The sequence below is a fragment of the Rattus norvegicus genome, chromosome 14, assembly GCF_021556685.1.
Source record: "Rattus norvegicus strain SHRSP/BbbUtx chromosome 14, alternate assembly SHRSP_T2T, whole genome shotgun sequence".
In the NCBI taxonomy this organism is placed as follows: Eukaryota; Metazoa; Chordata; class Mammalia; order Rodentia; family Muridae; genus Rattus; species Rattus norvegicus.
This window is the reverse complement of record NC_141547.1, coordinates 96,058,822-96,203,000: the sequence shown is the minus strand read 5'-3', so window position 1 is coordinate 96,203,000 and position 144,179 is coordinate 96,058,822. Positions and strand designations below refer to the sequence as shown.

Genomic DNA, 144,179 nt, shown 5'->3' with positions numbered 1-144,179 from the left:
CAAACCATTTTAATAAACCCTATCCCTGTCTTTCACTTAAACCTCCTGCATTTGGAGCTGCGAAAGTCAGCACTCATCGTCTTACAAACAGTAGCCTATTGAGAAGACACCACTACCCTAATAAAACCTAGCAACAAAATAAACAGCAAAATATAAAATAAGTATTCACAGGGCAGAGCTCTTCCTACCTGAAAGCATTCCTTCTGCTTGTGGCTCTTAGCTTTCAAAGGCTACGCCATCAGTCCAGCCCTGAAATCATACTTTGCTCATGGCTTTTGTCCCAACTTTCTTATGGGCCCATTAGATTTTAATCAATTGATCAATAAAAAAGCTATGTGAATTTTTAGTAACATAGGTTTAAAATGCTTTTAGCATAAGTCTGGATTTCAAAGTTTGCAAAAGGACACCCATTATGGCTCCGAGGGAAGTTCAGTCACCTTAGAAAGGCAGGCCTCTACTCTGTTCCCTAAGTCCTTGATGAACAACAAGGAATGTTCCATACAGCAACCTCCTCAATGAAAACCCTAAACAAACTGTGGAGATAGAAGCATTGTGTACTCAATAAACACACTTACTAAAGCCTGACCACATGTTAGGCACTCTGCAATCATCAAGAATGAAACAGTACATGGGATAACCAGATGGCTTGATCTCATGTCATGAGACATCATTAACCAAGTAGATGTGTTCCAACTAGACACCATGCCCAAAACATACCCCAAGCTCCCCAAACTGTGTCAGCAACTGCAGACAGTGTACCCAAACACATGAGACATCGGGGGAAATCTCACATACAAATGCTAGCATAGTGCCGGTGACCCCCATTGGCTCATAGTTGCCTCACGATGCAAAATGCATTTACTCCACTCTACGTTGAAACTTTAAGTGTCAGGTCTTCACTATCCACATTCCCATTGGCATTCTGAGCTCCAAACTACAATGCCCCATTAAATTCTTCTGATAGAACTCCAGTGCCTCTGAAGATTCCTCCCACGTTCCTCCTGCAAGCCATTTCCAAAGGCCTATAGGAACCACATAGCTCCACTCTTGTTACCAGTGTTCTCTTTTGGTGGCTTTAATTTTTTATCACTGTGGTCAAACACCTGACAGAGGCAATTTAAAAGATGAGATAATAATTTTTACTCAAGGTTTACAGAGATAGGCCTATAATGGCCAAGACGACATGGTGGCTGGGTTCAGTCTGTGGCAGGGATCATTACAACATGCCTTGTTACATCTTGGCAGATCATCAAACTGAGAAATGGACTAGAAGCAGAACTGGCCTATATCCCTCAAAACCAGGTCATGTGGAACAAGAAGGCACTGCACAGAGCCTCTGAGAGGGCATTCTGTGAATCTGTGATGGTGAAGCCCACATTTAAAGGCAATCCCAGGATCTCAGAAGTCATCAGGACTTTGTGATATCAACTGAGGAATGTGCCAGGTACTATGTGGAACTGGTCCAAGAAAAAGCCATTGTATGAGAACCATAGTGGTGACGAGGCTCATTGTGTCTTTAAGTATGAGAATGTAAGGTGAGGCTATGTAAGGCTATTGGGACCCAAATGGCACCACCAGAAGCCATGAGTGGTAGGCATGAAGCTAGACAATTCAGTGTTGGGCCTTCTGGATTCCAGCTCTACTTTGCTCCAATTTTCCATGGTTAGTTTCTCATTCTTTCTGGAATGACCTGGAGAGATGTGAAGAAATGTCTGGTTATCCCAGACAGGGAACCAAAGACAAAACAAAGAAACAATCCCATCACACACCTAGCTTGGTGAGCTAACGAGTACTGTGTTACAACAGTATGGGAGGAGGCTTACATGTAGAAGTGTAGATGACCAAAAGGTGACTGGAACTCCCAAAAGGTCTACCCCAGTCTGGCTATGGCTTTAAATGCTTCCTGGAGAACTTGTAGGCTGTCAGGTCAAAAGTCTTTTCTCCTTGGTAACTGTACTGCTTTTCTAACTTTGGGCAAAGACCTAGTGCCTTCAAAGATTCCTTCTAAGAGGGGATGATTTAATTCAGAGCAAACAGCTATTTTCCAAAAGGAAGGAGGTATTATTCTGTGCCATTGTAGAGTCATGAAACTCTTTACAGGGGTGTGCTTGCACCTAAGTGTTTGTCTTGAGTCTCAGAAGTGACTTTGGAGTTTTGATTGGTGTTATGGAGACTTTGATTATTGCAGCAAAGGAAATAAGCAAGTTTGATGTGACACTTACTCCAGGAACAGGCTTACCAGGGGCATGCCACTCACTGACTCTCTTGGATGAAATGTCCAACCCCTGCTGTCCTTATAGCTCTATGTGTTCTGTGGTACAGTATCTGTGTCCACACCTGAGAGTTTTCTAAAGATTTCTTAGGAAAATGCTCAGGACTAGAGATCATAATTCTGTCTTAGCTCCTTTTGCTGTGACTTGCTATTCTGACAAAAGCCACTTAAGGGAGAGAGTGTTTATTTTAGCTCACAGTTCAAGATATTGTCCATAAAACCAGGGCAATAGAGGCAGCAGCTTGAAGTAGCTTGTCGTATCAGATCCACAATCAGAAGAGAGACTGGGTGGGTGCATTGTGCTGCTCAGCTCCCATGGGGAGGCTGGGAAGACCATCTGCTGGAACTGTAGAATCTGTTAAACTGATAATTAACACTGACCACCACAAATATTAAGCCAAATCATCCAGAGTTGAAAAGACAAATAACTTTTCTATGGCATGTGGAATCTACATCTTATGCATATATATTTATTAGAGGCAGTACAGTGGAGTTGCTTGGGAAAAGGCAGTCAGAGGGAGACGGGACAAGACAGGATAATGAAGGATGGATTTGGTGTAAGTGTATGTTCTAGTTGAATGAAAATGCTTAATGAAATCCTTCCTTTTCTGTGATGGATATATGCTAATTTTCATTTGGTCAAATCAGTTTTTAAAATTAGGGAGAGAGGAGATAGGGAATAAAGAAAGGGGAAAGGGGAAAGAGAGAGAGAGAGAGAGAGAGAGAGAGAGAGAGAGAGAGAGAGAGAAGGGGACTCTCTTGGGGTAGCGTTGGGGATTGCCTTTGAACTACTTTACAAGCTCGAAACTCCTCAGTGAGGTCCCCTGTTGAAACAACAAATAGCATTGTCTATTCCTCCTCTTGGGGCCTTTGCTTCTTTTTATAACATATCACTAATGTCTACATGAAGAGGAAAGAGTAATGTGGAGATTCAGGGCAGGTGATTTCTTGACTTGTTTTACAAATACAGTTCTTTATCATCCATAGAAGTCTCAACGAAAGTTACTCACCCTGCACACTAGACTGTCCTCTGGAATCAGTCTAGTAGGACCCTGATTTTGCCAACTCCATTAAGAGGGGACTTTCCAAGATCTTCTGTGAAACCTCTTTATTGTACAGACTGCCATTTTCCATCAGAAGGAAAAACACATTGAGATGACACTATGGAGCTGGTAAAAGCTCTCTGTGGAAACCACCATGCTCATTCAGACTGCAGCAAACCACTAGCCTGGCAATCCAAACTCCGTCACTGCAACACACATAGGAGGAGAGAACAGTCCCCCACAAATTATCTTCTGACCTCCATATGCACACCATGGCATGTACTTCCCACCATACATTAAATAAACAAATGCAATAAAAGCATTTTTTTAAAAAAAAGTTCCATGTGATGTCAGCTCCAGAGAGGTGTCCCTTCACTACAGAAAGCTGTCATGGGACAGGGGCTTCTACTTACGGGCACATGGCACGGGGCGTGAGACCATGTGAACGGAAGTCTAAGACAGCATGTAAGTAAAGACAAATATTTGCCAAATTTGGATAAAAGCCTGGAATCCAAGGGGCTGACACAAACATAGTAATATGGATATCACAGGACCTTCTAGATTCTTCCTAAAAGGGATCCAAGGAAATAGTGAGTATAAAATATGAAAACAGCTGCTCCCACGTCTCTATATTCTTACTGCAGCTGTGGGAAATTGTTGAATTCCATTCGCCATGTTGCTTTAAAAGCATTTCAAAGAGAGGCCAAGAGAGCCAGTGCACTTTAGTAAATTGAAAACTATTTGTAACTAATCAGAGATTGTCAACCTCCAATACTCAACAACAGAAAAGAGTAGAGAACAGGGGGCAGGAGAAGCTGGAGTCTGGGCAGAGGTACCCCTGTCTCTCTCGGTAACCCTAGTATAATGTATCTCTTTGTATCCTTATAAGAAATTTCAGAATGAAGAAAGATGAATTTGCAGGCACCATCCTTTTCCATATACTGGTTGTACAGACTGTAAGCCTCTGTGATGTTGAAATAAATATTAATTCTGGAGCCCCTTTACCCGGCCACTGAATTGCCTCGAGCTAGAGATGGAATAGGCTTGAGCCTAAGTTCTGCAAATGGTTGCGAGAGTGTGTCCAGGCAAAGACAATGCAACTCCTGAAGGTCTCCAAGGGTCTGCTAGTGGTAGAAGTATCCGGTACCACATGAGGATGACCAAGAACATTCCAAAGTTTTCAAATGACAGGTAATGCTTGATCCCAGTGCCAGGGGACCTGAGCAAACAAAACAGCTGTGGCTTTTCAGTAGGACATGTCACATGGGCAATAGCTGGCCATGAACAACAATGCTCATCTTCCTTTTCTTCCCCGTTAATGAGTGAAATTGGACTTGGAAGGATTCACAGAGTTATCTGCACTTTTCTCCCAGAAGACAACAAGGACTGTTTCCTGCCATCCTGCCTTAATCTGTTAGAGCAGTAGTAACAAAATTGTTCTAAAGAATGGGAATTTATTTCTCTTAACTCCAGATGCCACCAGAATCAGATTCTGATGGGGACTCATTTCCCGTGTCCTCCAGTGACAAAAGGAATGTCTTCTCTGGGGTATATTCAATAAAAGCAGAAATCCCATCCATGCAAACTCCTACCTTACAACTTAATTACTTCCTAATACTTCTCCTTGGAGTTATGATTTCAATGTGTGACTCAGGGTAGGGCACTACATACTGACCTTTATTTCCATGACACAACACTGGGCAAAAGGAACTTGAGAAAAAGATTCTCTTGTCTCATTGCTTAAGAAGGTCCATTGTGAGAGTTCATTGTGACAGGAAGGGCAAGCAGTGTGCCTCTGAGGAGCTGGTTATGCTGGGCCCTCAATCAGAAAGCAGACAGCAAAGGCTAGCTCTGCTCATATCATGTTCTTCATTCTTTTTTATTCAATCCAGGCCAAGGGATTGTCCCCGCCAGCGGGGACCCAGTTGTTCAGGGTCCCGAAGAGGCTTTCTACCTGTGGGCCAAAATGGGGGTGAAGAGAAGAAGGAGACCAAGCAAAAGTTCTGTTGTCAAGGTCTCGTTTATTGGGATGAACATTGCAGCTTTTAAGGCTTTCAGGTAGGGGGAGTGACCTTTGTGAAATATGAAGGAGGGGGAGATGAGGGTATAGGCAGTGATAGCTGGAGGCAAAGAAGTCAGGCGATGAGGTCAGGTGGTGGAGACACTGGGTGTTGACTGAGGAGATAACTGGTATCTGCTCGAGCTGAGGCATCCCTTGAATGTTATACTCCTGTGCCGTAAATTCATGGGAGAGGCTTTATCCAACAATCTTAAGATTTATGGCAGTCATCTTCGGGGTGAGTCTCTGTGGCCAAACAGCCCAGAGTCACTTTGAACCATGCAGTCAAAAAGCGGCTAGGCCCAAATCCAATATGGCTCCGTGCAAGGGATGATGCCACTTATGTTCCTGGTGGAACTTTCCTGTTCAGTTAAACCTTACACATGCTCACAAAGATTTATCTCCTAGGTGATTCCAATCAAGTTGACAATGGAGACCAAGCGTCATAGGTGCAAACATTTAGCTCTCAGCAAGCTTTCACCCACAAACCATTTGAAACTAGATCTCTCCAGACTGAACATCATCACTGGGCTCATTGTAGACTTGTTTTGTTTTGCTTTATTCTTCTTTTAAATTGTATTTTAGGATTTCCTACTGATATACTTTTACATTATTTATTTGCCCCTCTCCCTCTAACTCCCCTGTGTCTTCCACTGCCATTCAAATTCACGTAGTCTTCTTCATTATCGTTGCACATATACACAATACATATATCTATCTATATCTATTTACTATATATTACCTATAATGTATTATATATAATACAATATAAGTAATATATATTATTATCTTAAGCCCAGATACTAGATTCAGGTTCTAATGGGAGCTCATTTCAGAAACTAAACAATATGATATACAAAGATAATTAATAAATATATACTAAATATATATGTCAGATAGATAGTATGTTAGACAGAGACAGACATACAGACAGATAGATAGATAGATACAGACAGACAGACAGATACAATTTGCTGTATTGACAGCAATTGTGGCAATCCCCAATTAACATACCTGAGAGCAGATAATTTACTAAATAAGCAGGTAAATCACTTGGAAGGTCCACGGTGTCATACCAGACTATGTTTGATGTAACATCAGCTGAGAGGCATTACCAGGATAAGTCACCTGTCCAGCGTCTAACCATGCATTGGACCCTTTGGCCATCCAGAGAGCACAAGCCTGTGAAGTGAGTACAGAGAATGGAGTTTTCTGAGTCATCCCCAAAGGAGTGCTAGAGAGCTCTGGAAACCCGCCCCCAACCCTTAGTCTCCTGAGGACCCAGTTTCCTGTTTCTGAAAAGTCATTGGGATTCTTCTTTAAGACACTTTTAATCCTTAATGTCACAGCCCACTTTCCCTTTCCAAATAACTTGCTAACCTAGCCAAAATGAAAAGAAACGTTTTAAAGACTTATTTAGTAATTTGCTTTAAATGATGTGTACAATTTGTTACACATTAGCATGAAAAGTATTTTTTACAAAAACAATTCATCTCACCATAACAAAATAGGTGAAAAGTGGTGGTGTTTTATAATAAAAAGAAAACCCTCTGTACCTAGCTTGATAGAAGATAACTAGGGTCTCATATCTACTTCCTCCTTGTCATTGAGACAGATTGTTTTGATTGAAATGTGCAGAAAATCTGGACACACAGAGAAATTTCTAAGGACATGGAAAAGGGTAACTAATATAATGGTCTTTTCAAATTATTATGAATATTCCTTTCATTATAACACCAAAACTCAACTGTGCCAACTTGGCATTGCACCAAAACTCTTTCATCGGTGCTAATGAAAAGTCCCAAACCTTAGCAATAACATTTCTAGATTCAGTTACATTCAAGGTCAATAGTCTATCTTGTACTTTAAGTGGGAGTTAATCCGTACTAAATTTTCTGACATCATACTTGGGCTATCAGGAACTCATTGGTTGATTGAGTTATGAGATTTTCGAAATGCACAGTAGAAAATTTTACTTGGAGAACAGTATGATACACTATTATAAAATGAATAGTTTGTTTTGAACTATACTTTAGGGAGAGTTGGCTTAAACCATCACAGAGTAATAGAGCATAGGATCTAGAGACTTGCCCCTCATCTATATGAATGGCAATCTATTCATGTGATTTGCATAGTGATTCAGGAATGACATGTATGGCCAAATCCTGTGTAAACTACCCATCCAGACCCATACCAATACCCTGAAAAGCTTTCAAGGTAAGGAATTGTGTGTTAGCGGATATTTATTGATCAGTTGTCTAGGAAGAGAGGTTCTGCTGATTTCTGTGACTACAGCATGGTTAATCTCAAGCCACCAATATGACATCATAAAACAAGAGCATTAGATTCTCATGAGCTAATGGAAGCCAGCTCTAGGATATCTACACCATTTCTCAATGGAAATTGTGTCACATGATTATAAAAAATAGACACTTCGTTTTCATTTCTTGGTCTGTGCTCTAACATAGATCATTTACATCCTTGTAAACCAAAATACTATCACCTCTTCTCACCGGCCAATCTTACTTCATCACAGTTTTAAACTATAACCATCAAGATCAACTGCCCTGGTTTTCCAGATTGGGCCATGGTATAAATGGAATGACTTGAGTATGGTTGTCAGCCTTTGATACACAGTTCCCAATACCAATGAAGACTTGTTCATGAAAGATAAAAGTTCTGTCCTCGTACAGGCACAATGTACTATATATCTAGTCTAGTTTGATTTTCTGTTGCCATGATAAACACTGTGACCTCAGAGGTCATAAATTCTGGGAAGGATTTTACTTATGCTGCCAGTTACAAGTCATAGTCTGCCACTTAGGAACTTAGTCAAAGCAGGAACCAAAGCAGAAACCATAGGAAATGCTTCTTACTGGTGTTGTTCACTAGCTCACTTGCTTGGATAGCTTTTATCACAGCCCAGACCCACTTACCTAGGGAATGGTGCTACCTACATTGTGCTGGGCTGTCCTACACCAATCAATCATCAATAAAATAATAATAATAAAAAAACTCCTACAGGAATTGCCTCAGGCCATTATAATCTGGGCAATTCCTCAGTTTAGGTTCTCTCTTCCAAAATGATGCGAGACTGCGTCAAGGTGACAACAAAAATCTACACTACTCTGCCTACACTAGTGAGATCCAACTAAAAGAACCAAAGAGAAAGCACAGGCATGCAAAGCACATACCATCCCAGCCCTGCCACAATTCTAGCCTATGATGTCACCAGCCTCCTGATTAAGGCCTAGGATGTTTCCTGCCTGGTGGATGATTCTCCCTTGGCCCCATGCCTTGAGATCTTGATTCAGACTCTGAGTCACCTTTTTCCACAGGAAATGAGCTATTTTTTTAGATTCCCTACCTCAAAGTAATCATATTAGGAGTCTTTCAATGGATTCTGAATCAAATAGTGTTTGAGTGAATGGAGAGATCCATACATACATAAAGAAGGATAATATACATGCATACATGTGATACATTTTACTTAGCTACTGAAATGGGCACTGTCTTACATACTGTGCTGCCCTGCTGCCTTTTATCCCTAATTGTTTGTCTTGGATATTATTTTCTAAAAACATATGTAAATCTATGTCTGACTCACCCATCACTACCATTTTGTGAGTCATTTCCTGACAACACCTGTGCTGCCAGTGTGTGACTATCGGGTGTAGGTCACACACTGAAAGAAAACACGTACACGGGTCACCCATTTTCAGAGAGTGCCACCAAGGCTTTACTGAGATCTCCTTATATACCCAAGGCAAAAGCCATGGAAAAACAACAAGGCAGGTGAAAAGCCCCAACCAGGAAAACAGGAAAAGTCTGTGTGATGGAAAGTCCTGGGCCCAATCAGGGGCATAAACAACTTCTTAACAACAAGCTGGAAGGCTTGGTGGGGAGGAAGGGTGCCATGGAAAATCCCAGCCCCAAATCAAGGGCCCCAAATCAAGGGCCCCAAATCAGGGGCTAAGAGCAGCTGCCAAGGGTGTAAACAACTTCTTGCTATAGCAGGCTAAAAGGCTCAGTGAGTGGGAAGGGAAACACCCCAAGGTAAGGCCCAACAATTTCCCATTTTTGAGAAATTTTACTTAGCTGGGCTTCACATAACAGCTCTCTATTGAAACGTACTTCCACAGCCCTGCTCTTTTTCCTTCTAACTCTCACACCAAAGTAACAAGCGGTTAATCAATCCTGATGCTTGCCACATGCCAGACTTTATTCTGAGATGTAACAAGTAAAACTCACATAACCTTTGCAATGCCAGATGATATAGGTACAGTGGGGTATATGTCAATCTCTAGGGTCACCCAGCTAGAAATAACAGAGGTAGGTTCAACTGGATCTTCTGATGTGTCTACGTTCTTTGTGGACTCATTGTACACCCTAATAACTATACTCACTAGTGAAGCCTTTCCTGTCTATTCATGTCTATACTTCTCATTAGAATTATGTTGCCATTGTCAAGTCCTCTAGTAAGTATGGAAAAAAGTATTTGTCAACTGGATAATACCATGTTCTGAATACATCCTACCAGGGGTCATTTTGTCATATATATTATATAACATATTAGGGTTGTGTTTTTATCACTGTTTTGACAAAGTATTTGTCCAAAAAAAAAAAGCAATTGTGGCAGAAAGCATTTATTCTGACTTAACAATTCAAGGAGATCCATTCCTTGATGGCAAGGAAGGCACATTGGAGAGAGTAGGAGGCCAGCTGGTCACATTGCGTTGGCAGGCAGGAAGTAGGGCCAGGCTCTGCAACTCAAGGCCTACCCCTAGTGACCCACTTCCTCCAGTAAGGCTCCATCTCCTTAAAGTTATTTCACAAACAACTCTACCAACTGGTAACCAAGTGTTTGAACACGTAAACCTACGGGGGCCATTTCACTTTCAAACCACCTCTTATTTAAGCCAGCCATTTTGAACTGATTGTTCTGAGTTTATCAGGGAGAAGACTGGAGTAGAGAAAAGTTAATTAGGAGGTCACATCTGAATTCAGACCTATCTGATTCTAACATATGACCATATCATTTGTTGTAGTGTCAATTTGCCCCAAAGTACAATCATCTGAGTAGGGCTCCTCACCTGCCCTGATTGCCTTCATTAATCCAAGCAATCCTGCCCTCCACTGGATTGTTGGTAGCCACTGTCTGGTAGCAGCCCAGGTAAAAAGAGTATAGCAGAAGGAAGATCACAGTCACTTGCTAGCTCGGTTTTGCCTCTTGCTGACCACTGATTTACACTGTTTCTGATGATGATGGTTCCTTCACTGATGTCAGAAGAATACAGAGCTGTGAAATGCCACCGTCTGGGCATGGCATTGCCATAGTAATCATAATCACACACAGATGTGGCTGCTTGCATTGGCCCTACACAAGACTAGGCCTGCCAACAGTCAATCACAGATTGTGGAACGACTCCTAAGACATACCCATCTCTGATGAACTACTGTCCATTAATGGATTGTGTGGGAGACACAGTCAGGCACTCTCTTCAGTTATATAGTGATGAACCCAGCTGACTGCAATGGAATGTTCCAAACCCATGGTCACACACACAGCCCTGAATAAGTTCACAGGGTCACAAAACAAAACAAAAGCCACAACTCGGGAAAAGGGACATGTAAAGAGGTGGAAAAATTAAAAGGGTTGGGGGAGGTAAGGAGAAAAGAGAGAGTGGGGAGGAGAGCAACCGGAATACATTGTATACATGCATGTAATTGTTAGAGAACAAATTTAATAAAATTTTGAAAAAGGAGATTCAGTGTATCACTTATGGTGGTGGTGGTGGTGGTGGTGGTGGTGGTGGTGGTGGTGGTGGTGGTGGTAGTGGTGAGGAGGAGGAGGATTACCTCTATTGTTACTGCTACTACTATTAAGGAGGTTTCTGACCACGCCCAGATGCAAATTAGCACTCAACACAAGTTTGTTTCAATGCATCAGGAAGTACTGTCTCAACTTCCACTGCAGGGAGCTGTACAACACAGTCACAGCTCTGAAACGTGAACTGGGTATGAGTTTGCTACTCAGTCAGTCAATATTTTTAATGTCTCAAAATCAGGGAAGAGAGGGGAAACCTAGAAACTTGTTCTTTGGAGTGAAGCTAGCTAGCACACATTTACTGCAAATCCAATAGACTAGTTCCCCCATCCAGCATAATTGATCGTAGAACATCACAGGTGGTCTGTATTAGACACAGCCCCTGGCAGTGCAACCCAGCTTATGGTGCCACAGTCTCATACTGCCCTCTGCAGTCTGACAGTGGCCTTCACACTGCTCTCACAGACAGTTCTGGGTAACAGGACTTGGGACACCTTGCAACTACCTGAAGTACTTCAGGTCCAATCATATATGCCTTTGCTTTGAGATAAATAACAGCCGTTGAATTTGTTGTCTGCACGTGTATATTTATATCCATTATTTGACCTTTTGGAAAACATTTAAAAGATGGTTCTAAACATTCTTTTTCAGTAGGAGTATTAGTAAGGCAAACACACTTTTCTCAGGTCAGATTTGCTCATCCCACCTCTCCCTCTAATCTGTGATCATTAAAACAATAGTAACAATGGGTTCCAGCATGCAACTCATAAAGAGAAGTAGGTGTCATTTAGGTCAAAACTCTATTGTATGAAAATATAGGTAACCCAAAGGAAGGGAGAATAGAGTTCTCAGGCTCAGTTCACTTAAGAAAGAGCTTGACCAAATACCTGTCCTCAAAATAAACTCATTCATAAAGATTTATTTGTCACAGAGTGCATATTTTTCTGTAATCCATTTATTTAAATTCATATGTATACATACATGTATACTTACACATGGGCTTGAAGAAAGACAGCATAAAACTTGAAAATATTAACCAGTATCATGCCAGATATGTAAGAAATGGGACCTGCCCCACAACCTTTCTGATCACCCGTGCACTCTGCAGAGCCCTCTGCATCAATGTGCTTTTCTGGAAAACTGACTTAAGCCCATAAGCAACCATTCTACATGAAATCAACTACATAAGAAATCATTCTACATGGAGTTCTTGGGCCCCTTTTAACAATGCATTTAACCCAAAGCTCAGGCTCAGCTTTCCGGGCTGCAAAGCTGGAGAGGGAGAGATTAGAATCTTACAAAGGTGGAGGAAGAACTTCATCTGAACAAGGAGGAAAAAAGAAGAATGCCCATGCTTGGCACCTTTAAGGATGGGGTAAAAAGAAGACTATAGAAAAGTACAAAATAGTCAAAAGTTGTCATCTTATTAATTTTATCCCAAGTCCAGAATTCTCAAGACAGCCAGGACTACCACACCTCTCTTCAAAACCCATTTCTCATGTCTTCAAGCTCCCTCTGCCTCATCCCAAAGCTGTCAGCCACGGTTGCTATGGTTATCCTAGTCCTATCTCTCTCCAGCATCCATATGGCCATTTCTGTAGCCCTGCCCATTTTTCAAGACATAATCCAAGCTTCTCTTTGGTGATAATACAGGACCATGGGATAATCATGCCTGTAGGGGTAATTCTGATGCTACAGTCCTGTTCCCCAATTGGTTCTTGATCTGTCAGTAAAGAAGCCATGGACTAATTGTTGGGCAGAAGGGATAGGTGGGGCTTCTGGGTCCCTGGAAGCAAGTGGAGGGACACAAGGAAAAGAGAGAAGAGTTTGCCATGCTTCTGATGGAGAAAAGTTGACCAGCCACGTGAGATCTTGAAACAGAGTTGTTCCTACAAGCTGGTGGTCAGGGGAACTTAGCAGGCACCAGATGTAACTGAGCAACAAAAAAAGTCTAGGACAGGTGGGAAGTGTGGAGATAAGAGTATTGATAAGGGCACGCTAACCGCACAAGTTTAATAACACCCAGAAACTGTGCCAAGAATGCAAGTTGAAAATGAACAACATGTGTGTCTATGTCTTTTATCTGTGGATTCAAGGGAAGCTGGGTGGGGGTTAGTAACTCGGCCCTTTTCCAGAGCTTAGGCAAGGGTAGCTAAAGTTTCATGCAACACATACCAACCAATCATGTTCTTCTTGAGGACAGCACTTGGACATACTTGGTCCTTTCCGTAGAGGCCACATTGCATAGGAAATGCCTCACAGGGCCGGCCTTCATCCCACTGATGATACCACACATTGCCTAAAGTCAAGCTTTGTATATTTAGCCTGCTGGCCACTTGGTTTGCTGGCCCACATCGACTGGGCATGCTGCCTATGACATCAGATCAAGGATCCATTGAGCAGCAGTGTGTCTGCTCTGAACTGTGATCAGCATGTCCAGCTTGGGTACAGACATTTTCTGGGCAGTTGACACAGTTTAATTAAATGAATGGACAAACACTGGCAAGGAAGAAAAAAAAAAAGAAGAGTGACTGCCTGAGGTCACATATGCTAGAAAATATGTCAATCCACAGATAAACTCCAGCTAGACAGCAAATAGGCCCATTTAAAATGATTTGATAGCTGTGTCCAATGCTCCTTATTGTGTAATCGCGGTCATGAAGAGATACTCATTCCCACCCCCACCCCTCTTCTCTCTCTCTTACACACACATACATGCACACATACACACACACATACACACACACAAGCACACACACACACACACACACAGAGAGACAAAGAGACAGAGACAGAGACAGAGACAGGGAGAGAAAGAAACCAACACAGAAAGAGAGGGAGTGGGGGAAGGATGTCAATCCATTGGACACAGAGTTTCTGAAGCATCGGTATCCCAGCATATACCAGAATATGTAAAGCTATAAAGAGGGAGACACTGAAGAACAAGTAACTAGACAGATAAGAAATGGCTGAACCACTGGAAGCGAAGAAAATCCTTATGAGTGTGGGAGACAATTTTTCTCCCATCTCCATTTTGCTTTTCTGTGTTGGAGGCATTGCCTTCTCTTTCTTCTTGCGTCTTCTCACTCCTCCAACATACAACTCAATCTTGGTCCCTCTAGATGGGGTGGGGGTGAGTCACGTGACTAAGCACAGGGGTTAATTCATAAGCTGGGGCCATCTGTTGGACTAGCCAGATTTCTGAAATGGTGTCTACTGCCTTGACACAAATGATTGGAAGGTGTGGAAATGAATATAAACTGAATATTAGTCCAAAAGTGAGTACATCTTATATGAGATGTAACCGTAGCAATTAGCAGCAGGCTACAGATTGAAACAGTCTCATCTGTAATAATAAAAATCGTTTGGTATGCTCCTCTAAGGTCTCTGAGAGACAACATCCCAGAACCACTTTTATGCATAGAAGAAATGTTTATATGAAGGTGTTTTAGGAGGGTCCTATGAATAGTGGGATTGTTCTAGACAAACAGAAGAGACAAAGAGGAAGTGAAAGTTAAGACTACACTGTAGGGAGAGGTTACACTCAGAAAAGCAGTTTATTTTCAAGTCCTTCTTGGAAACCATATGATACTGTGTGTTAAAAAAAAATCCTAAGTATTCATAACGTTGTGGTTATCCCAATTAATATTTTTTCCAAGAAAGAAATTGTGCTGTGAAAAAAAAACATAAGCATCCCATGTTGCCAGAAAGAAAAAGACTGAGGGGGGTTGGGGATTTAGCTCAGTGGTAGAGCGCTTGCCTAAGAAGCACAAGGCCCTGGGTTCGGTCCCCAGCTCCGAAAAAAAGAACCAAAAAAAAAAAAAAAAAAAAAAAAAGAAAAAGACTGAGGTACAAATTACGGTACATCTACTTGGAAAATTTGTATAGCCATGGAAATGATGTTAGAATGTTAGTTATATTATTATAGCATTACAGCAATAATAGTAATATATTATATAGTTATATATAGCTATAATAGAAAATGATGGTTATAAATACTATGTGGTAATTTGAAGAAAATACACATGGAAAAATACAAGCCTCCCAAAAGTAAGTTATAAAGTTATGCATATGCTATAACCAAAGTCATTTATACATATATTACAGTCGAGCCTGTGTTTCTGTGGAAAGTCACGAATAATGACTCTGTACAACTGAAGATGCTTGTATGAGGGCATCTCTGTTTTGCAGGCTTTCTGTGATGTGCAGCAGTGTTTACACGTTTGTTTTCATTTACGTGCAATCGGTGTTTCAGCTCTTCAGCCTGTAGTCTTTCCCTAGAATGTGTCCTTTACTCAGAAATGCAGCTTCCAGTAACAGGTCGAAATTCCCACCTTCCAGGAAAACCCACGGAAACCCAAGCTCCCGGATCAGTGAAGCATCCTAGTTTCCACCCTCCGCCTTCAAGGCCATTGTGCTTGAAAACTTGTTGGAGTGAAATGGATTCCCGGAAGCCCGAAGCCAACCGAGAAAAAAGCCAGATCCCTGTAGCAGATGGTTCACCTTACAGTTTTCATTAATTTTCTTTTACATGCCAGAGGGGGTTACATTATCAACTGGGAGGGTGACCACACTTCTCTACTTTGGAAAACGCCTGCTTGGCACTGTGGCATTCACCCAAGGGAAGTGTCACTTTTTTTTTTTTTTTTTTTTTTTTTTTTTTTGTCCCAGAAGTCTAAAGAAAGCTCTATCAGGGGCAGTTTTTTGTTTTCCTTGTTGGTTTGTGTGTGTGTGTGTGTGTGTTTTTTTTTTTTTTAACCAGTGTAATTACCATAAAGGACCCCTTCTGTCTCAAAAACACAAGCTTCCCATACATGGTAAGATGAAATAGACATTATTTCCCTGTGCAGCACAAAAACCCCTTTTCGCCCACCCCCACAAGCCTTTTATGGGTTTCATTAAGGCCCACGGGTGTCTCTAACTTATTTATCTAGGAAACACTGTTATTGTCTTAATGTAAACCCAGTTCAAGATCAGTTGACAGTTGGAAAGCTGTGGCAGACTGTTTTCAAAGGCGCCTCCTTGGAAAGGGCTCTCCATTCAGCTCCGGTTCCTGTAGCACACTGCCAGCTCTGCTCAGAAAATAAACAAATGTTTGTTTTACAACATGGCAAAGGGGGCTCCCATTCATCGTGGGCCAGATATGAAAACAAACTTCCACGTATAAGGGCTTTTGATACACATGACTTACTTGGATGACAAGAGGCTCACTGGGGAGTGCTTAAAGCTTATTAATATTGCACAAAAGACTTTGTTTATCATTTCCCTGGACTGCCTGGGAATCACAAGACTCAAGCCGCCACCCGGCTGGTGTCCTAGCATTTTAGCCGCCGTTAAAGTGTGGAGATGGTGAAAATACTGCTGGTTTGGAGCCAAACACAAACTCTCCACAGACCCAGGTGAAAGAACTCAGAACCGCAGGGCTCTGAGAACCAAGGTTGGAACTGAAATTAAAGCGCAGAGGGGAGAGAGCTCCCCCTACAGGTTCAAAACTAGATGCCGTGCATCTACCTGCCTGGAAACCGGTAGACGCTTCCCTTCCTGTTTAAAAAGTCTACCAGCGCTACAAGCTCAAGTCTCAGACAATGATCATCGTTGTGAAAAATCAGTTCTTGAGGCATCCGTTCGTTAGGAAGGTGTGCAGTGAGGTATAACAGGTCATCTCCACCTCCCCGGTAATGTAGTAGCCACAAGCTACTTGTGGCTGTGCTGTAAATGATGCTAGATCAATGGATACAAAAGCAGAGAGTTTAAAGAGAGGGAGTATGTTATGAAAAAGTGCAAATTAACTCTTTTTATATCTATCACATGCTTAGATGATATTTGCAATCATTGGATTAAATTTGAAAATATTAAAAATTTCATCTGTAGTTTTTCCCCCAAGTTTCCAATATGACTATCAAAAGCTAAAATCACTTATTCATCATGTATTCCCTTTAGTGTTGGTCTAGACAGCTAGAGTATAGTATCAGACAGGGCCTGAGCCTGCAGGATCTTTGATACGTGCTACTTTAGTTGATTCCTTTTTTTTTTCTGGTGCTGGGGTTCATAACCCCTAGTCTTAGTCATGCCAGGTAAAGTGTTTGACCACTGAGCCTCAGCCACAGACTACTCACGCCCTCTCACCTTTGGCTTCCCCATTCTACCCACACACCTCAATTTCCGAAAGTCAAAAGGACTTTTAAAGACGTTTTAATGCAAGCATCTCTATTTGATGTCTTAAACATGAGCAAACTTCAAGACCATGTGTGCTGGGAAGGGTCTAAGAAAGGACGTTTTTCTCTCTCCAGTCTCCATTCTCTTGGCCACGCCCTTCGCTTTTCAACTACAAGTCGCTCCAAGAGAAAGAAATTCCTTCTACTAGAATAGACTTGAAGAATTGCTTTCAGGTCACTAGGCAGTAGATATTTGCCCATTCGCTTTTGTGACTGGCAGCCTTGCCCGCCTACCTAGTGAGTCTGCTTTGTGAGGGATCATTAAGATTTGTGAGATAAGCAAGGTTATATGGGGAAATATGTGCCTTTAGGGTAGCCCACCTAGCTTTTCAGTACTCACACCAATGGGCAACATCGTCACCTTAATTACTCCTTCTGAGAACTGTCACAATTGTTAGTCTCCTGCTACTTCTCTTCCCTCTGCTCCTGCTTTCCTTCCCCCCTTCCTCCTCCACCCCCTCCCCCCTTGGCATTAGTTAGGCGCCTTTTCATTCACCAGGTAAAGAAAGAAACATCTATAGAATGTCTTCTATATAGATGGTACTTCGGCTATTCTTTAAAATACACAAAACTTTTATAACAAAAAAAAATATACAAAACAAAACTAAAACACCTGTGGCTTCATTTGCTAATTTCCCAAATTTCAAATTTATGCATCGCACCTTAAGTGTCCGTGGGAGCTGTCCTTACTTCTGGCACGAGGGGAGAAGTTAGTCAGGCAGACAACGAACGCTATATAAGCAATTGACTAATCTGCCTTGTGCTTCTAGAATCTTACCAACTAGTGCATTCTTTCCTGAAAGTCAGGCAATGCCGACCATTGGCAAAGGGCATGAAATAATGGGATTAGGGCTAGAATCACCACCCTACTTTAGGAAGTCTACTTAAACGGTGCCGGGAACTACCTTGGTAAACATGTTCAGATGAACCTTTCCAAGGCTGCACCCACAGACCTACCCATAAGCAGATTAACAGCCACTACCCAGCTTCCCTTGGCCCACTGCCTCAGGTTTAGGTTACTTATTTCACTCCCCAACATGTACAAAATTATCTCGGAAAGATACTGAAGACACAGCAGGTTAATGAGATTATTTCTGAAACCATCTCCTGTAGTTTTAGTCTCACATTTTTATCAAACATTCAGACAATTCCATGCACCACACAGATGGGTTAACGCTCCTAGAATACAGGCAGAGTGAGCCAAGAATGTGGTGCGCGTCTCGTGAACCTTTCATCAAAGGTACTTGAGATTAGCAAAGCAGATTGTGGCCACCATCTTGGATATTACGGATGAAACTGCTGGGGTAAACTCCAATGAATGAGCGCTTTCGTTACAAACCGGAATGAACATGGACTCCTACTGAATAGCTACACAGAGCAAAAACTGAACCAATAATGAAGCCCCTCATCATTTTGCCAAAAAAAAAAAAGTAAGGGGGGGGGGAGTCCTGCAGTTCCTGAACTGTGGATCTGGGCTGCAGTGCTCGGAGGCCACTATCGCGGGCGGGATATTCACTGAAGGACTCACTGGATGGCTTTCCATCTGACCTTATTATTCTGGTATGGCTGCCAGCACCTTATAATCCCAGCATTGTATTCACCAGCAATTCCGCTGCTCTTTAGCAGAGGCTAAGTCCAATTTCACTCTTGTAGGGGCTTGTGAAGCAGCGCGGACCAACAGACAGGGTTTCCAGACTCTAGCTGCAAAGACACAAGGGCGGTACTCACTGGGTGGAAGGCGTCTGTAGCAGTTAAGAGTCTGCCTTTGTGTGCTGTGAGTAGAAACTGGAGAAAACAGTGGCTCCATGCATCTGTGATGAAGTCCAGAGTGAAGGAGCCCAGGATTCTGCGGCAATACCATAGAGCCATGCTTCCTCCGTCTTTATGGTACATTATCGTCAGCACATGCTCTCTATCTTCAGGGTTACACTGTGGTCTGAGGTGTGATCAAGCAAAGGCAGAGGGTTCTACATTCACCATGTCTAGGGGAGGGGAAGTCAGGAAGAATAGAATAGAAGCAGAAAGATTCTTTATAAGGATAGAACAAGGTTCCTTCTCTGGGACCACTTCTAGAAGTCTCACGTAACAATTCTTAATATAATTGGCTAACTTATAGTTACAAAAGGAACAGGAGACATTGTTTCTGGAATAAAACCAGCTTACCTTGCAAAAGAGTAGAGGAGCATAAGATAAATATTAGATTTATAAATACCTGATATTTAAGTTGCATCTGAAGCAAAGATAAGTTATATTCCCTTCGAAAGCAATCTTCTCTTCATGAATCACGGTCACAGAAAATAGAGACAGTCGCACCCCAGCGAGTGACTGTACAAAGACATAGGCTGAAGGTTTCACACCCAGCCTCCTAATTAATGGAAACAGACATTTTAAGAGGTAGAGTGTTCTACATGGCCCTTTGAAATCCTTTCTCCAGGTCTATGTAAACCCATTCTCTAACTTAAATTCAAAAAGGTCCAAGACCCATGTTGGAAATAGACCTTTAGAAGATCCTGACATCAGATTCCTAATTCCAGTTCCTAAACCATTCCCATAGAATCGTCCACCATTTAAAATCTGAGAAAAACTTTAGCATCCATCTCCCATGCCTCAATAATCAAGGTCCAAGAAGAACCTCGCACTGTCCGCCACCCTCCAGCTCATGTTTTGGTGGGTAGCCCACGGAAATCCCGTTTAGGAAAACACTTCAAGAAAAAGAAAACACAAGGTGTGGGAGTGATCAACTTGATGAGTCTGAACACCTTTCACATCGCAGCTGAAGTAAATCATCTCCACCCATCACGGCTCCCATTGACTATGTGCTCTGTCCCGTCACGTCTCCCGTTGGCAGTATGCTACAGTCGAGCATGGTACTGATGACAATGACAGGAGTGGTAACAAAGAACGTTTTGAATGTTATGCCAGCCTCATTCCTCTAATAAAGAAACAACTAAGATTGAGAGAAGCAAAATAACCCTCTCATTTTGGAACTGAAAAAATGGTTCAAGCCCCGATGTATGTATGAGCTTCTAGAGCCACTGCATAATAAATTAACCTGGTCCTCAGAAATGGGAAACACTTATAGGGAGATCTTCCCTTCAGCCAGGAGAAGTTACAAGAAATTGCCGTGCATGGAGGCTGCAGAAGCCGAATCATATCAAAGACTAACTTGAAATAATGGGGAGGGGGTGTCAGTTAGACATGCATGTCTGTCTATATCTATGTGTGTTTTGTTTTGAGAAAGTTTCATATTTAGTTGCACAAGTTGGTCTCAAACTCCTGGACTCAAATGATAGTCACGCCTCTGCCTCCCAAACAGTTGGGACTATAGTCCTAACCACAATGCCCAGTTTAGGTGATTATTGTTAAATCAGACTACCCTGACATACCTATTATATTAGAGACAATCTCTCTCTCCTATTATCAGAGCCAAATTTAAGGAAGCCTTAAGTGGGGAGCTTTTCAGAAATTGGGAACACAGGAACAACTGAAAGTATGAAATTCTTTTCTTTCTTTTATCACCTGTAGACCTCATGGGGTAAGGGGCAGATGGTAAGTTTTGGGGAAGCTAGTCTATTTTGAGTAGCTTATTTACAAAGCTACATCCAAGCCATCCACCAAACACCATCTGCTAGGCTATTTCTTCCATGAAATGACAACATTGTGCTCCATAGCAAATAAAAGTGCAACCAGAATCCTATCAGCCTGCTGTGTTTGGGAGAGCAGCAGCGCTTTTCAAAACCAACTTTAATCGTTCTCCAAGTCCAAGGCAAAGAAGGCTCCCCTAAGAACAGTAACCCAGTCAACACGCTCATTCATTCATTCACTCACAAACTCACTTTGAAAGAAAGTTGGCACGTGTGGGCTGGCCAAATGTGGAAAGTTAATTTTACAACGTGAACTGTTTTCACCCTGGGCCAGGAGACAAGTATAGACACCATGTGACCTGGGTCTGATTTAGTAGGATCTTCGGACTTGGGAACATGAGAGTATTTCTTCAAGGAGATCCCACCTTCTCTGACCTACCTCCTCCTCACCCACTAAAACTTCTGAAGAATGTCTTTCATGTGTGCACCGTTCGCTTCCCAAAGCCCAGAGCCTGTCCTTGACTTCTCGGCTCATTACCCCTGAATCCAGGGAAGTCAAGCTCTGTCTTTAAAGCTGGGAGGAGGCCGTCAGTAAGGACATCAGCATCAGGACAGGAAAAGCCAACCTCCGCCTACTTCAACAAAAGAAAACACTGAGTACCATTTATTACTCTTAAGAAGTGGAGGAGGCTACAGTTTAGAGGGAGGAGCTTTAGCCAGTGCATCTGAAGACCCCACAGTGTTCTCGGCTCTGACACTGACAAGATTTGGGGAAATTGTTTAGTCTCTCTTGTCCCTAGGTTGTTTGCCTGTAAAAGAAGGAGATGGAATTGCAATAACTATCTCATAACAGGACCAGAGGCCACAGCTTATTTCTAAGAATTAAATCAAACTTCCAGAGTGAGAGGTGAGTGAAGAAGAGGTATTCTAGAAACTGAACTAAAGTTCCCAGAGAAGCAGTAACTTACATTGAACATTCTATAGATAGATGCCAATTAATTGATGAGTCTTAATGATTATGGAATAGATAGATAGATAGATAGATAGATAGATAGATAGATAGATAGATAGATAGATAGATAGATAGATAGATATAGATGTATAATTGTGACTATTTTGTTCTGTTAGTATACAACCTTCATGAAACTGCTACCACATTGGAGCATGGAATTTAGGGAACCCAAATCCTGTGCTGGGGCCATGGTCACTCATATTTGTCTTCAGATCATCATGTTGAGAAAGCTGTTTGTTGCCTCTTCAAAGCCAGCTCTTGGCATCTAGGAACCATTCACAGTGGGCAGGGAGAGTATCATTTTTTTTTCAATGGGGTAGCCACTGATTAGTTGACCTTTCTCCAGTAAATAACCTCCCACCCATGCTTGGGCAAGAAACTACAAACTCAGTAGACCAAATATAAAGACAAGAAAGTAGGACTGGGATCTGTTGGGAAGAGGTGTGTCAATGAGAGAAGGGGGCATGGAAAAAAAAAAGGGAGGACAACACTAGAATCATTATATAAGGGTAGGAAACTTCCAAGCAATGTAAAAAGAAACTAAATAGAGATTACTGGGAAAAGGAAAAACAAAGCAAAAGGTGTACCTGTCACCTCAGAGGGAAGTCAGACAGGGTTGCCAGTGTGTGAGGAGAGCCACCTTTCCTCTTTCCTTGCTCTGTCGTCACTTCCGTAGTGTACACCTGGTTTAGGGAAGTGGTGTGGTGCAGAACCCAGTGCTTAATCACTCTGACCCTGGAGTCTGTTTTCAGCTCCTTCTACGAACCTAAGTAACTGTTATATCTTTATGACAGTTTTTCTGGTGCAACTGTAAGTTGGGAATTTATGCCTCCTATCCGCGTAGGAAACGCTCTCTCTTCAAAGGGCATAGGAGATAGTTTGTCCTGCAGTCACATGTGAACAAGCATGGCCATTGGCTTAGAGCGTACTGAGGAAACCTCTGCTGTAGCCCCAGATGCTGTTTTATGACATTCTTAGCTTTTGGTTGGTGGCGGCTAGGGGACTTTTCATACATTCCGAAAGGATTCACCTGATAGCCGCAATGGTCACACACCAAAGTGGGCAATGAATGGCTATTTAAGGACCTAAGATAATCTAAGATATTGTGACTGTGCAGCATCCCAACATCTCCACAGTCATCAAAGCTGTCATTTGTCAGGTTTGTAGACAATTCTGTAGGCTCGCAGCTTCTCTCAGGAACTTCAGTTAATGACACCCGTGCCGATATATCCACAGAGCTACACAAATGTCAGTTAACTTTTCTATTGTTTCGCTCTTTGGTTTATATCATATTGCTAGTATGAAATAGCCTGGGCTTGGTGTTCTTACCACAGAAGTCAACAAATGCCTCACGCCTAGGCACTTCCTCAACTGCTTACCCAAACAGTACTGATCATCACCGGTAAACCGTCACCTGCCTCCTAGCTTTGGTGACTAAGTGAAAACAGTACCCAAAGTGTTTTAAGCACAGCACTAGGGGCAGAAGAGGAATAAATGTGATTGCTATTAGTAGCGACCCAGATGCCCCTTCTCTTCCTAGTCTCATACACTGTCCAGTCCTCTCTAACCCAGATCTTTTTGAGACCCAGAAAGTAAGTCCCTTTGGGTAAAACCTTGCCAACTCCTCCCATTTCCCTGTGACTTCTAATTTTGCAGACCTGAACCGAATACCTACTGTGGCCTCAGCCTCGCACGAGGCACTGAGGATACAAACATGATGAAATAAACTGGTGAAACGGGAGACAATAAACCCTGTTGACCAAGAAACCCATTGGTGAGCAGGATACAACTGAGCCTACCAGGGTCACTTTTACCAACAGTGTAGAAATTACATTAGAAGGCAAAGCGTTGCCGACATTGCCAGTCCAGCCATCTGCAAGAAGCCTTCAAGGGAAACTCACTGCAGTGTGGAACCACCTTCTCTACGATGACATTAGGCATACAAGGCATTTATTACCATTCCTATTCTCCCTGCCCTGATGGCCCTACCTTAAGGCTGGTAGCATACTTCCCCACTGGCAAGAAAGGTTGTACGTCTGCTGCCTCGAAACCAGAAATGTGTAGCATTGAGTCTGGACCCTCGCCAAATTTCTACAGGGCATTAGCAACAAACTGGTGAAGCTCATTAAAAAAGAGAGAGAGAAACCTATAACCATTAAAAGCCCATTAAGCAGCCTGTCATTTTGTAGAGCTAAATAGCCCACAGTAATCAAAAGCATATGAACCCCAGCTGGGATACCCGGTGAATTGTTTCGATTTAGGGGAGAATTCATCAAGAAAGATCGTTCTTGGGATTGAGTTGATTTTTCTCCTTCAGTTCCTGGCCCCATGTTCCATTATAATTAAAGTGATTGATGCACCTCCCAGACAGAGGTGAGCAGTGACCATCAGAGCCAAAACATCTGCCCTTCCAAGCAAACAGCTAATACAAAACTTTAGTGAAAAGGCACGTAACTTGAGGTCCCCCTCCAGTGTCAATTAAGTATGGCATAGTCAACTCTGCTGCCTGGCTGGTTTATGCCTGGGTTATCTGTGAAATTTCCCCTTCCAGCCTAGAGAAACTTTTATCCACGTACAAATCATGTTATGGAAACAAAAGAATCGAGTACAGGAGATGCTTCCCTGAAATAAGAGCTACACGATCCAGCCATCGGCTACTGAACCCCTTATTGCACAGGGATTGACCCTGGCTAATTTTAGCACCACAGATTCAGGATTTCAGAGTTGCCACAATCCTTCCACTTCCTGGGCCACTTTCACTCCATACATGGAGGAGGCCCAGCCGTCCAGTTCATTGCCCACTGGTGCCTCCATTAATGAATGTCCATGCATTGAAGAAGGAGGTAAGACCTAAACAGGCTAGGTGTGATATCAGTTAGTATTGGCAATTCTGTCCTCAAGAGTAGAAAGAAGGGAGAGAAAGTTAATGATTCAATGCAGATGTAAACGATGTCTATAGGACTTGTTTCTACATGCTTATACAGTCCACCATGGCACTAGGTAAGTTGACAAAATGTTGCTATAAAATGAAGGTTAACATGTTCAATTCAATATAAAGTGTATTAAAAACAGTCACATAGACCCTTTAAGTAATACTTTAAAAAAAAGTCTCTCCTCCAAAATTCAAGAGTCTGATTTAAAAACAAAACAGAAAAGTTATGCCTAGTATAATCAACACTCCCCCCACCCACCAGTTTTCCCCAGGATTCTCCCAAATCCTCCCCATTCTCCTCCCCCACATTCCCCAGCACCTTCCCATTCTCCGAATTCTCCAGCATTTCCCCTGAATTCTCCCACACTCCTCTAGTGGTTTTGGTGTGTTGTTTATTAATATTATTCCTCAAGAGCCTTGTACTGTTAGAATTCTCCTGGTATCCACCTCCATTGCTTACCGGAAGTCACCATGGAGGTGTCTTTCTCTTTGTGTTACCTTAGAGTCCTGGCAACTCAGAGCTTCCCTTACATGCCCTCCACACACACACACACACACACACACACACACACACACACACACACACACACACACACAGAGAGAGAGAGAGAGAGAGAGAGAGAGAGAGAGAACTGATGGTTTGCTCCCAGTGTTCCAGACGCAGCATTCCATCCTCTCAGAAACTGCCTGAGCTAAATTCACCAAGCAATTAATGAGCTCACATGCTGTCCACACAAACTCATTTGCCTTGGCAATGAAAACAAATTGGCGTCTACTTGAACTGAATTTGCTTAAGCACTCACTGTGGATGACACATACGGATGGTCTGCACAAATACAACTGCTCCCGCATCTGGCAGAGGCCTTCCAGCTCCTTCTCAGGTCCTACGTCCAATTCTGCCCATCCCGCCAGACATGGCTATCCCTTTTACTATCCCAAAAGGCCCTCAGCACCAGCCCAGGGACCTTCTCTTTGGAATATTTAAATTCTTATGCTTAAATTATCTTGAATTTTAGATCAGTTAAATCAATAATTTAACTCCTTGGGTACATAAAAGGCTCCCGCCTACCAGGTAAACTCTTAGAAGGGACTGTAGTGCTTGTTTCTCATGGCACAAGAACAGAAAGAAGAGTGTGAACATGGGACCTCGGGCTTCGCTGAGCAGGGCAAGGACAATTTGAATAGGGTGAGAATGAACTTTGTACAGTTGCCTCCTGGATGGGAAATGAGACTGTCTCTCAGCCCAGATCATTGTCAGAATATGCTCCTTATTACTCTGTACTGAGAGTAGGGAACCTGGGGAGAGGTAGCCTGTTGCTGGACAACGGGATCTCTGACCCATATGTTCTTTCATCTCTGACTGTCCAATAGTGAAAGAAAAATAAACATATAAATGGCCATAAATCGCCCTACAAAAATAAAGCCCCCTTTTAATGGCTAATTGCTAATGCACTAAGTTGAATTCCAGACACTTAAAGACTTATTCGACTCCTACTCCTTTGCAGCCTTGACCTACACCCCTCGCAGAGTCAAGGAAGTAGCTGAGCTTTCTCTCTGTTGATACAGTTCACCAAGGGGTACTTGTGTGTTAGACGTTCTCATGACTGTGACAGACAGAAAAGAAAAACTGTTTCAAGGAGAAAGACTGATCTGGGCTCAAAATTCTAAAATATTTTAGTCTGTGGTCAGATGGTTCCTTGTTGGCCAGGGAAGAGCATAAAGGTCATAGAGGAAGGGCACAGTAGAAGAAACCTATTCCTCGCAAGAGCCATTGAGTGAATAGAGACAGATATGAATGGTCCAGGAGCAGGTTACTCCTCAGAGACATTCCTCTGGCGGTGTGCATCCTTCAGGCGTGTCCCACCTGCTTCCTCTCAATAAGGCCATCAAGTCACCAACCAAGCAATGGATTGATGAGGTCAGAGTCCTCATGAGCCAATCACTTCCCAAGAGTCCTATCTTTGAACACCATTACATTAGAAATCAAGTCATCAGCATCTGAACTCTTTTGAAGAAGTAGCCAAAGCAGACTCCTTTTGGGGGTGGGGGAATTTTCTTTATTTACACCTCAAATGTTATCCCCTTTCCCAGTTTCCCCTATCCCACCCCCACCCCCTGCTTCTATGAGAGTATTCCTCCACCCACCCACCCTCTCCCTCCTGCCTCCCTGCCCTAGAATTTCTCTACAATGGGGCATTGAGCCTTCACAGGACCAAGGGCCTCTCCTCCCATTGATGCCCAATAAGGCCATCCTCTGCAAAGTGGACTTCTAAAACTAGACCATAGCCTTGTATTTGTAATAGTGGCATAAAAACAAATACATGCTTTCAAATTATTTTGGTGTTCTATGAGTCACGTATACCTTGGCGTACTTGGCACCTCTTAGACTCTCTCATGCTCTAGGCTTGAAATTTTTCTTCTGTAATTGTACTGAAAATAACTTTGCACCTTTGCTACAGACCTCTTCTTCTTCTGTGACCATAACCCAAAGGTTGAGTCTTTTCATGGCGTTGTCTTCCAGAGCTCTCCCACATTCTGTTCATTTTTTTAAATTTTACCATTGACTTTTATTAAATGAGCCAATTCCTCTCCCTTGGCTTCTATCCATGATTTTTTACTTTTTACAAGATCCACATTTGATGCACCTTTTGTTGGGTTTTTCTTTGGCTGATACCTTCATTTCAAGCAACATTGGAGTTCCTTTTTTTTTTTTGTCTTCAGGAATCCTGTCTCTTTATTGAATTTTATTTTCATGGCTTGGGTTGACTTCCTTACTCTACTAATTTAGGCGTCATCATCATCATCATTATTGTTGTTGTTACTTGTAGTCTATCCATGTCTTCCTTGATTTGTTTGGACATACAGTCGTTCTTCTGAATTCTCTGTCTGGATGTTCTTCCATTTTTGTATGAAATTATTACAGGATTAGTATTTTACGTGGGAGACATGTTGTCTTTCTTTATGGTTTTGGTTTCTGTTTCTGTCCTGGGACTTGCACATCTAGAATAGTTTACTACTTGCATTCTCTCTCTTTCTCTCTTCTTTCTTTTTTTCTTTCTTCAAGATGCCACTCCTATCGGTTGAGGTGTTTACACTGTTCAGGAGAGGAGCAGGGGTTGAGATGCACATCTTCCTCTGTGGAGCTGGCATAGAACATTGAGGATCAATTCAGAGTAGCCTAAATAGAAGTTAAGAGTCACCTACTTTCTGCGAAGGCAATGCAGACTGAGCTCGTGTTGAAAACTCAAAATATCCCATTTTTTCTTCCCAAACTCTTTCCTCCCAAATACACAGTAATCTGCACCAATAATGTTATACACAGAGTTTCTTCTGTTGAGCTGCCATATCTGTCTTGTGGCACTGAAAGAATATGTTTTTAATGAAGGTCTCTGCTTTGTTCTGTCACTGACACAGAGTCTTTACTTGTCCAGACACCTGTCTCTTGTGTGGCTTTCACTCTAACCATGACCTGGAACCTTAGGATGATGAAGAACATAGTATACCAGCAGTCATGAAAAGATCTTCTGATTTGGACTCTTCTACTTACAAATTGTATGACTTTAGTTCTCTGGGCCTTTTTGTGTTCTGTAAATGAAATAATTATATCATTATTATTAAGTCCTTCCCAGTCCTGGCTATAATTGTTACAGCTCACTTTGTTACACTGAAATCTGACACTGGTTTCTCTCTGACCCATATGACAGAAGGTGTCATGTCTTCTCTGTCACCCTCACCTCCTAACTACATCCTGGAGTCTTTTCTACCATCTCTTCCAGGGTCACTTTCCCCAGTCTTAAAATCAAGCAAACAACTTTATTTGACCATTTAACTCTGCTATTCTAAACCATTTACCCCTGGATATTTTCTGCCATCTTGGATTATTTTCCTATCATCGACTCATTCTCAACTCTTTGTACCTGCTTCCCACCACTCCACATTCTCAAAAAATACTAATGGTTACTTTATCATCAAGATTTCTTTTGTAGGGCCTGGAAGTTCTCCTTGAGGGGAGAAGTTTCTATGAAGGCAGTTCTGCTGACCTAGAGAAAGCATAGCACTGTGGAGAAAAAGTCAAAAAATATTTACCAGGAAACTCTAAGAATAAATTATGTCAGCAATATCCTGACCTATGGGGAAAATTGGGTTTCCACCCTTCCTAAGTGGCCATCTCAGGCTTGGATGGGAAAGAAGATAAGGTGTGTGAATTTTATTTCTTTTGAACTTATTGTTAAAGTTGTCCCAGTAAGCCCCAGTGTGGGCATCTGGAGACAATCTTATGTACAGGTTGGCCGGTGAACGCCTGAACACTAGAGGAGATTCCCTGAGAAAGCAGTGGCAAGGCAGCAGCATGCATTGCTCCTACAGCACAGCACTCCTCTGTCTTCTCAGCCTTCCACAGTGTCAACCAAGATACCTTTGATGCTTGCAGTTTGGTGGTGTTAAAGGAAACCACCTTTTTCTTGGATCATAATCTCCAGTTAACTGCTCTCCTCTTTGCCACTGGCCCTTCCATAGCTGCCCTCTAGCTCTGTGCTTTGGTTTTGTCACTTAGTAACTCATCTCCCTCTATGCAGTCACCAACTGCATCTAACATGACTCACTCTCCACCTGCATCTCTGACAGTCACAGCTCTTAGCTGTCAAGCCAGCACTCTGAAACCAGCATGCCAACAGAATCATATCTTTTCCATGCCTCCTCCTTTATTTTCATGTCCTGTGCTACAAGCCAAAGAAATAGCTTCCATGTAATCTTTGATTTGTGCGCATATCACAAAGAACCAAATTCCTTCTCATTTCCTTTGCTGATACCTGCGTTCTGACAGTTGCTGACTTCTTTGGAAGACATGGAGTCCAGCAGTGCTATGAACTGCTGAGCCACCTCTCCAGTTCCGAGTCCATTGCTTCTACAAACTCACAGTGAGACAGAAGATCACTGTTTGGGTGCAGGTAGCATTACTTACCTCCTGACAAGGTGGAAACAGAGCGAGGAAGGGACTCAGCAGCAGGTAAGACCTTCAGAGCCAGGCCTCCCAAATGACCAACTTCTTCAAGCGAGGCCCCACTTTCTACAACTCCACTACCTCTGCAAATGGTAACCTCATCTTGGGGACCACTGCGCATCACACAACACTGAAGCACATTTCATATTCAGACTGAGATGCCAGCTCTCAAGGAAGCCTGTAGACTGCTGCTCAGATGAGATTCTCTTTGTTTGTCCCCTAGAGAGAGCTGTGCCTCTTCAGAACACCTCATCATCTACCAATCTCACTACATCTCCACCATGCTTCACTGAAAAAAAAAGAGACACATCAGGCCACATTTGCCTTTCAGTTTGTCCAGCATCATAACAATAAGTGTTCCTCAGATGTCAGCTGATGGAAGAGACTAGAATCTTGAGACTTTGAATATATTGAGAGCAGAATGGCCCAGGAAGCTTGTAAGAATTATTAAAACTCGGAGACTAAATCTTCATAACATATGTTTACTTCTTCAACTTGCGTAATTTTTTTTTCCATGTGGTTGCTGGGAATTGAACTCAGGACCTCTGGAAGAGCAGTCAGAGCTCTTAGCCATCTATTCAGTCCATGATTATTCTTTTTTTTTTATTAACTTGAGTATTTCTTATATACATTTCTTTTTTTTTTTTATTAACTTGAGTATTTCTTATATACATTTCGAGTGTTATTCCCTTTCCCGGTTTCCGGGCAAACATCCCCCTCCCCCCTCCCCTTCCTTATGGGTGTTCCCCTCCCAACCCTCCCCCCATTGCCGCCCTCCCCCCATAGACTAGTTCACTGTGGGTTCAGTCTTAGCAGGACCCAGGGCTTCCCCTTCCACTGGTGCTCTTACTAGGATATTCATTGCTACCTATGGGGTCAGAGTTCAGGGTCAGTCCATGTATAGTCTTTAGGTAGTGGCTTAGTCCCTGGAAGCTCTGGTTGCTTGGCATTGTTGTACTTTTGGGGTCTCGAGCCCCTTCAAGCTCTTCCAGTTCTTTCTCTGATTCCTTCAATAGGGGACCTATTCTCAGTTCAGTGGTTTGCTGCTGGCATTCGCCTCTATATTTGCTGTATTCTGGCTGTGTCTATCAGGAGCGATCTACATCCGGCTCCTGTCGGTCTGCACTTCTTTGCTTCATCCATCTTGTCTAATTGGGTGGCTGTATATGTATGGGCCACATGTGGGGCAGGCTCTGAATGGGTGTTCCTTCAGTCTCTGTTTTAATCTTTGCCTCTCCCTTCCCTGCCAAGGGTATTCTTTTTCCTCATTTAAAGAAGGAGTGAAGCATTCACATTTTGATCATCCGTCTTGAGTTTCGTTTGTTCTAGGGATCTAGGGTAATTCAAGCATTAGGGCTAATAGCCACTTATCAATGAGTGCATACCATGTATGTCTTTCTGTGATTGGGTTAGCTCACTCAGGATGATATTTTCCAGTTCCAACCATTTGCCTACGAATTTCATAAACTCGTTGTTTTTGATAGCTGAGTAATATTCCATTGTGTAGATGTACCACATTTTCTGTATCCATTCCTCTGTTGAAGGGCATCTGGGTTCTTTCCAGCTTCTGGCTATTATAAATAAGGCTGCGATGAACATAGTGGAGCACGTGTCTTTTTTATATGTTGAGGCATCTTTTGGGTATATGCCCAAGAGAGGTATAGCTGGATCATCAGGCAGTTCAATGTCCAATTTTCTCAGGAACCTCCAGACTGATTTCCAGAATGGTTTTACCAGTCTGCAATCCCACCAACAATGGAGGAGTGTTCCTCTTTCTCCACATCCTCGCCAGCATCTGCTGTCACCTGAGTTTTTGATCTTAGCCAATCGCACTGGTGTGAGGTGAAATCTCAGGGTTGTTTTGATTTGCATTTCCCTTATGACTAAAGATGTTGAACATTTCTTTAGGTGTTTCTCAGCCATTCGGCATTCCTCAGCTGTGAATTCTTTGTTTAGCTCTGAACCCCATTTTTTAATAGGGTTATTTGTTTCCCTGCGGTCTAACTTCTTGAGTTCTTTGTATATTTTGGAAATAAGGCGTCTATCTGTTGTAGGATTGGTAAAGATCTTTTCCCAATCTGTTGGTTGCCGTTTTGTCCTAACCACAGTGTCCTTTGCCTTACAGAAGCTTTGCAGTTTTATGAGATCCCATTTGTCGATTCTTGATCTTAGAGCATAAGCCATTGGTGTTTTGTTCAGGAAATTTTTTCCAGTGCCCATGTGTTCCAGATGCTTCCCTAGTTTTTCTTCTATTAGTTTGAGTGTGTCTGGTTTGATGTGGAGGTCCTTGATCCACTTGGACTTAAGCTTTGTACAGGGTGATAAGCATGGATCGATCTGCATTCTTCTACATGTTGCCCTCCAGTTGAACCAGCACCATTTGCTGAAAATACTATCTTTTTTCCATTGGATGGTTTTGGCTCCTTTGTCAAAAATCAAGTGACCATAGGTGTGTGGGTTCATTTCTGGGTCTTCAATTCTATTCCATTGGTCTATCTGTCTGTCTCTGTACCAATACCATGCAGTTTTTATCACTATTGCTCTGTAATACTGCTTGAGTTCAGGGATAGTGATTCCCCCTGAAGTCCTTTTATTGTTGAGGATAGCTTTAGCTATCCTGGGTTTTTTGTTATTCCAGATGAATTTGCAAATTGTTCTGTCTAACTCTTTGAAGAATTGGATTGGTATTTTGATGGGGATTGCATTGAATCTGTAGATTGCTTTTGGTAAAATAGCCATTTTTACCATATTAATCCTGCCAATCCATGAGCATGGGAGATCTTTCCATCTTCTGAGGTCTTCTTCAATTTCTTTCCTCAGTGTCTTGAAGTTCTTATTGTACAGATCTTTTACTTGCTTGGTTAAAGTCACACCGAGGTACTTTATATTATTTGGGTCTATTATGAAGGGTGTCGTTTCCCTAATTTCTTTCTCGGCTTGTTTCTCTTTTGTATAGAGGAAGGCAACTGATTTATTTGAGTTAATTTTATACCCAGCCACTTTGCTGAAGTTGTTTATCAGCTTTAGTAGTTCTCTGGTGGAACTTTTGGGATCACTTAAATATACTATCATGTCATCTGCAAATAGTGATATTTTGACCTCTTCTTTTCCGATCTGTATCCCTTTGATCTCCTTTTGTTGTCTGATTGCTCTGGCTAGAACTTCAAGAACTATATTGAATAAGTAGGGAGAGAGTGGGCAGCCTTGTCTAGTCCCTGATTTTAGTGGGATTGCTTCAAGTTTCTCTCCATTTAGTTTAATGTTAGCAACTGGTTTGCTGTATATGGCTTTTACTATGTTTAGGTATGGGCCTTGAATTCCTATTCTTTCCAGGACTTTTATCATGAAGGGGTGTTGAATTTTGTCAAATGCTTTCTCAGCATCTAATGAAATGATCATGTGGTTCTGTTCTTTCAGTTTGTTTATATAATGGATCACGTTGATGGTTTTCCGTATATTAAACCATCCCTGCATGCCTGGGATGAAGCCTACTTGATCATGGTGGATGATTGTTTTGATGTGCTCTTGAATTCGGTTTGCCAGAATTTTATTGAGTATTTTTGCGTCGATATTCATAAGGGAAATTGGTCTGAAGTTCTCTTTCTTTGTTGTGTCTTTGTGTGGTTTAGGTATAAGAGTAATTGTGGCTTCGTAGAAGGAATTCGGTAGGGCTCCATCTGTTTCAATTTTGTGGAATAGTTTGGATAATATTGGTATGAGGTCTTCTATGAAGGTTTGATAGAATTCTGCACTAAACCCGTCTGGACCTGGGCTCTTTTTGGTTGGGAGACCTTTAATGACTGCTTCTATTTCCTTAGGAGTTATGGGGTTGTTTAACTGGTTTATCTGTTCCTGATTTAACTTCGATACCTGGTATCTGTCTAGGAAATTGTCCATTTCCTGAAGATTTTCAAATTTTGTTGAATATAGGTTTTTATAGTAAGATCTGATGATTTTTTGAATTTCCTCCGAATCTGTAGTTATGTCTCCCTTTTCATTTCTGATTTTGTTAATTTGGACACACTCTCTGTGTCCTCTCGTTAGTCTGGCTAAGGGTTTATCTATCTTGTTGATTTTCTCAAAGAACCAACTTTTGGTTCTGTTGATTCTTTCTATGGTCCTTTTTGTTTCTACTTGGTTGATTTCAGCTCTGAGTTTGATTATTTCCTGCCTTCTACTCCTCCTGGGTGTATTTGCTTCTTTTTGTTCTAGAGCTTTTAGGTGTGCTGTCAAGCTGCTGACATATGCTCTTTCCTGTTTCTTTCTGCAGGCACTCAGCGCTATGAGTTTTCCTCTTAGCACAGCTTTCATTGTGTCCCATAAGTTTGAGTATGTTGTATCTTCATTTTCATTAAATTCTAAAAAGTTTTTAATTTCTTTCTTTATTTCTTCCTTGACCAGGTTATCATTGAGTAGAGCATTGTTCAATTTCCACGTATATGTGGGCATTTTTCCCTTATTGTTATTGAAGACCAGTTTTAGTCCGTGGTGGTCTGATAGCACGCATGGGATTATTTCTATCTTTCTGTACCTGTTGAGGCCCGTTTTTTGACCAATTATATGGTCAATTTTGGAGAAAGTACCATGAGGAGCTGAGAAGAAGGTATATCCTTTTGCTTTAGGATAGAATGTTCTATAAATATCCGTTAAGTCCATTTGGCTCATGACTTCTCTTAGTCTGTCGACATCACTGTTTAATTTCTGTTTCCATGATCTGTCCATTGATGAGAGTGGGGTGTTGAAATCTCCCACTATTATTGTGTGAGGTGCAATGTGTGTTTTGAGCTTTAGTAAGGTTTCTTTTACATATGTAGGTGCCCTTGTATTTGGGGCATAGATATTTAGGATTGAGAGTTCATCTTGGTTGATTTTTCCTTTGATGAATATGAAGTGTCCTTCCTTATCTTTTTTGATGACTTTTAGTTGGAAATTGATTTTATTTGATATTAGAATGGCTACTCCAGCTTGCTTCTTCTGACCATTTGCTTGGAAAGTTGTTTTCCAGCCTTTCACTCTGAGGTAGTGTCTGTCTTTGTCTCTGAGGTTTGTTTCCTGTAGGCAGCAGAATGCAGGGTCCTCGTTGCGTATCCAGTTTGTTAATCTATGTCTTTTTATTGGGGAGTTGAGGCCATTGATATTGAGAGATATTAAGGAATAGTGATTATTGCTTCCCGTTATATTCATATTTGATGTGAGGTTATGTTTGTGTGCTTTCATTCTCTTTGTTTTGTTGCCAAGACGATTAGTTTCTTGCTTCTTCTAGGGTATAGCTTGCCTCCTTATGTTGGGCTTTACCATTTATTATCCTTTGTAGTGCTGGATTTGTAGAAAGATATTGTGTAAATTTGGTTTTGTCATGGAATATCTTGGTTTCTCCATCAATGTTAATTGAGAGTTTTGCTGGATACAGTAATCTGGGCTGGCATTTGTGTTCTCTTAGGGTCTGTATAACATCAGTCCAGGATCTTCTGGCCTTCATAGTTTCTGGCGAGAAGTCTGGTGTGATTCTGATAGGTCTCCCTTTATATGTTACTTGACCTTTTTCCCTTACTGCTTTTAATATTCTTTCTTTATTTTGTGCGTTTGGTGTTTTGACAATTATGTGACGGGAGGTGTTTCTTTTCTGGTCCAATCTATTTGGAGTTCTGTAGGCTTCCTGTATGCCTATGGGTATCTCTTTTTTTAGGTTAGGGAAGTTTTCTTCTATGATTTTGTTGAAGATATTTACTGGTCCTTTGAGCTGGGAGTCTTCACTCTCTTCTATACCTATTATCCTTAGGTTTGATCTTCTCATTGAGTCCTGGATTTCCTGTATGTTTTGGACCAGTAGCTTTTTCCGCTTTACATTATCTTTGACAGTTGAGTCAATGATTTCTATGGAATCTTCTGCTCCTGAGATTCTCTCTTCCATCTCTTGTATTCTGTTGGTGAAGCTTGTATCTACAGCTCCTTGTCTCTTCTTTTGGTTTTCTATATCCAGGGTTGTTTCCATGTGTTCTTTCTTGATTGCTTCTATTTCCATTTTTAATTCCTTCAACTGTTTGATTGTGTTTTCCTGGAATTCTTTCAGGGATTTTTGCGATTCCTCTCTGTAGGCTTTTACTTGTTTATTAATGTTTTCCTGTGCTTCCCTAAGTGTGTTCAGGTCTTTCCTGAAGTCCTCCAGCATCATGATCAAATATGATTTTGAAACTAGATCTTGCTTTTCTGGTGTGTTTGGATATTCCATGTTTGTTTTGGTGGGAGAATTGGGCTCCGATGATGGCATGTAGTCTTGGTTTCTGTTGCTTGGGTTCCTGCGCTTGCCTCTCGCCATCAGATTATCTCTAGTGTTACTTTGTTCTGCTATTTCTGACAGTGGCTAGACTGTCCTATAAGCCTGTGTGTCAGGAGTGCTGTAGACCTGTTTTCCTCTCTTTCAGTCAGTTATGGGGACAGAGTGTTCTGCTTTCGGGCGTGTAGTTTTTCCTCTCTACAGGTCTTCAGCTGTTCCTGTGGGCCTGTGTCTTGAGTTCACCAGGCAGCTTTCTTGCAGCAGAAAATTTGGTCTTACCTGTGGTCCTGAGGCTCAAGTTCGCTCGTGGGATGCTTCCCAGGGGCTCTCTGCAGCGGCAGCAACCAGGAAGACCTGTGCCGCCCCTTCCGGGAGCTTCAGTGCACCGGGGTTCCAGATGGTCTTTGGCTTTTTCCTCTGGCGTCCGAGATGTGTGTGCAGGGAGCAGTCTCTTCTGGTTTCCCAGGCCTGTCTGCCTCTCTGAAGGTTTAGCTCTCCCTCCCACGGGATTTGGGTGCAGAGAACTGTTTATCTGGTCTGTTTCCTTCAGGGTCCGGCGGTGTCTCCGGCAGGGGTCCTGCCGCTCCTGGGCCCTCCCCCACGGGAGCCCAGAGGCCTTATACAGTTTCCTCTTGGGCCAGGGATGTGGGCAGGGGTGAGCAGTGTTGGTGGTCTCTTCCGCTCTGCAGCCTCAGGAGTGCCCACCTGACCAGGCGTTTGGGTCTCTCTCTCACCGGGTCTGGGAGCAGAGAGCTGCTGCGGGCCGGGATCCGCGGGTGTCGCGTAATTTTTTTTCAAAATAATGTAAATAATAGTTAAGTGTAATCATTGACTGTTTCTGTGATGAAATACCAAGACTTAAGGACAAAAGATTTTATTTTGGTTTTCCTTCATTGCCTGTTAGAGTCTGCAATGGTAGGAAGGTGCACTATGTCACACACAGGGAGCAGAGTGAGCAGGAGGTTGGTTGAGACTGCCACCTGTCAGGGCCTGCTGCCAGTGATGTACTTCCTCCACACCCTAAAGGCTCTCTAATTTCCCCAAACAGTGCTATCAACTGAGGACCAAGTGTTCAAATACACGAGCCTATGGTTTTCTCACCCAAACAACCACAATAAGTATCCAATAAAAATGTACTAAAATTCCACACCCTATTCACAATGTTAAATGGCACTTTTTATTTTATTCTGTACCCTGCAACGAACTATAAACAGCAATCAACTAGAGCAGAGCTCTCAATCTTTCTAAGGCTGTGTCTCTTTAACACAGTTTTTCATGTGTCTTTCCACATCCCACCTCTTCTGATGGGGTGCCCAAGTACAGGGCAAAATCCGGATTGGGTAGTCCAAGGTCTGCCCCTTCCCTCTGGGGCCATGGACATTGCTGTACACCAGACTAAGAAGGGTGAAGCAAAGTCCAGGAAAAACCGGTTCCACAGAGCTCTGGTCCAGTTTGGAATACAAGGAGTCTTACAGATGCTAGAAAAGAAATAAAGATGTTTGGGCTGCCAGTGCAGGGCAGATTGTCATGGTCCTATGTCCCAGCGACTGTGGTGCAGCAATGATGTCAGCAACACCCTGAGGTGAGCCTCTGCAAGCCATGGGAGTCTAGCCAGGCAAGCAGGTCCAAGGTCCAGCAACGAATGCTTTGGTAGAGAGAGCCGTCCCCCATGTGCTAAAGGCAATCTCAGACAATCTTTGATGAAATAACTTGTGTACTTTATTCTAAGTGGACAGGGGCCATATGAACCTTGGGGAGTGGGATAGGATTTGAGAGGTAAATAGATGCTATTGTCTGAGACTGATATGTTGGCAATGCTCTAAATAGATGGATGGGGAAGAATGGATATGACTTAGTTAACAGTCATGATTATGTGCTCCAAAGCAGGCATGGGGCAAGGAGGGAGTAGCCCAACTCCTACCATCTCAGTCCTCTGAGATCCCCCGAGTTTAAACGTGTTCCACTTCAGCAGTCTTACGCTCATCTGATGGCATAGTCCATGTGCCCTACACTCATGCTGTAATGCACTACGCCCATAAACTTATTTTTATTGCTACTTCATAACTGTAATTTCACTACTGTTAAGAATTACAATGTAAATATCTGATGTTAAAATATCTGGTATGTGACCCCTATGAAAGGGTCACTGAATATCCCCCAGTGGGTTGCTATAGGGTACATCTATTATAGGTTGAGATATACTGAATTAGAAGGTAAAGAGAACCTTATCATTTACTAACAAGAAATGTCAGAAAAGCATTAACATCAAACATCTAAGAAAAACTTTAGTATGTACTCTTGAATGCTAGTTTATAGATTGTTCTCTTCACTTTACCAACCACACTGCGAAGGGTTAAAATCCCATATTTTTAAAGAGCATAAGACCTAGTGGGTGCCATTTTGAATCACTTCCATGTGTGAAAAGATCCAGCCTATTCTTGCCATCTGCCCAAACAGCACTGCCTTGAAAGAGTCCCTTCAACTTGCACCCCTACTAAGACGAGGCCTCTGGCAGTCCTATTCTGAAGGCATCACAGAAAAGCAAACAAATCAAGAGTGGCCCAGCTAGATATGCAAAGATCACACCCAAATTCAGGTAGTTCATCAGTTCCCAAATATGTATAGATACTTGGTCATGCACCATAATATCCAAAGACAAACAAGAGGACATATTCAACAGTTTGGCATTGGGAGAGCATGTAAATGCACCATTGGCATTTAAATGCATCATTTAAATACAGCTTGGGAAGTATTGTACTGACAGAAGAGTCACCCACACGCATAAATGGCTTGCCCTTGGGCAGAACTTGGATTTCTTATTTTATAACTTCCTTTTGTCTGTAGAAAGTTCCTGCAATGGCCTCATCACCCAATCCCATTCCTCCCAGAATAAGTTGCAAAGGAAGTATATCCTGTCTCCTGGCTCCCATGATTTGTATAATCAAAGAGGTTGGAGGAACACGGGAGAGGTGACAAACAGGAGATTCCTCGAGAGGGCTGAGTCATATTGCATGTGCAGTGCAGGAATCTGTAGGACTAGTGATCACATGTGCTTCATTTCTAGCCCTAAGACTGTATCTTCTTCCTGTCCCCTCAGTGTGTACAAATGCTGTCTCAAATCCATGGCATTTTCAACCTCTTTGTATCCCTTCTCCACAGTAAATTCTTTTATTTTTCAGGATAGATTTTTCTTCTGGACTTTTTACCTAATTTCACCCAGAATCAAATTTTCCTAGACTTCCTTCATATTTCAAGGGGAAAAAATTAATTCAAAGAAAAATTATACTTCCATGGACTAGGTAAGAAATAATCCTGGAAGAGACGAGCCATTTAGACAGAGCTGTCTAGCTGATTAATAAGAGATGCCCATCTCGAGAAAAAATGAAAACCTAGCTTGCAATTTGCAAAGGCCCTCAATCCAAACGGGGCAGAGATAGAACGTGTCGTTGAAACCAGAAAGGAGAAAGTTAACACCTGTTAACGAGTCATTTGTTGGCTCACAAGCTGTTAACACTCAAACAAACTGGTCATTAAATGTGGCCATTACTTATTTCAAGGCAGAAGTTATTAGTGCTCCCATTTCAAGGCTTAATGGAAAGGCAGCCCTCATGCTGCACACCTGGTATTCTCCAACGAGGCTAAGGACAGACAGCCTTCTAACTGCTGTGTCTGGATTTTTAAAAAATAGGTAGTAGTAATAATAATAATAATAACGGCTATTCTGTCCCATCAATTACCTCTTTCCTTTGGCAATCAGAATGGAAGATGAGTTCTGGTTCACAGCTTGCTACCTCATAAGGACCACTTGAGTCTCCATTACCCTGTAGGACCATTATGGTTAAGTGGGTCTGGTCTGCTTCTTTACCAGCCTGCTGCGAGACTCATTGTTATTCAACACACTTCTGACTCAGTCCAGAACATTTTTTTTTCATCTTTATTTTAGCCTTGTGCATATTATAAAAGATCCGATGAGAGATGGCTGAGAATTCGGACTGGAGGAAATGGAAGGTTAAGGTGGTGGGTGGTGGAGAGGAGTCATGGGCAGTGGTTTTGTCATCAGGCTACCTCCCCTTAGAATGATAGAAAGATGGTCACCTAGATGCTTAAAACCTAGGAATTGTTGAAGAATCTTACCAGCTACAACTCTAATCTGCCTCTACTAGTGAACTGTCCAAAACAGTATCTGTGGTGGGAAAATTAACTTCAGGAGTCTCAGCTAATGTCAGTTAGTAACTTGTGGATATTTTTTATTAGGTGTCTTGGAGGCTAACAGAAAGCATGTGTGTGAAGATAGCCTCTTTTCTCTACATACCTTGCACCATTATGAGACTGGGATTGCCCATTTCTTATTCAGATAAACAATGAATTCTCCCCACCATCCCATCCTTACATTATGTATGATATCAGAGTTATGCCAAAATGTGTTAACAGTTCATCTGAATTTCATGTTTAACTGAATGTCATATGTTTTGTCCAGCAAACTCATATAAGACACTTAACTGTGGGAGAAAAATGAAGTGCTCTGGGGTCAGTGGGTCCTGAAACTGGTGACTGACATGATTCTTGAGGAGATAGTACAGACTGCCAGATTCCACCCCCAGAGAACTATGACCAGAGATCAGATTGGCTAACTGAAGACTTTGAGGATGAGTCAATTATTGGGGAAGGAGGCCCGACAGTGTTCTACAGTATATCTACATGACTCATCAAATTAAGAAAAAAGGGACAGCAAATGAATGAACTGGGGGCTGACAAAGCTCGGTTTTCCCAGCTTTAGATTCTTCTTTTAGGTGTCAGCTAGTTCCTAAGCTTTTATCATGAGCTGACCTGTGCTAGATCTATGCCTTTGAGAAGCCAAAATTCAGTGAAGGGGAGAGATTTGAGTCAGGACGGGGGCAGTCCTTTTGTGTGCCAGGAACTACACCAGTGTTCCCCACCTCTTAGCTCCGTTTTCTCTTCATGACAGCCTGCATAGCTGAAAAGTCACCCTACTTCTGCCAGTGGTGATGGCAAGGCCACAGAAGCTTAACTTGACTCAGATGAAACAGGAGACCCGGTTAGAAGTCATGCTCACATGTATGAGCCAAGTGGCTCCAAGCTTTCACTGTTTGTACTAAAATCCCACATCCAATAAAGCCTAAGGACATATAGTAGACAACTGAGCTCATGAATAATTCTGGCACTTTGCTCTAGAACTTTGGGGGAATTTCTTATACTCCGTGTTTTACCCTTGCCACTTCTATATAGCTACCAACCTATGAGAGATAATCAAGAAGAAACTTCAAGTTAGGATATAATAGAATGAGAAGTGAGGGGAGGAGAAAGACGAGAAGGGCACCCGCATCATTAAAACACCACCACCTTGGTCCAAACAAGTATCAACATAGGAAGCCCTTCTCAAGCATCCAGACTGCCTTGAGGTTTGACATTGTGTCCTGTAAAACTATGAGCGACAGAGTTCCCAGCTAATCCTCTCCTTTGGAAGGCATCTCCACAAGGAGGGCTTTCTCATTCTGGACATCCAGTGATGGCTACTCAAAGTTATCTCCTACAGCTTATGATGGGATGAGCAAAACCACCAGGAACTCGACACACAAGCACTGAGGAGCTAAGAGGAAAAAATAATCGTTCCAAAAGAAAGGAAAAGGGTTACATTGATAAATCATTTCAAAATGCAGTGGAGGAAGGCACCCTTCCAAGGGAAAGCTGCAGGGTGGTGGGGGGAGTAAAGCCAGTGAGCAACAGAGAAGGAGCAGAGCTGCAAGCTCTTAGCCTGTCCAATGAGACAGCAGAAGCAGAGGGGTTATCGGTGCCCATGAGAAGGGCCTGTACTTAGAGAACTATGTAGCCTGGTCAGGGATGCTGTGACAGCCTTGCATATAGACAAAAGTGACATGTAAGTGATTTGGAGGGTCTAAAGACATGACATCCTAACCTGTCGCTTGAACCTGCAAGCCTGCCGATTAGAGGTAGGTATTTCATCCTATTTTTTGTTCTTGGTTAAAGTAAAGATTCCTCCAGCAAATAGGTATGAAATATTACCAGGCATTGCTCATTCTTGGGAAGAAGAGTTGTACACATTTTACAGAAGCTCTATGTCAAGTTACAGAAGATCACCTTCCAAAAGTACCTATGAATCATTGGTGATAATCTAGGATGAGACGGTCCAAGTAGAGGAGGTTATCACACGGTATAGCAACTTGAGTTCAATCCCCGGAACGTGCATGAGAGAAAGAGAGAAAGAGAGAACTGGTTCCCCATGAACTGAGGTTCTTGGACCTCCACATGTTCACCACAGCATGTACACACACACACACACACACACACACACACACACACACACACACATACACACACACACACACATGAACAATATAATATATGTTTAATATTATGTAAACATGTATTCAATATATTATATAAGATATAATACACAATTTTTATTAATTAGATTGTGTAATATTTGTATATGAGTATGAGTGAGATACATGTGTCTGTGTGTATAAAAAGAATAACAAATTATTGTTTATTATTAGAACTTAAAAATAAGCTAGAGAGGCTCATAGCGTTCTCTCCAGTTTCTTAATTTCGTTTTTAGTTTCCCCACAGAAAGTAAAAAACAATCATTTATGAAAGAGCATATTTCTGGTCAGTAAGATTGCTCAGTGGGTAAGCTGTTTGATACAAAATTTCTCAGCTCTGGAGTTAGAGAGGCATGCATGGGAGTTAAAGACAGAATTCCTGAGTTCCTAGCTAATCAGTGAACTTACGGTTTAGTGAGAGAGCTCGTCTCAAAAGAAAAATAATATATAGAGACCAATAGAAAAGTCACCCAACATTGACTCTCTCTTTCTCGCTCCCCCTCTCTCTCTCCCTGACACAGCACTCCCACAGAATTTATCCTATTCAAATGAATGGTTGACCAATAAACAGCCTAACCTCCTGGATGCTTATACCGATCTCAGCACAAACATCATGGCTGGATGGGAATATACAGTCACTTCTATTTGTAGGCTGAATATACTTTCTGATACTTGACTCAATTTGCTTACCTCTACTCAACCTCTGAGTCATCCTCCAGTTCCAAAGCTGCTCATTTTTAGTTGACATGTACCACTATACTCGGTGCGGGTACAGCAATGACACTTCTACCATTGACTTTATATGGATCAAATCACCATGAGTACTCATATGTTTCTGATAGAGCCTGTTAATCCCCAGAGTATGTTTCCCCTGGAGAAGGTAGATAAGCGATCTAACAATATAGGAGTTCCTTTGAATATTTATCCTACACAATTTCCTCCTGTCCCAGGTTGGACCATTTTTTATTTTTAATTTTGCTCCTCTTCCTTTAAGTTTCTCATTTTGGCTGGCTCCTTCCTTCAGTTTTTTCCTGCATCTCTCCTATATGCTTCTGAATAGCATCACTCATTCTGACATAATTAACTGCCCTTATTGACTTTTAGCCTCAGGTTGATTTAACCTCAAAATATCAGTCATTTTCTCTCACCTGACACCAGGATACTCTTGGGGTGGTTGAAACCAAGGGAAACCAAACCCATCTTTCTCTCTCCCTCTCCTCATTGGGTCTCTTTAGGCCCACCTGCTCTACGGCCTTTCTCTCAGCCATCCAGGATCCTGGAAACCCAACCTCCAAAGGACTTGTAATAGTGCCATGTGTTGTGGCAACAGACCTCCTAAGGGAAAGGCATTCTCCCCCAGAACACTTCAGCTGTTAGTTTGTGCCTTCCTTATTTGAAATGTCTACAAAACAGAAACAGAAGGTTATTTGTACGTCTCCTGTCTGAAAAACAGAACGTGCCACTAAATGGATCAGATTGCACACTGTCTTTGAACTCCACTTTGGAAAAAGACTATTCTTCTCTTTTAAAGAGAGATGTTTGGAAGGTGAGAGGGCAGCTTGTAAAGGAGCTCAGAGCATGGCTCTCAGCCCAAAGCTGTGTGATTTCAAATAGTTCATTTCCCTCTCTGAGCCTCAAGTTCCTCATCTAGAAGATAAGGGTAATGCTCCCTGCTCCCTGCCGGTTTTTCTGTGAAAATCAAATGAAAGAAAGAGTATTAGAACGGCACCAGATATGTCTATAGTAGTGTGGTCGGTGCTGATTCTCCAGGAGGAAAAACTAGATAAATGGCTGTTCATCGGTGTCCCAAAGAGGTTGCTACAAACAGGCAACAATTTCAAATTTCTAATTTCTTTTACTTTGCTCTCTGAATGGCTCAGAGGGGATGGATAGAATGTGAAAAATGTTCTCGAGCTGGTCAATTTGAGGTATTTCATTTTGTGATTCTGTCTGGAAACTGCCAGCTCATTTCTTTGATCAATGACTATTCTGGCTTTGGAGTTTGTGTTATTGCCACCTTAAACTAAGAGTGAATGAGCTCCTCAGGGGCAGGAAGCACCAAAAGGCACTAGACTCCCTCAGAGACATGGCTGTTCTAAAGTCAGATTCCAATCTGTTCTTTGGACCATTCCTATTTGCATACAGTCTTCTTTCTCTCAGACTCTAATTTTCCAGCTTGTGATTCAGGTTCCGTAGCTAGTGGTCTATGAAGGCACTTGTAACCATCCTGCCTCATGTTCAAAGCATCCCAGCTTTTCAACCATAAACAGGTCCAAGCAAACTTTATGTCAATCAATAGGTTAATTAAACATACATCAAGTACATGCTGTGTTCAAGATCAGGAATTTCATCACAGGAATTTTTCACTGTGTGTGTGTGTGTGTGTGTGTGTGTGTGTGTGTGTGTGTGTGTGTGTGTGTATGAAAATACCTCTGATCTTGAATTAAAGGTGACTTTTTTTATTTTTTTTTCTTTTTTTCCGGGGCTGGGGACCGAACCCAGGGCCTTGCGCTCGCTAGACAAGCGCTCTACCACTGAGCCAAATCCCCAACCTAAAGGTGACTTTTAACACAGTTTTTATGGCTACTAAGGAGAAAGCTTAAATAGGGGTACCAAGGTACTGATGAAATAAGAACTGTCCTCTACATTGACCCTCCCTCTCCCCACAAATATGTCAGCCAATCCCCACCCACTTCCTTCTCTCTAACAGAATCCTGGCCAACCTCACTAGAACCAGGTATCAAATCAATGATGGAAAATAACTACTAACATGTATATTCTTGACATGCTTTTGAGTTCTTTTTGCAGATCATTCCCGTGCAAGCAAAAGGTTACATTCACACAAATGTGACTGGGCATCTAACATGGTAGGAGTATATTAGGTTTAGAGTTGTGGGATCACAGGGTTTTAAGGATTAGAGTTTCACCTTTACTACCTAGAGTCACATCTGAAAAATGGGGTAAGTCCCAATTTTTGTTTTGATCTTTGTTTCAAGACATTTTCAGGATAAGATATAATGCCAAGTAGGGTTAACAGTGGTGCAAAATATGGGAAAAAAAGTTACAAACACTACTATGACCCTAATAAACAAACAGCAGCTTTGCCCTTGCTACCTCTCCTTTGCCCTGCTCCTCTTCCAAGACGGATGGAGTTCCCACATGAGTCAGAGACAACACTCAGCTCAGGAGACCCCATGACAGCCGACAAAGCTCAAAATTCTCCTTCCCTCTACCTTGTGTTGTATTCCCTTTACCTCGTGTTGTATTCTTATGAGGAGAAAGATTAAAAGACAACAAGTCTTAGGAAAACAGGAACCCCTGGGTGAATTACAAGTCCCCAGAGGATGTCCTAGAAGCCCCTGGTGCCTGGAAAGCTCCAGGCAAAATTGTGTGTCCCTCTCAGCTCCGAGTCAGACCCAGACACCTCCAGCCTATTCTATCCATGCAGCTTCAATGAAAGGGATTCTATGGAGAATAGACCATAATTTTGTGAGATTCTATATTCTTATTGCCATCACCACCACCATCATCATCATTCTCTCTCTCTCTCTCTCTCTCTCTCTCTCTCTCTCTCTCTCACACACACACACACACACACACACACACACACACACACACACTCACCAGCGGAATGCATGGTTCTTTCTTCAGAACCATGGGTGGAGCCTGGCTTCTTCCACCACATACACCATGGCACTCTTGGGACTCCTTGTTGACACAGCGTTTCTCAGCCTATTTTCACTTGTATGTCTTCAAGCCATCTCTTTTCTTTTCCTTTGTTTCATAAATGAACTTTATATTAGGCATCTAAATTTATTGTTTTCTAAAGAATGGTAAGAAATGGCTCAACGTTTCAGAAGAAAAAAGGGAGAAGGGCATTTCATCTCCAATTCCAAGGACACTACTGAAGAGGCGAGAAGCTTGGTGACCCAACAGAAAACAAGCATTTCTTTCTCATTTATTGCACGTAACCACCTTTCTGGGTTACTGTTTAAGGGGTAAGGGAGAGAGATTCCTACTTTCTGGAAATAGAACTAGGGTAAAGTCTAGTAGGCTGAGGGAAAGCCAGCCCAACGTAACATGACCAAGGTTCTGATTAGCCATAATGGAGAAAAATAACACATTCCTCTGACATGTGCGAAAATCCCTTGCTCTCCATCTGCAATTGGTCCCCAGAGCCACCACATTCTCATAGCATAGCCAAGAATCCCCTACTATGATGACAAGCAAACCAGATCAAAAGGGACTACTTGAGTAGTGACACCCTCCTAACAGTTGACTGATGGAGAAGGAAAGCCACATAAATATTCTTTCTTGTATCAGCACCATAAAAATGTCGAGCTGACCCATGAAAGATAGAACTAGAGGGCTAGGCAGCCATTAGAAGCCACATGGCTCACTTGGAGCAGTAACTCATGCCTGGATGTTATGAAAATGGTTTCTTTTCACTGGATTACTTTTTACCCTCCCTGCAAAAATTAATGTTTATCAGCATCACAGAAATCAAGCTAAAACCCTTCCACCTTTTCTCCTCTTCTAATCCTCCTTTTGGCTGGGAATTTAATAAAATGGAACATTTCATTATTTCATTTCATCCACTTTGCATGGCTCTTTTGAAGATGAAACTGTCATCTCTAGCAAACAGAGAAGGACAGTGTATGGGTATTTGATTGCTTCTAGAAATTTTCTCAAACTCTTCAGAATACCTGAGGAGCCACTTGGTGTCTAGGTTTGGGAGCTGCCATGGGAATGAAATCTTTGTAAACCAGTGGTTGTTGGTTCCTGCAAAGGACAGTTTGATTAGGTTTTATTTTTCATCAGCTATTAACTGCCTGTCAGAATTTCTGAGTGGAAAAGTCAAAACTAGATGTAATGAGAATTATATATTCACCACTAGCCCAGTGGGGCCTCTTTTTCCTAATGCCTGTGTTCAGCTAGCACACCAAGGCAATAAGACCACCAAATAGAGATTACTATTTCTGTAGTGGAAGCTTCCACAATTTTCCAACATATTCTGACAACTGGTGGTGGTGCGAGTTAACATTCTAATTAGAATCCTTAGCCGAGAGCAAAATCTTCACACATGTATAGATTTCCAGGCCATATCCAGGCTTAATGAATTTCAATCTATGTTTCTAGCCACTCTTTGAGTCATCTATACATATAGAAAGCTCTGGTCTATATTTCCTACAAAAGCAATATTACTAACATTGCTTTGCAGGTTATTTGCCTGGTTGTCAATCTGTATTTTCTGTCACCGTGTTGCTTGTTGCCACAGAAGCTATAACCAGTAAGATATGGCTTCCCCTTGGTGGAATTTTGCATGGAAAGGGGGATTACTCCAAACAACATTGGAGAGTACTAAAGGCATCTCAGAGTGAACCCTGAGAACCCTGCAGACTGCAAATGGCAAGCATGTAACAGAGGTCTCCAGGCTCTCTATGTATACCCTGTGGTCCTGTCTATCTGTACCCTGTGGTGCTGCTTGGTGCATCTTTAGAGATTTGAGCAAGACTATTTCTAATGCAAGTATTTCTGACTTTGACGGGACTTTGTCCAATGTCCCTCTAAGCAGTCTACCCTCTGCAAACATCTATAAAATATTTACCCCAGATATCAGTAGTCAACAAAGGAGACTCCTTCAAATGCTCTACCGCAGAAATGGTGGCTTTGGTCTCACCATCTACATATCTTCATTTATTTCTCAGCTCATCTTCAGTTAGGAAAGCCATTGGGATAAGCAGGTCTAATTTCAACCAATAATTGTGAGTGCATAAGTTTTGATGCCTCACTGAATAAAGGGGAATAAAATGTGCTCCTGATGTCACAGCTACAAGATCTGAGCAGCCCAGATAGAGACCTTGGAAAAATAAGATGTATCTCTTGCTTGGAATTCCTTGAAGACACAGCATAGCACATCCTATCTCCACTTGTATACCTGTGAACTGACTTTTTTGTTGTTGATTCAGATAAAAATTTTCTATTAGGTCTTTAAATTTATTATGGACTAAAAACTGGCAAGAAAGGGTTCAATATACAAAGGAATTTTCCTCATGTTTTCTCCTGTAAATGCAATCATTTCTTAAAATAATAATTAGGAAGGAGGATGAGGTATGCCCTTACAATACAATGCTCTGGATCTGCGGTTTTCACTTAGTTACCTCCTTGCCCTGACCTTGAAGTTGGGAAGACTATCATCTATTAGAAATGGTAAATAGCTGTAGTGTACATATAAAATAGACAATATAGCCAGTGATCATATGACTGGTAAAGTAATTAAAGGAATGAGTCATCTACTACACTGTAAGGGACAACAGCTTCCTAGACCAGAGAGACTGACTTATTGCCTGATTAATTCAAATTCTTTCCTTCTTAGATTCGTGGAGATTGCACTAGAACGTGGAAGGCTTCTCTTTTCTTCGCACCAATGAATCATTGCATCTTTTCTTGCCAAAGACCAGCCACAGCTTGAGGAGGGGTTCCCAAGAGAAGGGGTTTTGAGAGTGGTGAAAATACAACTGGAATTCAAATCATGGGTACAAGCAGACAACCTGTATTCTGCTCAAAATAGCTCCATAGACAGCTCTCTGTAGATAATAACTCTTGGCTCTGTAGGCTGATAGAGACAGCTTCCTGATAGAGACAGCTCCTCCTGCTAGAGACAGTTCTCTCATGCTAGAAAAAATTCTGAATGCTCTCTGGATAACTTATGGATGGTTTTCTGATCAAAGTCCAAAAAGCTGCTAGAAAAAAAAATTCCTGGATATTCTGACGGAATTAGAAATCCTATTAGGAAAATTCTAAAAGTAATTCTTGAGTTTTCCTATCAAAATCAGAAAGCCAGAAAAAAAATTCTAAAAGAGCTGTGTTAGCTCTCAAAGCACTTCTCTCTGGATAGCTATTAGAAAACTTTAAGAGCTGTGTTTGCTTTTCAGACATCTTTCTCTAAATATCTTCATACAGCTCAACCAGATAGCTTGGCTCTCACAGAACTGGGCCCAGTCTATTATTTACATATCAATTCAGTCATTTACTCCAGGTTCCCTTTTGATTGTTCCACAAAATGCATTCCAGGACCCCAGACCGGTGATCCTTAAAAAAGCAAGCACATTGGTTTTGTTGTTGTTATTATTGTTGTTGTTGATTTGCATTTCACTTTTTAAACTCATTCCATTCATTTACACCTCAAATAATATTCCCCTTCCTTCTTTCCCCTCCAGAAATATTTTTAACATTCCAAATTAAGTCAGAGATCTGCACACCTTTGTAAGCACAGACAGTAAATGTAGCTGATGGGATCCTGTCCTAAAATTTCCATTCTGACCCTGCGTGGACCAAAATTCACTCTATCTAGGCTGACCTTGAACTCAGGAATCTGCCTGCCTTTGTATCTTTCTGGCAAGCTGACTTACAGTGCAACTGCCTCTTTTCTTTTAGGTCTATGAAGCCCTTCATAGAATTCGTATTGTATCCTTACATTTTGCTTAGTTTCAGAATTATAATTTTGAACTCATGTTTTCAGAGTTCTGTCCCACAGCCTTAAGGGCTGTCCTGAAGGTCTCAACGTTTACCTTTTTTTTTTTTTTTTTTTTTTTTTTGCTAAGGAAATAGATATACCCTTACCTCCCAGACTCTGTTGTGGGTTGATGTTTATATGAAGGTGAGGGCAGGCACAAGATAAGGCAAGACCTGTGATTGGGCAGTGAAAAGGAAAGGCAGACTGAGAATTTTAGAGCAGGACAAAGAGTATGGAGAGGGAGGAAAAAGGAAAAGGAAGATAGAGACAGTGTAAGACTCTCAAAGAGAATCTTCCCTCAGGAGGGAGATCCTCAAGCCCCAATGACCAGTCCGAGTCCACAGGCTGCAATCTGCAAGAGGATTTTTTATTGATCAGGAAGCACAGGTATCTGTGGGCGTCCCAGTCAATTCGGAAGACTGGTGCGCCTAGCAGAACCAGGGACGGGTTTTTATAGGGCATTGGGGAGCAGAAGCAGGCTTACAGAAGCAGATGCATGGTTACAGGGATGTGATTGGTGGAGTAAATGAGGCATACGTGTACATTACCTATTTTGGCTATAATCATAACAGTGAGTTAGCAAAAAGTACATGGTGGTCGGGTGTCCCGGGGGGTCAGGGACTGTTTCTTTTTCCCTGCCAGGTGGCCCATGGAGCAATGCCCAAATTTTAGTCTGGTTTCTGCATTTTGTTTTCTTTTCTGGGCTATTTTGTCTAAATGTTGGGTCAGCTTGTCCCACAAGTCTTGGGACACATTTGAACTTCCTGAACTTTCTCATAAGGCTTATTTTAGTTCCAAGCCTGTGTATTCAAAACTGATTTTTCATTTCTATGTTTGAGGGCCTAGGGCTGGGCTTGTATAATTCCCTTTCGGGAAGGGGGTCTTTCAACAGGTGACCCAGATCTGTGTGGTTTTACATAGCCACAGGTAACTATGAATATCTTATAAGGGATGGATAATTACAGAATAATTTGTCTTAACTAGGTGGGCAGTTTATATCAATTGGCTCTGAGATTATTGTGTGGACGTTTTGTAGGGTGAGAATTTACTGATATAAATCTGATTGATAAATTAGAAGCCTCAAGAGTTTTGAACTTACTGGGTTGTTGGAAATTATGACAACTAACCACAAGATGGGCAGTCATTACATGGGCCTAGCATGGCAGCTACCCACCATGGGAACTTAGTGAGATGGATGGTCACTGCTAGGGTTAGCCATGGAGGTAGCGAGACCACTGGGACAAGGGAGTAGCAGGCAATAGGGTGGGATGGTACATCCTTTCCTGCTACACTATGTGCTGTCTCTGATTACCATGGAGCCATTGACCTTAACAGGGAAAACAATCTCCAAAGGAGAAATGTGAAAATATGTGAATTATTATACAACCAAGCTTTACTCCCACAGCAACCATGTGGAGGCCCACACCTTGCTGATCTGTACCAGGGGCAGGAACCATGTCATGTCATCCCTTGGATAGAAAATCTGGACTCAGCATTTTCTCTCTTCAAATTCATCTTCAGAAGAAGAACAAGTAAGACAGTTGCCTAATGCTTCAGGAATATGTATGAGTCAATGCTATGACACTAAATAACATATAAATCATATTTAAACCTTCTGTTCCAGAATCATATTGCCTGCTTACCAAAATCATGTTCTAAAGGAATGAGTTTTTCTTTCTTGACTTTGAACTAGTCTTTTAAAAAGAGGAAATCAATAAAATGTTTATGGTCAAAGTATATTTTAATGAAGGAACTGAGTGTTAACAATATGATTTAATGGCCAAGAACACAGGGTAATTCTGATATAGGATAGTAATTAACTCTGTCCTGCATTTAAACTGCTATATGAGGTCATGAGAGAAACTCATATTGCCTTTGGGTCTCCAAAGGAATGTTTTCCAGACCTTTCTGTCACTAGTTAGGTAGAGATATGAAATAGTTTTGTTTTCCATTTGAGTTGAGTTTGGGATTGCCTCTGGTGGCCTCACATTTAGCTACCAGGAAGACCATGGAAGGAACACGTCCTTCTTTTCTTCTCCTTCATCTTATAAAGTTCTTAGAGACTCAAAAATTCCAGGGAAATGTTTAGTCCTGTGTATGCTTCCTACCTTCTGGTTTTTTCTATGTCCATGTGTGTCTTCATTCTTGCTTCTATAATTAGACATGTCCACCTTTATCTTTTACTTCAATGGCTTTGGGTTTTTTTTTAATCATCTGATTATATATGTTGTGTCTAAGTAACAAAGCAAATGGATAAATATCAAAGGCATTTATTCTTCCAGGACTAACTCCCAAATACTTACCCATGAGTTGAGCAGAATTCTCTTGTCCTTTAGAGCTCAAATGTTCCATTATTTGGGGGATCTTAAAAACAGTGTTATATTCGGTCCCATAAAAGCAAGATACTTAATCGGATTATACCTTTTCAGGTTGCACCACTTTAGATATGGGACTCACCTTCTGTCTATAAATGGAAAGTTATCTGCATGGAGCCTTGTTCATTTGTAAATTCCATGAAAGCACACTTTACTTAAGATGTCATGATGATGGCTAGTGTTAAAACAAGCACAAATAATCTAAATCAGTTCAATATACATAATCAATATCACTAAAATTCCATCAAATTAATTTATCAGTTTCTCTTCTTTCTCCTATTCCCCATCTTTTCTACTCCCTAAAAAACAACAAATGTTTCTACTTTCTAATCACTTTTATTGTCACTGCTACCCAGTTCTAGAAACTTCCTAATGATCTACTTTTGCCCTTAATGACTTATTGCATTATTTGACAAAACAAAAACCAGTTTTATCCTCTAAAGAGATTCATCTTATTCCAACTGACAATTTTTGTTATAATCTATATTATATAAAGAAGATTAAATCAACTCTTTGGCCAAAAAAAATCACTACTCATGGATGATCTCAGGTTCATAAAGCATGCTCTTTTATGACACATTGTCTTTAGTCATCAAATTTCCATGTTGTCACCTATATATTAGGCTGTTGTGACTTTGTATATACCTATAACTTTTTCTCTATCTCATAATCTTCTATATTACTGTCATGACTGACAGCAAAGTCCAGACCAGGAAGAGAATCCTCCTGTGTGCTTAAAAGTTTAGTCAAGACAGCAGAGAGACCAAGATGGAGAGAAGGACGAAGGACACTAAACATTAATTTGTATCTTCCGCAATTTGACAAAAACTGGTCCTAAATAGTCCCACTGAATGTAGCAAGAAGCCCCTTTGCCCAGCCTTATCAACAGTCTCTGTCAATTCTTCCCTTGTAAACCAAGTGTCTCTGGCAGCCCTCTGGATAGGAATTCCCGTGCAGGCTTCCCTGTCCCCAGGAGTTTCTCATTGCCTTGGGGGTGCTCAGACTAACAACTGTTCTAGGAAAGGGAAACAAATGGGGGGTGCCTCCTTCTTGCCCTGAGGCTGTCCAGCCAGGATAATTAACATAATTATAATATGTTCATGCAGTCCCAAGATGAACACTTGTATGAGAGGGAGTGCTGGCACACAAGCCAGACACACAACAATTGGTCTTTATAATTAGCTGAACAGATTCTTCGAGTCTTCTAGGGATGTCCCCAGGAAGCACCGAGTTCCAGGCTTCAGGACCCAAGGAAGCTGCTATAGGGGAAGAAACACCCAAATGCCGCTTCAAGTAGGGAACTGAATACCATCCATTCACAGGACAGCATTTGTAATCATGAATGAGAAACAGGGTCAAAGAGATGTCTTAGCTGATAAAGGTGCTTATGGCTAAGCCTGACCACCTGACTTGGATTTCTAGAACCTACATGGTGGGAGGAGAAAACCAACTTCCACAAGTTGTCAACTGACCTCTACCTGCACACCATGGCATGTACCAACCCCAACACACAGAATAAATAAAGTGGAAAATAAGAACCCTGGGCCTTTCCAATAGATATGAAGAAATATCTCTTCACTCATGACTATTTTCTTAAATGGTTTTAAGAAAGTCCCAGCTTTTCTGGGCCTCAGTTTATTAGCAGAGATGACACTTAACTTAATGTCCAATCAGTTGCATAAACAAGTCGCAAGATGACAGCCTCTATTAAATAAATATAAATGACAATAATAATCTAGAGGTACATTCTAGATTAGGGATTTGGATATTGAAGTCATCAAATATTGGATGTTCTCCCTCTATCAGTCCCAGAATTTGAGATTTTCAATAGCTCCTTCCCTACTAACCTCAACCCATCACCATAGGTATCCAACTGACACAGTATTAGGAGCCTCACCCAGATTCTCTGCACGGTCACATTTTTGCTGTCATGACACATAGAAAAAGTTAATGCCTTAGTCCCAAAGTGCACAGATGTTCACGTCAAACCAAACTCTTTCCTGCCACCTCCAAGGACCATTAGAAATTCTAAATTTGTCTCAGTCATAGCTCACACGTGGCTAATGACACCTATGAGTAGAACTCTTCTTTGGGAAGAGGAATCATAAATTAGCCTTAAACATCGTTAGATACTTTTGTGATTTTGTGTATGCATGACTTGACTGCTCACTTTTCAAGTGTCAACTTTGTGAATGACAATGCCGCATCACCACATCCAGAGGTTAGACACGCTGAATAAGGCACTAGCTTTTCTGACATTCGAAGGCACTGCCCACATCACCAGTTTCTTTGCTTGTTAACAGACATGGTGGCCTATGATTCTAGAACATACAGTGGTTCCCACCAATCACTCTAGGCTTTATCTATGTATTAGAATCACCAAGAAAACATCTGTAACACCAGTGCCTGGGCATTGTCCCAGACATTCTGATTTGAATGATTCTGGGAGAGAGGCCAGCACTAGGTAAGTCCAACCTGCAATCTCAGTTGACTGGACGAAACATTTCCAAGCTTTAGCTGTACAGTCAAGCCACCTGTGAAAATTCATCAGATTAACAGATTTCCAAGCTGGACCTGAATGTTACCTCTTTGTTATCTCTTAAGAGATGCTCACAGAGCACATAATGAGGGACATATCTGAGCAGAGCTGATGATTGCCAAGAAGAGCTTGCTAGAACAGACTGCCAGCCCTGACTCTCAGGCTTCTGCCTTCCAGTAAAGGGGCCATAAGAAATTGGTTTTCTCATGTGATTCCATATGCTGCCACTGCAAGTGTAGGGACCACATATTTTAAACCACTGACCCAAAGTATTTGTGAGGAAAGTACTGGATTTTAGAAAAAAAGTGGGTACTACACAGAAGCCTAAAGAAATTTCCATGCTATAAACACTAGAATTCCTCCCAAAAAAAAATCACCTAAAATCCAGCCTATCCCAGGTGGACACAAGCGACGTTAAGGGGTTATACTGGCTAGATTTATGTCAGCTTGACACAAATAGAGTCATTTTAAAAGAGGGTGTCTCAACTGAAAAAAATGCCTCCATAATATTTGGCTATAATGCATTTTTCTTAGTTAGTAATTGACAGAAGAGGACCCATCCACTGTGAGGGGTGCCATTCCTGCTCTGGTTGTCCTGTAATGTAATGATTCTGGAAGCTTCTAACTGAGTAAGGCTTCAGTGGAACCATCTAGTAACAGGAAGCTTCTCCTCTTGCTGACAGGGATGCTCAGGATCTGGCCAGAGGAAGATAGCTTCTCTCAGAGAAGAACTAGAAGAACTGGGTAGGTCCTGCTGGGCTTCTAGTCAAATGCTAACCTCTCTGGTGACTCCATTCACTGGCTCTCATCAAAGTCAAGCATCCTTTCCCTGAGAGTTAACCTCACGCTCCTTCTTGTACAGAGTGCACCCTTCCCACAGAGCCCACACACACACACCTACACTGTGCTTCAGAATACTATCCATCAGAAACTTATGGGCTTCACAGCCTTTCAGACTCCTACAAGTGCCAACAGGAAAATGAAGGAAGGAGCCAAGGTAGATTAAGGGAAGAGAGGCAGAAAACAATGAACTCAAAGTGGCTTGAAAATGATACTCATTGGCTCCGGGGTTGGGTTTGCCAGCCCTCATTTAAAGGGCTGCTGCTAATTGACCATAATAGCTACACACTAGTGGGTTTTCATCATTTTCTCTGGACAGCTCCCAGGTAATGAGTTCCAACTGAGAGGGCTAGATTGCTATCAGGCCAGAATTAGGGGGCCTGCAGCAGGGTGCCAGTTTTGTGTGTGTGTGTGTGTGTGTGTGTGTGTGTGTGTGTGTCTGTGTCTGTGTCTGTGTCTGTGTCTGTGTCTGTGTCTGTGTCTGTGTCTGTGTCTGTGTCTCTGTCTGCCTGTATGTCTGTGTCTGTGTCTGTGTGATCCATATGAGAGATTTCTAGCTCCTGGATGTCCCAAAAGAAAAGCTTGTTAAGACCAGAGCTGAAAAGGCAGAGTGTGCCAGGGAACCCTGAAGCCTTATCACATGAGTACTTTCTGACGTCCTGCCCAGGCCTGGGGTGAGCTCACCAGGATCAGCTCTGTTCTGTGTTCACTGGCAGCCTTGACAAGCATCCTAGCAACTCTGACAGCAGGAATGCAGTTGCGTGGATAACTACAGAGTAATTAACTCAGATCAAAGCAGAGTCTGGTTTCAAGAAAGCCTGGCTGGGAAGCCATAGCATGTCACAGACCCCAGGACCTAAATACACATATTGCCTTTTTACTATTGGCTATGACAATCAGTTGATCCTTTGTGTATGATCAGTTGATCAGTTGTGTGCCGTTTGACTGTGGACACAAGGCTACCATTTGGCATTCATATTGCCTCTCAGTCAGATCCTTAAATCTTTAATGACAAAGCAAAAGATCCCTCCAAATGCAGTAAGAAGCTTGAGACAGGTCATACTAGATAAATTAAACTACTTATTGTGGTTAACTCATTTATCCTTCTATGTGCGTGGATTTTTCCCTGCATACATATCTGCCCACTATGAATATCCCTGGTGCTGTTGAAGACCGGAAGAGGGTATTAGATTCCATGGAACTGGAGTGACAGACAATTGTGAGCCACGGTGTGGGTACTAGAAATCAAGCCCTGGTCCTCTGGAAGAGCAGTCAGTACTCTTAACCACTGAGCCATCTCTGTAGTGATGGTTAACTCATCTTTAATCCACAGATGGATCACTCTTGGCTCCATTTTCTCACTTGAAAATGAAAATAAGACATCTATTAATAATATTATATGAATTATAATATTATTATAATTTATATATATTATAATATATATTATATATATTATAATAATATTATAAGAAAATGCATAAATCATCTATAATACTGTAGATACTTTATATTATTCTCATTGCTACTTTGCTTACAACATATAGCTATTTTTATAAATGTACCTAATTTCTCATTGTTTTTACTCACTCATGCCAGACTATTCTCAAATAGAGCAATCAAGGAATTACTATGTTGAACAAGTCCTGTATACACAAATTTTAAAAAACGTACAGATATGAAACTAGAAATCTGGGATTTGATGGCCTCATCAATCCAATTCTATCACTAGCCAACATTGGGCCCCTTCCTACAGCAGGTAGTGTAGAAGATTAGAGGGGCATCTGTCAGCCAAACTGCCCCAAGTTCAAATGCAGAAAGTTCTCTAGAGCAGGAAAAAGAAACTGATAAGTGGGAGCAGCTTCCTGAATCTTCCTGGAACTTTCCATTGCAGAAACTTCAAGCCTAAAGCAACTTTTCTACTATATGAAGTCAGACAATTGTAGTAGCATTCACTAAAACCAACCAACCAGTAAGTTACTCCTTTTTTAAATGTTTTAATTAGCATACATTATGATTACTAATGGGCTTCATTAGGATTTTTTATACATGTACGTAATGTATTTCTTTTTTTATCTTCTTTTTATTATTTTTATTTTTATTATTATTATTATTATTATTATTATTATTATTATTAACTTGAGTATTTCTTATATACATTTCGAGTGTTATTCCCTTTCCCGGTATCCGGGCAAACATCACCCTCCCCCCTCCCCTTCCTTATGGGTGTTCCCCTCCCAACCCTCCCCCCATTGCCGCCCTCCCCCCAACAGTCTAGTTCACTGGGGGTTCAGTCTTAGCAGGACCCAGGGCTTCCCCTTCCACTGGTGCTCTTACTACGATATTCATTGCTACCTATGAGGTCAGAGTCCACGGTCAGTCCATGTATAGTCTTTAGGTAGTGGCTTAGTCCCTGGAAGCTCTGGTTGCTTGGCATTGTTGTTCATATGGGGTCTCGAGCCCCTTCAAGCTCTTCCAGTTCTTTCTCTGATTCCTTCAACGGGGGTCCTATTCTCAGTTCAGTGGTTTGCTGCTGGCATTCGCCTCTGTATTTGCTGTATTCTGGCTGTGTCTCTCAGGAGCGATCTACATCCGGCTCCTGTTGGTCTGCACTTCTTTGCTTCATCCATCTTATCTAGTTTGGTGGCTGTATATGTATGGGCCACATGTGGGGCAGGCTCTGAATGGGTGTTCCTTCAGCCTCTGTTCTAAACTTTGCCTCTCTCTTCCCTGCCAAGGGTATTCTTTTTCCCCTTTTAAAGAAGGAGTGAAGCATTCACATTTTGATCATCCGTCTTGAGTTTCATTTGTTCTAGGCATCTAGGGTAATTCAAGCATTTGGGCTAATAGCCACTTATCGATGAGTGCATACCATGTGTGTTTTTCTGTGATTGGGTTACCTCACTTAGGATGATATTTTCCAGTTCCAACCATTTGCCTACGAATTTCATAAAGTCATTGTTTTTGATAGCTGAGTAATATTCCATTGTGTAGATGTACCACATTTTCTGTATCCATTCCTCTGTTGAAGTGCATCTGGGTTCTTTCCAGCTTCTGGCTATTATAAATAAGGCTGCGATGAACATAGTGGAGCACATGTCTTTTTTATATGTTGGGGCATTTGTGGGTATATGCCCAAGAGAGGTATAGCTGGATCCTCAGGCAGTTCAATATCCAATTTTCTGAGGAAGCTCCAGACTGATTTCCAGAATGGTTGTACCAGTCTGCAATGCCACCAACAATGGAGGAGTGTTCCTCTTTCTCTGTATGTCTAGATATTTACAGTCCATGTAATCTCAACTTTTGCCAATGATGATGTTTCTCTGCCATTGCCCAGAAAATGGGTCTTGAGCAAGGATATGAAAGACTCACTCCGTAGAACTCAAGGATCAAGACTCACAGGAAAGAATGACAAAACTGGGAAAGCTCACACAGTGGCAAATCCAAGCTCTAGAGATGCTGACCAATGTCTACTCATAGGGAAGTATGGTTGGCAACATATAAACAAAGGATATGATGAAGTGGAATTTGGAGTCATTTTAAATGACTATACCCAGAGTAGATTTGCGTGATAGGGCTGGAGGCCATGTTGAGACAGAAAAACCAATCCTACAAAGAGAAAAATATTGCCCCACCCTAAAACAAAACTGAACATATAAACACCTCATGTTAATTCTACTAACTTCTCCTGGCAGTGACTGACTATAGAAGATAGGTACTGGGGAGAAACATAGTTCTCAGAGAGTACAAAGAAAGTGGAATCTTGTGTTTTTATGGGAACTCTAGCGCATATCCTAGGACACTTCCTCAGGCATTTCTCTCTCCAAGATGACCAGGAAAATCCAGTTGAGCATCATGCATATGTTATCTCTCTTAGAAAGAGTAGAATGTTTCCAGGATTAGCAAATAAATACGAATAAAATTTACCCACTGCCTAGTTTTAACCAAGTGTTTTTTATTCCATTGGGCAATCAGATAAAAATTCCTCTAGAGTTCAAAATCTATTGTCATTGTTTCAAAAGCCTTTCCACCAAACACGTGAATTGTGTGTCTATTCTCCAGTCTTAAAGGACCAAGAACTGACGAGAAGCTTCCATATTCACGTCCCTCCCTTATTCAAAGCAAAAACCTTTGACCACACAACAGGAGCACTTGGCTGAGACCCACCCTCCTCTAGATTTTACTGAAGCTTCCCTATTCTTTCCCTAATGTCTTACTACTTTTTCTGTGTGCTCTTTATCATATTCTTCTGTAATACAAAAAAATCAAGTTTATGTATAGGAAGAATAGTATGAAAGGTAAAATATCCCTTTCCAACAGCAAAACTTTTTTTTAATTTCTAACAGACCTTTAATGTGTATAAAACCTGTATAATGGAAACTCTAAAGTGCTATTGAATGACAAAAAAATGAGTAACTTTTTATACATTTTATTTTTTGACAACAGACTTGCTCTCAGAAGAATGCCAGATCTGATTTATCTAATAATACAATTGTAATTATTTAACAAATCTAATAGAAATTTTCATTAAAGTCACTCTGAAAAAAATGTCAGAAAATTCCAAATTGGAAAAGTAAATTGAGGATGATTTCGTCTTAAAGTATCTTAAAATACACTACACAGCTATGTGAAACAGTATAATGTAAATATTAGAATAGGCACAAAAGTGACTAAGACAGAATAAAAGGTAGAGAAGCAAGTCTAACTATATATGGAAACTTCATTTACAACAACAAATAATGAGAAAATGTCCTAGAGACAAGGCACATGAACGGTTGCTTTGAACCAAGACCAGAAATGGCTCTTCTTCCCCACCTCTACTTTCTAAAGATGGAGTTTCTTTGTATAACCTTTGCTAGCCTCAAAGTCATGACCCTCCTGCCTCAGCCTCCTGAGTGCTGAGATTACATTGGGTAACACCACACCTCAGCCAGAATTTGGCAGTTCAAACTAAATGGAATGTATGTGCCATCTATATCTATGTATGTGCTATAGCAAAAAGCCTTAGGGCAGTTACTTTATGGGTAATAGATGTTCACTATTCACTGTTTGAGGGGCTGGGAAGTCCAAGGTCAAAGCACCAATAGGTTTGGTGTTTAGTGAGTCCTTCCTCTCATAGTGACTTTTTTTTCCCTTTTTTTTCGGAGCTGGGGACCGAACCCAGGGCCTTGTGCTTGCTAGGCAAGCGCTCTACCGCTGAGCTACATCCCCAACCCTCATAGTGACTTTTATGTGTCCTCAGAAGGTTTAAGGGATTTCCTTGGCCCTCTTTTATAAGTTTACAACAGTTAGTCCCCAAGTTAAAATAGATAGTTCCCAAGTTAAAAAAGTTTAATATAATGATTTCTTTTCATGTCATCATGGAGCAAAAGCAATATGCATTTATTTAGTACATATCATTCTTGGAAAAGGTCAAATTTTTGACCTTAGGCCAAGAGTATTCTCTCAGGATTCTGGACACCTCTACAGAGCAGGTAAGTACAAAGTCATGAGGGTAGATGACCTACACATTTTAGTGTGTGATTAAGCTGGGATGCTTGCTCAGTTAGACTCAGGGGAAATCAGATAGATACATAGGTAGATAGACAGACAGATAGATAGATAGATAGATAGATAGATAGATAGATAGATAGATAGATAGATAGGTAGATAGATAGATAGATAGATAGACAGACAGACTGATATAATAGGTTTGTCCAGATGCAAACTCCTGTCAATCAAGGACCATCTGTAATTTGATGAAAGCAGAGATTTCACAGCTTCATCACCTCCCAAAGACTTTCCTTAGCATCAATACATTGACAACAATGCATAAATTTTCAAGGAATAAACATCCTGACAACAGCAAAAGCTTCCAGTTCAATATTTCGTGCTATAAAAAAAACACAGGCCTATTAAATAGGACTCTCTAAATGAAAGAAGAAAGCTCTGGATTTTTTTAATTAGTCAGGTGTTCCGATGTGCAGTCAACACTGGAGAGCCTGTCTTCAACACCTTTCTTGACTTAAAGATGTCTCTGAACTCTTTCCCTGATGCAACCTTTGGTTCCTCCATATTTGGCATGTTTTTATCCACTGATATTTCCTTGTGGAATAAAAAACATTTTTTGCCTTTGCAAGATCCTGAACGGCAATAGTGATATGTTACTCTGCCTTTACCTGCTATTGCCCATCACAGAATGTGACATAGAGCTGATGCTCCAGAAACATTTGTAAAATTCCTCTCAGCCCACATGAAATGAATTTATCTTAATGTGATCTCACCTCGTTTCCTACAAACCCACTGCCTTTATAAATTCACTGTCTTCGTTGTCTCTACATGAAGCAGTACAAAACCCTCCCAATTTGGCTTTCTTTCTCTCTTTTGTCAACTCAGTCCTTCCTACCATCTTCCTCAACCTTCTACAGATCACATAACTTCTGATAAAGTTTTAACATAATCAAATCCAGCATTGTTTCAGAAAAGCATGCCTTCGGATCGCCTTGATATATATATATATATATATATATCAGTCTACAAGTCACCATTGATTCAAGCCCAGGCTCATTAAAATTTGGGTCTAACATATAAAATTAGACAACTGCAAATAATGTTTGTTTTTCTCCAGTATAATTACAATGTTCTCTGTCTGGTCTGTCTGGCAGAAAAGGGAGCTCTATCCAGTAGTTTGTAAGCTAATTAAATTACATATTTTTAGAAAGAAGGATAAGGAAGTGGAGTTTCAATAGAAGAACCTTATGTGAACAAGCAATATTTCCCCCCCAAAGACATGAGTTATTAAGAAAAAAATCTCAGTGCTGGGCATGGAATATCTCCTTAGTAATACTGGATAGGCAAGGAGGCCTAGAGACAGCCCGCAGCTGACAGAGGGATCACCATCACTCTTGGCTATCAACCATAACTAGATGGGGAGACCCTGTTGCTTTAGACACAACATACTTTGCAAGACATAGAGCAACAGACTGGAACTCACTTGGCTACTTCCTCCCTGAGAGCTGATAGATGCTACACAGGTCACTGTGAAGAACTCTCTAATTTGAGGTTTATTCAATGAGATAAAAGTTATGCCTACTACTACTGTAAACCCAGTAAAAAGCCATAGCTGGGGTGGTCATATAACCTAGCAGGGGACCTACTTACTGTTGTCCTGCTAAATGAACATGGTGTCACATACTTTCTAAGCATTCATGTTTATGCCTATATATTATTAATGCTGTTTTTAATCCTTGTTAGGGAAGTTTTTCTTTCAGTTGAATTCAGTTAATGACCCAGGACTGGCCGAAGGGTTAAAATGGTTCTTGAGGTTCATCACTAAATGAGATACTTGTATGAATCTTTACAAAGCTCTGGGAACATTATGGAAGAAGGGATAGAAAGAAGGAAAGAGTGCTGGGATAGGAACGAATGCTGTGAAATGCATTTTTCTGGACAACACAGAGATATGCACTTAAGAGTTTATAACAGCTGTGCTTTGCCTGCATCAGCTCAACATCCCGGTGTGGATGGAGCAGAGGTTCATGAGGCCCTACCCATAACCACTGAGCTGCACTGTCTGTTGGTAGCTGCTGAGAAAGCAGGGGGCGGGGGGTTCTTTTGAAAATGTGGACTGGCCACTGGTTGCCCATGTTCTAGTAGATGGCTCAAAATAAAAGAGAAGGAGAAGGCAACAGCAGCAGCAGAGGAGGAGGAAGGAGGAGGAGGAAGGAGGGAGAGGAGGAGGAAGAAAAAGAAGAGGAAGAAGGGGGAGGAGGAGGAGGAGGAGGAGGAGGAGGAGGAGGAGGAGGAGGAGGAGGACAAGCCCTTAATAAACTGACACCATGATACAAGTACTATGTAAGCCTTGGAACCCAGCATGTATGCAGCGCCACCTGCCAACATGAGAACAAAGGCTTAATCCATCAAAGTCCAGAGTTCTGGGAAAGTCAACAAATCTACTAACCTTGCCTTTTGGCATATGTAGCTTTTCTTCTGGCTAACTGTTCTGGCTAACAGAGGGGTGTCATCACAGGATATGGTTGTCTGCTTAAAAGCTCACCCTGAGAAAAACTTAGGACAGCACTGGGCATCCTGAACACCCAGTGTAGTTGTAAACTGGCTAATAAAAAACATCCTATTGGCTTAAACCCATATCTGAGCAGTCTTCGCTGGTGGATATCCCACAACAGTTGGAGGACCTCAGGATATGGTCAAAATACATCGCATATAAATATAAAATTGCCAAAGAATAAACTTTAAGATGTTCTAAAAATAAAACAAATTATAGATTAGCCCCAGAAGTGTAATGCTTTATTGTTCTAGAATGTTAACAAATTCTGTGTCATCATTTTTCCAGTTTCCCTCTGTTTATGTTTTGATTGCTCAAATTCTTTTCTGAACCAGCTTTTGGCTTTTTTGTCTTCATAATCAATGAGGTTTGTTGTTCTTATTATTATTGTTTAATCTTTGACCTAGACTCAGTGCATAATTCGTATAAATATTTATTTCGGGTTTTTAAACAAAAGTAATTTTGTTGGGCCAGGGATATAACTCAGTAGTATGGTAACTGTTTAGCATTGCAAGCTTGTGGTTTGACACAAGCCAACACACTCACACACACACACACACACACACACACACACACACACACACACACACAAAATAGAACAAGAGAAGAACAAACACAATTTGGCAATATATACTAGAAATTCTATCACACTGCATATTTGCCATCAGAGACTGATGAATTGAAGCCTTTTCTCCTGTCATTGCTCAAACCAAAACTCTCCATTGTGCCCACATCTATCAAAGACCCCCCTGGTCCTCCCAGACCTCTCTCCAAAGTTCCCAGGAAGACTCTGCTGATCTCTACTGTGTTCTGCTTTCAGACATGCCCCTGTGGTGGCTCCTGTTTTACCTTCTACTGGCTCGGCAATGCATCTTCCTACCTTTGCTCAACGCCTGACCGATACATGTTTATTATTTGTTTAATTTGAAATAATCAGTCTTTAGTAACCTCCTATTTCAACACTTTGCCTCATCCAAACTCTACGCCATCTAAAAGATGATGACTGTGGTATTTCCAAAGTTTTTTTTAAAAAAACCACAAAAGATGACTGAAATTGGACAGACATTTATTGAGTACCTTTTAGATGCCAAAAACTAAAACGAATATGGCATCGGATTAGGGTAACCCCTTGGCAGTAACTGCCTTCTAAGCCTCTGTGCTCTGTTTAAAAAGAAACATTAAATCTTAAATGAGTTACTTGCTGAGTGCTACACAGACTGCTTTTAACAAGCATTTTCCTTGGCCTAAGGAGTCTTTCTGAGGTGGACACACTGATAGCTACAGGGTTCTCAGCCAGCTGCGGCTGCCAGCCTCCCTGAATTGGTTTGGCTCACTTCACTGAAGGTGCTGACTGCCGAATGGGTGCCCCATCACCTATCCCTATGAATAGGATATGGACTCATCCCAGTCTTAGCCAGGGATTTATCCCCTTGGGATGTGCTTTAATAACAATGTATTTCCATTCTAGCACCATTCCACAAGCCCAACTCCAAGCTTGTTTCAACTGTGGGGAAAGGTGTAACCCTCGAGTAAGAAGAGTCCAGTTGCAACAAAGGAAGACGTTGGTGCCCACCCAGTGTCCCACCAATATTGCAAAACAGTTTCCCACTTGCTAATTTGGGCTTCAAAGGGATATTTTGTTTTAATGACCTACTGTATAATTAATCAGCCTCCACCCTTCCCAGCTGAAATTACTGACTACTGATGGAAATAAGCAAACATCCAAAATTTGCTATTTCCCTTTTGAATGCCAACAGTGTGGAAATCTTCCCATGTAAATCAAGACTGGGTGTGGATGGGTTCTGGGCTCCAGCAAGTCTGCTGTCTAACCTCGGAGCTCAGGCTCACTATAGTGAGCTTGGCTCCTTCAGGGGACAGGAGAGGTCATAAACCCTTTCCCATTCCCATCCATCATCCAGAAGGCATGGTTGTTGGTGCAGTCAGCCAAGTCTGGGGCCATTTCAACCACCCAACTCCAGCCACTCAACCAACTGACTCCACAGGAAGCCAGAGCTTTTGGTCTCAGCTTTTCCTTTGGCTGAGTGGCTATGATCAAAGTTCTCATCTATCTGGACTCACTTTCTTTATTTGTAATATTGATAATAGCAACGTACAGTCACAATTATAATGATCTGTTAAATGACAAGAACATTGTCCTAATTAAGAGTGCTCACAGCTGACGAGATGGCACAGCCTTTAACTGCTCTTACAGAGGACTGGAGTTAGATTCCTTGTGACCACAGTAGGTAGCCCACAGCTGCCTGTAACTACAGCTCCGAGGGTTCTGGCGCCATCTTTTGGCCCAAACGTACACGTACACGCACATTAATTAATAAAAAAAATTAAGGATTTTTTTTTAAAACTGGGGTGAGGCAGGCGCAATTATAACCTGGCTACATCACTTACGGAAATGTGCCATGAGCAAATAATTTATGCCTTCGAGTCTCAGGATTTTTAGCTACAAAATGGGGTGATGAAAATACTACCTAGTTGTCAACCTTAAAAGAAATGATATGTAAATAATATGTAAATATGTGAAGTAACTTCAGTGTTCCGTATGAGCCATGTACTTCCCAGTGCTGACTGTTGCTAGCTATTGTCATTGTCAATATTAGTGATTTTTAAAAACGGTAAGGCATGTCTTCCAGATGTTATCATTGTGGTGTCTATGGTTTATATCTGTCTAATGGATGAGAAATGAGACTCACATAAGGTAATTCTTTTTGGTTTTGTTGTTTTAGAGACAGGGTTTCCTCTGTGTAACAGTCCTGGTTGTTGACCTCACTTTGTAGACCAAGCTAGTCTCCAACTCACAGATATAGGCCTGCCTCTTTCCCCCAAGTACTGGGGTGAAAGGCACGGACCGCCATGTCCGACAGATGAAGTAGGTTTTTAAAAATACATAGCAGTAATAGGAGGGAAGTCTAGGATACTAAAGTAACTGTACAAATTCAGGAAACTTTACAAGAATCCTGCACCGCTTTCCTCAGACAGGCCTGAGGTGTCTTGGCCAGCAGAGAAGGGTGGCCAGCAGCTGCTGAGAGATGAACCCCCTCCCCAACACACCAAGAGTCAGTCACAAGAGCTAGGTACTCGGAACACTGCTCCTGCCTTTCTAGCCCCTTCATTCTCAGCTATCTTCACAGGCCTCCAGAAAGCAATCGTGAAAGGGTTGCTCAAAAGAACAGGACAGAAGAGACCCACACACAGAAGGGGTCTTCAGACTTCACACCAGTTCCAAGACTACTAATGCAAAATGCAATGCGTGTCCCAGTGTAACACATTGTCAATAGAGCTAGAAATTACTATTTAAAATGTAAACTAGGTACTTTAAAATAAGACAAAACACCTTATTCAATTTGCTTTTATGGCTCAAACTCCAAAGGAAAGACACCTCCACACTGAGAGAAGTCCCACCTCACAGCCCACACTCCCCTCTTCCTCCAACTACATCCCACTTAATGAACAGGGGAATGCTTGAGGGACAAGACCTAAGAGATTTTATTTCTGAGACTACAGCAAAACCTGGGCTTCTTATTCTGCAGTCCTTATATGTAGCCATCCTACACAACATGGGAAATCCAGAACACCTCCCTGGCCTGTACAGGCAGACACACATACACAGAAACACAAGTGTGTACGTACATTCTTGGGGACTAAAAGTCTGGTTTCATGCTAAATTCTGGCTGGAAATTCTTCTGCTCTCCATTCACCTCTAAGATCTCCTTGGCTGCATTTCTGCTCTGTGTTCTCCCTCAAAGGAAAGGCATAGGCCCTGCCTCTTTGTCCCTACATGGGCTAGCCACCAGAATGTAGGTTAGAGGTTTTCCTGAAGATTCAAGAACTAATACAATGCAACAGTAGAAGCAGATTAAAACTTAAATTTTTTTTAACTATTACTCTACTCTTCATGCTTTGACTGACCGTGTGCCAATTTCCCTAGGAACCTTTATCCTCTGTGTATCACTCAGGTTTATCCTTCTTCTCTGAGTTTCACAGAAAGTTAGAAGTCCATCTGCCAAACCCATGTGATAACTCGAATTCTATTGTAGAATTCTGTCCCTGTCTTCTCTTTCTCCCTCCCCCCTCCCTCCCTTCCTCCCTCCCTCTCTCCCTCCCTTCCTCCCCCTCTGGTTTGTTTGTCTGTTTGTTTGTCTAAAATTTCCCCTACCTACAATCATGTTTCTTGAAATGGGGTCTACAGAGTGGTGCTAATTTATAAATTTTGGTTTTCAGAGCATGATAACTTTCATAGTAAGCATAGTATAGTTTAGTGTTTTGTTATTTAGTGTGTCTCTGTCTCTGTCTCTCTGTCTCTCTCTGTCTCTGTCTCTCTTTCTCTCTGTCTCTCTCTGTCTCTGTCTCTGTCTCTCTCTCTCTCTCTCTCTCTCTCTCTCTCTCTCTGTGTGTGTGTGTGTGTGTGTGTGTGTCTATGTTGGGGGCAGGGAGGTGTTCTGGATTTCCCATGTTGTGTAGGATGGCTATATATAAGGTTTGCAGGACAAGAAGCCCAGGTTTTGCTGTAGTCTCAGAAATAAAATCTCTTAGGTCTTTTCCCTCAAGCATCCTCTGTTCATTAAGTGGGAGGAAGTTGGGGAAAGAGGGAGTGTGGGCTGTGGGGTGGGACTTTTCTCAGTGGGGAGGTGTCTTTCCTTTGGAGTTTGAGCCACAAAAGTGAGTTCAGTAATGTGTTTTGTCTTATTCTAAAGTATCTAGTCTACACTTTAAATACTAATTACTAGCTCTGTTGAGAATTTGCCCTACTGGGCCAAGCATTTTACATTAGTAGTCTTGAAACTCGTGTGAAGTCAGAAGACCCCCTTTTGCATGGGGGTTGAACAACCCCTTTCAAGATTGCTTTCTGGAGGCCTGAGAAGACAGGCAAGAATCAGGAGCTAGAGAAGCAAGAGCACAGTAAACTCTGAATCTGAATAACAAAACACATGTGGGACTTGCGTTTCTAGGTTTTTTTGTTTTATGTTTTTAATAATACATGTTATTATATTTTATTAAACAGCCCAGGAAGGATTAGAATTTTAAAGCTGGTTCTTTGTTACAGATCATTAACAGGAACAGGTGTGAACTAGTTCAAAAAGCCTTCCTTTAGTAGGCAAATATTCCTTTATGTAGTCCCAAAGGAAAGACCAGTTTTCCTGCCTCAAGGAATACTGCTCCTCACCCAAGGCAACCAGATTAACGCTGATAAAACCTGTCTCTTCTTCCCATCAGCTACATAACAAATTGCTGGTGTCCCTTATGGGTCAGAACAGGGCTATTACGGTAAGAAACGATCAGTTCCACCTTACCTCAGGCTTGTGACTCACTTTCGTATATCCAACACCATTTCCTTCTTTCCCAGAATGTCTCAACCCAGCAAGGGCAGCTCTTGCCCTACTGCACAGATGACAAAACCAAGACTGTAAATGTCCTACATGCGACAACCCAATCAAAGCACTGGAAAAACCTCCAAAGCAGAGCTTTGCTCCAATGTCCATGTCCCGTACTGTGTCGTACTATGATAAGGTCACCGTCTATTTCTGTGAAAGTGGACTCAAATACATAGATCCCCAAATTCCATTTTATTTTGAACCCTCCGATATTTCTAGCTAGTTAATAAAACTAGCTGTGTTTCATTCTGTTTTCATGCTGCTGCACTTAAGGTACACATGCACACACACACACATGCACATATACACACACATGTGTACACATATACACACACAAGCACACACATACACACATGCACACATACACACAAACACACACATACACACATGTGCACACACAAGCACACACATACACACAAACACATACATACACACATACACACATGCACACACATGTGCGCACACACAAGCACACACATACATGCGTGCATGCACACATGCACATACATATGCATACACACAGGAACACATGCAGGAACACATGCAGGAACACATGTGCACACACACATACATGTGCACACATATACATACACACATACATGCAAGCACATAAAGACATGTATACACACACAAACATACACACATGTACACACACATACACTCACATGCATGCGCACACACACACACACACACACACACACACACACAGACCTCCTCTTTGTTATTTGCCAGTTCTGCTTCAGGGCTTTGCCAATCTACCAGGATCTTCTTGATTCTGAAGGAAACACACTCAGGGCCTCCTGGGGACACATTAAGAACAAAAGACAGAGCTCAGAAAAGAGCCCTGAGCTTTCCCAGCGGCGTCCCTCTCTTGACCCTACCATCTAATATGTGCTTTTTGTCCTAATAAGGCAGGCATTCTGGACTGACACAAAAATGCCTTCATGGGCATAGCCACATGCTGACAAAAGATGGCCAGAACAAGTATTAAGCAAGAGTTGAAAAACAATTACAGTTTTAATCTCATTAAACTGTTGCCCAAAAGAAAACCAGAGGGGGTTCTTAGAACCCTGCTTCTGTAATTCTGATTTCTTCCATTTTTATAGCATATAAATAATTAAAATTATGCCCACAATACATTTGGCTTCAGACAGCAGGCATACTGAAGAATATTACATTTAGTAATTTACATACACCGGAAACAAAATACATTAGATTATCCAGAAAGCTAAAAGCAGCAACCAACATGGAGAGAGCTCTTATGTAATGTCTGTACGCTCTGATTGCAGGCACATAAAGAGAGCTTGGATTTTCCTAGGAATCATTTTCTTGCAAATGAAACATTTAATTATGGAGCAGAGTCCATAAATAGACCATTAGCACTGGGAGAGGGGCTGGATTCAGCTATACTGCTGGATTAGCAGGGGAATAGCCTACAAGAAATTCATCAATGCCATAGATAATTAATTACAGCTCACCTTCTCCCCGCATAGCCATGCCTTTATCAGTCAGTGTTGGGGAAACAGCAGATGGCCGACCAGATACAGAATGCAATTTTCTGTCAACTCATTACTTACAGAATCACAGATTAGGTACGAAACCCTTAGAAGGTCACCTAGACCATTCCCCTGTGTCCAGAATAGTCTACGCCAGAACTGTCTAAGGCACGAGTATCCATCTCTCCTTTATTCAGAAAGCATCCTCAGGACAAGGAAATGCAGTGTGCACTGCTGCTTGGAATCTCAGAGGCTTTGAATCCTTCCACTGAGAGGTGGTACCTGTAGTTTACACCTCTTCCTCTTCGCTACTTGAATCTATATCCCTAGAGAGTCCTGAATCCCCTAAATGTACATGGTCTCCTGAGTGTCACAGGGACACTTTGTTGTGGGCCTTCTTGGATCCTTTTATTCTATCCTTGTTAAATAGAAGTGGCATGAGACTTTAGACTCACAAAGCAAGCTTCAAGGGCACACTTAAGCATACCCAAGCATTGCAGTCTGGGAACCATGTTCAAACTCTGAACCTGTAGGGAACATTCACCTTCAAACCACTATGCCATATTGACATATCAAAGAATTACCTCATCCCCATTCCAGGAAGGGAGACGAGTCTCTCACCCTCGTCACAGCTGTAACTGCCTAAAAGAGTCATGATGGTGGAGGTGAAAATGACTGCTGTGGTTTGGGTGAGTGTCCCCCAAAGATGTATCTGTTAAAGACTCTGTCCCTGACCCATAAAGCTATTGGAAGGTGCTAGAAAATTTAAGAGGTGAGGCCTTGTGAGAAGTTAGATCATCAGGGCATGCCTTTAAGGGGTATTAGGATATTTACTCCTAGTGGCAACATCCTTTCTTTCTCTCTACTTCCCAACCATGAAGAAAACAGGCCACATACTCCTGCCCTGATGTATTACCATGCTGCCACAAACCCAAACCACGATGGACAGCCAGGGAACCATGTGCTGTGAGCACAAATCAATCATTTTCCCTATCAAGCCGGTCATTTCATCTGATATTTGTGGCATACATCTGACATGATTAAGGGGTAGGAAGTCAGGAGTACACTCACTTAGAGCCAACATGCTCTACTAACCACTGGAGCCTGTGGTCGCTGCCTTGTGTTTCCAGCTCTAAGACTATGACCACTGTAACACCTTCACTTTGATTTTGAGCCTCTGGTAGAATAATAGGCTTCCCCAGGCCTTTCTATCCTTCCAGGATGATGAGTCCTGGATTTTCTGTCTATCCTTCTTCTATTGCCTTAGCCCCCTTTCTGTCACATCTTCAGCAGCACCATTGACACTCTATGCCATTAGCAAACACTGCCAATCACATTTTTTGCTCTATTTACCAGTACAACTTTGTATCTTAACTGTCTCCAATTCTAATTCTCTTCATTGTTCCACCTCTCCGACTCCCACTAGAGAAAGCATGTGCTCTATCTCTACCTCTCTCTCTCAATCTCCCTCCCTCCCATCCTCTCCCTCTACTACTGCCTCTCCCTCTCCTTTTCCCTTTCCCACTCCCTCTCCCCTTCCTTCTCCCTACCCACAACTCACCCACCACCCATCCTACTAAGCACCTCACACCAATAGTTGTAAGGACACTGAGATGGAGACCACAAGAGAATGAGAAACAAAGGCACTCAAGTCTGTTTTTCCTCTCCTCTTGTCCTGACTCTGCTTCAGTCTACAGAAGATTCCCCCTTTTAACTCTACCAGATATTATCCATAGCATAAGACAACATTGTGATGTTGCAGCCATCACAGTGGAGGGAAGCATCTTGGAAACACCGTGATAATCTAAGCACAGAAGACTTTCAACAATAAATGCACTTGCAAGTAGGGATTATCATGGTTACTTCAGAATGTATTATTACTATGTTCAGTTTCTCTCGGCAACCCCTGTGCCTCCCATCAACTCCTTTGGTTCCTCACACAGTCCTACCCAGCCATGCATTACATATGTGCAGCACATGCACCCTATTTGTTACTTCAGGTAAGAGAAAATAGCAGCACCAAGATTCAGACTAACACACTGGAAAAGCTGAAGTGCATAGTTAATCCTTTAAAAAAAATCACGATACTGAGAAAACAATAAAAAATATAGAGGTAGTTGGTTTCTTTTATTATCATTCATTTTGAATCTTGATGACATACAGTATTTCACCACATGTCAAAAAGAATCATCAAATTCTTCCTCAGAAGTATACCATTGGAGTGCCTAAAGGCATGAACACACATACAAGTAGAATTGTTTATAATTAAGACTTAATATGTTTTCAAACATCATGATTATATCGACTATACATAAGATCTCATATATGAAACCTGTGCAACCCCAAGTTACACCCCATATATATCCCTTATTTCTCACATACTAGGCTCAAACCCTCAGGGCAAATGTCACAGAAAGGCACTGACATCAGTGGCCAGCTTTACCCCTTCCCTTTGGTTTCTAGCCATATAAGAACAAACCTCTTAATCGCGGGCAATTTCATGTGGAATTTCTTTTTCATCATTGGGTGTGGGATATGCAGCCTGGTACAGAGATTGACAGAGCTGATTGGAATCTCTCTGCTGTGGAGCATGCATCGGTGCTTTCCTCAAAAGGGGAGATGTTTTATGTACTCATTGTTTCTCGGGATCCCAGAACTCACCCAGCCGAATAACCGCATACCCGAAACCCACTGTGGGAATGAGAAAGAGACACACCAAACAAGAAAGACATCTGTTAGGAACCCCCATAAATGTGAACAATCTTAAACATAGTTGATGGTGGAAAGAAAGAATGTTGGCAAAAAAGAGAGATTTCAGTAGTATAGCAGATCTCCCAAGCCCTGGTGATTCCCCAAACATGAGCTTGCGTACGTCGTATAGAGTCCAGATTCATTCTTTGCAACCTGACCTTTCCTGTGCAGGATAAGATGAGCTCCATACATAGAACAGAAGTTATCCACAACACACAGCATGCAATTGACCGCCCCATGCCCTCTCAGGCCTGCCAAGCTGGCTTCCTTACCAGGGCCTGGGAAAGACTCTCATAAATTTCCACAGACATAAGTAGCTTCTATTATACAGCCAAAGGCATGCTCATCGGTGGGAGGATGCTTTGACAATTGATTCTGAGCCACTATTTTCCACTGACCTAATGTGCTGGTATATATTTTTCACATAGGAAAAATATTTTTAAACTTGAGCACTCAAAGATTTTCTGCCAGAGAAAACCCATTCTAAGCAACTGAAATAGATGTGTATACAATCTACCTTCCCTTATCCTTTTGCTATTTCAGAGATTGGTGTGAACATAAACAAGATCAGGATTCTCTGAGGCCTTGTTGATTCAAATTGTCTCCAGAGGATAGAAAGTGATAGAAGGAGAGAGTGGTTCAACAATAACCTTAAAAGGATCCCAGGCCAGGTTGCTTCTGCTCTTCATTCTCTAGATTAGGAAACAAAGACTGTGACTAAATAGAAGGTAAAGATAGCCATCCCGGACACTGAGAACCTGTGGTCACAATCAAGAAACAAGCCACAGACTGTGTGATGCTTGAGTGATCATGAGGAAGGTTTGAGAGCCAGGTGGCCAGCTCTAGTCCTGCCCAGCTCTCTTTGTGATCATTCCTGTTCTTTGTGTGTGTGTGTGTGTGTGTGTGTGTGTGTGTGTGTGTGTGTGTGAATAGGGTTGAGTCACAAATGTCTTACAGTGCATGGCAATCTGGAACCTCAGAATTGTGGGAAGATGATTTGGATGGTATATAACTAAGGCACTAGGAATGAAACTACCTTAGTCCTAAACCTGATATTAGTGTCATTATAAGAAAAAAGTAATACAGAAAGGCACATAGGGAGAGAGTTGTGGTATGACTTTAATAATGAATGCCAAGGCTATCTAGAAATCACTAGAAATTAGGGGATCCTGCAAGGAATCAATTCTGCCAATCCCTTGATTTCAGACTTCCAGAATACAGAACTGTAAGGGAGTAGATTTCTGCTCCTCTAAAACATACATTGTGTAGTAGTCTGTTTCTACTACCCTAGGAAATTAATAAGTGAGTTCCAATATTCCTCAGCATGAGATCGCCCTTCTTTTTGCCATTGTCTTCCTCCGAATGGTCACCAGCTGAGCTCCAAATATGCTGTTCTCAGACCCCAGGCAGGAAGTGGGCAGCACAGGGGCAGCCTCCTGTGTCTCGTTAGTGATGGAAGCTAGTATGATGCATTGAAAGTTTCAACTCCATGAATCCCCTACAAAGGTCAGGTCTAATGAGTGATATGACAGTAACCTTGGAAACAGTATTTATACCAAGAAAATTAACAAGTACTACCAAACATGGCTTTCCCTCCATTTGCTAGCACAGTGCTGTGTCCTACCTATGTTCAACAATTTCCATCTATTTAACTCCTACTAGTGGATAAGGGGATCCAGAAATGTTACTATTAACAAATACAGTCATGTCCTCCTAAGGAGACAATCCTTTAGCTTTGGGCCTCCTTTGAGCTGTGATCATTACTGTATTCATTTATATGAAGCCATTCCTCCTGTGGCATTTGGTTATTTATAACTTCAGAAAGCTTCTCTTCTACAGTTATCTGCCAGGCTTTCATCTCCAGCAGACAACTTTTGACAGGAATATGGATAATGGCCTGAGCTTTAAAGACAAACAGATGAGGCCTGGCAAAAATCACATATGTTTGAAAACCATGTGTTTTCATATGAAACACATATGTGTATGTATACATACATACATGTGTGTATATAAATATATTTTTAATTGATGTTGACCTTAGTACAGGATAACATTTTTAGCTTGCTTCATTACTGAGATATAAGTAACTATAATGAAGAGACTGTGATCAAGATAAATTGTAGAGAAAATCTGGCTTTACATGATTTCTTCTCATACCCCTGACCCCTGAACCCAGCACTCAATTTTATTGTGGAAAAGAAAGCATGTTCTTGTCTACCCAGCCAGTCCTTCTGCACATGCTGTAATATGAGTAGTCCCACCTGGGGTAGCATCTAGTATGTAAGATGCAAAACGCACATATGGTGTTCATATTTTAGGTGACCACTAATGGTCTCCTCTAAAGACTCCTATGTTTCCTACCTTTGGAACACATGGTTGGATCTTATACCCAAGACCCTGCTGTACTATAAGATTGGGGATTTAGTTCTACATGAGCTGAGAAAGATTGTGACACCATTTTGTAGACAACGGATTTAATCTCCAGTTCACTAACTTTCAGAATAGTCTTTGCCTTTGACAGAGTGACCCAACACATTAAAAACAGTAACTCTGTTGTCATTCTCAGCTCTAAAGGCCTAATCCTGACCCTTTGTCACATGCATGTACATGCACACACATGCATGTGTGCATACACATACACACATGCACACACTCACATACATACATACATACACACACATATATACACATATGTACACACAGACACATACACACACATACAGACATACATAAACTGAAACGGCCTTGTAAACACATGCACAATTCTCTTTGAAGACACTTCAATATGAAGGCTATTTGTAAACATCCATAAAACTCTGGCTTCCCTTCCTATGGGCACATAAGAGGTCAAGCAATACTAGACTTAGCTCCAGTTAGAGGTCAAAAAATAAGTCATGTGGAATCTCTGGCCCAGGAAAGTTTTAAAATCACATGCATTGAGACTTGAAAGGAACCCTACAAATTACTCGGGCAAATCCCTTTGCTTATTCCTGCTAACTCTGAGGTCCAGTGTGGGGACTTTTTGCCTTAAATCATTCGACTATTAAAAACAGTGGAAAATTTCATTCTCTCACCTCTTCTGATCATTGTGTAGCCTGCCCTTTTCTCACTGTAGACACTTATCCAGCTCCTTTGTGTTTGAGAAAACAAGATACACTGGCCAGACAAACTGAACTTGACCTCGTCCTATACAATGTCTACTGAGAAAAGCTCCATTTGCCCTGTCACAAAATCTAAAGCGGTAATCTTTGAAAAACAGAGATAGCCAATATCTCCCCAACACAGGGCTTGCCTTTCCCAGAATCTAAATGTGCCAAGTAGAGTTTATGTATTGGTCTATTATTCAGCTAACTCAAACAATTGTGATTCATGGAAAATGATGTTATTTCACCCAAATTATCCTACATTTACCTCAGGGCTGTTTGCCCTAGAGGTGAAGCTCAGAGCAATAATTACTTATTTCTTAGACTTCAGTTTCCACAGAGACCTTAAGTTCTATCAGCATCAAAGAGAGGAAAACATCTCTCCAAATGTGAGCGAAGGACCTCTAAGGAATGAAATTCTTTCTCTGAACCCATTTAGATGCTAGAATGTCAACTCTAGGATTATTCAACAGGCAACAGTACCCGGCTGTGTGAGATAATATGAACGACAACACTAAACATACATGAAAGACCATCCTACTTTCTCTCCTGAGGTCAGCAGGGAGCTAATAACATTGCTTGAGTTTGAGGGGAAATAAAATAGCAATGCTTGAATGTTTGAGGGGAAAGAAAATGGCCAGTATAGGTTCCAATTATAGGACTCTACTTATAGGAGTCCATTGCAGAATCAGTGAGGAAGAGAGATGATTCTTTTCAAATAGGAAAAAATCCTTCCTATCCCAACTGGAGGGTAAGACTAGAGTTGTAAGAACCTCTGAAAGAGGAAACAAGTGTTCCCTGAATTTCAGTATTCTTGCCTGAAATGAGATTGAGGTCGGAAAGAGCTGTCTGTAGCTAAAACATACAAAAAGAAGAATAGGCTGGGTGTGGAGTGGTAGGTGATCTTACATACAACCCAGTTCTTCTACCTTCCAAAGCTTGGGTCTACTTGACATTCCAGTTTTTCCTAACCCCACAGAAGAAATCACTTCCAATTCTCAAACATAAAGAGGGAGTAATGTAGCAGGATCAGGAACCTGAGTGTGAAACCTCTCTCTAGCTAGCAAAGCCTATCTAGCATTCTGCTTTTCCTGACGTCTATCCATGGCACCTAATTATATCTGAGTCACGACTCAAGAGACAACTCCTATACACAGCTGGATTGCAAGGCTAAGCAGATGTTCTCATACCTCAAGCATAGTAGGACAGAAATGGGCAAAAAGACAAAGGTGACTCATCCACATTATGGTGCAGATTTGATATCCTAGCACTTTTCTTTCCTCACAGAAGGTAGTGCTTCAGCTGAGTCAGCTGGACTGAGTCATTAATTGTGTTCAGTTGCAGGCTTTGGACAACCACAACCATTGTTAGAATACTAAAATGATCTACCTACAAAACCGATCTCTATGGCGGTAGATCCAAATGTGTCTTGGACTTTGCCCGTTTACCTTTAAGGGTTAAGCACTGAGAAACTAATTAAAGCTGTTCAGTGGGGAGAGGCAGGTTTGTGAACCGTTGAAGGTCAAAGTAGAATAATCATTAGAAGACTCCAGAGATCAGCAAATAGGTCACTTCAGATGCCCTTTTTCCCAGACCGGAACCCATTGGCCTTCTTCCATGGTGTCATATAAGTTCTGGTATAGCATACACTTTCTTGTAACCCTGAGCACAGTCAGAAGGGATTGCCATAACACTGTACAATAGACAAACAGTCAAGAAAGCTCTAGGTTTTAGCCCCTCATCTGCACTTCTCAGAGTCCAGCATTCCAGTTGTGTAGCGCTTACGATTTCTTGTTCCCAGAGATTATTTTTCTAGACTGTGTGTGGTTTAAAGGACATAGAACAACTGAAGGGAGGGAAGGAAGCTTCTTGTCTTGGCTGGAAGGGTGAGCACTTGGGGTGCCCCAGGGTGCCTGTGCTCACACCTTAGATTTGTATCCACCTCCCCATGATACTTAGTGGAGCCAGGTTTCTCTCTTCCTGATTTGCTCTCTGGTGTCTACATGATGACCGCTCCAATTCAAATATAACTCCTTTTGAGAAGCTTAGTTGGAACTTGAAAAGGCAAGGCGCAATGATTCATATCCTCTGACTTAGTTCTTGATTTTTAAGGACATGTCTATTTGGAGTACGCCACACAGGTATTTAACTTTGAAAGAAAAGCAGACCTGAGCAAGAAAAGGAGTTTCGCCATTTTTACTTGCAAGAAGATTTCCAATTTGAACCACAGGATTAGTTCAGTTCGTTTGGTAGCTATCATTGGGGCAATATTCAGTTCAAGCCTCTCTCCCCACATTTTTCATTGCTTGGAAGAGATTAGATAAAGCAGGGAAAGGCAAGACATAATAGAGTCATAGTAAGAAAGAAACTTCAAATTAGAAAGTGTAGAATGCATGCAACATGCAATAGAAAAGCAGAAGGAAAAGAAGGCAGCATGGAGGATAAAGCACAAGAGAGAAAGTGGAAGAAAGAAACCAAAACTGATGATTCATACGTGTGTGTGTGTGTGTGTGTGTGTGTGTGTGTGTGTGTGTGTGTGTGTGTGTGAAGATGCAGTGTTGAAAGCCATTACTTTGTATGTTGCATTAAAAATAATCTAAATGGGGTGGAAAGAAAAAAGAAAAAAGGAAGAGGAGGAGGAGTCATCAAACACTTTGCAATCTTATTCATATCATGGCTCGCATACAGAATTGTTTCCTGACCAGAAACAAAGTATGCTAGTAGCTGTGGCTTAAGTTATGGCAAGCATCCTACAGGTACCAGAACAGCTCAGGAACAGAGCAGCTAAGCATTCCTGGAATTGATGCCTGACACACAAGTCAGAAGCCATGCCTCAAAATACGCATGGTAAGAACTCATGTTGTTGGGAACAAGTGTACCATGTTTTGAATAAGCATCCATGACTTAAGTGTGGTCATGTTAAGGATCCCAATGCCTTAGACCAGTGGAAATGGCAAGGCCTTCTCTAGATCAGGCTTAGAGAAACACAAGACTTATCCCTGGTCCAAGTATGGGTGCTAAGAACTGTTGACTTGTAGCTTAAGACAGTTCATGTAAAAAGCATCCAATCATCTTCCTTAGCCCAATGACTTCATGACCAAACTCCTCTGAGACTATTCTCACCTACCAAGATCACCTAACCTGCCTCCTTCTTTATCCTATAAAATAAATGTGCTGGGTGTCCAGGCTGCTGCTGCATCTCTATCCAGTGGCAAGGCCCTTCCAATACCAGTTCCAAGTTCCTCGTGACTATCTCAACCATGCAGGCCATGGCACTGAGTGATTGTTTGTTCTCCTTTGTATCTAATCAATTTTGTAATAATATATGGACCCTGTGTGACTGTCTCATGAACAGCTCACTGTAGAGGGCCGCTATAACATTCGCCACCACAAGATGGCGCTGGCTTCCACTGTGCCCCACCTGGAAGGCCAGGATAGCTTCCACCATTACAAGATGGCGCTGGCCTCCGCCTCGCCAGCCGACTTCCTTTCAGGAAGTTAACTGTGTGTGCATGTGCAAGAGTGCCTTCAGGCCAGGTCTTTGCCCACTCCGGGGCGTGCCTAATGAGATCATGGGTAAGCGACCAATCACGTGTGGATGCGCCGCGCTAGGGTGTATATAAGCCGCGCCATGCGGGCGTGCAGGGCTTCTCCTTAAGATTCAATAAAAGTGACCTGCGGATCCCGGCCCACAGCAGCTCGCTGCTCCCAAACCCCGTGGGAGAGAGACCTCACCGCATGGTCAGGTGGGCACTCCTGAGGCTGCAGAGCGGAAGAGACCACCAACACTGCCCACCCCTGGCCACATCCCTGGCCCAAGAGGAAACTGTATACGGCCTCTGGATTCCCGTGGGAGAGGGCCCAGGAGCGGCAGGACCCCTGCGCCTGAGACACCGCCGGAAACTGAAGGAACAGACCGGATTAACAGTTCTCTGCACCCAAATCCCGTGGGAGGGAGAGCTGAACCTTCAGAGAGGCAGACACGCCTGGGAAACCAGAAGAGACTGCACTCTGCACACATCTCTGACGCCAGAGGAAAACACCAAACGCCATCTGGAACCCTGGTGCACGGAGGCTCCCGGAAAGAGCGGCGCAGATCTTCCTGGTTGCTGCACTGCGGAGAGGTCGTAGGCAGAACCCCACGAGTAAACTTGAGCCTCGGGACCACAGGTAAGACCAACCTTTCTGCTGCAAGAGACCTGCCTGGTGAACACCAGACACAGGCCCACAGGAACAGCTGAAGACCTGTAGATAGGAAAAAACTACACGCCCAAAAGCAGAACACTCTGTCCCCATAACTGGCTGAAAGAAAACAGGAAAACAGGTCTACAGCACTCCTGACACACAGGCTTATAGGACAGTCTAGCCACTGTCAGAAATAGCAGAACAAAGTAACACTAGAGATAATCTGATGGGGAGAGGCAAGCACAGGAACCCAAGCAACAGAAACCAAGACTACCTGGCATCATCGGAGCCCAATTCTCCCACCAAATCAAACATGGAATATCCAAACACACCAGAAAAGCAAGATCTAGTTTCAAAATCATATTTGATCATGATGCTGGAGGACTTCAAGAAAGACGTGAAGAACTCCCTTAGAGAACAAGTAGAAGCCTACAGAGAGGAATCGCAAAACTCCCTGAAAGAATTCCAGGAAATCATAATTAAACAAGTAGAAGCCCATAAAGAGGAGTCACAAAAATCCCGGAAAGAATCCCAGGAAAACACAATCGAACAGTTGAAGGAATTAAAAATGGAGATAGAAGCAATCAAGAAAGAACACATGGAAACAACCCTGGATATAGAAAACCAAAAGAAGAGACAAGGAGCTGTAGATACGAGCTTCACCAACAGAATAAAAGAGATGGAAGAGAGAATCTCAGGAGCAGAAGATTCCATAGAAATCATTGACTCAACTGTCAAAGATAATGTAAAGCGGAAAAAACTATTGGTCCAAAACATACAGGAAATCCAGGACTCAATGAGAAGATCAAACCTAAGGATAATAGGTATAGAAGAGAGTGAAGACTCCCAACTCAAAATACCAGTAAATATCGTCAACAAAATCATAGAAGAAAACTTCCCTAACCTAAAAAAAGAGATACCCATAGGCATAAAAGAAGCCTACAGGGGGTTGGGGATTGAGCTCAGTGGTAGAGCGCTTGCCTAACAAGCACAAGGCCCTGGGTTCGGTCCCCAGCTCTGAAAAAATAAAAATAAAAGAAAGAAATTTTAAAAAAAAAGAAGCCTACAGAACTCCAAATAGATTGGACCAGAAAGGAAACACCTCCCGTCACATAATAGTCAAAACATCAAACGCACAAAATAAAGAAAGAATATTAAAAGCAGTAAGGGAAAAAGGTCAAGTAACATATAAAGGCAGACCTCTCAGAATTACACCAGACTTTTTGCCAGAAACTATGAAGGCCAGAAGATCCTGGACAGATGTCATACAGACCCTAAGAGAGCACAAATGCCAGCCCAGGTTACTGTATCCTGCAAAACTCTCAATTAACATGGATGGAGAAACCAAGATATTCCATGACAAAACCAAATTTACACAATATCTTTCTAGAAATCCAGCACTACAAAGGATAATAAATGGTAAAGCCCAACATAAGGAGGCAAGCTATACCCTAGAAGAAGCAAGAAACTAATCGTCTTGGCAACAAAAAAAAGAGAAGAAAAGCACACAAACATAACCTCACATCCAAATATGAATATAACAGGAAGCAATAATCACTATTCCTTAATATCTCTCAACATCAACGGCCTCAAAACCCCAATAAAAAGACATAGATTAACAAACTGGATACGCAACGAGAACCCTGCATTCTGCTGCCTACAGGAAACAAACCTCAGAGACAAAGACAGACACTACCTCAGAGTGACAGGCTGGAAAACAACTTTCCAAGCAAATGGTCAGAAGAAGCAAGCTTGGAGTAGCCATTCTAATATCAAATAAAATCAATTTCCAACTAAAATTCATCAAAATAGATAAGGAAGGACACTTCATATTCATCAAAGGAAAAATCCACCAAGATGAAGTCTCAATCCTAAATATCTATGCCCCAAATACAAGGGCACCTACATACATAAAAGAAACCTCACTAAAGCTCAAAACACACATTGCACCTCACACAATAATAGTGGGAGATTTCAACACCCCACTCTCATCAATGGACAGATCATGGAAACAGAAATTAAACAGAGATGTAGACAGACTAAGAGAAGTCATGAGCCAAATGGACTTAATGGATATTTATAGAACATTCTATCCTAAAGCAAAAGGATATACCTTCTTCTCAGCTCCTCATGGTACTTTCTCCAAAATTGACCATATAATTGGTCAAAAAACGGGCCTCAACAGGTACAGAAAGATAGAAATAATCCAATGCGTGCTATCAGACCACCACGGCCTAAAACTGGTCTTCAATGACAATAAGGAAAGAATGCCCACATATACTTGGAAATTGAACAATGCTCTACTCAGTGATAACCTGGTCAAGGAAGAAATAAAGAAAGAAATTAATAACTTTTTAGAATTTAATGAAAATGAAGGTACAACATACCCAAACTTATGGGACACAATGAAAGCTGTGCTAAGAGGAAAACTCATAGCGCTGGGCGCCTGCAGAAAGAAACAGGAAAGAGCATATGTCAGCAGCTTGACAGCACACCTAAAAGCTCTAGAACAAAAAGAAGCACATACACCCAGGAGGAGTAGAAGGCAGGAAATAATCAAACTCAGAGCTGAAATCAACCAAGTAGAAACAAAAAGGACCATAGAAAGAATCAACAGAACCAAAAGTTGGTTCTTTGAGAAAATCAACAAGATAGATAAACCCTTAGCCAGACTAACGAGAGGACACAGAGAGTGCGTCCAAATTAACAAAATCAGAAATGAAAAGGGAGACATAACAACAGATTTAGAGAAAATTCAAAAAATCATCAGATCTTACTATAAAAACCTATATTCAACAAAACTTGAAAATCTTCAGGAAATGGACAATTTCCTAGACAGATACCAGGTATCGAAGTTAAATCAGGAACAGATAAACCAGATAAACAACCCCATAACTCCTAAGGAAATAGAAGCAGTCATTAAAGGTCTCCCAACCAAAAAGAGCCCAGGTCCAGACGGGTTTAGTGCAGAATTCTATCAAACCTTCATAGAAGACCTCATACCAATATTATCCAAACTATTCCACAAAATTGAAACAGATGGATCACTACCGAATTCCTTCTATGAAGCCACAATTACTCTTATACCTAAACCACACAAAGACACAACAAAGAAAGAGAACTTCAGACCAATTTCCCTTATGAATATCGACGCAAAAATACTCAACAAAATTCTGGCAAACCGAATCCAAGAGCACATCAGAACAATCATCCACCATGACCAAGTAGGCTTCATCCCAGGCATGCAGGGATGGTTTAATATACGGAAAACCATCAACGTGATCCATTATATAAACAAACTGAAAGAACAAAACCACATGATCATTTCATTAGACGCTGAGAAAGCATTTGACAAAATTCAACACCCCTTCATGATAAAAGTCCTGGAAAGAATAGGAATTCAAGGCCCATACCTGGGTTGGGGATTTAGCTCAGTTGTAGAGCACTTGCCTAGCAAGCGCAAGGCCCTGGGTTCGGTCCCCAGCTCCGAAAAAAAGAACCAAAAAAAAAAAAAAAAAAAAAGGCCCATACCTGAACATAGTAAAAGCCATATACAGCAAACCAGTTGCTAACATTAAACTAAATGGAGAGAAACTTGAAGCAATCCCACTAAAATCAGGGACTAGACAAGGCTGCCCACTCTCTCCCTACTTATTCAATATAGTTCTTGAAGTTCTAGCCAGAGCAATCAGACAACAAAAGGAGGTCAAGGGGATACAGATCGGAAAAGAAGAAGTCAAAATATCACTATTTGCAGATGATATGATAGTATATTTAAGTGATCCCAAAAGTTCCACATGAGAACTACTAAAGCTGATAAACAACTTCAGCAAAGTGGCTGGGTATAAAATTAACTCAAATAAATCAGTAGCCTTCCTCTACACAAAAGAGAAACAAGCCGAGAAAGAAATTAGGGAAACGACACACTTCATAATAGACCCAAATAATATAAAGTACCTCGGTGTGACTTTAACCAAGCAAGTAAAAGATTTGTACAACAAGAACTTCAAGACTCTGAAGAAAGAAATTGAAGAAGACCTCAGAAGATGGAAAGATCTCCCATGCTCATGGATTGGTAGGATTAATATAGTAAAAATGGCCATTTTAACAAAAGCGATCTACAGATTCAATGCAATCCCCATCAAAATACCAATCCAATTCTTCAAAGAGTTAGACAGAACAATTTGCAAATTCATCTGGAATAACAAAAAACCCAGGATAGCTAAAACTATCCTCAACAATAAAAGGACTTCAGGGGGAATCACTATCCCTGAACTCAAGCAGTATTACAGAGCAATAGTGATAAAAACTGCATGGTATTGGTACAGAGACAGACAGATAGACCAATGGAATAGAATTGAAGACCCAGAAATGAACCCACACACCTATGGTCACTTGATTTTTGACAAAGGAGCCAAAACCATCCAGTGGAAAAAAGATAGCATTTTCAGAAAATGGTGCTGGTTCAACTTGAGGTCAACATGTAGAAGAATGCAGATCGATCCATGCTTATCACCCTGTACAAAGCTTAAGTCCAAGTGGATCAAGGACCTCCACATCAAACCTGATACACTCAAACTAATAGAAGAAAAACTAGAGAAGCATCTGGAACACATGGGCACTGGAAAAAATTTCCTGAACAAAACACCAATGGCTTATGCTCTAAGATCAAGAATCGACAAATGGGATCTCATAAAACTGCAAAGCTTCTGTAAGGCAAAGGACACTGTGGTTAAGACAAAACGGCAACCAACAGATTGGGAAAAGATCTTTACCAATCCTACAACAGATAGAGGCCTTATATCCAAAATATACAAAGAACTCAAGAAGTTAGACCGCAGGGAGACAAATAACCCTATTAAAAAATGGGGTTCAGAGCTAAACAAAGAATTCACAGCTGAGGAATGCTGAATGGCTGAGAAACACCTAAAGAAATGTTCAACATCTTTAGTCATAAGGGAAATGCAAATCAAAACAACCCTGAGATTTCACCTCACACCAGTGAGAATGGCTAAGATCAAAAACTCAGGTGACAGCAAATGCTGGCGAGGATGTGGAGAAAGAAGAACACTCATCCATTGTTGGTGGGATTGCAGACTGGTACAACCATTCTGGAAATCAGTCTGGAGGTTCCTCAGAAAATTGGACATTGAACTGCCTGAGGATCCAGCTATACCTCTCTTGGGCATATACCCAAAAGATGCCCCAACATATAAAAAAGACACGTGCTCCACTATGTTCATCGCAGCCTTATTTATAATAGCCAGAAGCTGGAAAGAACCCAGATGCACTTCAACAGAGGAATGGATACAGAAAATGTGGTACATCTACACAATGGAATATTACTCAGCTATCATAAACAATGACTTTATGAAATTCGTGGGCAAATGGTTGGAACTGGAAAATATCATCCTGAGTGAGGTAACCCAATTACAGAAAGACATACATGGTATGCACTCATTGATAAGTGGCTATTAGCCCAAATGCTTGAATTACCCTAGATGCCTAGAACAAATGAAACTCAAGACGGATGATCAAAATGTGAATGCTTCACTCCTTCTTTAAAAGGGGAACAAGAATACCCTTGGCAGGGAATAGAGAGGCAAAGATTAAAACAGACACAGAAGGAACACCCATTCAGAGCCTGCCCCACATGTGGCTCACACATATACAGCCATCCAATTAGACAAGATGGATGAAGCAAAGAAGTGCAGGCCGACAGGAGCCGGATATAGATCTCTCCCGAGAGACACAGCCAGAATACAACAAACACAGAGGCGTATGCCAGCAAACCACTGATTTGAGAATAGGACCCCCGTTGAAGGAATCAGAGAAAGAACTGAAGAGCTTGAAGGGGCTCGAGACCCCATATGTACAACAATGCCAAGCAAACAGAGCTTCCAGGGACTAAGCCACTACCTAAATACTATACATGGACTTACCCTGGACTCTGACCTCATAGGTAGCAATGAATATCCTAGTAAGAGCACCAGTGGAAGGGGAAGCCCTGGGTCCTGCTAAGACTGAACCCCCAGTGAACTAGATTGTTGGGGGGAGGGCGGCAAGAGGGGGAGGATGGGGAGGGGAATACCCATAAAGAAGGGGAGAAGGGAGGGGGATGTTTGCCTGGAAACCGAGAAAGGGAATAACACTCGAAATGTATATAAGAAATACTCAAGTTAATAAAAAAAAAAAAAAAGATTGAATAAAAGTTTGGCTGCAGCAAGGATTCGTATGTCCCCGCGTGTTTTCTTGCTGGCGACAGGTCGTGCGCGGGACATTAGGTGCCGAGAACCCGGGAAAAACGCCTCACCCTCGCCGGCGCCAAGGAGAGCCTCCGTTCACGGAAAGGGTCCAGAAGCTGCGGGACGTGGGTGAGACTCTGAGAGACAATGTTTAGCCTTGATCTGTTCCACCTCACTCCTTTGCTAGATGCGGAGGAAGCCTTTATTATCGTTTTGACAGCCCTCGGGCTTTCTCTATTTGCCTTTGAGTTTCTAGTTACCGTCAGGCAGCATCAGAGGTCGCATGGGAGCCGCCCAGCTGTAACAGCAAAGGAAATCATGGGAGGAAGGGCAAGGCAGTGTTCAGAAACAGTGTTGAATAAAAAATTAAAGAGCTCAAGGAAAGGTAACAAGAAGACAGTCCCCTCCAATGCGGAGGCGAAAGATTGGAGAAAAAACGCCCCGGGAGAGAAAAATGGAGGAGATAAAAGGAACTCATTATTTTGGGAGAAAAAATTTGTCTTTGTGCTTGTAAAAGGTGTGATTAGGCTCTGGAAGCTTTGCAGAGTCATACTGATTAGACTTGATAGAGGCAGACCGCCTGAAAATTTATTCAGGAGAATCAAACAAAAGGACATCTCAATGCCCATGCACAGCTTGATGGAGTTAATGTAATTGGGTTGTGAGTGGAAATACTCAGGACTGTGTTTCACTTCCATACCATTTGTGAATGTCAGTTGTGCTGCTCAGATATCCCGTAATATATCTCAGTATCTTACAGGGATTTGGTTTCAACACATTGATGTACTAGTCCAGGAATTGAGACAATCCATCATCCATATCGACTCCACTCAAGTAGATAGTCATCATGAAAGGGAAAATCCTACCTCTCTGCTGACACCATCTGGTTTTTTCCCTCTTTGTCTATTGTCTGTCCTTGGTGCACCAAGCTATCCCCATGTCTGTCAGTTTATGTCTGTGGTTCTTGCTTCTCATTGTTTAAATGTTTTATGTTTCATGTTCAAAAGAAAAAATGGTAAAAACTTTATCTGCTGGTCGTTCACACCTTGACTTTGTTTTAACTCGCTTCAAAAAAGGAACAAATGAATAAAAAACAGTTTCAATCAGGCCTTTAGAGCCCTGCACCTGCAGCCAGGAGTCTGGGTCAGCTGGAGAAGCTGCCCAGGAGCTAAGCGTCTGCACGAGCTGATCTTAAAGGCGCCAGCAGCTCCTCAGCTTCTTTGGTACAAAACTGATGGCTGTTAATCTTAGAAAAATCTTTGACTGTGATCATTAGACTCAACAGGTGACAAGGTGCTTCTCTTAAAATCATAGCTAAAAAGGTAAAAATGGTGTTTGGTCTAAATATTAAGATATGTGTAGCCACTTCAATTTTGTTTCTCATTGGTTTTAAATGTATAAATGTGCTCTACTTTCCTTGGTCATGGATTGTTGGCTTTCAAGTTATTCGATATGGTTAAAAAGGTATAATATTGGTAACAGAAAGTTGACATAAAGCTGGTAATTTGGATAGAATCATTCTAGACAACATGTGGCATGAGCCAACCTAGGGAAACAGGTCTAAATTGAGATAATATTTTTATGGAACTCTTATTCTAGAAACCAGGCTTCTAAAAGAATTTAGGACAATGTCTCTTTGTTGAGGTATTGGAGACCGCACCATCGTGCGTTGATATGTAGGAATTGGCAGTCAAACTTTGTAGCATGAAGGATAGACTCGGTGTCTTGGAGACTAGATTTTGGAGACTAGATTGTTTGTTGGAGGTTGAGTTTTGCTTTCCAAAGTTGTGGTTTGCCCTGAAGTTATCTGTATTTTAATGCTAATTCCACTGCCCCAAGGACAGCTGCCTAATCACTACTCAGAACTCAGGTGACCTTGTGGTTGTGCTCTGGTGTTACAAGGAGAACTTAAGGATTTGATTAAGGATTGCCAGTGTTACATTGACTAACTCAAACTTATTTGTAATTGAGGAAAAATCAAACAGGTAGAGATTGTTGCAGGATTTACAAAGGATTGATGAGGTTTTAGAACTTGTGAGAGCATTACAGCCAGTTTCCTTACTCCAACTGCCATTTCAAGACAGATTTAGAGGATTGATTTTATGCAATTTGTTTATGTCATAGCAATTGTGAGTTTTCATTTCATGAGCTTGCTTATAATTTTAGAGAGCCCATGAAGTAATATCATTAAAAATTTTACAAAAGAATGGCTAGTAGCCTTATATTATGTAATTTTGTTGCTTCTTCAATGTAAGAAGTTAGAACTTTGAATCTTTCAGTGTATATGGAAATTTTTACTACAAATCTTTGCTCTCAAAATGAGCTTTAATATTTGGTAGTAGCTGTTAGACTACTCCAGAAAAGAATATTTGAAACTAATTTTAAGCTTCTAAGGATATGTTAATTGGCTAAGTACCTCACCTTACCAGAGGACTTAGGTCTTTGTTATGCACATTGGAGATAAAGCTTCAGTTGTGTTAATACAAAATTGTAGGCTAGAGTCAGGGAAGTATTTTAAAAAGAAACCTGGTAAAACATATCTTATTCCAAACAACAATCAAATTGGTTATTACAAAATACTGATATTTGGCCTATTACATATACAAATTTTTCAGGCAAAATTGATAATTTTACTCTTTACATGCTTTTGTACTTCCTGTATATTTGTGCATACAACCTATAGGAAATGTGCTTACTATATTTATAGGTGGTTCATCTAATGAAAAGGCTACATGTATGATTGGATCACTTGTTTATTCTCTTGAGTTTCTATTGCTTCAACACAGACTATTAAATTCCGTGGTTTAGCCACTGTTTTTAAAATCAAGTTTTCTATTCACATACTGATAGCCAATGTGTGGCTTGTGGTTTACAATTGATTTCAATTAATGCTTTATTAGAGACAGGTTTTCTACTTAAAATCAATGAGTGATTTCAGTGTGAATTGTCTGACAACTCACTGTCCTTTCAGTGCTCTGGCTCAGACAACTAAACAAAACCATAGACCCAGCTCTTTGAAAATGGTAATGGAATTGATAACACACCCTCACGAAAAGAGGAAGACTCCATTTGCTTACTTCAACGCCCAGCCTCACCCTGCCAACTCAGGGATTTCTAAATAAGGCTAAATCTGGACCTTGTTTACAGGATTTGACATTTCTAATGCTTATGTTTAGGCAAATAAAGCTGGTGAGGGGCTGGAGAGATGGCTTAGTGGTTAAAAGCACTAAGTACTGTTCCTTTATAGGCCATTTAAGAACGCAAACCGGATTGCCTGGACCCCTTAGCAAGGAAGGACAATGATACCAGGCAGATTATAGGCCTTACATAGGAACAATTAGTAAAAAAATCTCATTCTTTATATATCCAAAACAATAATGCTGGAGACAATAATTTGGTATACAAGTCAATTTATAAATACAAGTGCTCAGTGTCCTCAATTTAATCCTCGAGGACTTACCTTAATAAATAATATCTTTACTGTATCTTAATAAATAAAAAGGGGGAGTTATCCCTGTATGCTAAATAATGCTCCTTTTATTTCAATTTTAAAATTTGGATGCCAAAGTTTATGGCAACCTACAACTAGGCATACTTCTGCCTAGGTGATATAGAAAGATCCACATATTGGCATGATCCTATCCAGGTATTTTATATGGGAAAGAGGGAATGTTTGTGTTTTTTCTACAGGATGCTACAAGAGTATGCCAGCTGCCAGAGGTGGTTGGTGAGACTTGCTGATCCTGGTTGCATGAAGATTCAGCTTTCGTGGTTCAGGTCCCTGGAGTCATTCCTCTGCCCTGAGAGGAAGATGGAAGATTCCCCCTCACCTTTTGTCATCACAGAGATTTTGGCGTTGCTGCAGTCAGTGTTACCGCTGCGTGTGTCCTGTCTTACTGTGGCCTGCTTTCTGACCCTCTGTGCACTGCTGCTTTCTGGAGAAGACTGGACTCCAGCCGTTGCTGCCCCCCTCTTTTCCCTGGTGACTTTTGCTGCCTTAACTGGTCATTTTACAGACTGTAGCTTCACAGGAATGCCACCTGCGTGAAGCTGCTGTGGACTGGGGAACTCTGTCCTGGTTATGCAGATCTCAGACATGGTTCCATTGCCTGCTGGTTGTTCCAGAGAAAAATGACTGATCCTGAACTGTCCTGGAAAAGACCTTGACACTTTTGCTGCTATTGTAGCAGCCATTACTGTTGCAGACATTGTGTCTGCAGTGTCTGGAGTTATCCTCCCCCAATCTATTGTTAGACAAACACAGTGGGTGAACTTTCTGGAGTAGTTGCTAACAATTGGGAGTTCAAAATTTTATTATAGGAGCGGCTTGACTACGGCCCTTGGTGGTAACAGCTGAAGAGAACCAAATGAGGTGCCCACTACTTATCGGGAGTGGCTCTGTTTGGTGCAGCCCTATGCTGTGGATTAGTGTTCATGCTATGGTTGGTTTGCAAACTCAGATCTCAACAGAAACGTGACAAGGCCGTTATCACTCAAGCACTTGTGGCCATTGAACAAGGGGCCTCCCCTAAAATTTGGTTATCTATCTTCAAAAATTAGTCGGTATCTGAGTTCTCTGCTCTTGCACCCCATGGATCTGTGGATCCATTGCACTGGGATGAGAGAGACTCTCTCTCGGTATCTGAGTTCTCTGCTCTTGCACCCCATGGATCTGTGGATCCATTGCACTGGGATGAGAGAGACTCTCTCTCGGTATCTGAGTTCTCTGCTCTTGCACCCCATGGATCTGTAGATCCATTGCACTGGGATGAGAGAGACTCAGTGATTCCTTTGATCAGCCCTTCCACATCGCTGAGGTTTCCTCATTGCACGTGATAGGGTGATCATGATTTGTTATAGAATAAATAATAAGGGGGAGATGTAGAGGGCCACTATAACATTCGCCACCACAAGATGGCGCTGGCTTCCACTGCGCCCCACGTGGAAGGCCAGGATAGCTTCCGCCATTACAAGATGGCGCTGACCTCCGCCGCGCCAGCCGACTTCCTTTCAGGAAGTTAACTGTGTGCGCATGTGCAAGAGTGCCTTTGTGCCAGGTCTTTGCCCACTCCGGGCCATGCCTAATGAGATCATGGGTAAGCGACCAATCAGGTGTGGATGCCGCGTGCTAGGGTGTATATAAGCCGCGCCATGCGGGCGTGCGGGGCTTCTCCTTAAGATTCAATAAAAGTTTGGCTGCAGCAAGGATTCGTATGTCCCCGCATGTTTTCTTGCTGGCGAGGTTGCGCGCGGGACAGCTCACATTACATGACATTTATCACATAGGTTCACCAGTACTTAAAAACATCTGCACCTCTTCAATGAGACAACTCACTAATCATACAATTGGATACGGTGAAAACATCAGGTAGATTTAAATACTTCTAAATACTACTCAGTCTCTATATTTACCTTATCATCAATCACTAATGAAGAGTTTTCTCGCAGGCACCAAGGGGTAGCCCACACTTAATCTTCTAAGACTGGCTCCTGCACAAGGAAAGTTGAGGACCTAAGTCACTTTTAATCTAAAAGAACTGCAGCTTTTCTCAATTCTTATTTTAAATGACCTGACCTTACCTGCTTTATTCCAGTCTACTTAGTGAATCAATATCACACAGGAGACATTCTCCTAGAAAGAGAGTTAACACAAATTCTCCATTGCCTTAGTCACTGGTTTATTACTGAAAAGAGACACCTTGACCAAGGCAACTATTATAAAGGAAAGCATTTAACTGGGGACTTACAGTTTCAGAAGCTTAGTTCATTATTATCATGGCAGTCGGCATGGTGAACAGACATGGCAGGCATGGTATTGGTGAAGTAGTCAAGAACTACATCATGACCAAAGACAGAGAAAGAGATAGAGACTTCCTGGGTCTAGTAGGAGTTTTTGAAATCTCAAAGCCCACCCCAAGTGACACAATTTGACCAATAAGGCCACACCTTCTAATCCTTCTAAACCAGTAGTTCTCAACTGTGAGGCTGGGTGCTCCCTACAGAGATCTCTGGCCCAGGTAGGTGATCTGGTTCAGGTGAAGGGGAGAGAACTTAGGCAGGGAGGACTTAGAACTTTTGCTAGCTCGCCTGCTGGTTCTTCTCCTTTCTGCCACTGCCACTTTGGTTGCTACCGGCAAGGGGTGCAGGGAAGCTTCTGGCAGTAATTTTGGGAAAGCAGATCTCTTCCCCAAGTGGCGGTGTTACATCTCTTATGATAGAAGCTCTCAGATGATAGAATAATTCCTGCACACCTTTAATACCTTCTGAACACGATTCTTAAATACAGCTTTCTAATAGGTCGGTGTCTGACATCAGGTACTTGGTTTGGCCTGAGAGCTTGGGAAGACCTCATCTACATATTTGTGGGTGTGGTCCTGCTTCTACTTCTGATCTGTCTTGAGCCTATGTGACCTATGGTCACGTCCTCACCTGTGGAGGAGGGGCGTGGGGCGTTGCCCTACGTGACTGATCTGTCTACCCAGGGCTGTGAGGGGACTCTCCTGAGAGACTGGGAATGTGACTGCCATCCCTAAGGGTTTCCCAGGGATTCAACCTATAATCAGAGTACCTTTCACAGTCTGCCACCCCACACTCAACCTTCCAAATGCTATAACCCTTTAATAAAGTTCCTCGTCTTGTAGTGACCCCCAACCATAAAAATATTTTGTTGCTACTGTATAACTGTAATTTTTCTACTGTTAGGAAATGTAATGTAAATATCTGATATGCAGGATATCTGATATGCAACAACCAAAGAGGTTGTGACTGATTGGTTAAGAACCACTGTAAATCTAAACCTGTCAAAGGGTTCTACTCCTAGTATCTAAGGATCCAAATATATGATCATATGGGGCCATTCTTATATAAACCACCACATTTCTTTCCCGTTACCCATAAGCTTGTGGCCACATATTGGACAAGGCAAGGTAATACAGAAGTTTCTTCATCTTGAATTCTTATTGAGGTCATTAAAGTTTAACTAGAATTTGATCTTCTTTATGGAGATTCTCATGGGTAGTCACCCAACTCTATTCTAAGAACCACAGGTCGGGTTGTCCTAGATAATTTACCTTAGTTTACAGTTAAATTGCCTGTTCCCCTCCAGCAAACCTCTTATCTTAGTGTCTGTTAAAACTGCTTGCTTCAAACTGCTTGCTTCTGCAAAGCTACATGTGGTGGCTGAGCAAGATGTCAGGTCATTGTCTCCCTTTAAAAACTCCATGTTCTGAACACTCAGGGTCACATCTAGGTCCCTAAACACCTGATGTGGTCCCAGGTAATTGGAATAAAGACTTTCAGTTGGCTATAAAATATGCCTGAGCTGGTGGGCTACCCATAACACATCATAATGCAAAAATGCATTCAATCCAACTTCAAAAGCCCCCATAGTCTATCACCATCTCACTGTTAAAAAGTCCAGAGGTCAAAGTCTCTAAGACTCAAAATATTCTAACTATAATCCCCCATAAAATACAAATTAAAAAAAAAGAGATCACATGCTGCCAACATACAATGGCACAGAATATATGTTACCATTCCAAAAGAGAAGAAAGGGACCATAGTGAGAAATACTGGATCAAAGCAAGACTGGAAACCAGCTGTGTAAACTTCAAATTCTGCATCTCCATCTCTGACATTCAAGTACTCTTCAGAAATATAGCTTCTTTCAGTTTTGTTGACTACAGCATATCTATCTATCTATCTATCTATCTGTCTGTCTGTCTGTCTGTCTGTCTGTCTTTCTATCTATTTATCTATCTCCTTGTTAGCAGCTCTTTTTGGCAGGTATCTCATAAATCCAGTATCTCCAATATCTTGAAGTCTCCAACAGAGATCAGAGTTTACCCTCATGGCTTCCACATAATGCCCTCTCTAGGCCTCCATGCAGGGACACCTCTGGAATATAGCAGGCCTCAGAAGCTTTTCATGGTTGTGGAGGAAGATTCTACAACCCCTTCTTGTATTCATGACTCTAATGCCAGAACCACATGGCTGAAGTTGCCAAGTTGTGCTGCTTACTGGGGCTGAAACTTAGCTCTCTCCTTCAACTACATTTGCATCAGATTTCTGTCATTGATGGGTTCCCACAGTGCCTATGCTTTTCTTTAAATCTTTTTTACAAGTTGGAAGCTTAGCTGGGTTGCCCTGAAGTCACAGGTCTCTTTATTCCATTTAACTTCAGGCTTTTCTCTAAAATTTTTAATCTCATTGAGAGCTAGACAACCCCACTACACTTCCTGATGCTTCTTTTCTCCATAAATTGTACATTTTTCATTTCTCTTGGTTCAGCTTTCTCCTTTTCATCAGATATCTGGATATGTGATTACTAATAACAACATAACACAGTTACTACAAGGCTATCTTAAAATCTCCTCTGCCAAAGCCCTTAATCCTAAACTTGTCAGTTTAGCCTCAGACATTTTTTTTTATAAGGGCGGTAAGCAGCCACATTCTTTGCCAAAATACCATAATGGTCTCTAGACCATTTACTACTATTCTCTTCCTCTGAAACTTCTTGAGCTGGGCCTCCATCGTTCAAATTACTCTTAGCAACACTATCTTCCATGTCCCTAGTAGGATGCCTCATTAAACTGCACTTAAAATGCCCACTGCTTTTCTACTCCAATGTCCCAAAGTATTTTGTTATTCCTCCAACAAACAGCATGGCCAGGTCTGTCACAGCATTACCCTAATCCCTGATACCAACTTCTGTCTTAGTTACTATTCTGTTGCTATGAAGTGATATCATGACCATGGCAACTTCTATTTATTTTTTTTTTAAAACGCATTTAACTGGAGGCTTGCTTACATTTTCAGAAGCTTTGTCTATTATCATCATGATGAGGAGGCATCACGATGGCAGGCATGGTGGGCATGATGTTGGAGCAGTAGCTAAGAACTATATTCTGATCTGCAGACAAAGAAAAAGAGAAAGAGAAACTGCCAGGGTTTTTGCAGGCTCAAAGCCTACCCCTAGTAACAAATTTCATCCAACAAGACCATGCCTCCTAGTCCTCCAAATCATAGAGTTCCTCTCCCTGGTGACTAAGCATTCAAATATATGAACCTATGGGAGTCATTCTTATTCAAAACACAATTGTTCAAAAGAATATTCTGAGAGCTACAAAAACTGACTTTCCTAAAACTCTCCAGGTATATGACCTCAATTAAACATGGATATTCTTGTTGTAGAGTCTGTTCCATAGTTCTAACAAGACTTTGAATAATGATAGTTGTTCTAATTATCACCTAGAATACAAACATAGATGTCAACTATGCACTTGGAATATCCAAGAATGTATACTTTGAGGGACATTCCAATGGCCTCCTTGACAGGTAGGCACAACTTTAGGGGCTTTATAGTTCTCTTGAGTCATTCCCAGTTGAGATGGCCCTTCTGCTCACAAGCAAAAGAAACAAAATCCAGTTTTCTTTTCCTCTTAGGAATTAGAATTCAGGATAAAATCCTATAAGACCATCATTTTACCCCTGTTTTATCTTCTTTCTAAATCTGTTCCTGATCATGCTTATAAAGATCTCAGAGGTTACAGAGATAACTCAGCAATTAACACACCAATTGTTCTTCCAGGGGACCAGGGTTTATTTCACAGTACCCACCATGGAAATTCACAACCCTGTAACTCCAACTCCAGGTGATCCAACACCCTCTTCTGGTCTCTGATAAGCACCAGGTATGCAGGTAGTATGGGCATAAATTCAGGCAAAACACTCAAACAGATAAAATAAATTTTTAAGTGAAATCTCTGTAGTGGTTTTAAGGAAGCTGGCTAGAATATGTCTAAATTCTAAAATTAACATTGTATGCATTCAGGTTAAACCAAAGGACTGGTTAAGTTCCTGAAAAACCGTAATGTACTTGTTTGGGTTACCTGAACAATTTCTAAAATTAATGTGTCTCCATCTAAAGTGTTATTAGATACCAGGTCTATGTTGGTAAGGATGGATAAAATGTACCTGGGTGATTCTCCCAGTCAGGAATGACAGAAGGGAAGAATATACTCTGGAGGAAGGAATAGGCAACTCTGGGTCATGCAGTAAGGAGGGCAGGAAGGTCGAGAAGCCTTTTCCTGTTCTGCAGGTGGCTGCATTTGTGAATTACCTGCAGTACTCCATGGAATGGGAGCAGCAAGTCACTCTCTGTGGAAGTCAGAGCTGTGTCTTAGAGGTAAGAAGGACTGTATATAGGGGATCTCAGCCCAATTGACTTTCTCTTTCAAAACTAATCTAATTATTAAAATTAGTACTTCTCTCTGGGGTTCCTGTATTCTACCTTTCTGATTATGTTAAGGGTGTGCTCAAGTGCAGAAAAATGTCAGGCATTTCTCCTGGACTGTGGACATAACAATAAGACTAAAATGGCATGTTAGAGTATTCTGGTTTCTTTTGTCCTCTCATCAGAGTATCCTGTTATAAGTCCCTTACTTCCCCTCACTCAGCCCCACTCATGAGGACAGGATGAGCCTTTCCATTTTATCCATCCTTACCAACATAGACCTGGCAACTTATGACCATGAGGGAAGGGGAGACCTTTACTCCTCATGATCTACATTTTGCTGGGTTATCTTTAAATAAGTCCATGGTAGAAACATATGGAATACAACTAGGAAGCAAATCAATAGGACCAGGAATTGGTAATAGCATCTACTGCCCAGTTCGAGAGTTAACTCTGGTCAGTGAGAACCAATCAAAAACTTCTTGGGTATTGGGGTGCATGCTTTTCCAAATTCTGAAATCTAGACAGTGAGGAGTAAGCTTTCTGCCCAGCAAGAGTCAGAACCCATTAGATGCTAGTGTATGTGTGTGTGTGTGTGTGTGTGTGTGTCTGTCTGTCTGTCTGTCTGTGTTTGCCATCCTCTCCTTTTCACATTAATAAGAATGTGATTGCTTCTTTCAACAATGCTACTAATTTTCTTCCTGTAACGATCTTTGGTGACTGATGGGTAGGAAACCCGAAACTCTTATGATATTGACTTTACAAGCTATTGTTGAAGGAATAGGGGTGCATTAACAATATCCATAGATGTCACTGTTGCTTTGAAAGCCCATGAGGAATATGGGGCTAAGAAATTATCCCATGCCATGACTTTGCCCACTGAAGATGGTTTGGGCTGAAACCAGACAGATCTGTGACTCTCAATCACAGATAGGGCATTTAAGGAACTTAAAACTCAAGCTGTTAATGACAGCAGTGGTCTGAAGCCTTTGCAGATTATGTCATACCTCTACTCAGAATTGCAACTGGCTGGAGAGTCTGGGCTCAGGCAGGCACTAGCTGTGATCACAGTGTGCTTGGTCCAGGGCTATGCTGATGCCCTCCATTTAAAGGCCTATGAGCCCAGGCCTGATAGGCTTTGTTTGTTCCCCCTGCCCACAACTTTGAGAAGGGCTCTCTCTGGCTTGAAGAAAATGTCAGACGTAAGAAGAAAATAGAATTCCAACAGTCAAGAACTGTGTGGGGAAGTGGGGGAGGGGTTCAACTTAATGCCCTTTATGTCCTACTCTAAGGCATCAGCCTTGGACATGTGGAAAAAATAATCCAAGAAAATAAAGACATTACATGCCCCACTATTATCCCCAAGGAAGGAAGTCTAGGACCTTGTACAGACCAAGTTATGGCCAGACCAAGAGACTGGCAGACTTCAGGGCCCAGGGTATGACAGTTTGTATTTAAAATGTAGCCACCTGCCCTGAAGTTTGAGAGCTCCAATAAGTCATCTGATTGGAGCAGGATCTGAGCGGTTGAAAGAGTGAGAAGGGAAATGGGCAGCCAACAACATGGAAAGGTCTCAAGGTGTGGGACCCAAAGGACTGAAGTGGCTATGCCATCCTGGACTCTGGTCTCTCTCTCTCTCTCTCTCTCTCTCTCTCTCTCTCTCTCTCTGTGTGTGTGTGTGTGTGTGTGTGTGTGTGTGTGTGTCTGTGTGTGTGCCAGCCATGGTGATCTTGCCCTCATCATTAAGAAGGAGATATGAAAAGAAAGAAAGTTGAGACCCTTTTCCTTCTTCTAGGATGGCAGAGTACCAAGGCAAGGGACTTATAGACCTGGGACAAGATACAAAGATAAAGCTTGGGGGAAGTAGAAAGAGTCATGAGGGAAAGACAACCCGCACCAAGACCCTGTAGTTACAGCATCCTTAGCACTGATGTTTAGAGTAATTCATTTGTCCAGTTCAACAAAGTGTTAGTTCTCTCAAGCTGATGCTGCATGTTTTCTTATGTAGACATAGATAAGGGAGTGTCCAGACACACTCTTACTGTTGGCTCCTGGCCACATAAGAGTGGAAGGAATGTATTAATTATGCCAAATTTTCAAGTCAAAGGGAATATAAAGAAGATAGAAATGGGAAATAGTACGGCCTATACCTCTCACCTGTAGGTGAGGACAGGAAGGTGGTGGGTAAATAAGGCTAAACTAAAGCATGAAAAATAAACTATTGTGGGTATCAAGTCCAAAGGAAACTCCAATTCCCCAAACTCCAAAAGTCTGTCACAACATCCAGAAAGGAGCTCAATCTGGACCATAGAAGGATTTCTGGTTGTTAGATAAAAGGCAACATTCCTCAGGTGAAGGTGGTTCCCATCTACCAAAAGGAGACATTTCCCTTACCTTTGGCAAAAATATATTGTGCTCCAATTACCAAATACCTGTGTTGCCTACAAGCTTATCAAGGTCCAGGCTAGCTAGCCTCCATATTCTGCCAATCACTACATGCAATACTTGTTGTACACTTCAAAGTCCATGCTAGCATCTTAGGCCTTCTTAGTTCTTTCCCTGCACATATTCCTCCTTCCAGTAACCTGGCACTTCTTACTACTCTGCCATGGCTATTCTGACTCTGCACTTTCTGTTCTCTTCTTCTGGTTATCCTCCCTTTTCTCACGGATGGCCCTGTCTACTTCTGTTGCTCTCTTCTCTGGACTCCTTCAAATTCCTCTGGAAATCTTCACTCTTTTACCTAAAGTAAAAACTTAACCAAGTCATGAAGTAGTCATGTCCACAACTTCATTACTGCACAGTCTCACATACAGTAGGCTGGAGTACACTCCATGATAAAGATATTTTCCACCAAGTGTATCTAGGCCCTCACATGGTGGAATTACCCTCTGACCTCCACAAGTTTCTCTCTCTCTCTTTACCTCTCTCTCCTTCCCTCTCTGTCTCTCTTTATCTTTCTCTATCTCTAACACACATATACACATAAATAAGTAGATAGATAGACAGATAGATAGATAGATAGATAGATAGATAGATAGATAGATAGATAGATACTTAGATAGATACTTAGATAATTAGATAGATAGACAGACACATAAACAGACAGATAAAGTAGGACACCAGTCCATGCCCTACAATTTCCTAGCCCATTCAGAAATGTTGGATGTCCTTGAGGGGACAAGGACCCTGTGCCCTCCAAATTCTTTTCTTCCAAACTAAAAGAATGAAACTCATGTGTTGATATTTTGTCTAAGCTCCACCCCCACAGCTACCTGGCAGCCTTTCCTCTCCTCTCCTCTTCTTTTCTCATTAAACCTCTCCACGTTGAACCATGTTGGCTTGGTATGGTCTGTCAGGGCACAGGACGAGATTTAAACCCTAACGTCATGGACTATTAAAAGGTGAGTCTCAAAAGACATTTTAGTATCAGATTGTAGATGGGAACTTAAGGAAAGATGATAGATGTTTTATATAGCAGGAGGGGTCCCTAGATACAGAATACCACCAAGGTGTCAGTCCAAGGGTTTTTGTAGGACTTTTGGCAGACATTAGGGTGAGGCCTGTGGAGGGAGTGAGAGGTTGGTTCATTGTAACCCATCTATAGGGTGTGTATGTGGTTTAGTTTTGATCACATCTGCACATAACTTCCCAGGCAAAGGTGCTCATTTGTGGTAAGGTAAAGCAAATCTGACTCCTCTTCTGGTGTTTTAACCTCTGGCAAGAACAAAACTACCTCCAGGATAAAGAAAAGACATTTCTGCCTTCTAATCTAGGATGAGAGCTGTTGGGATCCCTACTGTTTAAGCATTATCTACCTCCTAGTCGAGTCGGTTTCTTATCATGAATGGAAAATAAGCAATTACATTAGGAAATATACTAAATGCCTCCAAATAAAATGCAGGTTACTCAGTTAAGTTTGAATTTTAAATGAACCACTAATACCTTCTTAGAGCAACTGCAAAAGAATTTATCTGAACCTTTTATTTAACTTTTATTTGCCAACCCCAGCCACCCCGATATTTGAAGAACAGTCTGGGCTATCATCTTCCTACTCTTTTTAAAATTATAGGAAACTATGCTGAGACCACCAGGCTGTTGTTGGTCTAAATGAAAAACATAATTTTTCTAAAGAAAAAACTGCCCTCTCGGGTCTCTTAGAGCTAATAGGAACTATCCAGCTGCTCCAGCAGGACTGTCATTACCAAGCTCAATAAAATGGATCCTCCACAGCTCTAGGGGATTGAAAGCTGCAGCGCTTCCTCACAAAACCCTGAGAACTTGTCGGTTTTGTTTAGTAAACATAATGTCTGACTCCAGGTGCTCCCTTCTTTGTTTATATTTGGCTGCACTGCCAGCAGGGGTAAGGCCCATGGCTTCCTGGTCAGGCATCTTGTTAAAAAGCAAGCAAAGACCATAGGTGGTCCCTGGAGTAAAGACACAAGAAGACGTGCAATATGTCCTCACTCCTAAGATCCACAAGCCTGTCTAGGCACACACCTCACTTTGAGGGAAGAAGAGGAAGAGGTGTGGGACATACATGACTATACCTCCTCCTGCATCCCTCCTGCAGCTGTACCCCTTGCTGCATCCCTACTGAGATGCAGAAAAGTGGATCCTCCTGAGACACTGCAGGCCCATGCCTGCAAGGGTCAGGCCTGCCTGAGTAGGAACAAGGGAAACAGATAAGAACAGACTCACCTTCTTCCTTCATGGCCCAGGGAGATACTGAGTAGCTTGACATCTGCTACATTCTACCACAGAATGAGACTGAGAAGCAAGAACTAATGTCATTTCCTGGGCTCCCACACCTCCCCCAAGACAGCTCTGACTTTGTCCTGCATCCCAGCAGCCTCAACCGCAGCCCCTTTCCTAGTTTCTATCCTCACAAACTAACTGTCTTCTACAAGAAATTCCATTTGCTATTCATAAGATGTTGCAATCTTATTGGGAACTGGCCCGTACTTGGGTGTACACAGGATTCTGTACATATATGTACATATATACATCATACATTCACATAATCTTTCTAGTTACTGTGGTGGCCTGACAAATTGAAAAGGGAAAACTGACTTCCAACTTTTCCTCTTGATAGGAAATACCATCTAGTATCAGAAATACAGTAGTTTCTATTTTTAAAAACCAAACTTCTTCATATGTAACAAGCCACACATTAATGGATTGTTAGTGTATGTTTTATATTCATATATACATTTTCAAGTACTTATAAGTCAATGTTCGTAAAGCTCCCACACAAAAGAAGGTAGTTAATGGTATTCTTTTTCACATAAGAATATACACACATACCCAAAATATTTTAAGAGATTTCTGGGTGTGCTGGCATGCATATGTAATCCCAGCAGTTGGAAGTCTGAGTAAGGCAGAAGGATCATGAGTGAGTTCAGTGCCAACCTGGGCTACATACAACAAAACCTCTCTCAGGATAAGAAACAGAGGGAGATAGTCAGACAGAGAGACAAAGTTAGAGTTAAAGACAGAAACATAAATAGAAACTAAGCCTTCCACACGGTGAACAAGACTATTTCTGTTGGCATTCCTTCTAGGCTCTACCCCACAATTACCTGGCAACAGCTAGGTGTGCCTGACTCCCTATAAAAGGGGCTGTTATCACCCTTCTCTTTCTCTTCTCTTGCTCTTGCTCCTCTTACTCCTTGCCTCTCTCACCTCTCTGTCCCTTCTCATGGCTGGTCTCTACTCCTCTCTCTCTCTCTCTCTCTCTCTCTCTCTCTCTCTCTCTCTCTCTCTCTGTCTGTCTGTCTCTACTACCTCCTCAGCTTCCCTCCCCATTCCCTAAATAAATTCTCTTCTATACCTCAGGGGGAGGGACACCTCATCATAGGCCCACAGAGGCACTCTTTCCCCACACCATTCCATACTCCACCAAACATATTCCAGGCTTCTTGTTCTTTTTTATAAAACACAACAGTTTCAAAGTTCCCATATGTGAGAGTACGTGGCCTTTGGCTGGAGTGCATAAAGTACATATATCTCATCTGCTTGTGACTCCCAACATTCAACCTCCCAGCTTCCTGTGACTCTCCTTCTTCCTGGCATCGGAGTTTGAACCTCAGAGGGGTCTAATCTCTAGAGATCAGTGTTAGTGATCTGTAAGCTTCCCAATCTTGTCTTCAGCATATGCCATGCCTCCCCTTGTGTTGCCTCTTACAGCTGGATTGGAATCAGTCATTCCCAAACTTGGTGTCTTCCTAGCCTTGCTATCTGTTTCTTCTCGTGTACCCCCAATAGGAAACTTTCCTGACTCCCCTGGAGTTAGCACGGCATTGCTATGGATGTTTATAGTTTGTGCCGATTGTTCTGCATCATCCTTAGAATACTCTTTCATGGAAATTTCTCTCAATACCACTGTATCTCTAGTGTTCAAAGTGCCCCACTCACTCCTAGGTAATTACTACAGTAATTGAAAGCAGGGCTTCAAACAGAACATTAGCCTACACACCAGCATTCATAACCACATTGCTAAGAGCCTGAAAGCAAGAAACAACTCAAATGTCCTTGGATAAATGAGTGGATCAATGAAGTGTGTGTGTGCATACAATAAACTATTTGTCTGATAAAAAAAAAGTAAATCTTGTTATATGATAAACTATAAATGAAACTTAAAGACATTTTAATCAGTCAAAAATAAAAGGGAAATACTGCACAATCCTACTGATATGAGATACAGAGAGTCTACAAATTAATAGAGATATTCACCCTGATAAGTACGGACATTACCAGGAACCAAGGTAAGGCAGAATAAGGACTACATGCTCACAAGTACAGTGCTTCTGTTTGGGCAAGACGAAAACCATCTGAAGTTGGATGCTGTTGGGATTGTTGGATGGAATAATGAATGTAATTTACACCTCTAAATTAAATTAGCTCTAAAAGTGATCAAATTTATCACTCATACACATACACTACTACAACTACAACAACAACAACAACAACTACTACTACTACTACTACTACTACTACTACTACTACTATAAATACCACACCAACAGGTGTTATTCATTTAATTCTTCAACTTGAGTAATGCAATGTAATAGATATGCACTCGAGTCAGATACATGTCGCATAACCTAGCTTCAGTTCAGAGTTCAACCATTGGCTGCTCCTTTCTACTTTAGCTTACTAGTCTATACAGTGGGGTTCCTGAGACAGCGACATCTGCAGCACAGTGCCTGCCAGACCAGCCACCTCCCAGTGTGCTCTAAGCTGAGGAAGAGAAAGAAGATGTATCCTGTGGCCTGGCTTCCTGTGGGCTTTGTTTACTTCAAACCCAATGAAACTTTTCAAACTGCAGTAGAGATTGGACAGACTGACATGTAGGACACTTGCTGAACCAGATCTTCCCCCACACATCTTCAGAGAATCCTTGGAACTTGAAAATACGCAATAGTCTGACTTATTGCTTTGCATTGTTTACAGTTTATATTATAATCAACATGGCAATTTGAGTTGCCCAGTGTATCATAGTCTTCTCCTTCTCCAAACATTTGCCAATGATGCTAATGATGTACTTATCGATACATCTAGCATCAACTTTTCAGACATTAGTTGACTTCCTTGTGGCCCTTAATGCCACTGCCTCCTGTTCCTATCAAACTCTTCTCTACATAGCTTTTTGATTAACAACCAATTTTGTGATAAAGTTCTTTACCATTGCTCCTCTCTACACTGAGTTTCCTTTTATCTGAGCTCTGTATATAGTACTAACTCGACTGTTCTAGCCAGTGGGAAAATTTACTGCCTTGTCACCTTCATATTTTGTTGGTGCTATAAATTTTCTGTCATAGAATCTCCATGTTACTCAATTCATGGAACAGAGAGTGTGTGTGCATATAATATTAGATTGTGTGGGAGATGTCATGAGAGAGGATATGGGGATAATTAGGACACTGGCTCTGCATCAATAGATGGATAATCTATTAGCAATTTTTAAACTATTTTATAGTGTACAAAAATATACCTATTAGTATATATGAGCTTCAAAGAGGGATATCTTATTCACTTGAGAAGTAGAACCAAACTGAGAAAAAGAATTCCGTAAGTCAGAGAAGTGACCTAAGGAGATCAGGAAGAATGAACCTCAAGGAAAAAAGTTACCTGTATATCAGCTGTCCTTTCCAACATAAAGACTTTCTTATTGCTTAAAAATGATGAAAAGACAAGCTTTACTTCAGGGAGAAGATATTTCATTCCTTGCTGCATTAGGTTTGAGCTGGGCAAAAAATAAGTAAGACTACAGCTGGGACTGCGGATGCAAAGGAAAGAACTTAACTCCAGAGTCGCTTTACCACCTTGAGAAAGTATGTGGTGCCCCATAGAACAGAAATTTAGACATGTACAGAAAGCTCATCTAACAAGGAACCCACAGTCTGCACGCAGAACTGACGCTGTGTCACAGCTCTCTGTGCCTGGTATCCACAGGAAGAGAGCTGGTCTCCCAAGAGTGCTGATACACCTGGGAGCACAGGTGAGACCACTACTTCTGCTCAGAGGAACTCACCCAGAGCCCTCAGGACTTGGGAACCAAGCAGCAGTCTGGAAATGATTCTGCCAGTTTCTGTCTGCACAGAGCTGACCCTGTGACACAGCTCTCTGTGCACGGATCCCAAAGGGAGAGAGTGACCCACAGACTTACAGGAGAGTCAAGCCACTATGAAAGACAGCAAGACCAGCTAATAACAGAGATAACCAGATGGCGAGAGGCAAGTGCAAAAACCTAAGCAACAGAAACCAAGGCCACTTGACACCTTCAGAACCCAGTTCTCCACCACAGCAAGTCCTGGATACCCACAACACACCAGAAAAGCAAGATTCTGATTTAAAATCACATCTCATGATGATGTTAGAGGACTTTAAAAAGAACATAAATAAATCCATTAAAGAAATACAAGGGGTTGGAGATCTAGCTCAGTGGTACAGCGCTTGCCTAGGAAACGCAAGACCCTGGGTTCGGTCCCCAGCTCCGAAAAAAAGAACAACAACAACAACAACAACAACAAAAAAGAAATACAAGACAACACAGGAAAAGAGGAAGAAGCCCTTAGAGAGGAAACACAAAAAAATCCCTTAAAGAATTACAGGAAAAATACAACCAAACATATAAAGGAATTGCACAAAACCATCCAGGATTGAAAAATGAAAACAGAAACAATAAAGAAATTACAAAGGGATGTAGGTTGATGTTTATATGCAGGTGAGGACTGGTACAAGTTAGGTCAAGGCCATGATTGGGCAAAAATAAAAAGGCAGGGACAAAGCTTTTGTAAGGCAGGAAAGAAGGGGAAGAAGAAAGGAGGATTCAAAATGGAGATGGAAATGGATGACACAGATCCAGGTGTTCTTGATTTGCCAGTGTAATTGGGATGGATTTCTGTAAGCAAATTTATCTTACTTAGGTGGGCAGTTTATATCCTTATAAACTGATTGTGAGTTAATTGTGTAGATGTATTGTGGCTTGAGAATTTAACATATAAATCTGTTGGTAAGTTAGTTTATTGAATCATGATTCCACTGGGTTATTGGGAGTGTGAGCAGAATCCTTGGCAGGAAACCATGATAGGCCAGTCCATGCTGGAATTATAGAGCCCTGATTTTATTGGGTAGCCAAAACCAGAAAGTTTGAGACTAGCAGAGAGCTGTCTGGAGAGATACCAATTAGAGATAAATTATGGTTAGTTCCATTTGGTCCCGGAACACTAGAGACCAACATGGCAAGATGCCATGCTGGAAAAACTCTCAGTCTGCCTGGGTCAAAGAGTACCTTGGGGACCAGAGTGGAGCCACTGAGATAAATTAGCACTAGTTCCTACGGCCTGACCAAGCCGGAGCTAGCAAGAGAGCAATCACCAGGGTCAGAGAGAGACCAGAAAAGAAGCACAGGGCAGTACAAGAGGGAACCAGTCGCTTCACTTTTTTACCCCATCAATAGGAGAAAATCCTGGAGATAAAAACCTAGGAAAGAGATCAAGAGACAGAGATGCAAGCATCACCAACAGAATACAAGAGATAAAAGAGAGAATCTCTGGGGCAGAGGATACCATAGAAAACATTGACACAACAGTCAAAGAAAATGCAAAACAAACAAACAAAAAAAGATCCTAACCCAAAACATCCAGGAAATCCAGGAGACCAAACATAAGTACAATAGGCATAGAAGAGAGCAAAGGTTCTCAACTTAAAGAGCCAGCAAATATCTTCAACAAAATTGTAGAAGAAAACTTCCCAAACATAAAGAAACAGATGTCCATAAGCATAAAAGAAGCATACAGAACTCCAAATAGATTGGACCAGAAGAGAAATTCCTCCCATCATGTAATAGACAAAACACCAAATATACTAAACACAGAAAGAATAAACAGTAAGGGGAAAAGGTCAAGTAACATATAAAGGCAAACCTATGAGAATCACACCAGAATTCTCAACAGAGACTATGAAAGCTAGAAGATCCTGGCAGATAAACATACAGACCCTAAGAGAACACAAATGCCAGCCTAGGCTACTATATCCATCAAAACTCTCAATTAACATAGATGGAGAAACCAAGATATACCTTACAAAACCAAATTTACACAATATCTTTCCACAAATCCAGTCCTACAAAGGATAATAGATGGAAAACTCCAACACAAGGAGAGAAACTACACCCTAGAAAAGGCAAGAAAGTAAACCAAAGGTAGATAGCCACACAAACATAATTCCACCTCTAACAACAAAAATAATAGAAAACAACAGTCATTGATCCCTAAGATCTCTCAACATTAATGGACTCAATTCCCCAACAAAGAGACATAGACTAACAGACTGGATAGATAAACAGGACCCAGCAATTTGTTGCATATAGGAAATGCACTTCAGTAAAAAAGACAGACACTTCCTCAGAGTAAAAGGCTGGGAAATTTTTTTCTGAGCAAATGGTCCCAAGAAACAAGCTGGAATAGCCATTCTAATATCTAATAAAATCAACTTTCAACCAAAAGTTATCAAAAAAGATAAGGCAGGATATTTCATACTCATCAAAGAAAAAAGCCAACAAGATGAACTCTCAATTCTGAATATCTATGCTCCAAATGCAAGGACACCTACATTCATAAAAGAAACCTTACTAAAACTCAAAGCACACATTGCACCTTACACAATAATAATGGATAACTTCAACACCCACGCTCATCAATGGACAGATCATGGAAACAGAAACCAGAGACATAACACAGAAGTTATGAAACAAATGGATTTAATGGATATCTATTTCAACCTGAAGCAAAAGAATACACCTTCTCCTCAGCACCTCATGGTATCTTCTCCAAAACTGACTGTATAATCAGTCACAAAAGAGGCCTCAAAAGATATAAGAAAATTAAAATAATAATCCCATGCATCCTATGAGATCACCACAAACTAAGGCTGGTCTTCAATAACAATAAAAACAAGAGAAAGCCCACATATACTGAACAATGCTTTACTCAATGATAATTTGGTCAAGGAAGAAATAAAGAAAAAATTAAAAACTTTTTAGAATTTAATGAAAATGAAGGCTGAAGATAACCAAATTTATGGGCCACACTGAAAGCAGTGCGAAGAGGAAAACTCTCAGCTCTGAGCGCCACCAAAAAGAAACTGGAGAGAGCATACATCAGCAGCTTGACAGCACACCTCAAAGCTCTAGAACGAAGAGGAAGCAACTACAACCAAGAGGAGTAGATGGCAGGAAATAATCAAACTCAGGGCTGAAATCAACCTAGTAGAAACAAAAAGAATTATACAAAGAATCAACTAAACCAGGAGCTAGTTCTTTCAGAAAATGAGCAAAAAGATAAACACTTAGCCAGACTAACCAGAGGGCACAGAGACATTATCCAAATTAACAAAAATCAAAAATAAAAAGGGAGACATAACAAAAGAAATTGAAGAAATCCAAAAAAATCATCAGATCCTACCACAAAAAACAGTCAACAAAACTGGAAAATCTGGAAAAATGGACAATTTTCTAGACAGATACCAGGTACCAAAGTTAAATCAGGATCAGATAAACCATCTAAACAGTCCCATAACTCCTGCAGAAATAGAAGCAGTTATTAAAAGTCTCCCAACCAAAACAAGTCCAGGACCAGATGGGCTTAGTCCAGAATTCTATCAGGCCTTCATAGAACAGCTAATACCATTACTCTCCAAACTATTCCACAAAATAGAAACAGAAGAAACACTATCCCAATTCCTTCTATGAAGCCACAATTACACTTACACCTAAGCCACACAAAGACCAACAGAGAAAGAGAACTTCAGACCAATTTCCTTTATGAATATTGATGATAAAATACTCAGTGAGATTCTCGCAAATCGAATCCAAGAACACATCAAAACAATCATCCATCGTGATCGAGTAGGCTTCACCTAGGGATGCAGGGATGGTTCAATATATGAGTATTCACCAAAGTAATCCATTATATACACAAACTCAAAGAAAAAAAAAAACACATGATCACCTCATTAGATGCTGAGAAAGCATTTGACAAAATTCAACAGCCCTTGATGATAACAGTCTTAGAAAGATCAGGAATTCAAGGCCCAGTAAAAGCAATATGCAGCACATCAATAGCGAACATCAAACTAAATGGACAGAAACTTGAAGCAATTCCACTAAAATCAGGGACTAGACAAGGCTGCCCACTCTCCCCCTACCTATTCAATATAGTACTTGAAGTCCTAGTCAGAGCATTTAAAATAAAAAAACAGGTCAAAGGGACACAAATAGGAAAAGAAGTCAAAATATTACTATTGTTGATGATAGGATAGTATACTTAAGTGACCCCAAAAATTCCACCAGAGAACCCCTAAGCCTGATAAACAACTTCAGCAAAGTGACTGGATATAAAATTAACACAAACAAGTCAGTAGCCTTCCTCTACACAAAGTATAAATGGGCTGAGAAAGAAATAAGGGAAAATGACACCCTCCACAATAGTCACAAATAACACAAAATACTTCGGTGTGACTCTAACCAAGCAAGTGAAAGATCTGTATAACAATAACTTCAAGTACCTGAAGAGAGAAATTGAGAAAGATCTCCGAAGATGGAAAGATCTCCCATGCTCATGTATTGGTAGAATTAATATTGTAAAAATAGCCACCTCACCAAAAGCAATCTACAGATTCAATGCAATCCCCATCAAAATTCCAAGTCATTCTTCAGAGTTAGAAAGACCAATTTGCAAATTCATTTGGAATAACAAAAAACCCAGGATAGTGAAAACTATTCTCAACAATAAAAGAATTTCTGGGACAATCACCATTACTAACCTCCAAATGTATTACAGAGCAATAGTGATAAAAATTGTATGGTATTGGTACAAAGACAGGCAGGTAGATCAATGGAATAGAATTGAAGACCCAGAAATGAACCCACCCACCTATCACTTGATTTTTGACAAAGGAGCTAAAACCATCCAATGGGAAAAAGACAGCATTTTCAACAAATGGTGCTAGTTCAACTGGAGGCCAGCATTTAGAAGAATGTAAAACAGTCTTATCACCTTGTACAAAATTCAAGTCCAAGTGGATCAAGGACCACCACATAAATCCAGATATAGAAGAGAAAGTGGGGTAGTGCTTCAAATACATGGGCACTGGGGAAATTTTCCTGAACAGAACACCAATGGCTTATGCTCTAAGATCAAGAATCAACAAATGGGACTTCATAAAGTTGCAAAGCTTCTGAAAGGCAAAGGACACTGTCATTAGGACAAAACAGCAACCCATAGTTTGGAAAGAACCCAGATGTTCTTCAACAGAGGAATGTATATAGAAAATGTGTTACATTTACACAATAGAGTACTGCTTGGCTATTAAAAACAATGACTTCATGAACTTCTTAAGCAAATGGATGGGACTAGAAAATATCATCCTTAGTGAGGTAACCCAGTCAGAAAAGAACACACATGGTATGCACTCACTGATAAGCAGATATTAGCCCAAAAGCTCTGAATATCCAAGATACAATTCACATGAAGCTCAAACCACATGAAGCTCAAGAAGAAGGAAGACCAAAGCATGGGTGCTTTGAACCTTCTTAGAAGGGGAAACAAAAATACTCACAGGAGGAAATACGGAGACAAAGTGTTGAGCAGAGACTGTAGGAAAAAACATCTAGAGACTGCCCCCACCTCGGGGATCCATCCCATATATAGATACCAAACCCAGACAATATTGTGGATGCCAAGAAGTGCATGCTGACAGGAGCCTGATATAGCTGTCTCCTGAGAGGCTCTGCCAGAGCCTGACAAATACAGAGGTCGATGCTCACAGCCAACCATTGAACTGAGAACATGGTCCCCAATGGAATGAGTTAGAGAAAGGAGTGAAGGAGCTGAAGGGGTTTGCAACCCCATAAGAAGAACAACAACATCAACCAACTAAACCCCCCAGAGCTCCCAGGAACTAAACCACCACCCCAAGAGTACACAAGGATGGACCAATGACTCCATCCACATATGAGCAGAGGATGGCCTTGTTGGGCATCAGTGGGAGGAGAGGTCCTTGGTCCTGTCAAGGCTAAATGCCCTATTGTAGGGGAATGTCCAGGCAAGGAGGTGGGAAAGAGTAAAGGAGTGGGAGGGTGGGTGAAGGAGCACCCTTATAGAAGCAGAGGGAGGGAGGATGGAATAGCAGGTTTTTGGAGTGGAAATGGGGAAAGGGGATAACATTTAAAATGCAAATAAAAATCTAATTAAAAAAAAAGGAATAAGCAGTGGCCGGTCTCAGTGGTTTTTAGCCAGCGGCTGTATCTCCTAGCAGTGAAGTGTTACGACAGACCCGCGTTCTTGATGTCAGATCATATGCCTGGAAACACTAGGAATGTAGTTCCTGAGACTAACTAGTCCTTCAGAAGACTGCTCCACACTTTGTCTCCATATTTCCTCCTCACACTAAAAGTTGAGAGCCATGAATCAGACAGCTGCCAACTTTTTTTTCCATCTCTAAGCATCTCCTTCAAAATCAAAAGGGACATTTGCCTTGCGTGTGCAAGGTCCTTAGTTCCCAGCACTCCTGACACAGAAAGAGAGATGAAAGGAAATGGGAAGGGAAAGGGAAAGGAAAGAAGGAGAGAGAAGTCATGGCAAAACTGATAACAGCATTGTAGAACACCTTTGTTAAAGGTATTCCCAAAATCTGCCCATGGGTTTCCAGATACTTCTCATCTTTATGTCTATACTGCCATCAAAGGCATCAAATTTAAGAATAAGGACATATTACAGCTAAGGCTTTCTAAGTTATTATGGACTTTCCTATGTGCCCAATTCTAACATGCCAAGAACACCAACAGACGAAGTTCCAGTTCATACCAGAACAACAACAAACATTAAGTTACGATTAAGAAGGATTCGATGATGAATTCTGATCCAACTCTAAGGAAAGAACAGTTCTGGGGAGCCTCTGGTTCTATAAAGTGACATCTGAGGTCCCAGTGCATAGAAAATACTATCCAAGTACAGGGGCCTGTGCTGAATACCAAAAGGAAAGCAAAGGGCTCGTACGATCCTTTCCCGGTCTCCCAACCCCCACCCACATTGTATTCTGCACACATACTGAAGCATTAGCATCGGCTGATTTGGAAGGAATATTGGAAATGAAGTGATAGCGGAGTAAATGTCAATGCATTCAGTGTGACACTGTGAGCACCAGATCTTAAACAGCTTCATCATTGTGGCATTTACTGTGTCCTGAAATAATATTAATCCCACTGTTGTCCTTCTTGATGGAATCATCCATGAATATGGTTTATGGGCCTGGCCAAAGTGATAATAGGTTAAAAGAACAGCCTATCCAGTGTTCCACTAAATTAAGGTTGCTCCATGGAATTTAATGAAACAAGTGTTGCACGGGGCTTTCAAAGGACGTTCTTGTAATTCATGTCTATTTAGGGCTCTCGATAACCAGAAACCTAATTTCTTAGAATAAAATAGCCTTTTGTAAAGCCTGGTCACATAGAAAAAGAAAAAGAGAAAACTTTAAAGGGCAATAGTCAGCCCTTTGTTATTTCAAAGTCAAAGTTTAAGCAAGAAGAAAAGTTAGATGGGCGTAAGAAGACATTTTGAATGAAAATAAGGAGGAAAATTAATCAAGCCCATATGAAATTCTGCAGCTGAGTCCAAGAATAAGAACCTTGTGCTAGCCACTCCCTCTAACCACACAACTAGGGAAATAAAACGGTGTTGAACACAGAAGGCGTAGTAGATGTGTTGAGAACTGAAGAAACTATTCAGCACTAAGAACTGCAGAGAGAAGACAGCAGTGAGGGCTCCTGTATTATCTATTCCCATTCTGCTTGATAAAAGCCAAACATAAAGGGTTAACCTCTAAGAAAGGTATGGCCCCAAACTAGGAGAAAAGGACCATTCATTGTCCTGCCAGCTGCTGGGCCGAAATATCAAACAAAACCAGATCTTTATCTCTCATGCAATATGGTTAGGTAGGATTATGTTTTAGGGAAAAGGCAATTATCCCAGCAGGATTCACTGGGTTCTTTCTGAAATTTAGATTTTATTTGATTTATCAGTGACTTTGTATTTCTTTCTTAGAGTGTAGAATACCAAGAGGAACTAAACAGATTGAAATGGATTGGGATTGGGGTGAGACAAATAGACAAGAGACTACTTGGGACAGGAGACAACAAGGGAATGCTTGTCCCATTGATAGGGAGAGAGTAAACTTAGGACCATTGACTGTGTAACAACACAGACTTATTGCCATATTTGAGGATTTTTTGAGAATCTTGGAACCTCAAATTTTTACATAAAATAATCTAGCTCTTAACATAGGCTAATACTGCTTTTTTAAAACATCACATGACATCATGTTAGTGTGTTGTGATCCTAACTCAGCTGAAAAATCAGGAATTTGGCAATCTTGTTAGATATTTAAGGTAAAAATCACTAGACTAGAAAAGAGAGACCAATAGCTACCTATTTATCCCATTGTCTCTATGAATTAGACCTATGTATAATAGATTTTCAGTTACCTTTCGTTTTTCTAGACTAATCTTTGTCAAAAGTCTGAGGTCAGAGTTATTTTCTCTGACTCCAGGGTTGATAAGGATGGCTTTAGCATCTTCCAGTTACTGTTAGCTTTGAGTCACCAAGAGTCCCCTTCCAACCTTAATGACCAAACTCTATTCAGAGATGCCCCTTTCCATTAGAAACCATCCCTACCTGTCCCTTTCTTTCTTCTCGCTTCCTTTCTCAATGATTTATTTGTTATTATTGGTTTTATTAACCAGAAATTGACTGCTATTGGGGCCCATTTTACTTAAATTCAGAAGTCACATGAGGAGTATAGTCAACACAAGCTTCCAGTTTAGCCTCCTCAGTCCCTATCACAAGCATGGCAGGATAAAAAAAGATTTTTGCTTCTGAACATGTAAAAAGATGTAGGCTATGCGCAGACAAGAGCCTGGGTCCCTTTCTTTTTTAAGCAAGCGTCCCCTTGTAAGCAAGTACAAGCCCATAACGAAGCAAGCAGTAACACCATTGTGGTAGGTGGTTTCATGTCAACTTGACACAAGCTAACTTCATCCAAGGGATGGGAGTCTCAAATGAGAAAATGCCTTCATAAGATCAGATTGTAGGCAGGCCTGTTGCTCATTTTCTTAATTGGTAATCGATGGGGAGGGCCCAGCCCATTGTGGGTGGTGCCATCCCTGGGCCTGTGGTCCTGGGTTCTATAAGAAAGCAGGTTGAACAAGCTATGTAGAGCAAGCCAGTAAGCAGCGTTCCTCCATGGCCTCTCCATCAGCTCCTGCTTCCAGGTTCCTGAACTTTTGGAGTTCCTGTCCTGATTTCCTTTGATGATAAACAATGATATGGAGGTGTAAGTCAAATAAACCCTTTCTTCACCAACTTGCTCTTTGGTCATGATGTTTCTCTGCAATAAGAAACCCCCAAGACACCCAGCATAAGTGAGGCAGCCAGGCATCTCTTGTGTGTTGGAGAGCTGAATCCCCAGCCATCTGGATTTTCCAGGACAAAGTGCAGGATGAAGAGCCAACCTTTATTCATTCATTGCTAAATATAAGCACATTGTTTGGCTGACACAAAGAGGCTTTACCAGGCCCATCCCTCATCACCTTCTTCTTCTATGAGAAAATTCAGTGGATACCAAGTTTGTCTTCCTAATCTGTTATTTAATTGTGTGTGTGTGTGTTGATATAAGATAAATTACACTTTCAAAATCAAAATATTTGTGCTTTCTTGATATATTCCACCCTACACTAACAGTGAGCTTTGGGCATAAATAGAGCTCAATCAACATTTAAGGGAGGAAATGACATAAAGAATTATCTGTCAACATATGAAAGTCAAACTCAGCCACATACAGAAATTCCACTGCATTAAAGACAAGATCCTAAGCAGAAAGATTTATACATCTTAATCAAGCAACAGTCATGTGATGGTTAACATTAACTGTCAACCCAATGAGATCTGGAGTCACCTGGGAGACAGGCCTCTGTGATTGCCTATGGAGATTTTTATCTTAATCAGGTTAATTAAATTGAGAAGACCAACTCCTTGTGGGTAGTACCATTCTCTGGGATGAAATCCAGAACTATACAAAAAGGAGCAATGCAAGCAATAGAAGAGTAGAATGCAAGCATTCATCATTGTCTTCTCTTGACTTTGGGCTGGAAAAGCCCTAGCATGTTCCACTCAGAGCTCAGTGAGCCATTCTTATGAAAGCTTGGAAAACAAAAATACCGACAGTGAAAGCTCATGAGCTGAGCATCCAAATTGGAATGATGCCAGAAGGGAAAAACTCATTAAGACAAATAAAAACCTTAGTAGAAAGCCTTACCAATGTAATGGACCATGTAGAAAACAGAATCATGGATAAAAAATGAGGCAGAAAAATTGGACCACTTAATATATTAATAATTTAATGATAGTGATAATTTAATAATGATAAATTTAAGAAGAAATATGAACAATGCATGAAAGAGCTTTGTACACCATAAAGAGACCCAACCTTTGGATAATGGTACAAAAGAAAGACAAATACCATTAAAAAAGGCATAGACAATATTCTCAATAAAATCATAGAAGAAAAATTTGCAAGCCCAAAGAATGAGACAAAGTATCTCAAAATAACAAGTTAAAGATGCAACTGGAGGCTTTGGAGAAACAAGAGCAAATACTCAAAAGCAGAAGATAGAGATAATCAAACTCAAGGCTAAAGTTAATAAAATAGAAATAAAAAGATACAAAAAATTAAGGAAACTGAGTTGGTTCTTTGAAAAAAATTAGCCTATGGTCAATGTAATCAAAAGAAAAATACCTGACTTTATAAAGTTAGAGATAAGAAGGGAGAGATTATAACTAACACTGAGGAAATTCAGGGGATGATAAAGGCATACTTTGAAAGTTTGTATGACACAAAAATGAAAATTCTGAAAGATATGGATGAATTGCTAAATGTACATACCAAAGTTAAATCAACATAAAGTAAATAATTTAACCAGACCAACAACTTATAATATAAAAACAATAATTAAAGGGCTAGATGGAGGGCTCAGACAAGAGCTCAGTTCCTAGCATCCATATCAGTTAACTCACAACCACTTGTTATTCCATATCCAGGCAAGCAGATGCCTTCTTCTGGTCTTCCACAGGCATCCGTACACACACATGTGCACACACACAAAATACATATAAATAAAAGTGATAAAGATAAACCTTTTAAAATACTAATTAAAAGTCTCACTAGTAAAAGAACCTCAGGACCAGATAAATTCAGCACAGAATTAGATCAGACATTGAATGTACTCCTCAAATTATTCCATATAGAAAATGAATATTCTAAATTTCAATGTCAGTATTACTTTAATGTCAAAACAAGGATAGAGGAAGGAGAGAAAGACAGAGACAGAGAGAGACAGAGAGACAGAGAGACAGAGAGACAGAGAGACAGACACAGAGACACAGAGACATAGAGACACAGAGACACACAGAAAGAGAGAATGAGTATTATAGACCAATCTCTGTGGTGAATAGAGACTCAAAATTTTCTGAAAAAAATATTTGCAAAACAAATTTTAAAATATATTAAAAAGATCATTCACCATAACCAAAATGGCTTCATCCCAGAGATGCAGGAATGGTTCAATATATGTGAATCAATAAATGTAATCCACTACATGAATAGGCTCAAAGACAGAAATCATATCATCATCTTTTTAGATACAGACAAGACCTTGTACGAAATCTAGCACCTATCACAGTAAAAGTTATAGAGAATATAGAGAAATAAAAGACAAATCAAGAACAAACCCACAGCCAAAATCGTGTTAAGGGCTCAAGAAGAACTTGAAGAAATTTCACTAAAATCAGGAACCAGGATGTTGATTCGTTCAGCATAGTACCTGAAGCCTCATCTACAGAAGTAAGAGAAAAAGGGGGATAAGAGGGGCGTGTACAAACAGAAAAAGAAGTCAATGTACCCCTATTTTCAAGTGACATGACTGTATAAATAAAAGACCCTAAAGACCCCACTAAAAATATCCTAACAGTGATAAACACATTCAGAAAAGTAGCAGGATATGAAATTAACATATAAAAATTAGGTATGTGCCCTGAGAAACCAGACATGCTCCAGTAGATGGTGCCACACCCATGCCCATGTAGGCAACATTATTGCGACTTGGTGGCTTTGTCTGGTAATGCTTTAATAAGATACTGACCAAAACCTTATACTTTCAGGAAAATTAGGACAGGAGCCCAATAGGGTACCTGGAAATAGGAGCTGAAGTAAAGGCCATTGAGGAATACACCTGTGATCACTATATTCAAGATTTAGAATGTTTTACCACCCTAAAATTGATGTAATGACCTCAATTGCCTTTAATGACCTCTTGCTATTTCAACCCTCAGGTATTTATCAGTTTTGTGTTTGTTTTTCCCTTTCCTCATTTAACTGAATTCATACAGTTACGGAATTACTTATTTCTGTCTTCTTTCAGTTGGTGAGCAGCTTTTAAGATACCTGTGTGAGATGCATACCTGTCAGTGTATACGATGATAATTATTTCTTGTTTATTGTTGAGTTCTAGCATGTTTGTGTGTGTGTGTGTGCGTGTGTGCGTGTGTGTGGTGACATACATCATACAGGCTATGTCTGTGTGTGTGTGTGTGTGTGTGTGTGTTACGATATACATCATACACAGTATGTTTATCTAAGTACTACTTAACTGATGACTATTTAGATTATTTATAGCTGTCTACTTCCAGTTTGAAAATGTTCACATACAGAATGTTATGTGGACATATACTTTTTTTTTTAATTTTATTTATATGAGTACACTGTAGCAGTCTTCAGACACACCAGAAGAGGGCATCAGATCCCATTACAGATGGTTGTGAGCCACCATGTGGTTGCTGGGAATTGAACTCAGGACCTTTGGAAGAGCAGCCAGTGCTCTTAATCGCTGAGCCATCTCTCCAGCCCGGACATATACTTTTATTGCCCTTGTGCAAATACTGGAATGGGATTTCTATGTGGCATGGTAATGACAGCTACCTCAATTTGCACTTCTGCTGACTATATTCGAGAGGTGCAGTGTGCCACACTCTCACCAACCTGAAATATTGCTAGATTATTATTATTATTATTATTATTATTATTATTATTATTATTATAAGCATTCCAGGGAGACGACAGTGATATTTTGTGGTGGTTTTAATTCACATGTCTCTACTCACTGATAACATCTCCTGGCATCCTCACTGACCTCATGCTGGCTCTTGGATCAAATGGTTTACTCACTTAAAGAAATAAAGTTGTCTTCTTGTTGAATCGTTTTAAGATGTGGTCTCCAGAAAAGTCTTTCATGAGATACTTACTTTGAAAGATTTGTTCTTCCGTCCATGATTTTTCTAAACAGTATATGTTGAAAGGTCAATTTTTTTAATTTCATGAAATTTAATTTATTGTTATTTGTTTTATACTCTGTCTTGTACGTGTTATATTTTTAAGATTTTTGCCTAAATCGATGTCAACTTTTTTTCCTACTGCTTTGGAGCTGGGCCTGAATCCCCAGCTATACTCATCTTGTCTCAGCATTTCTGTCACTGTTCCCAATCATCCTGAAAGTATAGTTCCCTCTCCTCCTGCCTCTGTCTTTTCTGTTTGTAGTCTGAGCTGTGCTTCTTAAATACTCATACTTCCTCCATTGATCTTGAGCCTCTCTGGGTCAATAGCTGCGTTCAGTCTATTGCTTTTTCTTACGATCCGTCCTCTTTTCCTTTCCTGACAACATTTCACTGCGGCACCATTCACATTCCTCCAAAGTCTTCAAGACAGGAGTGGCTTTTTCTAAGAAGATGTTTCTACCACTCTAAAGCCTCCCATGCCAACCAAAATAATGTATATCTTATCTTCCATTTCATCCTCAGATCTTAATTAGATGATGATTAGAACCACCTGTTTTGTTACTATTACTTGGAATATATAATGTCATAGCTGCACAAAATGATGATTAATTAATATTCATATACAATTAATTTCATTATTATTATAGTCTCGATTAAGTATAAAAAGGCTGAGGGGTCTTGGGACTAGAAGAAACAAGAGGTGGATTTCATCTCCAGATTTAAATTAGGTCTAAGACAGGAGCCCCAGAACTAGTCTGCTGAAGCTGGTGGCCTCCGTTATAGACAGTGTAAGCCAAACTGCCTATGTCCAAGAGAGAAGGACATGGTGTCCATCAGAAAGCCGAGTGGGCTTCTCCAGGAGTGCATCTATAACAACAGTGCCTTTGCCTCTGCTGCCAAATGCATATTCACAAGATGATCCCATATCACAGAACTGCACTGGACTTCACTGTTTCTGCCAGATCAGACCATTTCCTCCCTGCTTTCTCCCTCACACAAGGTTCAGGTATAATCATTGTTCTTCTGTTAAAAGAAAAAATAAAATGGAAGTTGGGGAGATGGTTTAATGTGTAAGAGCTGACTGCTTCCCAGGCTTGAGGACCTGAGTTCAAATACCGGATCACACTTGTGAATAGCTGCTGAAGTTTGGACTGTTGCCATGTACTGTAATGCTTAATTCTGTACAGCAAGGGAAGGTCTAGGTCTACGGCTGAATTCTCACATTTACAAGCTTTTGTTGTGCAAACCTTGTTCCTTGACTTAAAACTACTAGTTAAATAAAATTAGTACAGCCAGTTACTGGAGGGATTAGAGGTAGGCGGGTTTTAGGTGAGTTGGTTTGGGGACAGAGAAGAGAAAAGGAGGAAGAAGGGGAGGAGGAGAAAGCTGCCATGAGGGGAGATGGACGATGAGTACATGGGCAGGAGAAATAGAAAGTATCTGGGGTGCATATCTGGAGAACACCCCTGGGGATAGCCAGGCCAACAGATAGAAGAGTAGATCAGGGGTCAGCGCCCTGTAATTGTCAGAGCCAAATAAAATAAACATAGTCTGAGGCTCAACTATTTGTAAGTTAGTCAGGGATACGCATAAAGTGGTTCTACTACAAAAGTCCTGAGCATGACTGTAACCTCAGGTACCAGGCAGGGACAGAGGCTCCCTGGGGCTGACTGGCTGCCAGCTAACTCCAGAATCAATGAAAAATGACATCTCAAAATGAGTTAGATAGTGATAGACCAGAACATCTGACATCCTCCTCTGGCCCCTGCACATGCACAGGAGTGCACACACCTACACGCTTGTGTGCATATAGCACCCACACCTACTCCACCCACCCACACAAACAAAAATAAGTAAATAAAAACTATGAAGTTATTTGTGACACTTGCTAAAGACTTAACAGGGTTCTTATTGAAGGAAGACGTCAAATTAGGAGGGAGGTGGGATAAGGAATTTGTTCAGCTATTCGTGGTTGATTCGACTAAAGGAATGTACGTACTGGCTAAACCATGCTAAAAGGATTCTTAATGAAATTTGGTGAAAAAATGAATCACAGAGCTCCGAATGTCAAGGCATACTCAGGAAGAAAAACCATAGGAAACTAAAGAAGATTGGTCAAAAGACAACCTTTGTCATTCCTAAGATCCAGGAGATGCCAGACACTGTTTCAGTCTCTCAGTCTCTCTCTCTCTTTCTCTCTCTCTCTCTCTCTCTCTCTCTCTCTCTCTCTCTCTCTCTCTCTCACACACACACACACACACACACACACACACACACACACCCTTTTCCCACTTGTCTTCTCATTCCTTGTTTACAGATTCCTCTCCTCTTTTGTTGAGCTTTTGGTAGAAACAGCTCCCGAGTGTGCTCTCCCAGGGTCACAGTGCTGAACAAGGAGCTGGAGGCCTAGGACTGCCTTTAAATAACACAACAAGCACTTCACACAATCCAGCCCAGTAAAACTGCTCCTTGGCTACTAAGGACCCCAGTCAATGACCCATCTGTCATATTGTTAAGACCTTCAGAAGTTGTTTAACAAAATGTTAAATGAGATGGCATTCAGCAGGCAACAAATGCTTGACTGCCTAACGCAACCCCAAGGAGGCGGTCTGGAGGCAGTGTTTGATGTACTGCTTTGTACTGCCTTCCCAGGATCCTGGGAGCAAGAGGTCTCCTTGCCTGTCACTTTCTATCTTGGTAAAGTGAGCCTGGGATTCCAAGGACACAATCACGCTCGGCAAGAAAGCCTGGTCAGCTAAAGGGGGGCTTTCTGGAGGGAGCATGGCTGAGAGTACCTGGGAGTACAGCCACTGGGTAGAGAAAAGAAATAATCTTTCACCTGAAGTCTTTTAGCCTCCAAGGGACGGTCTCTCTCTCTCTCTCTCTCTCTCTCTCTCTCTCTCTCTCTCTCTCTCTCTCTCATCCTTGAGGGGCTAAGGCAGAAGTGGTAATGAGAGTAGACTTTTTCTAGGGACTGAAATATGAAACCAATTACTAAGGGGCAGGTTCCCAGCAAATTGGCTTCTGATAGCTCACATTTATCTGCTTTAGATTTGCATAGACAGTCGAAAAGAGAGGCTTTCTGCTTAGGTCTAGGCCACAAAGGCAGAGGCACCTCAGCGGGAGGTGAACCACTTACTCAACTTACCTGCAACCTCACATCCAGAGTTCAGCAATCACAGGCAATAAGGAACAAATCATGCCAAAAACTGGTTTAAAGGAAGGAACGGGGTGGGGAGGGAATCTGAAAAAAGAAAAAAACCTTTTCTTCTGGATGACATGTGATCTCTAGCAAAGGCACCCAAGTAGGTTACATAACTGAACCCCACAAAAGTTTTAAAATGGCAAGATTTTTTCCCCAGAGTTTAAGCATAAGAAAAGAGATACAAATTTTCTCAGAGTTCCGTGTAGTGTTTAGCGGGATCAACTTCTATTAGAAAAGATCTATGAGGGGAAAAAAGCAAACAAATTTAGTTTTATGGACACCTTGAATATATAATAGAGATACCGAGGTAAATATGAATAAATTTCAGGGAGGTTGCTCTGAACTCTGGCTTGAACACAGTCATGTGTTGAACTGACACAGACTCGTCTCCTTTATCGGTTTCAAATACTTCAAATTCTTCTCTCCTCTTAGCTCCTGGCCTGTAGCCTATGTTTAAATACTTATTAGGTACCCAGAAGTCAGAGGCAATGCTCTGCACTCCACAGAAAACAGAAATTATCTGCACCTTGCTGATTAAGACAATCAGGTCCAGCCGTCAGTGAAATGAATCCTGACTGGCGACGTCATCTCACATGATTCAATAATAAAAGACAAGGAAACAACCTAAGTGAACATGTGCAAAGAATTGCACTCAAAAACACCCGGTAGAAATCATGAATCAAAACCTTGTTCACACATAAAATGTCAGAATACCAATGACTCTGGCAGGCAGACCACAGGCTCGAGAGCATGTGGACTCCACAGGACAACCCTGGCTCACGAAGACAGCAACAACAAAACTATGACTTGGTAGAATGCTGCTGTGTCTCTCTTTGAAACACTTCTCTCTTGAAGGAAGGAGGTGACCACAATAATTGCTGGGGAGAAGGAACTTTCTGCCCATTAAGCTACCTGAGAATCGCTCTCAGAACCCTAGGGTTTGTTTTCTTGATGATGCAGCTGCCTTTGAGTTAGCCATGCTGGCTAAAGTTAAGTTTTAAGTTTAAATTACAGTGCTTAAGAGATCTATAAAACAAAAATGCTCCTAACCTGAAAGCCCCACTTGTCCAAAGATAACTTCTGAAATGCTAGAGCCTGTTCATGTAAGATAACAAGCCATGTGCTTTCACTTCAGCAAACAACGATGCTTGTCCCAATTACACAGGATGGGCTTGATCATAGGTAGGCAGGATATATAGAGACAGGAATTAAGTTAAGATGAATGCTTGCCCTTGAATGGACTAAAGTGTAAGTGTGTAGCTTTGTGGGATTTTCCTTTTAAAGACAAATGTAATTTGATGCCATTCTCTGGGAATTCCAGGTATGGACCTGGCCACTGTCCATCTTCCTGGACTCTATTTAATAAAGTTGGATTCAAATATGACCCAAAAATATGGTCTTATTCTTGCTGGGTGGTATTAGCATTCTTCATACTCCTATAAGTAACCCCAATAAACTCACTGGGTTTTTATTTTGTTACTGTAGTTGGTTTGAGTTGGTTTGTTATGATTTGACTTGCATTACTTTTTCAGCGAACTTGGGTGGAGTCACTTCTTTGGACTGTTCTAGGTGCCTTATCTGGGTGTACATTCACAAACCCCCAAGTGATGAAATGTACATGAACTTATTATCATTAAAAATAAACAAAATGTGGTATGCCCAGACAGGCTGGTAAGAAGACAAAAAGTAAGTGGATGTAGCCCAGACAGAGGTAAGGAAAAGAGCATTAATAATCACACAGCTCAGACAGGATCCTTCCAGCCTCCATTTGTGCCCAGAGCTAAGGCTGTCCCATAGCGCTCTGGACCCTAAACATGCCTGGAGAGCTGGTCTCCCAGGAGCGCACTCACTCCTAAGCCCACAGGTGACACACTACTTTTGTTCCATGAACTGTCCAAAGATGCACCTGCCAGGAGCACACAGAGCACAGCAATCATGAAATAGCCTGGGACAGGATCCTTCCAGGTTCATCAGTATCCTGGCCTAACCCTGTGACAGCTCTTCACAGCCAAATCCCACCCAAAGAGAAAAGGTCTCCTAGGAGTGCTGAAACACCTAAGATCACAGGCTCACAGGCTCACAGGAGGGATAAGCTCCAGTTAGACACAGCAGGACCAAATAACAGCAGAGATAACCAGATGGCAAGAGGCAAGCACAAGAACCTAAGCAACAGAATCCAAGGACACTTGTCATCATCAGAACTCAGATCTCCCACCACAGCAAGTCCTAGGTACCCCAACTACCAGATAAAGCAAGATTCTGATTGAAAACCACATCTCATGATGATAATAGAGGACTTTAAGAAGGAAACACTTAAGGAAATACAGGACACCACACAAAAACAGGTAGAAGCCCAAAAAAGAGTAAACACAAAAATCCCTTAAAGAATAACAGGAAGAAAACAACCAGACAGGTGAAGGAATTAAACAAATCCATCTAGAGTGTAAAAATGGAAATAGAAGCAAGAAAGAAATCACAAAGAGAGACAACTCTGGAGATAGAAAACCTAGGAAAGAGATCAGGAGTCACAGATGGAAATATCACCAACAGAATACAAGGGATAAAAGAGAATCTCAGGGATGGAAGAAACCATAGAAAACATTGACACAACTGTCAAAGAAAATGCAAAAAGATCCTAACCCAAAACATCCAGCAAATCCAGGACACAATGAGAAGATCGAACTTAAGATATTAGGTATGGAAGAGAATGAAGATTCCCAACTTAAAGGGTCACTAAATATCTTCAATAAAATTATAAAAGAAAACTTCCCTAAGCTAAAAGAAAGGCATGTCCATGAACATACAAGAAGCCTACAGAACTCCAAATATATTGGACCAAAACAGAAATTCGTCCCGTCACATAATAATCAAAACACCAAATGTACAAAATAAAGAAAGAATATTAAATAAAAGCAGTAAGGAAAAAAAGCCAAGTAACATAAAGGCAGACCCATCAAGATTACACCAGAATTCTCACCAGAAACTGTGACAGCCAGAAGATCCCCAGCAGATTTCATACAGACCCTAAGAAAACACAAATGCCAGCCTGGAATACTATACCCAGCAAAGTCTAAATTAGCATAGATGGAGAAACCAAGATATTCCATGACAAAACCAAATTTATATAAAATCTTTCCACAAATCCAGACCTACAAAGGTTTATAGAGGGAAAACTCCAACATAAGAAGGGAAACTATACCACAGAAAAAATAAGAAAGTAATCTCCTTTCATCCCCCCTCCAAAAAAAACTGTCAAACAAGCATAATAGGAATCAACAATCACTTAAGTTAATATCTCTTAACATCAAGTGACTCAATTTCCCAACAAAAAAGATATAGACTAATACACTGGATACATGAAAAGGACTCAGCATTTTTCTGAATACAGGAAACACACCTCAGTGACAAAGACAGCCACTATCCCAGAGTAAAAGGCTGGGAAAAAATTTTCCAAGCAAATGGTCCCAAGAAACATGTTGGTCTAATATCAAATGAAATTCACTTTCAACCAAAAGTTATCAAAAATGATGAGGAAGAACACTTCATACTCATCGAAGGAAAAAATCTTCCAAGATGAACTCTCAGTTCTGAACATCTATGCCCCAAAACTAGGGCACCCACTTTCATAAAAATAATTTACAAAAGCTCAAAGCACATACTGAACCTCACAAAATAATAGTGGGAGACTTCAACACCCCATTCTCAACAATGGGCACATCATGGAAAAAGAAACTAAACAGAGACACAGTGAAACTAGCAGAAGTTATGAACCAAATGGATTTAACAGATATCTATAGAACATTTTATTCTAAAACAAAAGAATATAGTTTCTCAGCACCCAATGGTAACTTCTCCAATACTGACCATATAATCGGTCAGAAAACAGGCCTCAACAGGTACAAGAAGACTGAAATAATTCCCTGCATCATATCAGAGGACAATGGACTAAGGCTGATCTTCAATATAAACAAAAACGACAGAAATTCCACATACAAATGGAAGTTGAACACTGCTCTACTCAATGACAACTTGATCAAGGAAGAAATAAAGAAAGAAATTAAAGACTTCTTTGAATTTAATGAAAATGAAGGTAAAACATACCCAAACTTATGGGACACAATGAAAGCAGTGCTAAGAGGAAAATTCATAGCTCTGAGTGCCTCCAAAAAGAAACTAGAGAGAACATACATTAGCACACCTGAAAGCTCTAGAACAAAAAGAAGCAAATACGCCCAAGAAAAGTAGATGGCATGAAATAATAAAACTCAGGGCTGAAATCAACCAAGTAGAAACAAAAAGAACTATACAAAGAATCAACAAAACCAGGACCTGGTTCTTTGAGAAGATCAACACAGTAAATAAACCTTTAGCCAGACTAACCAGAGGTCACAGTGGTAGTATTTGAACTAACAAAATCGGAAATGAAAAGGGAGACATGACAACAGAAACCAAGGACATTCAAGAAATCATAAGATCCTACTACAAAAGCCTTTATTCAAGAAAACTAGAAAATCTGGATGAAGTGGCCAATTTTCTAGACAAGTACCAGGAACCACAGTTAAATCCGAATCAAATAAACCATCTAAACAGTCCAATAACCCTTAAAGAAAGAGAAACTAATTAAAAGTTTCCCAACCAAAAATGCCAAGAACCAGATGTTTGTTAGTGCAGAATTCTATCAGACTTTTAAAGACGATCTAACACCAACAATCTTCAAACTGTTCCATAAAAATAGAAACAGAAGGAACACTACCCTATTCATTCTATGAAGCCACAATTATGGTTATACCTAAACTACACAAGGACCCAACAAAGAAAGAGAACTTCAAAGCGATTTCCCTTATGAATGTAGATGCAAAAATTCTCAATAAAATTCTTGCAAACCAAATCCAAGAACATATCACAACAAGGATGATCAAGTTCACTGTGATCAAGTAGACTTCATCCCTGGGATGCACGGATGGTTCAATATGCAGAAATCTGTCAAAGTAATCCTCTATATAAACAAAGTCAAAGAAAAAAAAAACACATGATCATTGCATTAGATGCTCAGAGAGCATTTGACAAAATTCAACAACTCTTCATGATAAAAATCTTGGAAACCTCAGGAACGCAAGAAACATACCTAAACATAGTAAGAGCAATATACAACACACAAGTAGTCAACATCAAACTAAATGGAGAGAAACTTGAAGCAATCCCACTAATATCAGGGACTAGACAAGGATGCCCACTCTCTCCCTACCTATTCAATATAGTACTTGAAGTCCTAGCCAGAGCAATTAAACAACAAAAGAAAATCAAAGGGATACAAATTGGAAAGAAAAAAGTCAAAATATCACTATTTGCAGATGACAAAACAGTATACTTAAGTTACTCCAAAATATTTACTAGAGAACTACTAAGCTTAATAAACAATTTCAGCAAAGTGGCTGGATATAAAATTAACTCAAACAAATCTATAGCCTTCCTGTACTCAAAGGATAAACAGGCTGTGAAAGAAATTAGGAAAATGACACCCTTCACTATAGTCACAAATAATATAAAATACCTTGGGGTGAGTCTAACCAAGCAAGTAAAAGATCTGTATGACAAGAAACTCAAGTCTCTGAAAAAAAAATCAAAGAAGATCTCAGAAGATAAAAAGATCTCCCATGCTCATGGATTGGCAGGATTGATATTGTAAAAATGGCCATCTTGACAAAATCAATCTACAGATTCAATGCAATCCTCATCAAAATCCCAACACAATTCTTCATAGAGTTAGAAAGAGCACTTTTCAAATTCGTTTGGAATAACCAAAACCCAGGATAGCAACAACTATCCTCAACAATAAAAGAACATCTGTGGGAATCACCATTCCTGACCTCAAGCTATATTAAAGGACAATAATGACAAAAAACAAAATGCCCCTGGGTTCGGTCCCCAGCTACGAAAAAAAGAAAAAAAAATGCATGGTATTGGTACAGAGACAGGCAGGTAGTTCAAGTGAATAGAATTGAAGACCCAGAAATGAACTCACACCCCTATGATCACCTGATCTTTGACAAAGGAGCTAAAACCACCCAGTGGAAAACAGTCAGCATTTTCAATAAATAGTGCTGGTTAAACTGGTAGTCAGCATGTAGAAGAATGCAAATCGATCCATTCTTATCACTTTGTTCATCAAGTCCAAATGCATCAATACCCTCCAAATAAAACCAGATACACTGAAACTAATAGAAGAGAAAGTGGATAAGAGCCTCAAACACATGGGCACAGGGGAAACTTTCCTGAACAAAACACCAATAGCTTATACTCTAAGATCAACCATCGACTCATAGGACCTCATAAAATTGCAAAGCTTCTGTAAGGCAAAGGACACGTCATTAGGACAAAATGGCAACCAACAGGATCTTTACCAATCTTATATCCAATAGAGGGCTAACATCCAATATATACAAAGAACTCAAGTAGTTAAACTCCAGAGAACCAAGTAACCTATTAAAAATTGGGGTACAGAGCTAAACAAATAATTTTAAACTGAGGAATATCAATGGCTGAGAAGCACCTAAATTGTTCAACATCCTTAGTCATCAGGGAAATGTGAATCAAAACAACCCTGAGATTCTATCTCATACCAGTCAGAATGGCTAAGATCTTTTCAGATGACAGCAGATGTTGGGGAGGATATGGAGAAAGAGGAATACTGCTCCATTGTTGCCGGAATTGCAAGCTGGTACAACCACTCTGGAAATCAGTCTGGTAGTTCCTCAGAAAACTGGACATAGTACTACCTGAGGACCCAGCTATACTACTCCTGCACAGATACTCAAACGATGCTCCAACATATAACAAGGACCCATGCTGTGCTATGTTCATACCAGCCTTATTAATAATAGCCAGAAGCTGGAAAGGACCCAGATGTCCCTCAACAGAGGAATGAATATAGAAAGTGTGGTACATTTACACAATGGAGTGCTACTCCGCTATTAAAAACAATGACTACATGAAATTCCTAGCCAAATGGATGAACTAGAAAATATCATCCTGAGTGAGGTAACCCAGTCACAAAAGAACACACATGGTATGCACTCACTGATAAGTGGATATTACTCCAAAATCTCAGAATACACAAGATACAATTCACAGACCACATGAAGCTCAAAAAGAACAAATACCAAAATGTGAATGCTTCAGTCCTTCCTAGAAGGGGGAATAAAGTACTCACAGGAAGTAGAGAGTGGGAGGTACTTGGGAGGAATAGAGGAGGGGGAGGGGGGAAGGGGGGATGGGAGGAGACAGGAAAGATATACAGAGGATCAGTAATTAGAACAGAGATGTATAGTGATGGGGAATGGGTACTTGGGTAGCCACCAGCAAGTCAGATGCCAACAAAGCAAGAGACTGCCACGTCCCAACAGGGATAAAGTAAACTGAAATGTCCAACAAAAGGGGGTGAGAGCCTGTAGAGACCAATCCAGAACCTAGGCAAGGCCCCTGGTTGAAGGATGGAGCCACCCATTTATCTAGTATCTGATCAAGAGACTGAAGGAAAGGATATCTAGAGCTTGCCCCATCTGGGCATCTATCCCATATACAGACACTAAACCCAGACATTATTGTGGATGTCAAGAAGTGCTTGCTGACAGTAGCCTGATATAGCTATCACCCAAGAGGCTCTGTCAAAGCCTGACAAATACTGAGGTGGATGCTCACAGTCAACCATTGGACAGAGCATGGAGACCACAATGGAGGAGTTAGAGGAAGGACTGAAGGAGCTAAAGGGATTTGCAACCCCATAGGAAGAATAATGTCAACCAACCAGACCCCCGCCCCAGAGCTCTCAGGGACTAAACCACAACCAAAGAGTACACATGGAGGTTACCCATCGCTCCAGACCCATATGTAGCATAGGATGGCATTGTCTGGCATCAGTGGGAGGAGAGGCCCTTGGTCCTCAGTGTAGGGGAATGCCAGAACGATGAGATGGGAGTGAGTGGGTTGGGTGGGGATACTGAGAAAGAGGATAGCATTTGAAATGTAAATACATAAGATATCCAATAAAAATATTATTGCACAGCTCTGTGAGCATATCTTTTTAATCCTTGAGTTGCGTCTCTATCAAGTAGATGAGTTGTAAAGTGTGTAAATTATAGCACATCAAAGTTTTTATAAAAACAAGGACATTTTTGTTTTCAGCCAGGGTGTCATGCCACCCAAGATGTCCTCAAACTTTCTGTGAAGTTGAGGATGACCTTGAATTCCTGATCATTCTAACTCTACCTCCTGGGTGCTAGGATTACAAGCAGACACCACCATGCCTGGTTTCGTGTGGTATTGGGCCCCGAACACAGAGCCTTGGAGATGCTAGAAAAATCACTCTAACAACTGAGCTACAGTCTCGGTCTTGACTTGATTTTCATTTCATTGTTGGTGTTGGTGGTGGTGATGAGGTGGTGTTGGTGGTGGTGATGGAGGTGATGAGGTGGTGTTGGTGGTATTGGTGTTGGTGGTGGTTGTGGTGATGGTGGTGTTGGTGGTGGTGGTGGTGGTGATGAGGTGGTGTTGGTGGTGGTGGTGGTGGTGATGAGGTGGTGTTGGTGGTGTTGGTGTTGGTGGTGGTTGTGGTGATGGTGGTGTTGGTGGTGGTGGTGGTGGTGGTGGTGATGAGGTGGTGTTGGTGGTGTTGGTGTTGGTGGTGGTTGTGGTGATGGTGGTGTTGGTGGTGGTGGTGGTGGTGGTGGTGATGAGGTGGTGTTGGTGGTGTTGGTGGTGGTGGTGGTGGTGGTGCTGCTGCTGCTGCTGCTGCTGCTGCTGCTGCTGCTGCTGCTGTTATTGTTGTTGTTTTGTTGAAGTGCTACTGGAATGCAGTCTTCTTCCTGGAATTTGCAGGAATTCCCTTGGAAGAGAATAAAACTTAGGGCTATTTCCGGGAGGCTTTGCAAGTTAAACCAAGCGAGTTTAGAAAAGATTTCAAATGTTCTTTCTCAAAAATCATCTTTATGCTAAATGATAGGTCCTTTGCCACCAAGTTCCCACATGAAATTATGTCCAAGGATCATACCTTGAGATGTAAAGTTCTGTAAACCCATCTCAGGGCCCATCTCTTGACACTGTCATTCTCCACGCTCTGGGAGAAAAATACACAATCAAACATCTTAATATTCTTGCAAAGGATGACAGATCAACATAGAGTCATACCAGAAAACACAGTCCTATCATCCCTGTCACTTGCAAAGCAGAAGTTCCTTCTGCTACCTTCAGCAAACCTCCATAAACTCAGGGCTTCCCCCACCAAGCAAGCAGCATTAACACCCTAACTACCAGAAGAGAGGACATAGTACTGCCCACCAGGCCATGATCTGCCAGAGTGTCTGTTACCCTCCATACTTCAGCATTCCTTCAACCTGTGATAACCACCACACTCTGCTTACAAGCCAATGTTGTACCTATGCAGAGCTGAGTTCCACAGGCTGAGCCAGTCCTATCTCATTTCTGTCAAAAGTGTAAAATCTCAATAAAAAAAAAAATCAACTTAAAATGAGGTCCTTGTACATATAAGTATCAAACTGATTCCATATTTTCTGATACCAGAATCTCTGATCTCATACCTGCACCCTCTCATGGTAGTCAGGCAAATGCCAGAGCTGGGTTGGAGGCGTTTAGACAAGCTGCAAGCTCTTTCCCCATAATCCTGAGATTTACAGTATTAATTTAAATCCCTGAGACATCTGTGACTTTATAGCACCTCAGCCAATTTTTCCTCAAGGAGCTGTATGGGGTTTGTAAGGAATTCACTGCTAGATCGATATTAGCTGTAAAGAAAAAGTTGCACGCAGAAGCCAAAGTAAGCACATTGCTAGAGCAGACTTCAGTCATTCCGTGTCACAGGAGAGATGCTCAGAGGAAAGGCCCAGGGCTAGAGAATTTGGGTAAGCACCCACTGCTCTGGAAGGGAGAGACCAGAATGCTCAGAGGTTGTTTCTGCATTTATCCGAAAATGTGCCTTTTTCTGCAATTTATGACAATTATAGGTGAAAATTATGCATTCAGGAAGGAATTATGAGTCTCCAGAAAAAAAAAACTGTCTAATAAGACATGATTGACAAAAATGTCTTAGATCCATGCTGTCCAATATGGTAGCCACTAGTCATACATCCCCACTGAGCACTTGAAATGTGACCAGAAAGACAGAGGAACTAGAGTTCCCATTTTAATTATTTTAATTTAAATGGCCTCACATAACTGCTGAACCCTGCTCCCGGGATGCGGTTTTTGCATAAGCCATTAAATTACCATGAATTTTCATTTCTATTTCGGAGAATTTGAGCATGGACGCTATGGTTTGGATATGATTTGAACATGTCCTTCAAAGTATATGTTGGTGCTCAAAAGTGGCGATGTTGACACACAGCCATCGTGTCTTGGGGACATTGCCCTCATAAGGGATGAAGCTAGGTTCATAGAGTGGAGTCATTGCCAGTACAGTGGAAATGCTAAGGGAGCCTGGCACCTTCCCTGAATCCATCTTCTGCATGTACTGCTTGTCACTCCTTCTACCATGGCGATGCCATCTGTCAAGAGGCTCCACGAGAGCCAAACAGATGCTAGCACCGTGCCCTCAGACCTCCAGCGCTGTCTGTTAACAATCAATCTCTTTTCTTTACAGGTTCCCCGTCATCAGGTAGTTCATCACAGCCACAGAAGCCCGACTACGACAGTGAAACCATGAAGTGCGTATGACTTCACGAAGTTACTCCACTGGATCAGTCAAGAATGAACAGCACAGCAGTCGGCCTTGTAGGCAGGATTCTTTTCAGATCTTCGATCAAACTCAGAAACTCTGTTTCTCTTCGTCTTCCCATCACACATTAATGAGTCAGCGTGAGCGGAAGCCCCTTCCAGCACGTAATCTAAACGCGTGACCAGCACCTGCCTCCTGACTGCTTTCACCACCTGCTCTGCTAATAACACAAGGAAAGAAACAGCATTCAATTTCTCTCACTCGCTTTGCCAAGAATAAACTCTTCCTAATCTGAGCCACGGTTTCTACGTGGCCTTAACTTTACCTGCACACTGATGAGAATCCTCCAGGGTGGGGTCACAGGGCACAGTTGGAGGGAGGAACTGATGTGTCGGGATACTCCTGCTGACACAGCTCCACTCCAGGGAGGGCCAACTCTGCAGTCCTTAGTTAATTTCTGAGCAGCAGGCCAGTGCCTCCTACAAGGTTTGAAAAGACCTGGCAAGATCAATTACGGAAATGATTAGTATGCAAATGGCACCAGCAGGCTGCAAGCAAGAACTCTCTCAATGAGGACTGCAGAGGCCAGCCCTGTTAGAAGCAAATCACTCAGCTATAAACAGAAGAAAATCATTAGCCTCTTCCCGGATGGGAAACATATTTCTGCTACCACATCGATGATACTGATATTCTGAAATCCTTTAATCGGAGGCTAGACACTGGAAAGCAAAATCTTACCAAGCAAAATGAAGGCAAAATTACCATTCTCTCTAAAAGACTATGCATCTCCAACATATTCATCTGCTGGTGTCTTCTTGCTTATATTTCTTAAGTCTTGGTCTGACTCAAAGCCCTGGTTCTTGAACATGGGACAGGTCTTGCTGGCAACTTAAACCAATGTCCCCACAGTCCCAAGCTGGCTCTTGAAAATAAGGAAGCAGTAATTACTCTCTAATAGGCTGAGCTGATTCAAGCTAAAGGAGAGCACTACTTTGTTTGTCCTGTTCGGTATGCTAGGATGTCCTCTACTTTATGAGAGTATGACTTCTTTTGCTTTTAATAAATGTCTTCACTGGCAGCAATAAAAGCTAACAACTGCCAGCCTTGTGCTGTGGGAGAACAGAGTGTGCCTTAGCGAAATATGGAAGATTGTTGAGCTGCAGGCAATTAAGGAGCAGCAGACGCAGGCCCTCCCTCACTTCGCCTAAACTCGAGATGCAGATTTACTAGGATAGAAAATATCCTGTCTGCCTCCATTCCAGGAAGAATAAAACTACCGGAGAAAGCTTTGGGTCTTTGTGGGCCTAGTGATGACTCGAGAAGAACCTCCATGCACAGGCCCTCCTATCCTTTCTCTCCCATTGATACCATTCCCCAAATTGCCAGTAACAAAAAACTCAATTCCCTTCTTTTTAGTCTTGTCCCCTTTATAAAAATGTTCTATTGTTCGTTGAAGATGCTATGGGTTGAGATTCAGACTCAGGGCAAGCAACTGAGGTGCTTATTTAACATAACAAAGCAGACCCGCCCTCCAGGTTCTCCCAGCATCCCCCAGTCTTTACCTGTTGCCAGGCAGGAACTTTCCAGCCCAGGGCTGGGCTTCCCCTCCCCCATAAGCTCTTCCCTATATAATGCAAACATTTCCTGCTTACAAACACTGTGCCCTCCCTCCTCCCTCTCCCTCTCCCTCTCTCTCCCTCCTTCTCCCCCTCTTCCCTTCCCCTTCTTTCCCTCCTCCTCTCCTCCTGTGCTCCCCTCTCTCCCTCTCCAACACTACCTCTTCCTATCTCCCTTCCCCCTCCCTACATCTCTCTCCCTTTCCCCCTCTTCCTCCATCCCTCCCCTCTCCCTCTTCCTCTTCCTCTCCCACTCCCTCACTCCCTGCATTTCCTCTTCCCATGCTTTCTTTCTTTCTTTCTCTCCCTCTCCCTGCACTCTGTCTACCTCTCCATGTTGACTTCCCTGACCGCCCTTCTTAGGACCAGTGAACCCACCCACGAGCTGCTTCCCAATAAACCTGCCTTTATACACTCTAATCTGCCTTGAATTGACTCATTTTACCAGCCGAGAATAATTTATCACTATGTAAGTGTGGAATTAGACACTACCTGTCTGAGATCTGCTTTCTCTCCAGATGTCTTCATGTGTACAAATTCCACTTCAGTAATTGTTCCTTTACTGACCTATTCAATCCCATATATTAAAGAAAAGAACTTTATTCCCATCTCTGATAGCTATACCACCCATGATCTGATTGGTGTGACTAACTTACAATAAAGAAGAACAACCAATTATTATTCTTTGGATAGAAAATGTGCTCCCCAGGAAAGACCATCTAGAGACTGCCCTAACTAGGGATCCATCCCATCTGCAGACACCAAACCCAGACACCACTGCTGATGCCAAGAAGCACTTGCTGACAGGAGCCTGGCATAGCTGTCCCTTGAGAGGCTCTGCCAGAGACTGACCAATACAGCTGCAGATGCATGCGGCCAACCATCAGACTGAAAGTGGACACCAACAGAAGAGTTAGGGCAAGGACTAAAGGAGCCGAAGGGGTTTGCAACCCCATAGGAAGAACAAGAATATCAACCAACCAGACCACCAGAGTTCCCAGGGACTAAACCACCAACCAAAGAGTATACATGGGGGCACCCATGGCTCCAGCTGGATATGTAGAAAAGGATTGCCTTATCGGGCATCACTGGGAGGGGAGCCCCTTGGTCCAGTGAAGGCTTGATTACCCAAGAGGGTAGGGGAATACTAGGTCACTGAGGCAGGAGTGGGTGGGCAAGTGGGGAAGCACCCTCATAGAGGCTGGGGGTGGGGGTAGGTTTGTGGAGGGGAAACTTCGAAGGGGGATAACATTTGAAATGTCAATAAAATGAAAGAATAACAAAAAATAAATGAGAGCTGGGGAAAAAAAGAAAAAAGAAAGAAAAAGAAAATGTGCCCTCAAAGCTCATATACTGAAGAGTTAATCTTCAGGTCATGGTGATACTGAGCAGTGATAGTTCATGTTGTGTGTACTTTCTGTGTGTGTGTGTGTGTGTGTGTGTGTGTGTGTGTGTGTGTGTGTGTGTGCTGTCCTGACCTTCCCCAACCAACTCTCTCTCTCTCTCTCTCTCTCTCTCTCTCTCTCTCTCTCTCTCTCTCCTTCCTAACCACCCTTAGGTGGGCAGCTCATGTCTGCCATGTGCTGCCCATTATGATGATTTTGCCTTACCACTGGTTCAGAATCTATAGAAGTCAAGGACAGAACCATGGGGGTGGAATGGAGCCTTTGCAAGTGTGAACTAAAACCAACCTTTCTACCTTTCTATTAATTTTCTCACTATTTTGTCACAGTGATAGAAATATGACTAGCATACCAGTCCCTTGAAAACTGCACTGAGTTGAGGGGTAAAGGTGTTCTGTGTAGCCCCATCTAGGCCTTCTATCCCCAACCCTTTTTAGTGTAGTTTACCTGTAGATGACTCATCAAAAGGGCATGCCCTTTTACCTCCATTCTCTCTAAGAGGAATAGGCAAGTCCCAATTTCCCAAGCCTAAAGTGTTGGAAGAGGTTCATCCTCATCTGGGAGAAAGATGTAGCCAGAACTTCTGAAAAAAAAATGTATCAGGACAGTTTTGTTTTGTATTGTCCACATTTCCACAGCTGATTTCTACATATACATCCCCCATGCTAACATTTTACTCTCCTTTGGCAACCTAGACAGCTTTACTTCTACCCCCATGCCATATATGCACACATAATCTGATGTATATTTGTTACATGTAAAAACCATAAATGAAAAAAATAGAATGTATTTGTCTTTCTGAAATTGTAGGAAAAATGGGGCACGGTGGCTCACACTTTTAATTACTGTACTTGAGAGGCTGGGCAATTTTGCCCAGAGCTTGAGGCCAGCCTAGGCTACAAGGTAAGTTCCAGGCCAGCCTAGGCATGTACAGCCTTCAGAAGTCTTGATGGAGGGAGGTAATGTATTATTTGGTTCTAACAGGGTTTTAACAATTTTAAATAACAAGCGGAGGGTATGAGCATGTGCTGAATCCTGGAAAGATGCGACTGGAGGGGGAAATGCTGAGAAGAGGCCACGGTCAAGGGCAATGTAGGAGTGAAAACAAGGAGAGCAAGCAAAGGTTCCTGAGAGGAGCAATCACATTAGCCCCTCTCTAAGCTAGATCCAAACCAAGGAACTACAGCCAAAGCACACTAAGAGCAAACTCTGCTTTCTTCTGTATGTTTCCCAGGTTAACATGTTGAATCCTCACAGAAAGCAGATAGGGAACTGTTCCTGACACCCATCTCCTGAAGATAAGGACACCGAAACTTGGATTAGGTAAGCTGTTGTGCATAAGAAAGATAATAAGTTTTCATCTGAACTCAAGTATAGCATAACACCAAGTCCTTCATAACAAATATCTTTAGGACAAAACTACAGGAACAGGAGCATACCCAGTGGACTTCAGATAGAAAGACCAGACCAGAGAACATTGAAATAGCTATTTCAGGGGTTATCTTAATCATTTCTGTTAATACATTAAAGCCAATTTTGTAACTGCTCTGAAAGGTTAAGTTAAAGTCAATTCTGGTATTTATTTGCTCAGGGTAACAGGGTAAAAGCTACAGGGAGTTACCAAGACCTGGCTTACTGCTTTTATTTGATACCATAAGGCAGAGTCTCATGAAGATAAAGAGACCACACAAGCATCAGTGGTAAAAAATCAGTCATTTCTACAGAGTTCAAGTTGGCAGTCTAGGTGAACAGAGTTAACGTAATATTGAGCATCTTAGACTTTCAACAATATTCAAAAATATTATCACTTTAACATTTCAGTGTCTAAAATATATGAGCTCTCAAATGCATACAGTCAGACAGTAACCACGAAGAATTATGTTGACATAAACAGAAATATTTATCAGTAAACACGAGATGTGAATATTAAGTTACAGAACATGGTAAGGTTAGTATTGCCTTGTTTCCTTTGACCTCCCATTTAACTTCTCAACTTTAAAACCTAAGTCAATAATTTAGCTTGGATATTTGAACTTGTAAGTGCACATGGTTAGGCAAATTTTATGCCTGTAGTAAAAACACTTTTCTTTGTCAAAAAAGCATGTTACATATGACTGTAACGTATTTTCTACTTGATTCAGAATTGCCTTGTCTCAAAATAGGAACTAGAGGCTACTAAGTTTTCAGTAATGTCTTGATCTTTTTCTCCTCTTCCTTGAGAATTCTTATCTTAAAATCCACCATGACTGTTGGCAAAGAAGATGAGCCATTAGGTATTTCTCCAAGCCATTAACTTCACATGGATCTCTATAGCTTTAGTTAATTTTTCACAAGATTTTTCACATGACCTTTAACATGACTAATAGAACTTAGCGGTTTCACAGAAAGCTGTCTCAGTCAGCTAATTTACATTCAGTTTTCAAAAAAAAACCATATTCCAACTGCAAACCCACAGAACTGCTCTGTGTTGGAACAATAAATTCGAAATAAATTCAAGAGGGAAGAAAAGAATAACACACTTTAAGTTTTAATGTGAGTGTGCTAACTTCTCCCAAATAGATTCTCTTTGTGTAAATACAGAATTAGAGAGTTAGAGGTATCTTGTATTAAACAGTGAATTCCTAAGATAAAGTAGTCGTTTAAAAGTCAAATCCTGGAGAAAGGAGGAGGGCGCTCCAGGCGACAGCGCTGCAGACGCCATTATCCTCTGCTTCTCCACTGCACAGATGTCGCCCTCATGCTCGTCTCCCACTCGATTGCGGCCTATTGGTGGATCCATTTAGTTCAAGAAAATGGAGACCGAACAGGCAGAAGAAACCTTCCCTAACACCGAAACCAATGGTGAATTTGGTAAACGCCCTGCAGAAGATATGGAAGAGGAACAAGCCTTTAAAAGATCTAGAAATACTGATGAGATGGTTGAATTGCACATTTTGCTTTAGAGCAAGAATGCTGGGGCAGTGATTGGAAAAGGAGGCAAGAATATTAAGGCTCTCCGTACAGACTACAATGCCAGTGTTTCAGTCCCAGACAGCAGTGGCCCCGAGCGCATACTGAGTATCAGTGCTGATATTGAGACGATTGGAGAAATTCTGAAGAAAATCATCCCTACTTTGGAAGAGGGCCTGCAGTTGCCATCACCCACTGCAACCAGCCAGCTCCCGCTCGAATCTGATGCTGTGGAATGCTTAAATTACCAGCATTATAAAGGGAGTGACTTCGACTGCGAGCTGAGACTGTTGATTCATCAAAGTCTGGCCGGAGGAATTATTGGTGTTAAAGGTGCTAAAATCAAAGAACTTCAAGAAAACACTCAGACAACAATCAAGCTTTTCCAGGAATGCTGCCCTCATTCTACTGACAGAGTTGTTCTTATTGGAGGAAAGCCCGATAGGGTTGTAGAATGCATCAAGATCATCCTTGACCTTCTATCTGAGTCTCCCATCAAAGGACTGCACAACCTTATGATCCCAACTTCTATGATGAAACCTATGATTATGGTGGTTTTACAATGATGTTTGATGACCGCCGAGGACGACCTGTGGGATTCCCCATGCGGGGAAGAGGTGGTTTTGACAGAATGCCTCCTGGTCAGGGTGGGCGTCCCATGCCTCCTTCTAGAAGAGATTATGATGATATGAGCCCTCGTCGAGGACCTCCACCACCACCTCCTGGTCGAGGTGGACGGGGTGGCAGCAGAGCTCGGAATCTTCCTCTTCCTCCACCACCACCACCACCCAGAGGGGGAGATCTCATGGCTTACGACAGAAGAGGACGGCCTGGAGACCGCTATGATGGCATGGTTGGGTTCAGTGCTGATGAAACTTGGGACTCTGCAATTGACACATGGAGCCCATCAGAATGGCAAATGGCTTATGAACCACAGGGTGGTTCTGGATATGATTCTTATGCAGGGGGCCGTGGCTCGTATGGTGATCTTGGCGGACCTATTATCACTACACAAGTAACTATTCCCAAAGATTTGGCTGGATCTATTATTGGCAAAGGTGGTCAGCGGATTAAACAAATTCGTCATGAGTCTGGAGCATCTATCAAAATTGATGAACCTTTAGAAGGATCTGAAGATCGGATCATTACCATTACGGGAACACAGGACCAGATACAGAACACACAGTATTTGCTGCAGAACAGTGTGAAGCAGTATTCTGGAAAGTTTTTCTAAGACTAGTGAAGAACTGAAGGAGTCCTGCATTTTTTTTTATCTGCTTCTGTTTAAAAAGCCAACATTCCTCTGCTTCCTAGGTGTTCTGCATTTGAGGTGTAGTGAAATCTTTGCTGTTCACCAGATGTAATGTTTTAGTTCCTTACAAACAGGGTTGGGGGGAGGGCATGCAAAAAAACTAACATTGAAATTTTGAAACAGCAGCAGAGTGAGTGACTTTTATTTTTTGTTCATTGTTGGTGGTTTTAAAAATTCCCCCCATGTAATTATTGTGAACACCTCGCTTTGTGGTCACTGTAACATTGGGGGGTGGGACAGGGAGGAAAGTAATAGTCCACATGTCCCTGGCATTTGTTCAGAGCAGTGTGCAGAATGTAATGCGCTTTTGTAAGAAACGTTTTATGATTTTTAAAATAAATTTAGTGAATCTAAAAAAAAAAGTCAAATCCTCAAAAAACACACTACAATTTTCAAGTGAGCTTTATATTCAGCTCAGAAAATTACAAACGCCCACATTGGTAGGAGTACAAACGTGTAAAGCCACTATGGAAATCAATGTGGTAGTCCCTTACCAAGATAGGAATCAATCTATCTCAATCAATATCCAGCCATACTACTCTTGGGCTCATCCAAAGGATACTTCATCCTTCCATGGTGACACTTGCTCATCCATGCTCATTTCTGCTCTACGTAATAGCCTAGATATCTAGGTAATTGGAAATAACCTAGATATTTCTCAGCAGAATGAGTAAAGGAAAGGCCGTATAATAGCACAATGGAGTATTCCTTAGCTGTTAAAGTTGATATGATTGAGTTTACACGTGAATGGATGAAACTAGAAAAAAATCATTCTGTATGTATTATTTCAGACCCCAAAAGACAAATATAATATTAATTGCTTAGATGTAGATATTAGTTCTTAAGCCAAGCTGTGATCTATACAGCAAGACATTGGGGGACAGATCTTGTTAGAAAAGGGAAATAGAATAGATGGTTATAGATGGATGGATGGATGGGTGGATGGATGGATGGATGGATGGATGGATGGATGGATGGATGGATGGACAGATGGACTATAACAGAAGGATCAAAGGCAGAGGGGTAGGGAAAGAGGCTCAAGGAAGGGAATTTTGGAGAGATAGCCAAAATTAAGGGCCATTTGAGGTGTACCATGGAAATCTAAGTAGAAGCTTATTGTGGTAAATAATAAAAAATGGCAGAAGGGTTTCCACATGTACCCTGGCAGTTGCTTTCTCACTAGTTCCAGCTCAGGCGGGCCACTGGAACTAGCACAAATTTATCTCAGCAGCTCCACACTGCCCCCAAGTACTCTCTGACCCAGGCTAACTATTCCAGCAGGGCACCCTGCCAAGCTGCCCTGTCCTTACTCACAGCTCCCTTGGCAGGTCATTGCCAGGCCAGGTTCATTCAGAGACCACATATCTCATGGCTCTCTTAGTGTGGACTCTGCTCACATTTCTAACATCCACCCCCTGGTGCCACAGCAGCCACCCTCTTGTAACTCTCTGTTGCTGCTCTGTTTACATTTCCAACATCTGCACCCTAATAGTTATGGCATAAACTCCCAACAATCCATTAAAATCAAGGCTCAACAAACTGCAACCCAACAATCAGATTTATATGTTAACTTCTCAATCCACAATACATCCACACAATAAACTCACAACCAATTGATAAGGATGTAAACCACACACCTAGATAAATTTGCCTACAGAAATCCAGCCCAACTCCCTAGGTAATTCAAGACCATCCGGATCTGGGTCATCCTTCGTCATCTCCATCTTGATTCCCTTTCCTTCTCCTTCTCTCCCGTCTTACAAAAACTTTGTCCCCACCTTATTTCTCTACTGCCTAATCATGACCTTGACCTAACTTGTGCCCTCACCTGGATATAGACTTCAACTTACAGAAGCTGTCTAAAATATATACATATATGAAGGGAATCTAAATGAATTTGTCAAATAATAAGGAAGACAGAGTCCCTACTGGGCTTCTCCCATCACCAAATAAAGATAAACCAAGACTGGTTTATCTAATTGAGTTGTTGACCAAAGGGGTCCTATGGCAATCCCCTAACAACCCGAGATATTGCTAAGACTATAGCTTGCTTTCCACAAACTGCTGGGAGCCCCCATTGCTGAAAATAACACCTACACTACTCATCAAACTGGAGGAGTCAAGCAGGTGCTCATAGAGAGCCTTCACACCTACATTCTAGAGTCTTTGATACAGGAATGTACTCTACAGGCTACCAAAAAAAAAAAATGCAAACACCAAGCCAGACACAAACCATTTGATCAACAATGATATCCAGCCTGCAAGACATGCTAGGACAATGGTGGCACAAAGCTTGTGGGAGTAACCAACCAATATCTGATTTGACTTAAGGCCCACTCCACAAGATTGAACCCATTCCCAACACTATAGAACTTAGGCCAGGTTCTTTCTCCCAGCCTCATGCTGGGATAAGTCTCAGACTCAAAATATAGTTACAAAGACTTTGATCGTGTAGTTAGGCTCTTCTCTGACTAGATCATAACTTACTATAATCTTTTACTTTAACCTACATTCTTCCATGTGGCTGGTTACTTCTGTTCAGGTATCATGAATCCATCTTGTATTTTTCCCAGTGAATCTCTACCACGTTCTATCCTAGAATTTTCTCTCCTCCTGGATATCCCACCCCCTGTTTCTGCCTAAGCCCTAGGGTATCAGACTTATTATTGACAGGTACCACATACATACAATCATAAGATATTCTATCTAAAATTCCCCTTTAAGTCTAATACAAGGTTTTTTCCAAACATTTGAATACAATTATAACAATTATGAAATTATTAGGTAAGATTTACATTTATCATATTTAGTCCATTTATATTTGGCAATTCAAAGAATGTTATTATTTATGCAATCTTGGTAAGTTTAGAATTCTGTATCTAAATCATTTTCTATTCTCACTTTAATTACCATCCTAAAAACATCTACTTAGACCTAGAACATCTACTTATATCCTAAACAACTTAAGCTTTTAATAAAACTATGACCAGTCTTCAACCCTATCAGAGACCTGAATATAAATATTACCTGAGAATGAAGGTGTTGCAGAAACACAGCTTCCAAAAATTGTAGAAATGACAGAGACAGTTGACTGCCTAGATAGTCCAGAATATTGTCTCTATAGCGTTGGAGCATCCATCTTTAGCCTTCTGTTCCAGTATATCTGACAGACTGTTTGTGAAGCAAGAATTATGAAGAACTTTCTTTTTCTGTATTGGCAGAGCTTGAAGTTGACTTCCTCGCATCTTTTTGTCCTTTCTGGACAGCATTTCTCTGTCGTTGAAACATGGGCATTTTCTTTGCCCAGTGGCTCGCTTGCCACAATTAAAGCAACTCTACATGGAGCTATCGATGCTCACCGTCTTTGAAGTGGAATGAGAGTACTGTCAGGAGCAGACCTGTCTTACAGTCAAAAGATCTTTTAATAACGAATCAATTTTAAAATGTCATGTTCTGTGGATCATTAGTCATAGCATATCTGAACAAGCAAATATTGCCTGTTTTTAGCTATTTATTATCTGTTTAATCCAGGATGCACACTTCTGGGTCAATCTACCCTAGTATCTGACATGACCATGAGTTTGACTGACTATTAGCTTGCATTGCTTAATTATCCTAAACAGTTTGTAGTCACAGCTATTAAAAGGACTTGGATTTAAATGTATTCTTAAATGAGTTGCATATGCATAA

The 144,179-nt window shown here is 41.4% G+C and overlaps 1 long non-coding RNA gene and 1 pseudogene across 2 annotated transcripts; one reads left to right on the top strand and one right to left on the bottom strand.

Moving 5' to 3' along the window:
* Window positions 1-27,635: 27,635 nt before the first annotated feature.
* LOC148001461 (uncharacterized) lies at window positions 27,636-134,246 on the bottom strand. Of its 2 annotated transcripts, none has more exons than XR_015637159.1 (3): window positions 133,948-134,246; window positions 133,535-133,707; window positions 27,636-28,529 (listed from the first exon to the last, which is right to left on the bottom strand). It is a non-coding gene; the product is annotated as an uncharacterized LOC148001461 (long non-coding RNA). The 2 variants fall into 2 exon arrangements; XR_015637158.1 differs by having other exon boundaries at window positions 133,972-134,190.
* A 4,637-nt stretch (window positions 134,247-138,883) lies between these two features.
* Hnrnpk-ps1 (heterogeneous nuclear ribonucleoprotein K, pseudogene 1) lies at window positions 138,884-140,851 on the top strand (annotated as a pseudogene).
* The last annotated feature ends 3,328 nt before the right edge of the window (window positions 140,852-144,179 follow it).